This window comes from Eubalaena glacialis, chromosome 12 (assembly GCF_028564815.1).
Source record: "Eubalaena glacialis isolate mEubGla1 chromosome 12, mEubGla1.1.hap2.+ XY, whole genome shotgun sequence".
Lineage (NCBI taxonomy): Eukaryota > Metazoa > Chordata > Mammalia > Artiodactyla > Balaenidae > Eubalaena > Eubalaena glacialis.
The window spans coordinates 94,946,846-95,084,357 of NC_083727.1; the positions used below are offsets into that span (position 1 = coordinate 94,946,846).

Sequence of the window (137,512 nt, forward strand, 5' to 3'; positions counted from 1 at the left end):
TAATTTCCTGTCTCCCTATAATACTGTAGCCACTTTAATTGTTCAATGAAGGGGTTGGGTGGAGTGAACATTATCCACAGAGGTTAAATACATGGCTTTTTACCATAACCTTTACCTATTGTCTTGGGGCAATCGACAACGTCATCATCAAAACGACAGCTTGCTGTTTAAGTGTAGAGCCCAGAATACTCAGCAACAGAAAGCAGGCTAATAGACTCAGTGTCTCTCAGCTCGTGGTCTCAGTGGAATTAAGTCGTAAGACTGGTGTCCAGGTTTTTTTTTAATCTCCCTCCCTCCCTCAACCAAGACCCTGTGGGCTATCGGCTCCTTTCTCTCGCTTCCACAAAAGGCAGGTGAAGGATGCCCTTTCCTAAATGGTAGAGCAGGAGATGGACCACTCTCCCCAGGACTCTATTCTCTGGGGAGTGAGATGCTTCAGATGTGTGTTGCCTGGGAGAAGAGAGGGGTTCTTCGAGGGGAAAGTAGCCAGGATGGGGGATGCTGAAGACGGCTCCTCTGTGGTAGGAAAGTGCAACTCTCCCGGGACTCGGGGATTTGTCGATTATTCATTTACACGTGCTACGGCTGTGGGGCAGTTAGTATGTGCCGGACCCTGTTCTGGGTGCTAGGGACCCATCAATGAACTAAATAAACATTCCTGCCCTTTTGTAGCCTACATTCTATTGAGGAGACACTAACATGTACATAAGCAATAAACAAAATCTACCAGTAAATTACATATCTAAGTAAATATGTTATGTATAAAATACAGCTTTTCTTAAAATTGGCTTTTAGCAGGAATTAGCAGAGGCAGAAGCCCCTTCCCTCTGTTTTCTTAGCCCCTTTTAGGGTCTTTCTTCTTGGCTGCCTGTTTCTTTCCCTGGGAAGGAAATACTTCCTTTGTAAAAATTCATCAAGTGTAATTTCCAGGAAGTCACTGACAGAGTGAGATGACCCTGAATATATTATTTAGTTAATATCTTTGATCTCTGAAAAGCCTGGTTTTTAACCAGATCTTAATAAGTTTCCCAAAATCAGTTCAGCAAATGTATTGAAAATATAATTGGCTAAACCCAAATTAAAACACCCAGGTCTTCATCCTAAATTCAGGAGAATAAACCTACCAAGATGGGCGTGGACTGGATACAGGTGGCCCCCGAGTCCCACTGATTACGATCTGAAATCCTTCTAAACCTATGATCTCCTCTATAATAACTAGGCAACGAGACAAAAAAAAGTACTCAAACTGCGAGGAAGGCAGACATCTCAATCCTCCCTTTGCTACATTAAACAATACAGCCTGCAATCCAGAGTGACAGAAGGAGGAAGCCAAGTGAGAAATGATGGCTTCAAGAGTGTCGGACTCACAACGCAACCCTGACCCCATTTCAGGGTCCAGTTCCAGAGCGGTTAGGCGGATACCACACATGCTGGATTTAATGGAAGCCTCTGTCCTTTCCTTTCCTTTTTTCTTTTCTTTCTTTATTTCTCTTTTCCTTCCTTCTTTCCTTGCTTCTTTCCTTGCTTCCTTCCTTCCTTCCTTCCTTCCCTCCTTCCTTCCTTCTGTCTCTCTCTCTCTTTTGGAAGGGTCTCTTTAAGTTCTTCTGGGTTCATCTTTTTAGCAAAAAACTAAAAAAAATCAGTTGCTTCATTTTAGAATTAAATGATATACTTTAAAAGAGAGTATAAATTAATCATCAAACTATCAATACATTTTCACTCCAACTTCAGACCTATACATAGATTCTATTTTTAACTGCTTCAATTAAAAAAAGCAAAAATTATCTTGGTAGTGGTGGGCAATTGAAACTTTAATGAAACTTAAGTCAATATTCAATTAAAGGACAAAGGAGGTCACAATTAGAAATAATTTACAGAATGAATGGAAACAGCCCTCATCCCTGTTATGACTAAACATGACATTTTGAAGAGCAGGTCACACTCAGTGCCCTCCCTCCCTCCCTCCACTGGCTCGATCTTCATCCTATCTAGTGAGGCTGCCGTCTCTGGGGCTACAATGACCACGGCTCCATCTTCACCCTGTCTGGTGAGGGTGCTGTCTCTGGGGTTACCCTGAGTGTCTCTCCTCAACATCCTGTACCTTTGGCCTCCTGCTCTCTTAGAATTGCTCTCCTTCCTTGGTTCCTGTGACACTGTGTTTTCTTGGATACCTTCATCTGGCTTTTACCAGATTCTTTTACTGCCTTCTCTTCTTTTTCTCATTCTTAGAGACAGAACACCAAACTCAGTCATTGGTCCTTTTCTCTTTATAGGACCCACTCCGTCGTTTCCACTGCTGTGCTTTAAGCTCTGAACTTTTCAAAGGCATCAGCTCTGAATACACACCTATCTGTGAAGCATCTACCCGTGGATGGCCCCCTGGATATCAAGTTAAGCGTCTGAAAGAGAAATCACCTCCTACCCCATTCCTACTCTTCCTGTGTTTTCAATCAATATCCTGTTTATGTTCTCTCGTCTCTTAGGTCAAAAAACTTGGTCAAATCATCTTCAGGTCCTTCTCTCTCATTCCCTACATTCAATCACCCATCTAATCTAATCTAATCTCTTCATAATTTATAATTTCCATTCCTAATGCCACTTTCATATTCAGGCTCACGTGAGACTTTCACTGGATTCTTATTATAAAGGCCTTTAACTGGAATTCCTTTCTCTCTCTCCCTTTCTTTCTTTAAGAAATACTCATCTATTTCCTATTATGTTTCAATATTGTGCTAGAATCTTGGGAAACCAAAGGAATTAGACCAGGCTCCTCGCTGGAGGAGCCCCCTTGTGCAGGGGAAAGAAGGGCGTGACCAATGATCCGAGAGCTTCACACGGGTGAGCATGGTCCTAAGTGGCCCAGAGGGAGGGGCATTTGTTTAGTTTGCAGGACGTGGGCGGAGAGGGTTAGTGAGGGCTTAACGGACAAGGTGGCTCTGGGGCTGGGACTTGGGGACGGCCAGGACTTCACCGGGTGGAGAGTCCTAGTGGGGGCGAGAAATGCACAAACTCACGGGGACCTGGCGCTGTTGGTGTCACTGAGCACAGGCTGTGTGGTGGGCAGCTGGGGACGGGAGGAGGGAAGGTGGGCTGGGCCAGACCACCAGGTGCCTCCAAGGAGGTGGAGGGTTTGTTCTGTAGGTGGTTTGGACTTGCTGGGGTCGCGTCCTACATCTAACTAAATACCACCTTCTGAGTAGAATCAACAGACCGACGTTTGAATCCAACCTGTTTTCTCCAATTCCAAGACCCTGTCTGATTTCTGGCTCTATTCTTGGGGGCTGTTGGTCAAATCCCAAATGTATAAGAATAAGAACATCTCCGTATCCAATTCTTACCTTTAAATTAATGATCTTTTCCCTTTCTTATGGGAAACAAGATTTGGCAAAATGTGGTGGTATCAGGATCCTTGTGCAAACTTCCCCGAAGATGATCTATCGATCTATATCTATAATTTAATGAAATTAAATATATATTAAATTCATAGATAAATGACTATATAAATATATCCATTACACATGTACATAATGAAATATGAATTTTTATTAAATTTTCACTAAGGTTCTGTGAGAAGGCTTCCTGTGCAGAAGCTTTGCTTGCTTGTTTTGGCTGCTACAGAATGCAGAGGTGTTTCCATGTTGGTCCAGCCTCAAGTAATAGGATGAGTAACCCATCATCTCTGCCTTGAAGGATGGGATGAAGAGAGACAGAGCACCTGTCACTGGGCCTGGATGGGGGTGGGAAGCAAAACCCTCTGGTCTTGCCTGTTTTGGAGACAGGTGCCACATCCCCTCAGTGGACCCTGGGCCATTGAAGTCCCCCACGTTGGCAGAAAAACTCAAAAGCAGGCTGCTAGGGTCCACTCTTGCCCTGTGTAGAAAATAAACGGAGCTTCAGGACAACCCTTTATCTGGTTTCATAATATCCCTTGGGGTTTGCAAATTTGTCTTATTATTTATGACACAGAATCACACCAGGCCTATCTTAGAAAAGGGGACATCCCTAATTTGGGAAGGTTTTATTTTATTTTACTTTATTTACATTTTTAATTGAAGTATAGTTGATTTACAATGTTGGGTTAGTTTCAGGTGTACAGCAAAGTGATTCAGTTATACACATATATATAACCTATTCTTTTTCAGATTCTTTTCCAATATAGGTTATCACAAAATACTGAGTAGAGTTCCCTGTGCTATACAGTAGGTCCTTGTTGGTTACCTATTTTATATACAGTAGTGTGTATACGTTGGTCCCAAACTCCTGATTTATCCCTCTCCCCCTTTCCCTTTGGTAACTGTAAGTTTGTTTTCTATGTCTGTGAGTCTGTTTCTGTTTCATAGATAAGTTCATTTTTTTTAGATTCCACATGTAAGTGATATCATGTGATATTTGTCTTTCTCTGTCTGACTTACTTCACTTAGTGTGATCATCTCTAGGTCCAAGACAGGCTCTCACTAAGCCTTCCAGATGATTGTGCCGGCAGAGTCACTGAGGCTCTCCCGCCTTCTGTCTTTCTTCTGTTTATGTTGCATCCTTCCCTCTGATTTTGCTGTTAAGAAGGGCATCTCCCACCTCTCTGTTGCAGCGCTCCTGTACTTCCCGTTGCCTATGGGATAGAGTCAGACCTCGCTTGGTGTGGCACACCTTGCACCTCCAGCCTAATCCCCCATCTTCACCCAACAACAGCATGTAAAGTGTCTAGGAATGACCTCCAAATATGTGGGAGCTGTATAACTTGTTTCTCTTGACAGATTCTTGACACAGTTAAGAACTGTTACACCCAACAATCCACAAGGGAGCCTGTGGATTGATTTCTGAAGGTCCTTGAATCTCCTGAAAGAGTAAGACATACCTCAGAGCATTTTTCGGGGGGATAAGTTCCACCCCTCCTGTAAGATTGTCAAGTGGCACCTGACACCCCAAAAGGTTCAGAACCACCATAAAGCTGTAGAGAGCTTGGGCATTGGTTAATCAAATTTGATAGAACAGTATACAGAATAAGAATGGATGGTAGTGTTTTAGTCAGATCATCAAGTACAGAACCTCATTATCAAATGTAAAAACTGAGGCCCTGGGAGTGATAATGACTTGCTTGGGGTCACTTACGCACTAAACAACACAATTTAGATTTCATCATGCCTTGTCTTCTCTGTTGTTTGCTGTTTCGCATGTTAATTTTACCTTTTTCAGCTAGAATAGAGTGGAGGCAGCTTGAAAGCAGGGACCTTGCTTTGAAATGATGATGACGATAAAGATAATTTTGGAGGAAACTGATTAAGTGACATAACTAAAGCAAATTGTTAGTGGGTATAGGACCAAGATATAGGAAACAGACAGTTACACAGTGCTGCTTCTAACGTATTGAGAGCACTCAGGCTACCTCTTAAAAATCCTGGATAACGAGAATTTGCTGATTTCAATCAGTACATTTAATACATCAGGCGATTTCCAAATAAATGTGAGATTTTTAAATGAAGTACTCTTGAAATGATGGACTCGTGAATTTGCAGATCTGAGAACACTTGTTTTTCATGTTATCCAGTTTATTTATGGATGGATTAAAGAAAGAAATCACTATTTATCTGAGTTATCTTTTATCAGGCTACGTGAAGCAGAGGAACTTGCTTCAGGTTTTTGTTTAACCTTTACCAGATATCAATAGTTCAAATCTCCCCATTGTCTATTTTACTGATTTATACAAGGTTTTAGGAATGGTTTTATTTTGTTAGAGAACTAAAGTGCCCTCTACTGTTTCTTTTCCATCATTACAGCTAAATATCTATTAAGACGATTTAATAGAAAAGTTGTTCTTACAGAAATAAAAGCAAAAAATTAATTTCTGATAAAGCTAAATTAAAACTGTTATACTTAGAAAAAGGAAATTATCCTTGACTAAGCATTTTTGAAGTATTTACACCTTTTATAACTTGATTAGTAAATAAATTCCCAATTATTTGCCTTCATCATATTTTTGTCACTTGTATTTTATCTTAAAAACACAAATTCTACTTTATAAAGAGCATTTTCAACTTTTGATATTGGCTTCAATTCATTTTATGCAGCCTAAATGTTTTTGCTAGGTTGACTAATGTCTTTTTAAAGAGATGAATCCAGTAGATATATTTCCAATTTAAATATTCAGAAGCATAAAATAATTAAGGGCTAATCATGATCATATTAATGTAATTAATTAAGCTTGCTACTGAGAAAAAAAATCTCCTTCTTGTTAAGATGTCATGTGATTAACATTCTGAAGAACTTAAAAATAGAATTATCTTAGAAGTTTACATTTTTGCTTGTTGCAGACTTCAATCTTGACTAATAATTATGCATATCCCTTCACAAAAATTTTCAAGTTAAGTCATATTCCGTTTAACCACTATTACTAATAGCATCATTAAAAAATAAATGTCTCCAAGTCTTAGTATTTCAGTTATCTACATGCTTAGAGGCTTAGGATCTGAAGAGAACATTCTTTTATAAGTTCATAAATCGAAACATTTAAGAATGTTTCTCTCTTTCTCACTGTCTTTTTCGTAGGACTATTCCATCACTGCCAAGCTTTTAAAAATTTTCTAGCTGTTGGTAGCTATTCAGTTCCTGCACAAAGACACAGATCCTGGCTGCCAGCATTTTGGCATCTGCTAACATTTTCATAGACCTCAGCTGAACTTTCAGTTTGTTCATGGAACTTCAGAGGCTGACAAAGAACCAGCTTCTATTTGTCTTTTTCACCCTTCACTTTTAATCCTTTGCATAAGCCACTTGAAAGGACTGTATGAGGCAGTTCAGGGATAAAAAGGGAAAAGAATAAAATCTATGTTTCCTTTGCAAAGAAGAAAATCTATGTTTCCTCCCTTTTCTTTTCATCCAGAGAAAAGCAAATTAAGCAAACCTCAAGACTGAGGACAGTAGGGTGCCTGGAACTGAGATTAGCATTGGATGAGCCTCACACTTAAAACACAGCCATTTGAGCTCCCTTGCGTGCCAGAAGTAATCAGCAAAAGCAGCCGTGAGAACACATGCAGAAAAGGAAAAGCGGGGCAGAAGCAAGAGGGGCCCGCCCAGGACTACTTAACAAAACCACAGCCCCCGAGTGTGCCGTAAGACACGGGTCCTTCTGGGGCCGGTCAGGTAGACCCTCTGGCCTTTCCTGCAGCCCTGGAAGAATCACCAACTCTTCTCCAAGGAACGAGACATGGCCTGTCTGGGTGGTGACGGCTCTTACCTGCTTTCCCAAGTCAGGGCATCCGGATCCGAGCACAGATCACCTCCGGTAGGTGGAAGGCCGGTCTTGGGGACCGCAGTTTGGGTAAGAGGGCGTCCTGTGCCTCCCTGGGTCTCCCTCAGATGGGCTGCCCTGCATCCTAGGACACGGAGTCTCGGCTGCGGACAGAGCTGCGTCACCAATCCAATCTACCGGTGGTAAATGGGCTGGGCGGGTACCTGAGACATGATAAAGGGCTGCTTTATGATGATGTGATTAGTCTCTGATGTACCTTCCCCCAGGCTCTCACAGCTGTGTTGTCAGCCGGTGGGCCTGTGGGTACATCCTCGGTCAACAAGTTTTGAGCACTGCAAACCCTCTCAGCCAATGAGGTGTTTCTTTTTTCCCCTTAAAAAAAAAAAAAATCCATACTCTACTGAATGCCTTCTGCGATCTAATGTGTTTAACTTGCTGTGGCCGATCTTTCCAACCCTTGTGTTCTGATGAGACTTTTAGACCCATAATGTCAGACAAAACCTGTGGGCATAGAGATGTCGGATCAGGGGCAAATAAGGGAAGTTTACCATGATGCCAATTAACATCCAAGTTTGATGCGACCTTTGAAGAAGTGTTTGCAGGAACACAGAATAAAAATCAGTGACAACTTGGGATTGGCGCAACTTCTTTAAGGTCCTGAGGATTGTTATAAACTTCATGGCAGTCCAGGAAGGTGGACCAAAAATCCTATCAATGGTAGATGGAAGAAATCGTAGGATTTGGAGAACAGAGGAGCACAAGTGTGGGTGTCCCAGGCAGGCTGTCTCCTTAGGAGCCAGGCCTGGAGTCAGTGATTTCTCCTGGGAGCCTTAGCTCCTTTGAGTGGGGACCAAGGTCTGGGTGCTAGGTTTGTTACTCTGGTCTTTGCTCTTTGTCTCTTTCGTTAAAGAGAGCTAAGAAATCTAAATCTAAATCAAAATCTATCTATCTATCTATCATCTATCTATACATATACCTGCATACCAGTATCCTCACATACATATGCATGTCAGTGCATATAAATATACGTGTACATAGGTGTATATGAAGTCTTGAGTTCACGCAATACCTCCAGTTCTAACCCGCTCCCAAAGGGTTCTCTTCTGCATCCCAGCATCCCATATTTGTATGTCCTTCTTTCTGTAGTGAAAACTCTAGCTTCAATAACAACGCACTTACTCCTTTGTTCAACGCTTCCAGAATTGCTTTGCACATGCCATTACTACAAACAACCTACTCAGAAGAATTTGGGATTTGTTTGACGTTCTCTCTCCCCCTCTACCCCAAGACTGAGGGTACACAGTGGAATTGTGTTTATAAATTATTAGATTCCCCGTTCCTCCTCTCTCTCCTCCCCACATGGCACTCCGTTGTGTGTAGGTACCATGGTTTATTCAATCGGCTTCCTACGCTTAGACAGTGACGAACAACATTCTCTGAGTAACTTTGTGCGGGCAGTGTGTGTTTTCATATTGTTGGGGATACGTGTTCAGGATAAATTCATGGAGGGAATTCTGTGTTGAGGTTTGGCTACATATAGTTGAGTAGACCCTCTCAAATTCTCCTCCCTAGAGGTTGGACCACTCTTCTTTTTTTTTTTTTAAACTGAGGGAGATTATTTTTTCCTTCCAGTTTTATTGAGATATAATTGACACACAGCACTGTATGAGTTTAAGGTGTACAGCATAATGATCTGACTTACACACATCATGAAATGATGACCACGCTAAGTTTAGTGAGCACCCATCATCCCATACAGATACAACATTAAATAAAAAGAAAAATTGTTCCCTTGTGAGGAGAACTCTTAGGAGTTAGTCTCCTAACCACTTTCATATGTAACACACAGCAGTGTTCATTATATGTATCATGTTGTACATGACATCTCTAGCACTTATTTATCTTATAACTGGAAGTTTGCACCTTTTCACCCCCTTCATCCAATTTTCCATCTCCCCATACCCCACCTCAGGTGACCACAAACTTAATGTCATTTCCTTAGAGTTTGTATGTTTGTTTGTTTTTGTTTGTTTCTGAAGTATAATTGACCTACAACCCTGTGTTAGTTTTTAATAAAACTAAACATTTCATCAACACAAAGATGGCTTTCACTATATCGTCATTAATAAGTCATACAAATCTTGGATTGTGGGAACTGCTTTTGCAAACAAGGGGGAGTAATAGCCATTTTATTCCTGACTGTGAAAAATACTTCACCTATTTAATGTCTATAGGAGTTGAGTACAGAAGAAAATGATTTCAGTGTAATACCTCCTTGAAAAAGTTTATTTTATTGCCTTATTCCTAATATTTCCTCATTCCTCCAACTCTTCATCTCTCACCAATCCCTCACCCTACCCAGGGAAAGGAAAACCAGGCCACCACCGTGTTCTGTTTCATAGACATGGAATTTGCAATTGAAAACAACATTTTAGCTCCACACTCTTCGGATTAATAGAACCCTCAATTGTATATCTATGGCCCTAAAATAAACTCAAGACGATTGTACTCCACTGCTTCTGCCTTGGGTTTGGGTCTATGCTGAAGAGCCCCAGAGAAGGCCAGAGACTAACCAACCTTGATTTCATCATGGTAATTCACATTAATTTACATTACAATAAGCTAAACTAAGGTCAATTTCACCTGCTTCACATCTGTGATTCAGAAGATCATAACGGCTGACCTCAGTGGTCCATGAGGGTCCATTAGGTCTTAAAATTCTGGATCCTATAAATCTTATGTTCATCATCATAGTACAGTTTCTTTTGTTTCTGGCATAAATTAACATTAAAAATTATATTCCCAATAGGATTTCCTAAAAGGCAGCCATTCTTTCCATTAATTCTGGAAAAAGTTTTGTAATCTCAAGGCCAATCACATATAATTGTTGATCAATAGAATTTTATACTCCACTGACATAGTCCAAAGCTTTAAAAAATGTATCTCAAGAGACATATCACATCACTTTACTCAATTTCCTGTGGCTATGATAAGCCAACAGACCATCTCATGAAGGCTTAACTTTTCAGTCAGAAGAGATTGCCCTCAATGATAGAGCACTTTCATTTTAGAAACTTTTGTGATTATTTTTGCTGTTGAAACTTTTAAGCATTTTACCAGTCATTTTTATGTCCTCTTTTGTGAACTATCCTTTGATATATTTTCCTGTTTTTCTATTAAAATGTTTCACATATTATGACTATTTATACTCTCACTGTCATGAGTTTTGTGGATGTTTCATCCAATTATTATTTTTCATATTTTTGGCATATTTTTATATGTAAGGTCTTAATTATCTTTATTTATATTGGTCCTTTATCTTGCGGATTTTTAAAAATTGCTTAATTCTTGGAAGGTTTCCTCTCACCTTCAGATCATACAAATATTCATCTATTTGGCTTTTAAGAAATATTCAACTCTCTAATCCAGCTACAATTTATTTTGCTATACAATATGAGCTACCTTTTTTTTTTCTGTTAACCAATTGTTCTAGTACTATTTATTAGGTAATTTATTCTTTCTCTATTGCTTTATAATGATCTTTATCATACACACAATTTTGTATGCAGGCTTTCTTTTCTATTTCATTATTATATTTGTCTATTTTTGAGATAGTACTATTGCATTTTAATTATTGTAGCTTTAAAAAAATTTCAATATCTGGGTAAGACAAGTCTCCCACAGTATACTTCTTTCGAAATCTTCTTGACTATTCCTACCTATGCTTTATAATAGATGAACTTCAGTGTAATTTAATAAAATTTTTTGTCCCAAACTAACCACATTTGTTCATTTCATTTCATGTTCCTCAGCAGACTTTGTCATTTTCTTCATGCTGGTCTGCATATAATATTTGCATGTTTCTGTAGGTCAGACCTTTGGTTGGCTTGGCTTGTTCTCTGCCCTGGTTTCTCAAGGTTGACATCAAGATGACACCAAGTCTGCATTCTTTTTTGGAGGCTCTGTGCATGAACTGGCTTCCAAGACCATCCATTCTGTTTATAGGACTTAGTTGCAGGTGGTCACAGGACTGAGCTCCTCACCTCCTTGCTGGCCGTAGGCTGGTGGTGGTTCTCAGCTGCTAAGATCTCTCTCTGTTCCTTCTCCAGTAACCCCCCTTCTCCATCCTCAAGACAACGATGGCAGCAAAGCCATTGTCATGCTTTGAATCTCTCAGCCCTCCCCTTCCATCCCAGCTCTCCTCTGCTCCCTCTTCCCCTGCATCTCTCTGACCCTGTTGTGTTTATTTTGCATATGAAATTTAAGACCAGTGTATCTAGGTTTTTAAAAAAGCCTGTTGGAATTGTTATTGGACTCAGATTATATTCTTAAATTAACTTAGGGAGAACCGACATCTTGATGATGCTGAGACACGCTAATAAAGAATAAGAAATGTCTTTCCATTTTTTCTTTTTTGTGCCTTACAGAAGTGTTTTAAAGTGTTTTACAGTTTTCTTCATATAACTTCTGAGCATTTCTTATGAAGTTTGATCCTAAAATGTTATCTTTTTTGTTACCTTGTGAATGGTTTTGTTCATTAATTATATCTTTTAGCTGGTTATTATTTGTGTATATGAATGCTACTGATTTTTACATATTAATTTTATATCCTACTACCGTACTAATTTCTTTATTGTTTGAGTTCATTTTATCACTCATTCTACAGGATTTTCCATGCATACTATCATGTCATCTGCAAATAGAGATAGATTTCTTTTTATTCTAATGAAAGTTTATTTTATTTAAAAAAAATTTTATTGAAATATAGTTTATTTACAATGTTGTGATAGTTTCAGGTATAAATTCAAAGTGATTCATATATCTATCTATCTATCTATATATATATATATGTTCTTTTTTGGATTATTTTTCACTATAGGTTATTACAAGCTATTGAGTATAGTTCCTGTGCTATATAGTAGTTCCTTGTTGATTATCTGTTTTATATATAGGAGTGAGTATATTTTAATCCCAAACCCCTAATTTATCCCTCTCCCCCTTTCCCCTTTGGTAACCATAAACTTTTTTTCTATGTCTGTGGGTCTGTTTCTGTTTTGTAAATAAATTCATTTGTATCATATTTTTAGATTTCACATATAAGTGATAGCGTATGATATTTGTCTTTCTCTGTCTGGCTTACTTCACTTAGTATGATAGTCTCTAGGTCTATCCATGTTGCTGCAAATGGCATTTTTTCATTTTTTTTATGGCTGAGTAGTATTCCATTTTACAAATGTACCACATCTTCTTTATCCGTTCATCTGTCGATGGACATTTAGGTTGCTTCCATGTTCTGGCTATTGTAAATAGTGCTGCAATGAACATTGGGGTGCAAGTATCTTTTTGAATTATAGTTCTGTCTCTGTATGTGCCCAGGAGTGGGATTGCTGGATCATATGGTAACTCTATTTTTAGTTTTTTAAGGAACCTCCATACTGTTCTCCATGATGGCTGCTCCAATTTACATTCCCACCAACAGTGTAGAAGGGTTCCCTTTTCTCCACACCCTCTCCAGCATCTACTGTTTGTAGATTATTTTTGATGATGGCCATTCTGACCAGTGTGAGGTGATACCTCATTATAGTTTTGATTTGCATTTCTGTAGTAATTAGCGATGTTGAGCAGCTTTTCATTTGCTTGTTGGCCGTCTGTATGTCTTCTCCGGAGAAATGTCTCTTTAGATCTTCTGCCCATTTTTTGATTGGGCTTTTTTTTTTTTTTTTTTGATATTGAGCTGTATGAGCTGTTTGTATATTTTGGAAATTAATCCCTTGTCGGTCACATCATTTGCAAGTATTTTCTCCCATTCTGTAGTTTGTCTTTTCATTTTGTTTATGGTTTCCTTTGCTATGCAGAAGCTTTTAAGTTTAATTAGGTCCCATTTGTTTATTTTTGTTTTTATTTCCATTTCTCTAGGAGGTGGGTCAAAAAGGATCTCGCTGTGATTTATGTCATAGAATGTTCTGCCTATGTTTTCCTCTAAGGGTTTTAAATCTTTTTTTTTTTTTTTTTAAACATGATGATCCATTTATTTATTTATTTATTTATTTATGGTTGTGTTGGGTCTTTGTTTCTGTGCAAGGGCTTTCTCCAGTTACGGCAAGTGGGGGCCACTCTTCATCGCGGTGCACGGGCCTCTCACTATCGCGGCCTATCTTGTTGCAGAGCACAAGCTCCAGACGCGCAGGCTCAGTAACTGCAGCTCACGGACCTAGTTGCTCCATGACATGTGGGATCTTCCCAGACCAGGGCTCGAACCCATGTCCCCTGCATCGGCAGGCAGACTCTCAACCACTGCGCCACCAGGGAAGCCTAAGAGTTTTATAGTGTATGTAAATCCATTTAGGATTTATGCCTAAATGCCTTACATTTAGGTCTGTAATCCATTTTGAGTTTATTTTTGTGTATGGTGTTAGGGAGTGTTCTAAAATTTCATTCTTTTACATGTAGCTGTCCAGTATTCCCAGCACCACTTATCAAAGAGGTTGTCTTTTCTCCATTGTATATTCTTGCCTTCTTTATCAAAAATAAGGTGACCATATGTGCGTGGGTTTATCTCTGGGCTTTTTATCCTGTTCCATTGATCTATATTTCTGTTTTTGTGCCAGTACCATACTGTCTTGATTACTGTAGCTTTGTAGTATAGTCTGAAGTCAGGGAGCCTGATTCCTCCAGCTCTGTTCTTCTTTCTCAAGATTGCTTTGGCTATTCGGGGTCTTTTGTGTTTCCATACAAATTTTAAACATTTTTTGTTCTAGTTCTGAGAAAAATGCCATTTGTAATTTGATAGGGATTGCATTAAATCTGTAGATTGCCTTGGGTAGTATGGTCATCTTAACAATATTGATTCTTCCTATCTGAGAACATGGTATATCTTTCCACCTGTTTGCGTTGGCTTCAGTTTCTTTAATCAGTGTCTTATAGTTTTCAGAGTACAGTTCTTTTACCTCCTCAGGTAGGTTTATTCCTAGGTATTTTATTCCTTTTGTTGCGATGGCAAGTGGGATTGTTTCCCTAATTTCTCTTTCTGATAGTTCGTTGTTAGCGAGATTTATTTCTTACTACTCCTGTTCCTCTGTTTGTCTAATTTCATTGACTATCACCACTAAAAATGCTGGATACCAGTGGAGATAGTGGGCTTCCTAAACTTGTTACTGACGTGAGTTGGAATGCCTCTAGTGTTTCTCCATTAAGTAAGGAAATATCCATTCATTACTATTTTCCTAAAAGTTTTTACTAGGAATGAGTATTGAATTTTGCCAAAGTCAATTTTCAACACCTCTAAAGAAATTCATATCATTTTCTTCATAGTTATTAAAATATAAATATAAAAACTATACTAATTTGTTTCCTAATATTGACCATCTTTGCATTCCTAGTATAAACCTTATTTGGTTATGATGTCTTAATACTTAATGTATTGTCTGAGTCAGTTCACTACTATTTTATTTAAGATTTTTAATATAAATCTCCACAAATGATACTGATCTATAATTTTTTTGTGCTCTCTTAATCAGGTTTAGATATCGATGTTATACTTGCTTCACACAAAAAAAGTTGAAAGTTATTCTTGATTTCTTATCATCTGAGACAATTTACGTAACATTGGGATTGTCTGGTCTCTAAAAGTTTGGTAGAATTCTCTTGCGTGCTCAGCTGTGCCTGGTGCTATCATATGGGGTCACTGGAAATTTTTTTCTATTTCTATAAAATTTGGTGTAAGTTTTCTATCTCTACTGGGGTCAGTTTTGGTACACGGTATTTGCCTAAGAAATTATCCATTTCCTCTAGGTTTTCATATTTATTTGCATAAGGATATGTAAAAGTACATGTTAATGCCTTAAAAACTTTTTTTGGATCATAATTATTCCCAACTTGTAATTTCTTTTTTTTATTTTTTACATCTTTATTGGAGTATAATTGCTTTACAGTGTTAGTTTCTGTTGTACAACAAAGTGAGTCAGCTATATGTATACATATATCCCCATATCCCCTCTCTCTTGCGTCTCCCTCCCACCCTCCCTATCCCACCCCTCTATGTTGTCACAAAGCATTGAGCTGATCTCCCTGTGCTATGCAGCTGCTTCCCACTACCTATCTATTTTACATTTGGTAGTGTATATATGTCCATGCTACTCTCTCACTTCGTCCCAGCTTCCCCTTCCCCCTCGCATGTCCTCAAGCCTGTTCTCTATGTCTGTGTCTTTATTCCTGCCCTGCCACTAAGTTCATCATTAGCATTTTTTTAGATTCCATATATATGTGTTAGCATACGGTATTTGTTTTTCTCTTTCTGACTTCACTCTGTGTGACAGACTCTAGGTCCATCCACCTCACTATAAATAACTCAATTTCATTCCTTTTATGGCTGAGTAATATTCCATTGTATATATGTGCCGCATCTTCTTTATCCATTCATCTGCTGATGGACATTTAAGTTGCTTCCATGTCCTGGTTATTGTAAACAGTGCTGCAATGAACATTGTGGTACATGTACCTTTTTGAATTATGGTTTTCTCAGGGTATATGCCCAGAAGTGGGATTGCTGGGTCATATGGTAGTTCTATTTTTAGTTTTTTAAGGAATGTTCATACTGTTCTCCATAGTGGCTCTATCAATTTATATTCCCACCAACAGTGCAGGAGGGATCACTTTTCTCAGCATCCTCTACAGCATTTATTGTTTGTAGATTTTTTAATGATGGCCATTCTGACTGGTGTGAGGTGATACCTCATTGTGGTTTTGATTGCATTTCCCTAATGATTAGTGATGCTGAGCATCTTTTCATGTGTTTGTTGGCAATCTGTCTTCTTTGGAGAAATGTCTATTTAGCTCTTCTGCCCATTTTTGGATTGGGTTGTTTGTTTTTTTGATATTGAGCTGCATGAGCTGCTTGTATATTTTGTAGATTAATCCTTTGTCAGTTGTTTCATTTGCAAACATTTTCTCCCATTCTGAGGGTTGTCGTTTTGTCTTGTTTATGGTTTCCTTTGCTGTGCAAAAGCTTTTAAGTTTCATTAGGTCCTGTTTGTTTATTTTTGTTTTTATTTCCATTACTCTAGGAGGTGGGTCAAAAAGGATCTTGCTGTGATTTATGTCATAGAGTGTTCTGCCTGTGTTTTCCTATAAGAGTTTTATAGTGTCCGGTCTTACATTTAGGTCTTTAATCCATTTTGAGTTTATTTTTGTGTATGGTGTTAGGGAGTGTTCTAATTTCATTCTTTTACATGTAGCTGTCCAGTTTTCCCAGCACCACTTATTGCAGAGGCTGTATCCAACCTGTAATTTCTTATTTTGTATACTTTGTGATTTCACCCAATTTTCTAGTGGTTTGTTTATTTTTGTTTATTTTTCCAAGGAACAAGGACTTTAATATGACCTACTGTGTTTGTGTTCTCTACTCATTAATTTCTTTTTTTACTTTATTATTTAAAATTTTCTCCTTCCAGTTTTATTGAGATATAATTGACATGCAGCATTGTATAAGTTTAAGATGTACAACATAATGATTTGACTTACATAATCATGAAATGATTCCCACAATAAGTTTAGTGAACATCCATCATCTCACACGGACAGAAAGAAAAAGAAAAGATACTTTCCTTGTGATGAGAACTCTTAGGATTTACTGTCTTAACAACTTTCATATATAACATAGAGCAGTGTTAATTATATTAATCATGTTGTACATTACGTCCCTAGTGCTTATTTGTCTTATAACTGGAAGTTTGTACATTTTGATACCTTCATCCAATTCCGCCTCTGCCCATCCCCCAATCACTGGTAACCACACATCTGATCTCTTTTTCTACGAGTTTGTTTTGGTTTATTTGTTTGTTTTTGAAGTATAATTGACCTACAGCATTATGTTAGTTCCTGGTGCACAACACAGTGATCTGATATTACTATGCATTACAAAATGATCACCACGATAAGTTTATTTACCATCTGTCACCATACAAAGATATTACATAATTATTAACTATATTCCCACACTGTCTGTTTCATCCCAGTGACTCATTTATTGTAACTGGAAGTTTGTTCCTCTTAATCTCCCTCACCTATTTCTCTTCTTCTCTCGCCCACCTCCCCACTGGCAAACACCTGTTTGTTCTCTGTATCTATGACTCTGTTTCTGTTTTGTTTATTTGTTTCTTTTGTTTTTTTAGATTCCAAATTTGAGTGATATCATATAGTATTTGTCTTTATATGTTTGACTTACTCCACCTAGCATAATGGCCTCAAGGTTCATCCATGTTGTCACGAATGGCAAGGTTTCATTCTTTTTATGGCTGAGAAATATTCCATTATATATATGTTACATCTTTTTTATCCATTCATCTATCAATGGGCACTTAGGTTGTTTCCATATCTTGGCTATTGTTAAGTAATGCTATAATAAACATAAGGGTACATATACCTTTTTGAATTAGTGTTTTTGTTTTCTTCAGATAAATACTCAGGAGTAGAATTGCTGGATTGTATGGTAGTTCTCTTTTTAATTTTTTGAGGATCCTCCATACTGTTTTCCATAGTAGCTGTACCAATTTACTGTCTCACCAACAGTGCATGAGTGTTCCCTTTTCTCCACATCCTCATCAACACTTGTTATCTGTTCTTTTCTGGATAATAGCCATTCGAATAGTTGTGAGGTGATATCTCATTCTGGTTTTGATTTGCATTTCCCTGATGATTAGTGATGTTGAGCAGATTTCATGTACCTGTTGACCATCTGTATGTCTTCTTTGGAAAAATGTTTATTCAGGTCCTCTGCCCATTTTTTAATTGGGTTCTTTGTTCTTCTATTGAGTTGTATGTGTTCATTGTATATTTTTTGTATTAACCTTTTATCAGGCATATCATTTGCAAATATCTTCTCCTATTCAGTAGGTGGCCTTTTCGTTTGGGTGACAGTTTCTTTTCCTTTGAAAAAGCTTTTTAGTTTGATGTAGTCCCAGTTGTTTTTGCTTTCTTTCCCCTTGCCTGAGGAGACATATCCAAAAATATTACGCTAAGACCCGTGTCAAATGATGTACTGCCTATGTTTTCTTCTAGGAGTTTTATTGATTAATTTAAGTTGTTAATCCATTTTGAGTTTATTTTTTTATATGGTGTGAGAAAGTAGTCCAGTATGATTCTTTTGCCTTAGCTGTCCAGTTTTCCCAACACCATTTATTGAAGAGGCTGTCTTTTTCCCCACTGTGTAGTCTTGCATTCTTTGTCATAGATTAATTGCCCATATAAGTGTGGGTTCATTTCTGGGCTCTGTCTTCTGATCCATTGATATATGTGTCTTTTTTTGTGCAAGCACCATACTGTTTTCATTACTGCAGCTTTGTAGTATAGTTTGAAATCAGGGAGCACGATACCTCCAGCTTTGTTCTTCTTTCTAAGAAAGATAGGTTGGACTGTTTGGGATCTTTTTTGTTTCCATACAAATCTTAGAATTATTTGTTCTCATTCTATGAAAACTGCCATTGGTATTTTGATAGGGATTGAACTGAATCTGTAGATTGTCTTGGGTAATATGGCCATTTTAACAATGTTAATTCTCCCAGTCCATGAGCATAAAATATCTTTACATTTATTTGTGTCTTCTCTATCTTTCCTCAATGTCATATGGTTTTCAGTGTACAGATCTTTTACTTCCTTGTTTAAATTTATTCCTAGGTATTTTATTCTTTTTGATGCGATTGTAAATGGTATTGTTTTCTGGAATACGTCTTTTAAAATAAAACATTTTATTTTGAGATAATTGGAGATTCACATGAAGTCGTAAGAAATAATACAGGGAGATACCATGTACTCTTTCTGCAGTTTCTCCAAATGGTAGATCTTGCAAATCTATAAGCACAATCTATAAGCACAATCATAATAACAGTGATGCAATCAACCAATCTTATTCCACAAGATCTTTAATTTTCTCCTTTTCTTTCATTCTTTCTTTCCTTCCTCCACTTCATGCCTAAGGAATACAACCTCTTCTTCCTCTCTTTAATCCTCTCCTAGAAGTACTGCCTGTCTGAGGTGGCCACTTCAGGCCCTACACACTTTTAAGCCCCTTCCCTGTAGCCAGGGCTGTGAACTGCCAAATCCCAACCTGTGTTCACCATTTTTGTGTTTTACTTCCTCCTACTGGCTCCCTGGTCCTGACTGCCCGTACCCACAGGCTCACTGGAAGGGCTGCAGGTATTGGAAGCTTTGTTAGAATTTGTTTCTTTTTTTCCCTCATAAGTGACTTGAAGGTTGCAGTGTTCTCTGTCTCCTAACAATTTTTAAATCATGGGTCCTGTCTAGTTTAATTGTACTTGTTGATCTTACGGTTACTTTGGGAACGTGATGGGGAGATTTGGAATCAGGCTGCTGCTATTGTTCTTCAACCTCATTTACTGTTTCTAACAGCTTTATAAGTTACTGTCAACCCTCAGTCCTTTGAATAGGAGGAAACTGAGGCCCAGAGAAGTTAAGTGATACCAAGAAACTGGTAAGTGGTGCGCCGGGAATTGCTGATACACGTTTAATAAAATTTGGGGATTGAAGTGAGGAGAACATTTCCATTGCTTGGATCACTGCTATGACACAGAGCCACAGTGGCTACTGACCCTTCTGCTTGAATATCTCCAGTAATAAGGGACTCGTTGCCTCCAATGAGCCTGCTCCATCTTTGGATTCTCTAATGTGGCTAAAAGTTCTCTCCTATGCTATGTTGAACTCTGCTTCTGTATATCTTTGGCTCTGGTACAAGTTATGTCAATTTCGTGCAAGTAAAGCTCAAGTGTAAACCCTGCTCCTTGTTCTAGTTCTTTATCGTTGGGAGTCAGAAACGCATCCTAGTCTTGCGTCTCCTTTACCAAGAAATGGCTGTGTTGTTATAGACACGTCCTAGTTTACTTACACCTCTACAGAAAGGAACACCGTCTTGGAAAAATCTGGCCAACATAAGAGTGCAACAATAATGTGCTGTCCTAGTCTGAGCATTAGAACATATACCATGTAAATTGCATCGTGGGTTTTTTTTTTGGACTGTCGTGTTGCTCTTTGGGCCACAGAGGCAATGGTTAGGAAAAGCCGAAGTCTTCTCCGCATGTGCTGGTGACAAGTCATATGCCCTGTGTAGTCCTTGCTCAGTTAGCTGTCTGATTCCAGAGGCTGAACTTCTATCCATTCAATTCCATTGTATCCAGCCTGGTGCATCTTTTTGCCTTACTCAGATTTCACCTGGACTTTGGTTCATCTACTGTAACACTCTTGCTTCCTTTAAAAAAATTATTCACGACTCCAACAATGCCTTTATCTTAGTGAACATAAAAATGCAGTCGGACAGGACTGAAAACAGTCCTGTGGCCACTCAAATTTTCCCTCTAAATTGGTGATTATTAAAGCAATCCTTTTTAAGATGTGTGACAAATTATGGGTAGAATACAACACTCTTCTTTAGCCATTTAATATTTTTTAATGTGTACCCACCTGAAAACGTAGCTAAATATTTGAAAATGTTGTAAAACAAAATTTTTAGTTTTGATTTCTGATAAATGGGTCAAATAATCTCCACTTTCAATAGGCCAAGTCTTCATTCTTCACCGTCTTTCTACCCCCATCCTAGCCCATTTCTCAAAGGATAAAATTCATATATGTTCTTTTTAATAGATACCATTGTTTCATTGATTTTGAGTATCACCGGTATAGGTAATGCCACATGCTCTCATGAGCTCTTTCTCAGCATGTACGGACATTTTGATTTTACCTCAGTGGTGTTTTTTTCTCCTCCTCAGGCAGGATGATAGTCCCTTGACCAGTTGGCTGCATATATGTTCCTAACAGGAGACTGTGACCTAATCACAGTTTATTCACTGAACGGGGGGGGGGGGGGGGATTATCACATATGGTGGGAATAAAAAGATTGTTTCTAACCTAGATAGCAATGAATATGTTTTATAGGAATTTATCTTCTGTAAAATTCCCCCACATAATACACATCCATGTAAGCTTAATACAGTGAATGCCCATGTTGTTCTAAATGGAAGATCAAGTTTTTTTTAATGAAAGTTAAAAAATCCCCACTCCCATAACTTAACAACCCAAAGGCTCACAATACCTCTCATAACTTAATAAACCAAAGGCCTATTAAAAGAGCCAATACAGTGTGTAAGTTTTACCTAAACTTTATTTGCTAGTTGCTATTACCAACAGAAAATGCTGATGCTGTTTGAGTCATCAAGGAAGTCTTCATCCTCTAAAATACATAAAACATTTAATATGTATGTAGGTTATAGAAGAATGATCAAAAATGGTATTCCCAAACAAATCTGCATACTAATCATCATTGCTGAATATGAATAATAATGTTGGTGTATTTGAGATCTGTCAGATTTCTAATGGTTTAAGTAACAGGAGAAATAAATTAAAAAGCTTTTTATGTTAAAAAATAATACTTTATAGAATGTCTTTGAAATGACAAAATTATAAGGATGAACAGGTTAATGGTTGCCAGGAGTTATAGGGATGGCAGAGGGAGGGGAGGTGGGTGTGATCACAAAGAGAGAGATGTTTGTGGTGATGGGATAGTCTGTGTATTAATAGCATTGGTGGTTACATGAATCTATGTACATGTAATAAAATGGTAGAGAACTACACACATGCATTGTACCAATGTCAGTTTTCTATTTTGATAGGGCACTATAATTTTTAAGATGTAACTATTAGGGGAAACTGGGTGAAAGGTTATAGGATCACCCCATACTATTTTTGCAACTTCTTAAAAGTCTACAATTATTTCAAAATAAGAAATGAACAAACTATACATTATATTCATTGTACAGATCATTCTGCAAGTTAGATATTTGCCAAGGTTAAACATATACACAGTAATTTCTCTAACCATTTATGGAATGAGGCAGGATTATAAACAAATAAAATAGTTGAAAAGAGCTATTGAATGAAGGTTTAGGAATTTTGTGATTAAATAACTTTACAGGGTTAAAGTAACCAAACAGAATCAATTTTTGCAAATAAGAGAAAGAGAAAACCCCAAGCCTCTAAAAAGGCAACCCCGCTAATTTAGGGGGTGATGCTTCTTCCTTGTCTTTTCCACCCTACATGAACACCTGTTGCCCGTAGCCATTCAGGAACTCAAGTAATGCCTGGGTCCCCGGGTTCTTCTGTTCACTTGGGCTTCAGAGGAAGGAGCTCCAGAGGGAGGTTCAGAACCTCAGGTTGTTCTCGCTTGTTGGTTGTCATGGTGATCAGTGCTACTCGCTGTGTAGTGTACTCCGCTGGTGGATTTGGAAGTCCCCAAACTCTGAATTTAAACATGAGAACCTGGATAAATTTGGGGATTGCATATAGAGAGAAAGCAATACATGCATGGGTGACGGTGTTGCTTTACAGAGTCGTAGTGCTCGAGTGACAATTAACGTAAAGAAGGGTGAAGTCACGTACCAGCTCGCACCATAGAAACTACAAGTTCAAGTGAGAAACGTGAGTAACACTCAGGACAGATGTGCGTTCTTTAGCTAGCATTGTTGCTGACAGTTTGTTGCCAGAACTTGAATCTCAGAATTAAGAAAGGCAGAAACATTTCTCAAGAAGCTGGCAGACAAAACACATGGGCCAGAGGATGAGAGAGTTTTCTTCCACATGCTCGTAATCTTGGACTAACCACAGACAACAGACTGCACTTTAAAATCACTTTCATTTCTATCATAAAACTAGAAGGCAAGCGACAGAACTAAGTTCAGGTTCCTACAGACCTACAATACCAAAGGAGAGCTCATGAATGAAAAAAATCATGAACTGCTGGGTCAGAGAGACCTGGATTCGAGACATAAATCTGGCATCAACAAGCTATAGGAGTTGGGGCGAGTTATTTAAGCAAATTATTAAATTTAGGCCAGACTGTGTTATGGCTGCAAACACTCTCTCCATCCTCAACCCAAATCTCAGGAGTTTACCAGAACAAAAATTCCCTTTGTCTGAGTGTCCGTACTGGTCAGCAGAGTGATGCTGTCCAATAGTTGCTCAAGGATCTGGGGTGACAAAGGCTGCACTTTGACGAGCGTTTCACTAACACAGGGGAGAGGAATGTGATGAATTGTCTGAAGGCTCTCGATGCTTCCCTGGCACTTCCATCCACGTTTCACGGACCGAAGCGGGTCCCAGAGCCACACCCCACCTTTGAGGATGTGGAGAAGTGCTACTTTCCTGTGCACAGAAGGGAAGGAGATCTGGACCATCTGTAAACACCCCAGTGACCACCGCATTTTCTTAACTCTTTCCATTTCAGCTTCCTCCCCTGGAAAAACTGGGACACTAATACTCGACTCAGAGGGTCTTGTGCTCGTGGCTGAATGGTTAGGGGTGATCTCTAGCATCACCCTGCCTGAACCCTGAAGAGTCCCTGGTACACAGCAAGGACACTGGGTATTTGCTTTTGGCCCCAAACGTGGCTTCTGGAACAGAGACTCGTCAGTGAGGGTTGGTGGTCCTCAAGATGATGATGATACCAGAATGGAGGCCATGCTTGCCGTGTCCAGCACTGACGTCATGAATGCTTGTGAAGAAAACGCCAGTCACATCTAACCAGATCCCACCTGGTAGTTGCAGTGGATTATGTGGAGAGGTTCACGGAAGCACAGTAAGTGCAGCAGGAACGGTGCCCCCAGACGAGCAGCTTCCTGAAGGGGTGTCATCTCTGTGTCTGCCCCGCTGCCCAGTGGCATCGCTGCGCTGGCGTGTTCTGTAGACACGGGGGGTGGCGGGGGCGCGTCGTGGAGCAGGAGGGCGCGGGAGGGCCCAGCATCACTGCCCTGACTGCGGGTAACCAGCACCGTCTAATCCGAGCTCCCAGGAGGAAAGCTGGGTCCCTCCAGCACCCTCACACGACCAGGCCAGCAACAGTAAGAAAAAGGCGAAAGTGGTGGTAAAGACATTGTTTTAGGAATGTTTTAGCCTAGGCGTTGAAAGCTTTTCAGTACATCTAGGAATTCACAGCTTTCCAGTGACTGAACCACACCTGAAGTCCTGGATATTGTCTGATCCTCGAGGGATGGGCATCACCAAACTGCAGAAATGACTTTTAGCCTATGAAGCTTGGAGGTTAAAATAGGGTGTATTTTTCCCTCTGGGCCAAAAAGGTAGCACTTCAAGGCCATAATTGACTTTTTGGTGCCAAAGCAGGTGATGAACTCAACATTACAGAATGTTTGGCTGTCACTCCAAGATCACTGGGTATTTTTCTAGTTGGTCTGGAAGCAAATTTTCTTCTTTAATTATGATTATTTTTAGGATCATCCAGATCACCTATTTATCTGTTTTAGCCCTGCAGGCTCCCAGGGAGAACACTACAGAGGTGTGTTAAACTGAAGACCCTAAGCTGTGTAGAGTTCAAATTTTCCTAAAAGTAAATCCTCTTTAACACTATGTCAGTTTATCTTCGGGCGAACTACTGTTATTTTGACCAAAATTATTGTGCGTGTGTGTGTGTGAGAGAGAGAGACTCTCCCAAGCCCTGTAAGAGTGGCATTTCCCAGTTATTGTGACAACAAGAAATGCGGGCACACGTTTCCAAACCCCCTGGTGAGGCTGTGCTGCTCCCAGATGAGAAGCTTTACACCGAGCTAGTTAGCACACGTGACTTGATATATGAAGGAGTTGAGATTTTCTGGTTTGGGCTGAATATAAAAGCTCCCTCAAGCTGGTGTTTGAACTTGAAAACTTTTTTTTTTCCTTAAAAAATAAATTTTAAAAGACAGTTTTAACAACCACAAAACGTTCCTTCATTCAAAGAAAAGACAAAAATTCAATTACAATAACCGTTCTAAAGATGAACATAAAAACGCCAAATTTACAGTCTATTTGTATTCTTGACCATGAGTGGTAGAGGGTTTCCATTTTTCTAGCTCAGTCCTGGGAACTACTTTGAGGCATCAGGGTCCAGCTAGCAGCATCTCGTTCCGTTCTTGTGTGGCAACTGATGCCTGTGGGACCCTGGGTGAGTCAATTAATATTTTGATGCCTTGACTGCTTCCCTGAAACACGCATCGTAGCTGAAGGCATGTGGCAACATGGCCATAGATGGAAGCCTTTCATCATCAGCTGTTTCACCCTGATCTTTCAGGACGTTGGAAAGTGGGAATTGAATTAGTCCAGTGAGCTTTTGAGAGGAGTGGCGTTCTGTGAAATAGAACAGAATCTCTAAGAAAAGAGGATGTTTGCTTAAAAGTCAACTTGCCATGTGAACTTCTGGATGGTGGAAGTTTGTGCCAGTTTCAGAGAATGTTCCTCAAGATGTGTGCTGTCGCTGTGTGTTGAAAGATGCTCTGAGAGAAAGAATTTCTCCTGTGACTGCTTGACCAATAGCTCTACCTGCCCGATTTAAGATCAGGTGATACAGCTTTAATTTTTAAATGTTTAACTCTTTAAAACTTTTCACTGAAGTATAACACACAATCAGAAAAGTGAAAAAATAAATTTTGGCTTGGAGACTTTTCATGCTATCACACCTGTGCCACCAGTCCTTAGACAAGAATGGACAGGCCATGCCCATTCCCAGGCATTGGTCCCCATGCCCTAAGGTAACCACATCCTGACTGTTATCACCATAGATGTAGAGGTGCCTGTGCTTGAAATTGGTATAAATAGAAACATATAGCATGCCCTCTTCTGTGTCCTGCTTATTTCATTCAATTTTATGCTTGTGAGATTTACTGATAATTTCAGGTGAAGTCGTAGATCATTCATTCTCACTGCCGAGTGGTATTCTGTTGTAAGTATGCACCACAATTTATAAATCCTACTGTTAATGGGCATTTTGGGTAGTTCCCAGCTTGGGGCTGTTACGAATTGCGCTGCAATGAACATTCTTACTCATATCTTTTGAGGGATGTTATACACGTTTCTGTGGGACAGACAAGAGCTGGGACATAGGGCGTGGATACATGAAGTTCAAGTGGATGCCCCAAACAGCTTTCTAAAGTGGGTGTCCAAACTAATGCAGCTATTTGCAGTTTTTCCACATCCTTGCCGTTAGATTTTTTTTTCTTTTTAATTTTACTCAATCTAGTAGGTGTGCCTTGACATCAAGCTGCAATTTCAATTTGCATTTACTTGCTAACTGATGGGGCTAAGCAACTCTTTATGCTAATGGGTCATTTGCATATCCTCTTTTTGTTCAAGTCAGCCCATTTTTCTACTGTGTTGTCTGTCATTAATTTGTAGGAAATTTTTAATATACTCTGGGTGCAAGTTGTTTGTTATATTTGCTGCATATATCTTCTACTCTATACATTGTCTTTTCATTTTATTAATGATGTCTTTGGATGGACAGAGATTCTTGATATTATTATTTTCCAAATTGTCATGTTTTCCCCTCTGGTTAGTGTTGTCTTGGAACCTTTTAAAGGAAATTTTGCCCACTCCAAGGTCATAAAGATGTTCTATGTTTTTTTCTTAGAAGCTTTATTGTTTTATCTTTCATATTTAGATCTACAGTCCATCTGGAATTGGCTTTTATGCGTGGTGTGAGCTGGAGACCAAAAAGTCATTGTTTTCAATAAGAGTATTAAATTAACCCAGCACTGCTTATTGAAAAGAGCATCCCTTCTCCAATGCACTCGGTGTCACCTTTATCACAAAGTTGTCTTTATTCCACTCGTATGTCTATTGTCTATCTGTTTGTTGCTACACAAATACCTTACCATACTATGACTTTATAATAGGTCTTGATTTGGTAGGGTAATTTATCCATCTCTTCTTCAAGATTGCCTTTGTCATTGAAATTATACATTTTAAAATTAGCTTATCAGTTTACACACACACACACACTCTCTCTCTCTCTCTCTCTCTCTCTCTCTCCTGTTCGGATTCTGTTGGGGACTACATTGCATCTACTTCACCCACCTGGGGAGAATTAGCCACTTACTTAACAATCCTGAATCCTGTTCTCCATGGCCACAGTATATCTCTCCATCTTATTCAAGTCTTTAATTTCACTCAACAATATTTAATTCGCAGTGTAGAGGGCTTATAAAACTTCTGTCAGATATATCTTAGGGGTATTTGATAGTTTTTGTTGCTATTTTAAATTTCATTTTAGTTTGTTGCTGATATACAGAAATACCACTGATTTTTGGATATTATTCACATAGCTTTTCAATGACAGAGTCAACCAAAATAACACCCAAAGGCCACTGTTGTGGATTGATAACTCGCTCTCTGCACTTTTAAAATGAAGAGGTGAGGAGAACTATATTTAAATCCAGAGAAATCTAAGCCTGAGTTTTATAGAAATAGATCACCGCTAGGCATAAACATTTATATTATAAAGACTTACTAATTTAAACAAATAGGGACAAGGAGACCATGCGTTCATAAACAAATAATAGACATATTAGACTTCTATTTCTGTTGAGTTTTTATGACACAATTAAGCTTTCAAAGAATGGTCAGTTAAAGCTTATATATTTTTTCAAATATAAATGGATGTTTACCTTTAAAAATAGTTTTTAAAAAGGTATTTATAACATTTGCTTATCAAACAATAAACAGACAAATGTAATATAAAGATAAATCATCCTTATCAGTACCTGGAGAACTGTAAACTTGCAAGGAGTAAAGTTCAAATTAATAAAATTTACTTGTGCTATATACAATGATAATTTGAATATATATAAGATACTTAATAAATACACATACAAACATGCATATAAACACAGATACCTTTAGCCTTTTAGTTATATAACTGCTTGGCAATATCTTCTCAGTAAAGATATATACATATATAACATGACCTCTCAAGCATGTTTATTAATACTACTTATTCATGTCACAAAACAGACCAGGAACAATGAGAATACACTTGGAAGAATAATGCAAAAGCGAACAATATTATGTAGATTTGTATCTAGATGTTTTCATAGACAGTGAAATAAATGTTCCAGGATATTTAAATTCATTTAGTTTTGAAAGACCGAAAAAGGCAATGAATGATACCATTGAATAAAATTAGATACTTTAGACACACAGAATAAATAAGATGTTTATAGTCTGACACATTATACACATTTATTTGTGGCTTCATGTGATAAGATTTTGTTTCTGTTCACTGATTTATCCTCAGTGTCTGGAGCTGGCACAGAGTAGGTACTCAATAAACACTTCTTGGATGATGGAATGAGTATCAGCACGTATTTCAATAAGCTTTGGAACAGCTACATTCGTGACTGAAAGTCAAAAATCAAGCGACATCCTGAATATTTACGCAGAATAACTAAAAAGCTATGGAAAAGCACATAGGTCATTCTCTTCCTACTTTGAGCTGGTTTTGCATTTACTCATGTGATCTGCACCTCCTGGCAGAAAGTGCAATTTCAAACCTTCACAATAACTATTTCTTTGAGAAGACTGGAGAACATTGTCTCAGAGGGCTTCCTGGGGCCTGGAGGCAAGGCCTGAAACGGTTGATGACTCGCCCAGGCTGGAGCTGTGCTGCCAGCACTTCAGCTGTGCCGTCCACTGCTGCAAGGCCAGCTCATGCAGACACTTCCTTGAAATCACACGCTAAAGCAATCGTATTCATACACCATTTTTTTGGTTACACTTACATGAAACAATTGTTCCTATTGTCTTAGAGTCTGCACTCAGCAAGAAGGTGGAATTAAAAATTCCTCTAATACCTTTAAAGCAGTAGAGTATCTTTTATCTTTTTAAACAACCGGCATTGTTGACACACCAAGACAATATATGCAAGTAACTGTGTCTAGATTTGTGTAATAGCAAAGCAGGCATTAAGTTAATTATTTTACCCTTTTAGGGGCTTGCTCTATTAGAATATACCTTCTTATTTAAATACGCTCCTTACAAAGAAAACTCATCTAATATTGATAAAAGAGGGACACAAAGTTGGGTTAAGTCAAACTCTAGACTAGCTGTTCAATCAATGTTTGATTTAAACTATTTACAGACAACAAGGAATATAAGAGTTATAGGTTTTCTGGTGAAGGCTGAACCTAGGAGTCAGTTCTGTAGATTTCTCTTAAAATTCTCTTTTTGCATCCCACCGGCCTCTCCCACAATCCAGTCTTTGCTCAGAATGTGTAACTATATTCTGGCCTTAAATAGCAGGCCGTATTCATACTGTTCATCATTATTACTCTTTAAGCCAAACTGGGGCTCCGAACTGCATCTGATCCTTGACAGAACAGCAAGTCCCAGGACTCCAGAACTTCTGCTTCAATAAAAGCTAAACTCAGTGTAGAAATGCTGTTCTGGTTCAATGTGCAGCCATGTAATGTTTTGTTGCTTTTTCCGACCAGGCGACAGCAACTGACATAATGTGGCCTCAGCCACCTAAGTAAGTTAGCAGAACCTTCACTTCTCGCGTTTATGGTAATCTTGTTTTTTTCTTTCCCCCAAATGATGTCAAAGATAAATCTTACAAATTATTTTATATTTGTTAGCATGATTCAGTCAATTTACTTCTTTCTTTTTAGGGGTGACCTCATAAATAAAGAGTGGGTAGGATCAATTACAAGACGCATATAAAGATACTCCCAGTCCGCTTCTCCCTAGTTGATTTCCAAGGCAGAGAGAGTAAACAGCCTTCTCCCAGCTATCTCACTATCCACAGCTGAGAGTGTAGGGTGTTTACAGTATCTGTCCCTCAGTGCTCTCTGGGGCGGGGCTGGTGGGCAGCAGTGCAAGCCTTGGGAAACCCAGCATCATTTCAACATACCATAAAGTGTCACGGGAAAGGACCAGAAAACACTCTTGGGACTAAATTATGGTTCTCTTAGGACTGGTGTCCTCTTCCTGCTCTGCACATCCTAGGATTCTCCTGAGGTGTGCAGCTTTGGCCTTTGGACACTCGTGGATTCTGTAAACATGGGATTTTCAATATTCTAGAATTTTCCAAAATGGTCGACTCACTCACCCCTTAAATGGCGCACGTTTCCTTTCTGGGTGTAGAATCCAGCGGCTCACTCTCTGAGCCGTGCCACTTTGTTTCCACTCACTCCAGCATATAACTGAGAACAATGGACTTGCAGACAGAAGACCACCTGTCAGTTTCATTACTGAAAGTTAGTTACTTTACATAGCCATAAGTTCAGTCAAATGAGCAAAAAGTAAATATGATTGGATGCAAGTTATATGCATAAAGATGGTGTATGGGAAATTGCTAACATAATGCTGAAACTTAAAAAATCTAATATTTGGAAGGAAGCAAATCTGTAATTAGAGGCATATACATGAGTGGAGTTACTTGATACCTAAAGTTCTTTCCGAAGAAAGATTTATCCAAATGGTTCTTGGACTTCATTTGCTAGATTGGTCTATGATGCACAAAATGCTTGTGTGAAAGTCATCAACACTATACCTTACAAAACAACCCTCGGTGATAGAAGAACACCACAGCATAAACCAAAGTGGCATCGGTTATCAAACTCTTACTTGACACTGTTCATTCATTCATTCAACAAACACGTGTACCAAACACGCCTACCATAAATCAGCAATGTTTTAAATTCTGAGTGGTGAGAAATGAATGGGGTCATCCCTGCCCTCGAGAAAGACACAGCCTGGTCTTCAGGACAGACGCGTAAACCATTGTCGTTAAGTGTGACAGGTGCCGCGGTCGGTCAGAAGACACTTCCCAGTTGGCTGACACCTGGGCTGAGTCTTAAAGATGGAACAAATGTAGCCAAGTGGAGATGGTGCCAATGGGGGTTTGGACGGGGTGGGCAGGGAAGGAGATGGGGGGCTGCAAGTGTACCAGAAGAACAGCCACACAACGGGGACCTTCAAGAATTCAGCAGAGTGGGAGCCCAATGTGGATGAGGGTGAAGGGAGGTGAGGCGAGGGGGTGGGGCAGAAGGGGGAAGCCGCGGGGTCCCACACGCCCGGCGAAGACGTTCGGGCATCATCTCCAAACTAGGGAGGCAAGTGGCACGGCCACGCCTGCCCTTGGGTGGGGACTCCAGCTGCGAGGCTGCGGGGAAGGAAGAGGAGGGAAAGGATGCCTGCAACCGGGTGGAGGAGCGCTTGGGAGCCGAACTCAGGGTAGCAGCAGTGAGGACATGTAGGAAGCAGACCTGAGAGCTGAGAAAGAGCGAGAGAGCAGAGCTCCCGGAGGGGCTGGCTGAGCGGAGGCGGGAGTCGTGGGCGATTCCCGAGCCCGGCCCGGGGCGGGGACAAGGCTTCTCCTCGGGGAGAGGAGGAACACGAAGCAGGTGAACACGAAGTAGGTGAAGCGAGGCGGTGAAGGGAAGGGCTGGGAAGCCTTCCAACCAGCGCCTTCGTGGATCTGGGCTGGGAGGTTAGGGAGCCACGTCCAAGGCCTGTTTAATTCCGTCCTGACCAAAGGGATGGAGGCATTCTGAAAGGTCTAACCCAGACAGGCTGTTCTTCATTCTGCTGGGTCTGCACTTTGCCCACAGACCCTCTAGCTGGCGAGGGTCCGCGCCCTCTGCAGCCTCCGGGTCACGGCCACCCCGAAGGGCTGCCCCGGCGCCCCCAGCCTGGGGAGCAAGGTCCGCTCCCCTCCGACCACCCGGGGACCCTGCATACGCCTCTACCACAGAGCTTACACTTTATCGCAAGTATTGTAGTTGCTTACCTGTCTATCTCTGGATTAAACACCATGTTTCACGTCACTTCATTAAAAAATTTCAAAACCATGTAGCCAGAGTTTGGCACGATGGGAGGTTCCCAGTAAATGTTTGGTGAATGAACCAATGCGTGAATGTATAATGCCATGTGCCATCTGGCAATTCGTTAATACTTTGGGGATAATTATTTAGGTTTTAAGTATTTAAATAAGTATTTACCAGTTCCTGAAATTTTGTTTTGAAACTCCCAAATGGTCGCCCCGGGATTGGTTCCAGGACCGCCTCAAGTACCAAAATCTACAGATGCTCAAGTCCCTTATAAAAATGGTGAAGTACAGGCTGCCCTCTGTGTCGGTGGGTTCCACATCTGCTGATTCAACCAACAGCGATTTGAAATCCGCGCATGGGGAACCCGCGGATACCGAGGGCCGACTGTAATTCAAGGTTAGGCTGTTTTACTTTTCCAAGGAACTCATGGCTAAGAACAGAAGTTACTGCACCACAAGCAATCTTTCCTTAAATGACAGTGAAATCTTTTGGAAAGTTAACTTTTCAAGAGGAATGCGTGATTTACTTATTTTTTTGTGATGGATTCCAAATGAAGGAAAATCAGGGTACAAAGTAAGTGCAGAGCAGAAGTGCATGTAAACAGTTTATAAATGGACAAGTAAGAAAGGAAATGGCCCTAATAGTTGAGTCTGGCTATTGGATAATCACTTAAGAGTTTAAAATGTTCTAACTGGAAAGAACCACACCCCGACTAAATACAGTGATTAAAGTAATTTTAGTTACATAAAATGATGATTTTTTAGTTACGTAAAATGATTTTAACCATTCAAAGACAAGTCCAAGATGTTCCTGTTATAACATGAAATCTACTTTTTTTGTTCAAGTAGGGTTTCTGATTTAATATGCATTTTAGTTACATAAAACCAATCTCTGATAACATAGTAATTTGCTAAAAGTGACCAAAAGTAAATATTTATGTTTATTAAAAATATATATAATAATATATTTATTTCAAGTGTATATTAGATCTGATCATATTTGGCACATTTTGTATTAAAAAATATTTTAATCTATTATCTGATTAAAAAAATAAATTCTGCAATAGTACATCTTTTAGGATACACAGTAGCTTTCTCCAAGTCTCATTTTTAAGTTAAAATATAGCAGCTTTATAGTAGCCACGACTGACTGACTGGAGAAAAACCACCGGTACCACTTTGGAAGCTTCACGTGTCTCTTGTAGGCAGGCTTTTCCTGCCCCATCATGGGTGTTACTACTGTTTAGTCAGGCTCCAGATCTCCTGCCATTGCTGCATTGTAGAGCTGCTACAGATTCCCTGGTGAGCGTGCCAGCTTGCATCTAATTCTACAGGCATGTCTCCGTAAGCTGATCGCCACCCACTGCCTACTCTTTCCTGGGCCACATATTTGCCATGTCACCTGCCATTCATTCGCTTTCATTTTGCCCATTGTGTGAGATGAACATTTAACAGGCAACTGTCACACCCTTCCCCCTCAGTTGAAAACAAAATCCAAACCTTCCATGGTCTGACAAACATACTCTCAACAAATAAGGAGCTATATGGAAATTTCCAGAGAACGACTCTGCAAAAATCACAATGCAAATGTGACAATACGCGTTCCTTCATTTATAGGAGTAACTTGAAAGGTTCTTACCTTAGTTTGTATTTACCCCAGATCCTAAAGGAAAACTGTAAGCATAGAATGCCTCATTACAGGGTTACAATACATGGATAATCAACAACAATGTGATTTTGAAATAGATCTAAGTACAGAATATGTTCACAAAATTCATGGAGATTTATCCAACTCAAAAATTCCACATTTTCAAATCATTTGTTCTGAGAAGTCCACTCGCTGTTTAATTAACGTTCTTATGTTTATCCTGTGGAAAAAGCTCTCCTCCCTGACCCTAAAGCGCTGTACTTCGAATCTGGGTGATTCTGTCTCAAGTTCTCACTGTAGCTCGAATCACCTGTTTAAACCTAAAATCTAGTAAATTGTATAGTGTGAGGGAATAGCCAGAAGTTCATGTCATCTTTGCGTAGAATACTGTGACTAAACTCAGAGAGTTAGGAGCTCGGTCAGCGTGATGTAACCTACTCAGTCAGGCTTTCCTGACAAATTCTTTGGGCTCTTGACTCCTCTAATTTTTTTTTTTTCATTTACACTTACTATTTCATTTAAGTTATTGTGCCTGGAAGGGGAAAAAAGAGAATGTGGATGGATTAATATTTTTACTGCCTATCATTCTAATTAGTTTCTTTTTAATTATTCAAATTTCAAGGTTTTTTTAAATTAGAAAACATTATCAAATTTAAAAAAACCTTTAAAAAAGTATACATGTAGATTTTCAATGAGAGTGGTAAAAAAGCTGGATTCAAACAAAAAAATAAAAGACAATTATGGGAGTCCTCTCTCCATATATTCCGTGAGCAAGGGTACAAACGACAGATCATTCTGACGATCTTAGCCTCAATAAACAATCATGGGTTCAATTAAATAACACAGAAATAAAAGTTTGTTCATTTTGGGTCCAGCCATGGTGGTGGGAGTGTCACACTGACACCGCATTGGGGCAGTGTTGCCACACTGGGACATTCGTTAGGAGACTCGATGGTGTTCCAGCCAATGTTCTAGTTAAATCTTGACTATTTACTAGAGACATCTGAAATAACTTCAGAAATAACTATCAGTGCTATAGAGGTTCAATTTATTATAATAATACTTAGTGGCACAAATTCATATTTTGATGAGGCTAGTCCCTTCACTTTGGCCAAATACTCTCTTTTATGTACCAAACACACAAGAAAGTAACCGCCTATCTCTATATTAAATATAAAGTGTGTGTATGTGTGTGTGTGTGTGTGTGTGTGTGTGTGTGTGATGGTTCTGGAAAGCTACACACCAAACTGAAAGCGGTAGTTATCTCTGGGGAAAGAAGGAGGGGACTTGGGCTGGGTAGCAAAGACTTCAACCTTATTGGAAATAATTTAATTTCTTAAAAAGAGAAGGTAGTCATGCAATATATATACTTTTTAAATTAAAATTAAAATTCTTTCTCAAAATTAGAACTAGTATTCATTCAAAACTGAAGTTCTGGCTTCTCCAGAGACTTAATCAAGCTGGTTAACTTTGTGACCTTGGGTATTCTCCAGAATCCCCTCTATAAAATGATACAATAATATGGTATGTACTGCATAGGTATGCCAGGTGCATTCTCAATACATACACATACACTTCCAAGCATTTCATAACATGTTGTTAGTCATACTATTCCCAGTTTTAGCATTAACAGTGTCTATTCATCCCACCGTAATGAGATCTCTTTCTCAAGCCCAAGGTAGAAACGTGAAGGCCTCTGGCTGCTCTTACCAGTAGGGCTTCTGGCCCAAGGACCCTGCCACGGAAAGGGATGTGGGTCAGGAAGGGAAGGAACTCTTAAGGCACATCCTAGCTGATAAAATGATTACTTAATAAAAATTCTAGACAGATCAAATCAGAAAATGTTCTTAAAAAAAAAAACAAAAAACAGTACCACCAGGTGTCACTATAACCTAAAGTTCTGCTAGTCGTTTCTCTTCATTTGGAAAGAAACGTATACATTACAAACCAACAAATACCATCTTACAAGGCTTTCCATGTCCGTAATTTATATTGTCATAGTTACTAAACTACAGTTACTGAACTCTAAATAAATGGATTACCGCAAGCTTCAATTTTTAAAAAATTATGAATAGCGACAATGAATGCTAAATGATTTAAAATGCAGTAAGTAGAACTTTGGAGGTCAAGGATTTAATATTTTCAGTTTTTCCTTTTGAGAGGCAATCTTGAAGTCATGACTGTGGTGATCTGTCATTTGACTGAGACAAATTTATTCAGGGAGCAATGAGTCCAGCTGACTGCCCAGCGCTTTTCTTGTTCTCCGCTTGATATTGGGTACACATCTCAAAGCAGTAAAAAATAACAATTGGAAATTCTCATAACTAATAAAATTAAAATGATGAATTATAATATTTATTTTAGAGACATAATTTATTTTAACGACTACCCAGGGATTTAAACATCATTTTTATACTTTTCATCTCTTCTTAAAGATATATGACCACTTAAAACAAAACTAATTACACTGTATTTTGGGTTTTAAAGTACAGGCATTTTGTTTCATTGTACTTCACTATATGGTGCTTTACAGATACTGCTTTTTTTTTTTTTTTTTACACAAATTGAAGGTTTGTGCACTCCTCTGTGGAGCACGTCTATTGGTGCCATTTTTCAACAGCGTTGGCTCACTTCTTGTCTCCCTGTCACATTTTGGGAATTCTCTCAATATTTCAAACTTTTTCATTATTATTATATTTGTTATGGTGATCTGTGATCAGTGATCTTTGATGTTACTATTGCAAAAAGATTACAACTCACTGAGGGCTCAGATGATGGTTAGCAATTTTTAGCAATAAAATATTTTTAAATGAAGTTATGTACATTGTTTTTAGACATAATGCTATCGCACACTTAATAGACTACAGTATAGTGTAAACGTAACATTTATATGCACTGAGAAACCAAAATATTCATGTGACTTGCTTTATTGCGACATTTGCTTTATTGCAGTGGTCTGGAACCGAAGCTGCAATATCTTCGAGGTGTGCCTGTTTATAGATGTAATATGTATATTGCAGTAATAGCACCAAGGTTGGAGGGAAGGTAAATGGAGCTATAGAGTTGCAAGATATCTATATCTATACCTATATCTCTATATCTAATCTCCATATATATGTCTCCAAAGTTAATCAATAATAATTTTAAGTTGATTGTGATAAATTAAAGAAGCATATTGTAATCCCTGTAGTAATCATTAGAAGAATGATGCAAAGGAATATAGCTATAAAAAGCCAACAGAATTAAAATATACTATACTATGAAATATTTAACACAAAGAAGGCAGAAAAGGAACATGAGATACATGAGACAAACAGAAAACAAACAGCAAAGGGCAGACCTAAATTCGACTACATCACTAATTACATTAAATGTAAATTGACTAAATACTCTAACCAAAGGGCAGATGTTTTGGGGCCAAGCTGTATAAAAAAGCTAGACTCAACCATATGCTACCTGCAACACTTTAAATATAAAAATACAGGGCTTCCCTGGTGGCGCAGTGGTTGAGAATCTGCCTGCCAATGCAGGGGACGCGGGTTCGAGCCCTGGTCTTGGAAGATCCCACATGCCGCGGAGCGGCTGGGCCCGTGAGCCACAATTGCTGAGCCTGCGCGTCTGGAGCCTGTGCTCCGCAACAAGAGAGGCCGCGATAGTGAGAGGCCCACGCACCGTGATGAAGAGTGGCCCCCGCTTGCCGCAACTAGAGAAAGCCCTTGCACAGAAACGAACACCCAACACAGCCATGAATAGATAAATAAAATAATAAATAATAAAAAAACAAATTAAAAAAAATACAAATAGGTTGAAAGTAAAAGGTTGGAAAATGTATACAATATGCATAAGCAAGCTTCAGTGGTTATATTAGGGTCAGACAAAATAGAATTTAAGGCAAGAAGTATTACCAAAGTCAAAGACATTTCATAATGATAAAAGAGTCAATACAGCAAGGATTTGTAACAATTATAAACATATATGTATCCAATAATAGAAATCAAAATACTTGAAGCAAAAAACTGTCAGACTTCAAAGGAGAAAGAGACAGTTACAAATATAGTTAAGTTGATGACTTAAATATTCTTTCAGTAACAGAATGAGTAGACAGAAAATCAGTAATGACAGAGTTGTACCACAGTCTGAACCAAATTGGTTTAATTCATATTTATAGAGCACTCCACCAAACAACAGCAGCACTCACATTCTTTGCAGGTACACACAGAACATCAGTCAAAACAGACTATGTGTGGAACCATAGAACAAGTCTCAATATAGTTAAAAGGACTGAATTTATATAGGACATGTTCTCTGATCACAAATAAACTAAATTAAAAATAGTAACCAAGATATCTACAAAATTCTCAAAAATTGTATTACATTAAACAACATATGTGTAAATAACCCTCAAGTCATAAAAGTAGTGATAAGGGAAATAAAGTATTTTGAACTGAATGAAAATGAAAATGCAACATCACAATTTGTGGGATGCAGTGAAGACACGCTTAGAGGGAAATTATAGCTTTAAATGCTCATATTAAAAAAGAAGAAAAGTCATTTCTCTTAAACGAGCTTCCAAATTTCATAACTCCAGTTCTCTTATACTCTGCTAGATGATGATGTTGAAGGAGTTACTGCCAGTTTTCAAATGTGTTATGGTCGGTATGTATTTCGTTTACTTTTGTGAATGATAGAGGGAGATAAGAAGCAAAGAAGTATGTACTAAGTGCCTACTGAGTAACAAATCGTGCACTTAAATGAAACACCTTTTCTTCTTTTTTTTTCCTTCTGAGATTCAGTGAGGTTTTGCAGAGTCACAGAGCTAGTGAGGGATGGAGAAGTTCAGACTTGGGTCTGTGTGACTTCACAGCTCATGCTCCCCTCGACAGCAGGATGCCTGAGCTCCTGATAGCTGTTCAACCTGTGGTCCCCCGTGGATCCTACATTTCCTCTTGAGTAAGCTTTAATCTGTTCGTTTATCTTCCACTATGACAGATTGTTTCTTATTAAGTGGAGTCTCCTACCATTTATCCAATTGTCAATTTATGAAGGATACAGCGACTGTCTCTGTCTTTGTCACTGTGTTGCCTTTTAGGTTATAAAGTCTTCATGGGCAGCACTCATATTTACTGCATTACACTCGTCCAGGTTTCACATGCACTGCACAATCACAACACGCTTTTGTCACTTGGATATGCTTTAGGAAACAGATCTGGTACAACACGTTTCCAGCTATAACACTGTCAGTTACTGTTAACACTGACTACTATAAATTCCCCAAATAGGTCAAGCAAGAAAATGCATTTATTAAAATTAATTCCATTAAATTACCTGAATAAGCCACATGTTATAACGGTTCTGAGTTAACATGATTGATCAGACTTTAATAATGATAGCTAACATGTTTGAATGCTTTCCATGTTCCAAGCCCTGTGCTACATGTTAATTACCTTACTGCTGTAAATAAACCCAGATGGATGAGGAAATTGAGGCTTAAACTTGCTCAGAATCACACAGGAGTTCAGATTTATGCTCAGATTTACTTCTTTCAGCATCTATATAAACATGCACACCGTAAACAGAGAAAGTGTGAAAGAACGGAAGTACACTCTGGTTCTAAAAGCTTTATATGAATATCTTTTGATATTAGAAAAGTACCAGAGGCTCAGATGTATCTGGAGGCTTTATAGTCTCTTACAACTACATGGGGTGCTATATAACATTTCGAGTTAATTATCTGGGGATTATGCAATGGCTTTATCATTCCTTGCCTATCAGTGTTCCAGTATGCAATAATGAAATTATTGATGAGCATATAACTCCCCAAAGAATAAATACAAATAATAAAATAGAGAGATCACTACTTTTTGTGATTAAAAAATTCAAGTAAATTAATTTTCTGAGTTAGCATTTTGCAACTACTAAATTAGCAACATTCAAACATACACAGTATAGGCATGGCTGTAGCAAATCTGTTATACTCACATGTAGCTAAAAAGAAAGTGCTTTTGACTTGGTGCTATTACTCAAGGGAATTTATCATGAGAAAATAAAGTGATAGAACCAAAAACTGTATGAGAATATTAGTTGTCAAAATGAAAACAATTCAAACAATCATTTGGTACAATGTGATATCAACATAATATAGTCATGTAAGTAATTAAATATCTCAGTATAATATAATATTTTTTAAAAGCCACCGATTTTCATCTGCATAAAAATGGGCAGGCACTACAAGGTAATAACTAAAGGCAAAACCTAAAATATTTGGGTGTGAATAGTAGGATTATGAATCTTTTTTTTTTGAGGACTTTTTGGTTACTGTTTTCTCAATGCTTCAACAATTTTTAAGGAGACAGAGAAGGACACAAGAGCACCTTTGCCTCCCAATGGTGAAACTTGGGTAAATAATGTAATGCTCTTTTTAGGTACTTCAAATAAAAGATGTTTGTTCACCACACAATAATTGACTGTACTTTTAAAATAGTAGCCAAAATATAAGAAATTTTCTGGTGGCTGATTATATTCAGTAAAATCTGAAGAAGGGACTCCTTATATTTGAAGAAAACTTTTGAAAATTATTTCTTTTCAGCAGCACTGAGGGTGGTATCCTTGCGCAGCTTTTTGCTGCTATTGTATATTAACATGACAGAATGTTTTCTTTTGATAGAAAACAGAACCCAGTAGAATTGAGCGAAAAGGAAAATGTGCTGAAATTTTTAAGGCTAATTAGTATTAAAATATTTGGGGGCTTTGTCACAGTTAGTACTTAATCTTTATGTGCTTCTAATTGTGTTTATACACAAAGATTAAATTTATCATAGCTATTTTTCCCATTATATTAAAGTTGAAAGTACGTTTCAGATAAAAAAAATAAACTTAGGATAAAAAGTCTTACGATAAAAGAATATGTTATCTTGTTACCTTTGCAAAATCAAAACTTCCAGCCTCGTGCACTCTATTTCCTCCCCATCAAGAAAATCTTTGAACAAAGATGAAATCCCATTACCCGAAAATTCATCTGAGAACTGTACATTTCCTTTCCAACTCAGCTGAAGCCTGAGGAGTTTGCAAGGGAAGCAAGAATGCGTTCAAATGCCTCAACAGAAGTCTGACTTGGCTCCAAATCTATTTGCTTAACCACCAATGCCCGAGTGTCTCTGGGGAAGCAAGAGCCATCTGTGGGGATGAAAGGAGGCTAATTTATAAACTTGAAAGATGTGTTTCCCCACCATCTCTCCTCTCTCCAAAAGGGAGGAAAATAAAGCAACACCAGGTTAATCTTGAGGAATGAGCGGTCACTTTAGAATTAGGCAAAAGAAATGAAAAGGAAAATCGAATCGGCCCTGTCTTTTTCCTCAACGTTCCATGTTAAAACTTCACGGGGAAAAACTGGGGCCCTTGATTGATATGCAACCTTCAGATGAATTGTCATTGATATTCTGGCCTCATTCATTCTGATAAGCCGTTGCTTGTGATAAAGTTTAATGCATGGCCCTTTATGTTCATTATGCTTTCTCTATAAAGACATACCAATAAATATTTATAAAATTAATTTATCTCTATTTGGAGGCATTTTATAGAGTCACCTGAATAAACAGAGTCAGCAGATGTGGGTGTGGAGCTTGGTTCCACTTACCACTTATGGGACCTTGGGCAAGCTCTGAACTTCGATAGCCTAAGCTTTAAAACAAAGATGATGATCACAGAAGCTCCCTCATTAAGATAAACCTCAAGGTTCTGAATTGTCAAAAGAGGTACTTCATTCTAAAAACTGGAGGGGTTTGCTATGTACCAGGCACTGTTCTAAACCATAGGGATGAATCAGTGAGTCCCTGATCTCACAGTGTGCACGAAGAGACAAATGAAACCAGTTAAGAAATTAACCTGTAATTTGACAGGCGTGATAGATGCTTCAAGGGAATGCATAGCAGCTTAAGTGCTCAGTTGGGCGGCATAACTACTTTAGGCGGAGGTAGGGGTCAGGTAAGGCCCTTCTTACTAAAGTGACATTTGACCAGGAAACTAAATGAAGCAAGGGAGTGAGTCACGTGTATCTCTGGCGCCACCTGTCTGCCTAATTTCATTTAGGCAAGTTTCCACATCTGCGTGTGATACACATTTGTAGAGGAAGCTGTTGTACAGAGAAACAGGGCTGTGAAAGAAGCCTGGGAAGTTAAGAGACTCGCAGGAAAATATTTAAAGAAAGAGGAAAGAAAACAGCGATAGTGAGAAAAGGAAATCTTCCTTTCCCTTTGGCCAACTGGAAAGGTCTCGCATGGAGCTTCTGGTGTGGATCACAAACACCCTGGCCTATAGGATCCCAGGTGGAAGGATAGCCGGGCACCTGGGTGGGCTCCTGTGAGGAGCGGACTGCAAAGGAGGAATGGATATTGTGTTTTCGCAGCCTTTTATAGTGAGGCTACTAAACTTCAGACCCAGGGATAAGCTGCCCTGGAAAAGGGGAAAAGGAACCGAGTTAGGGTTAAATAGGGGTCTTGGGCTGATTATCTCTTGTTTCTCCACCTACAGTCCTTTTGAGGTGAGTGCATGGGGTATGGTTAACTTAGAAGTCTGTATAAGAGTCAGCCCAGGTGTAGTGCACACCTAAACAAAGGACGACTTTCAGAAAACGATGACACTGAGCCCCCGGGCTCAACAGTGGGAGAGATGGGTATTGCACAAGTAATTCTCTGAAAACTCTCCGAAGAACATTAGACTTAGGCAATGTAGTAAAAAACTGATTCATTGTTCTGCTAGGGCTTCACCGCCCCCCTGCCCCACCCCACCCCATGGCAAAAGAATCAAAATTCTAATATGGCAGTTTGAAGTTCAAAGACACTGGCTTCAGATGACAGGGCCATGTGTACAGCATGTGAACCAGTGTGTGTGAGTGCCATCGCTCGTATGCACTTGAATTACCAGCACGGAAAATCTATTAACCCCAGAGGCTTTAGAAAACAGGTTGCTCCACATTTCAGCTTCTTAGACTCTATGTGTTGCATGGTCCAAATAGTTTCCCGCTCCATCTAGATATTTTATGGTACAATATCAGTAACTTGAAAAGCTTCCGCTTCTGCACACGCCGGTGCCTGGCTCTGGTCTGTCGACCACTTACCACAGATGCTCTGCACTCCAGCTCCACCCTTCAGCCCCTCTGAGGGCAGCCGGGCAGTAATGGACATTTCTGGGGAGACAGGACGATGTCTGGCTTGTTCACGGCTGGATCCTAATCTCCTAGCACAGGGTTCGGTTCAGAGTAACTGCTTAATAAATATTTATTAAATGAATAAACGGACATCTGAAATCCTCTGTCTTAGACACAGTTATCTTTCATCCTCTCTGAGAAGGATCCGGGAGAGAAGGCAGGCAGGTATTTATATGAAACGGGTGTTGATTTTTATTTCCTCCCTTTTTGATAGGATTACTGGACGGGCAGACAGAGAAAACAAAACAAAACAAAACAAAAAATTGGAGGCTTGAGGTCACTTGACAGGCACAGTCCATTGCTATTTAGAACCACGGCCCAAAGTCATCCTGAACCTGCTGTAAATAAGGTCCATTACTCTCTGTAGAGACCAAGTCGTAGGAATACACCGTAGAAATGGCCTTTTTTTGTTTAGTTTTAAATGGGATGTAATTCACTTATCTGGAAACTTCAGTTAGGAGGATCAGCTCACTCCTGAATGGGGTCAAATAAATCAGATACTACTGTATATAGTTAAGCGCTGAAGTATACAGGTCAATCCACGATGCTGGAGAAGAGACGGGAATATGCACGAGAAATCAGGGAAACGATGAATCCCACCCCAAACTCTCTACGAGCCAGGCCAGATCCGTGGGCTCTGAGGACTTTGAGGTCAAGGCCTAAGCAAAGACTCTGGAGTGCTCATAGGAGGAGAGGGAGAAACAGCTGCTTTTCGATAAGTCAAGCATATAATTTACCAAAATACCCCAAAGTTGCACATATTCTTTACAGCGACAGTGCACCACACACCCAGTGGGGTCGCAGCGCACAATATTCTCCCTCCTTGGTGCCTACGTGTAGACTTGTCATTTAAGGCTGGAAAAAGTCACACCGCCAAGCGGGTCCCTGCCTCTCCAAGGAGCGTATGGCCTCTGCTCTCAGCTGGACCCTCAGTGGCACACAGAGTGTCAGCTTTTTCTGTGCTCACGGCAGCTTTTCCAGACCACCTCCTCTTCCCTATTTTCATCCCTCGCAGGCGTGACTTACCCACCTCACTTCCTATTTCATGCAATACATTCTGCCCCCACGTGACTGCTCCCCAGCTCAAATCTGTTCTAATGGCCACCCGTCCTTCCTTCTCCACAGAGAGACAGCTCCCCCGTTCCAGGCTGGCTCCTTCAACCCTTCGCAGCGTTGATGCCGTGGACTCCCTCTCCCGGAACACTCTGCCCCTCACACCTCCAGCCGAGGTTCCCTCCTCCTCTCCCGCCCCTTTCCAGCATCTTCCTCTCGCCCACCTTTAACTGTCCCGTCCCTCGATTCTGTCCGTGGTCCTGCCCGCACACCTCCTTGGGCAGCCCGACCCGCAGCTGCTCTTCCTGGGCAGGCTCTGCTCTCCACACCTCCATCCTCTGTACAAGCTCTTTATCTTTCTGGTGTGTCTGCTCCACTGGTTCACTTGCCCAGGGTCCATTTGTCCTTCAATTTTTTGGGAACTGTTTCCTGATTCTCACCCTAAGCTAAATAGAACTTCTCTGTGCACACCTTCTCCTAAAACTCTCAACAGGCCTTTTACCATAGGTTCTCTCATGCAATCACTGCTTTCCAGGTTTCTATCTTCTTTTAAATAGCCAACTCCTTGAAATAAGAAGCTGCATTGTTCCCTGCCATACCTCTGTGTGGGAAGGGCTCAATAAACATCTATCGAGTGAATGGATAAACTTTATGTGTGCAAAATAGGATGCCAGTAATGAGGTCCTTGACTCAGGCTGCCATTGGTAGGGATGTGGACCAACGGACTTAATGCCCCTGCCAAGAGGAAGAGACTGTGATATTATGATGCTTCTGTACCAAGCAAATCTTCTTCAAATTGCTTTTTTTTTAAAGAGTAGAAATTAACAGAGTCTAAATAGACCATACAATAAATTAAAAAGTACATCGGTGGTATTGTTTTGCCCTTCCTTTTCTCAGCAGACATAAACACTCCTGGGTAGCTATTGTTCTGTGTTATGGTGGCAAGGGTCACTGGCTGATGAAGACCTAAGCCATCCTTGTATCCTAGACCTGTACACCTGGTAGGTCTTTCTTCCTCAGAAGATGGCCTCTAACTTTCTACTGTGACTGCTAACCCACCACTGGAGCTCGTCTGAATCCAGCAAGCTCCCTTGGAGACTTCACGTGGTTAGAAGCAAACAGGGAACGATGACAAGAACATCTTTTCCTCTGCTTTGTGCAATTTTTATTTTTAGCATAAAGCTCTTTGTGTCTAAGGCTTTAAAAAACACCAGGTCTTGTGGCGAGTGTGTGAAAGAAAATCACTTCTCAGTTTCTGGCATATCGTTGGAGACATTCAAAGAGCTCTGGATGTTGAACGGAATCACAGTTTTAAACCTTCCTGAGAGACTGTTATTTCCTCACTAATTCCCCTTAAGCAAATGTTTAAGATCAGTATGGAGGTAAGAGACTTCAGCTTTTTCTTCTGAGGATTACCTTTCATGGAAATGATAAAATGGAAAAATAATTATCCTACAAAGTCCAATAAAAGAGCCAAATCCTCCCAGCAAATCCAGAGATACCGTTACCCTTAAATACCCTCTACTTATCAGGGGGAGAGAAAGAACACGTCCTTAGATCCATTCAAATCTAAAACCATTCTTTACTACATTGAATTTTATAAAATCCCATTGTTAAATACTTCCTCTCGGACTCCTGCCAAATGGGAGGATGACTGCTGAAACAGACAAGGAATCTGTGACCTCCTCCATCTCCCCTGATGAACATTAGGGTTCCACTCTGGCACACGTACAGATCTATTTTCTACAAAGGATGCAGCTTTTCAGAGATGTGAAGGATCTGGAATGAGAACACTGGCCCTCATCAACCCACTTCCTCTATTGGAAGGGAGTGTCCCAAATAGCCCTCAAAAGGAAATGCTGGGATGAAGTCACCCATGTTTAGTCAAGTAACAGTAGCCCGATGGTGGGATCGTCTCAGAAGGGATCCAGGGCACAACAGTGGGACCCAGAGTTCACTGGGACTTTTCATAATGCAATTTTAGATAAATATTTGCACAGATGCACACACATATTTATTTGTTCTACTTCGACGGGACTCATCCAAGTGCTGGTTTTAAAATATAAACAGTGGGAAACTGCTGTAGCAATGACTAGCAAAAGACAGCAATTATTTGCAAGAGCTGAAAAGGGTTCATCTAATAAAAAGTAGGAAGCTGTGTGGGAGAAAGAGGAGTGAAATTCTCCAGCAAGTGAGGCCGGTTGGAATTTAATAATTCACTTTGGCAATCATATTTGTTTAGTCAGCGGGCCAGCGTTCTTGCTGGGCTGCACAATGCCAGGGACGGTCTTCATGTAAAACACCCAGCATGTTAAGAGAGCGACTGTTTCTAGCCAAGCTGCATAAATACTCTCACGGCAGCTGTCCTCGATATATACCATTTATTATGTATCTCTGAGCATATATGTAAATCCAGAAAGGACTCCTGTTAGTCAGAGATTAATTTGGCTGAGATGGCATCAGATTATTTGAAAGTGGGTTATGAAGCAGTATTTCAGAAGTGGCCTATGTGTCAGCAGATAGCTATGCTCCAGTTATAGACTATAAGATAGTCTCTCCAGACTATATTTTTAACATCTCCTTAGTAATATAAACAGAGACCAGGACATGGAAAGCTCTCTTTTTATTAAACACTGTTTTTACTCTTCAAGAATATTTTCCTCAGCCCTGTTCATTGAGATTAACTTTCTTTTTCAAAGGGGAAGAGATGTAAAAGTGAAGAGGTTACAGAGTGTGTATATACTGCTATAGTACTAGAAGCAGATGAATGTAACTGATGATCAGAATAGTATAATTAGATGACTGCAACTCCTATTATGCAAACAGCTCAAATTTATGAATAACAACTGGCCACCAGTGGAAGGTCCATAACGGAGGAGGGGATGTAAAGAAATGGAGAGTCTAAGAACACGCAGCTAGCTGCCCATATGTCTGCGTTCATCTGCCGGCACAAATATCTTTGTTTCTTTCCTGTGCTTATTTGTGAGTTCTCTTATGTTTGACTCTTAAACGTCATTTAATTGGTTAACACTTCACCAGGATGAACTCTGCATTCATTATCTGTGGTAACCCAGAAACCACGGACCCGGTTTTTCATGTGGCAGGTAGTCAGATACTGCCTAGAAGATTTTTTTTTTTTCCTACAGCACATACATGATGGAAATGTTTGGAGAGAAATCTACATATTCTTTCGGTGGAGGAGGAGACAGGATTAGGCCTTTGGGAAGAGGGCCATTCATGAAGGAGCACAGGTTTTCACAACTCCCGGGTCATGAGAGACTCTGGCCCTCAGTCCCAAGCTGAGTTACTTCCTCTGCACCAAAGCGCCAGGCTGTAAGCAGTCCCACCCCCGCCGGGGCAGGTCCCCGCTGAGCAGGGCCCAGGAGCAGCGGTGGTCTGCACCTCTGAGCCAGAGGGAGCCTGGCGGCCCCAGGACGAGCAGTGCCTTCCTGGCGGCACCCGGGGAGCTGGTATTTTTGGGGCGTGCGCAAGAGGCAAGGGATCACCGCGGGGAAACAGCTGAGGGACACTGGAAGTGAAGGTCTGAATTTAGAGCAATAGGAGATTGGGAGATTGAAAAATCTTCCAAGTTATACTGAACAGACCCGACCAGGGAGCTCCAGTACCGACAGGCCTGGAGCAGGCGAGGAACTAGGCGGACGCAGCTCCCTCAGCCTTGGCCGTCTGCGGACTTGGTCAAGGGCCGCCCCTGGAGGACTGAAAGTTAGTGTCCGGGTGTAACTGGACGGATAATAATTTTTCTTCAATAAAAAACCCTTTTTAGAAAACGGTGACCAGTTCTCCTCCAGCACTCCTCAGAGTCCTTGCTGAAGAGGGCAGCTGTGATATAGAAAAACAGCACCCTTCTCCGGCCCCCTTTGCCCCAACAGCCTCTCCTTCTGCAGGCCCGCCTGACCCAGACCTCAGGGCCTCCCGGACCAAGATCAGCTCAGGCCCCTGTGCCGTCCAAGCACCCCGTGGCCGGAGCACACACCGAGCCCCCCGAGACAATGGCAGCACGAGGGCCTCGTGGAACAGACTGTATAATTGCATTCAACAGCTGCGGAAGCTCATTAACCACGCCGGCAGGAATGATTCTCCCCAACGACAAAAAGAAAAACAGCAGCCTATTTAGAGATGCAGCGGGAGCCGGCCCTTGTTTTCTAGCTTTCAAGGGAAACAAAACATTTCTGCATAATAACTTCATCCTATAATTCAGCGCTATTTACAAGCGGAGCTTACAGAGATATCCTTGGTCCCCATTTCAGGACCTCCACCACGTCCCAGCGCGGCTTCTGACGGCGGGTCCCCGAGCCCCTGGGACCCGTGGAGGCCAGGGAGGCGGCGGCCCGCGGCCCTGTACCCTCCTGACTCGGACCCTGTCCCCAGACACACCCCACCTTACTCCTTGTCCTCAGTGTGAGGGAAGTATAGCTCAGGTGCCTTCCGCAATCCTTCCAGCTTCAACTGGCTGTTCTTTCTAAGGTGACGGTCAGCACTTTTTATTCTTACTTTCGGTTCCCGCCGCTTCCTGGGGGACCTTGAGCAGGTCCCTGAGCCCTGCTGTGGCTCAGTTTCCTCACCTGTAAACTTACGACAGCGCCTACCTCATAGGGCTCCTGCCAGGGTTAAACTGAGTCAGTACAAAGCACACAGAACACGCCTGGCACAAAGCACACAATAAACAAATGCCAGCCCGTATTTCATTGTTCCTGCAGCTACTTAGGGCATCACGCACCATTGTTAATGTATTTTACATGTATGTTGTCAACTCCACCTGAATAGACATTGTTGGAGGGCACGTACTGGCATCTAGGGGGAGTAAGGTGCCTGCTGGAACCCTTTCTCTCCCTCCTCCCTCTTCCGCGGCCCTGTCCTGCCCAGACATGCAGGCAGAGGAGGGATGCTGCTGTGGCCCCGCCCAGACACACGGGCAGAGGCGGGATGGCTGGCACTGGGCTCAGCTGAAGGTGCACCAAGAAAGGGCCATAGTCTGCCCCATCAGACAAACTTTCTTCTGGATGTCCTTCCTCCCAAGAGTAAGGGGTAAGGGGTCCTCTGGGAGAGGTCCCTATATTTATTTCTCTTCCATGTTCTCAGATACTGTCTTCTTCAGGATCCCTCATATATCCCACATGGGGCCGTAGGCTGAAGGAGTGTGAAATAAATGACTCCTTAGTGCAGCCTGGCTCATTAACATTCTCTGTTGGGGTTGGAGGGAATGCTCTACTTGGTGACATCATTCTGTTTGTTTTCCCTTTAATTAGCATGCACAGTTGAACAATGCGGTGGTTAGGGTCTCCATGCAGTCAAAAATCCACATGGAAGTTTGACTTCCCCCCAAACTTAACTACCAATAGCCTTACCTAGAACATAAACAGTTAACACCCATTTTGTATGTTACATGTATTGTATACTGTATTCTTACAATAAAGTAAGCTTAGAGAAAAGAAAATGCTATTAAGAAAATCATAAAAGAAAATATATTTACAGTGCTGTACTGTATTTATTGATACTGTATATTTACATTATCTGTTTATAAGATGAATCATCTGTCAATACCAACATCAATATTGTCTTATATGATACAAAACACTGCAGATGTTATATGTATTACTAACACCAGACAGCAAAAATGAAAAGATGTGAAAAATAAATTCATATTTATTTACAGGTATAAAGATTCATGCATTGGTAACAAAGCAGCAGCAGTAAGATTGCTTTATGGTAGCCTCCTGTAATCGATATGATTGCTTCATGGTAGCTTAGCTTATACCCTAATGAATGGTTATTAAAAATTTTATGGCATACAGTATTACAGTCATATTCATAATACAGAATTGGAAACTTTTTTTTTTGAAAAAACACTTACCAGTGATGATAGGCTGATACATAGTTCTTCCAATTCTGAGAGAGGCACACTGTATAGTAATGTAATTCTTTGCGAGCAGAATTATAAAGCAGTGAGAAGACTAACACATTATTAATTTTATATTAAATATCACTCACCTTATGCCTAGGTAAGGATAGACTATCCACTTCAGTACAGGTCTTGCACACGATGTGCTACACGATCAATAATGGTGATGATGACACAAAAATGTCTATACAGTTCTTGCCATACAGTTCTTAGACTTTCACACGACGGCACGCACACACATACCACAGGTAAGTTTATCAACTGTGTGGCATGATGATGATTTACTGCTCATTAAGTGGAGGTGGGTCATCATAGAGGTCTTCATCGTGTTGTCTTCATGTTGAGTGGGCTGAGGAGGAGGAGGAGGGAGAGGAGGGGCTGGTCCTGCTGTCTCAGTGGTGGCAGAGTGGGAGGAGGAGGAAGGGAAGGCACAAGAGGCAGGCACACTTGGAGTAACTTTACATAAATACATCATGATTTCTGACCTTTTTGCTTTATATTTCTCTAAAAATGTTTCTAAACAGTACCAATCCTTCCTCCACTGTCTGCTTTTCTTTCAGTGCCCATATCATAGGAGGTCTACTTTGTAAAAGAAGTCAAAGGCAGTCTTGAATGATCAGAACCTTTCTGCCAGATCATATGATGTCAGTTTGTTTTCTGGCGCTGCTTCTTCCTCATCCTCTGGCAGTGGTTGGAAGCACTCATCTTCATAGGATCATGTTCTGTTAATTCCTTGGGCGTGGTGTCTAAGAGCTCTTGAATTCCTACAAGGTCCATATCTTGAAACCCTTCAACCCCCACCTTTTCACCATATCCACAATCTCTTTTATGATTTCCTTGATTGGCTCTGTCGTAAATCCTGTGAAGTCATGCTCAACATCTGGACATTTTTCTCCAGCAGGAATGTATTGTTTTGGGCTTGATGGCTTTCATGGCTTTTTCTATAATAAGGATGGCATCTTCAGTGGTGTGATCCTTCCAGACTTTCATGATGTTCTATTGGGATTCTCTTGCATAGTGTTGACAATCTTTTCCATAGAGTACCATGTGCAATGAGCCTTAAAGGTCCTTATGACCCCTTGATCTAGAGGCTGAATTAGAGATGTGTCTTGGGGGCAAGTAGACCACTTTGACACCTTCAGTATTGAACTCATGGGGTTCTGGGTGGCCAGGGGCATTGCCCAATAACAAAAGAACTTTAAAAGGCAGTCCCTTACTGGCAAGGTACTTCCTGACTTCACGGACAAAGCATCGATGGAACCAACCCAGAAAAAGTGTTCTCGTCTAGGCCCTCTTGATGTCCAACCAAAAGGCTAGCAGCTGGTGTTTATCTTTTCCTTTTAAGGCTCCAGAGTTTGCAGCTTTATAGATGAGGCAAGTCCTAACCATAAACCTGACTGCATTTGCACAGGACAGTAGAGTTAGGTTATCCCGTCCTGCCTTAAATCCTGGTGTTTGCTTCTCTTCCTTACTGATAAATGTCCTTTATGACACTTTTTTTCCAGAATAGGGCACTTTTGTCTGCATTAAAAACCTGTCAGGCAGATGTCCTTTCTCCTCAATGACTTTCTTATGTGTCTGGGAGCTTGTCTGCTTCCTCTTGGTTGGCAGAAGCTGCTTCTCCTGTTCTCCTGACATTGTCAAAGCCCAACTTCTTTCTAAAGTTATCAAACCATCCTTTGCTGGCATTGAATTCTCCGGCTTTAGCTCCTTCACCTTCCTTTTGCTTTAAGTTGTCATATAATGACTTTGCATTTTTTGAATCTTATTAGAGTCTACAGATATCCCTTTCTTATAGCAATCCTCTACCCACATAAGAGCTGCATTTTCAATACATGATAGAAAAGGTTTTCCCCCCAAAATGCAAGGTTTTCGCACCTGCTGGTATAGCTGCATTGACAGCTTCATGAATTTCCTTTCCTTTTCTTACACTGGTCCCTTTGCTGGATTCATTTATCTTAAGTGGTGGCAACCACAGCTGCAGACCTCAATCTATGGTACATAGCAAGCAGTTCAACTGTTTCTCGTAACGTCATGACATTTCTCTGGGGATTGGGGGTACTTCCAGCATCACTAGTGGGTCCCACGGTGTTATTCAAGGTTTATGGTGTTGCACTAACATGATGGAAGATACACGAGAACCGCGAGAGATCACTTTTTATTTCGATACACAGTTTACTGAAGAGACAGGCTGCTCATGCGGAGATGATTAGTTAGAATAGCAACAGGAGGTGGCCACGAAATTAATTTTATGCCATTATGATTTAATACTGCCTCTGTACATTTGTTTACACTGTTTACATTTACATGCACGCAAATGGCTCCATGTACAGTCTGCAAGTGCCTGTGTGCATACGTTTTGGTAAATTTTAACTTTTTATAATAAATTCATGTATATTTTATGGTAGTAAAGGATAAAATAGACAAGTATCGACATATATTTTACAAATTCATGACATATCTTTTTCTTAATTTTTATTGATATTTCTAGGCTATGTTGTTCATCTGTTTTTTTAAATTTTTGCAAATCTCCAAAAAATTTTCTAATATATTTGGAAAAAATCTGTGTATAAGTGGACCTATGCAGTTCAAACGCGTGTTGTTCAAGGGCCACCTGTGTTTCCTACGAGACTTTGCAGGGAGGGGTGGCTGGTCTCAGGTGGGATTTGGGTAATCCTGCATCTGTGGTCCACATGACATCTCATATCCCACCCTTACTAGAAATCACAGGGAGCAAGTCTTTTTCAAGTTTGTATCCTTCAGCCCCTAACATTCACTATTCTTTACAGTAGTAGGCCTCCAATATTTATTGAAATGAGTTGTTATTCATCTTAAAAAAAAGGTTACCCACATTCTGCTAGGGTCACTATGACTGAGGTCTTATCATCTAATTAAACTAAATTTAAAATTCAGAGAACTTTTCATGATAACAAGTACTAATCCAATGTTTATCAGTAAAATTCAAACTTGTCACTATGATCTAATGGGCCTACATTGCCCACCCCTTTTTTACCTCTCCGACTCTGTCCTGCTGGCTCTGGACCAGAACCCTTCCTAAGTTTTGCCTGACCCAACTTCTGCTCATTTGCCCTTGCTGTTCCCTCTGCCTGGAATTCTTTTCCACCCAGAATTTCACATGATGGGCTGCCTCTCAAGATTTCCATCTCAGGACAAAGAAGGAGCCCACAGCATGAAGAAAAGGGAAGACTAAGCCTTCCTCTGAAGAAATGACCTTAAGCATGAGACCTAAAGTAGAGTGTGAGTGTGTATGTGTGTGCGTGGCCGTATGTCTTTGGGGGTAGATGTGGGTAAAGTGAGAGTACTCAGTCTATGCAGAGGAAAGGGCTAAGGCCTTTAAAGGCTTTGGGGTGCAAAGGAATAGAGCAAAGTTGTTTGAAGAATTAAAAGTCAGTGTGGCTGGAGGTTAGAAAGCTGGGGGACAGCAGAAGAGGGGGCATGAACCAAACCATGAAGCCTCCTTTAGAAGAGGCTCCAAAAGGGGGTGGTGCAGCACGTATGCGCTGTAGCCCTTTAGTAATATCTTAATATCAGATAGAGATCATTCTTCATGAGAAAACAATCCTTCTGCCCTCACTGTTATTCTCCTAGGCCTCCCTCACCTAAAAATAATCAGCAGTGCTAGGTGTAAGTCACCCCAAGGGCTTTCATGTTTCCTTCAGGAAGAGTAAGCTACCATGTCCAGATTCAGGGGATAGGACTGCTCACCAGCCCCTGGAGCTGGTTCTCCAACCCTAAGCATGACCCTAACCCTAACTTCTCCCAGCACTACTCCTGGTGCTATCCCAGCTGGGAAACTGAGTGAGCTTTTAAAGTCGGCTTTAATTAGCTATTAGCACATCACACACATTCAATGAGAAGTAAACTTGTACCAACAATATCAATGGATTCCTTTCTATACCAAAAAAGAGATCAGTTATATTTCAGTAAATTACATTTTGACAAATTGAATTTATACTATTAAAACAACCTTAGATTTTTAGAATTTCTAATAACTCATGACGATTTATTTTTAATTACTCAGAGATTTAGGAGCAAGTTACAAGAAATCAATCACATCAGCGCAGAAAACAGATAGCTAGTGGGAAGCAGCCACATAGCACAGGGAGATCAGCTCGGTGCTTTGTGTCCACCTAGAGGGGTGGGATAGGGAGGGTGGGAGGGAGACGCAAGAGGGAGGGGATAGGGGATATATGTATACGTATAGCTGATTCACTTTGTTATAAAGCAGAAACTAAAACACCATTGTAAAGCAATTATACTCCAATAAAGATGTTAAAAAAAAAAAAGAGTAGAAAGATTAGAGGATTAGGTCAAGATACTGCTGAACTTTATTCTGAACAAACAGTGTGCAAAGTTCCTAATTTCTTATTCAATATCTGACTGTCGCAACTTATTTTAAGTGAAATATTTACTTACTTACTGGGGTAAGAGAGTAGAATGAGGACTGGAATAAGACAACTATATATCTGATATGGCCAAGAAGACCCCTGAGAGTACGTGAAAAAGAGTAACTTTCAAAATTAAATTTTCCAGATGGGCATTCCATAGTTGAAAGACTGTAGTTCCAAAGATCATTTTAATCTAACAAGATCATTAATCAGTAAGGAACTTAGCAAAATCACTTCCTTAATATGCACTTAGAAAGATCTGTTTTGTGCAAGACATGAATACTCGAAGCTGAATTTCTGAACTTGCAACTTCTAGCAATTCTCTGGCTCATCTGGCAGCATGCTTACACTCAGTGCAAATCTTCATGTCAACAGGGCCATAATGTTTCTACTCATCAACATCACACATGCTGCAAATCAATGTATTTCTACCGCGGGAATCTTGACTGCAAGTGCCACTCTTCCATGGCGTTGAGACATTTATTTACATACTTAACTGCAGGCATCTCTTTAGCTTTTACACACGTTTTCCTTCACTGGTATAAGCATTTGCTCTTTTCAAGAGTTTAACTCTTTAGCTTAAAAACACTGAATCCAAAATGCAGAAATGGTAGTTCAGTCCCTGCAAGGAAGCACACTGCCACTAACAAGCTTATGATGCATTATCACACGTATAACGTTTAACGTTTTCCAACACACTTTCCAGTAAGGTGTCGCATAACCTGAGAGCTTATGCTGTCACTTTTGAAATGGGAGCTGGGGAGAGATTCTGATTTTACTTTTTTAGTTTTGTTAGGGTACTTGAAGGAGTTCATTAATTTCTCCAACCATGTAGGGCCCTGAATTGGGGACAGTAAGTTCACATTTAGTGTTTGTACTGATGAATCCCCAATATACTTTGTTTTAATTTACATTAAAAAGCCTCTACTCTCAAAGTACTGCATCATCAAGTTTATATAATAATTAGACACACCAGTTAGGAAAGGCAGACTGAGTACCCCTCGGCGACATTAACTTCTCCACCACATTCACGCTGAAGATTGAAAGTGCACATCAGTGAGAGGTATTTGTTTGCGTAAAACTGAAGAAGTCTATTAAAGAATTTTTAATTCATTGACTATTATTTTTAATAATAAGCACATCCAGAGGATGAGATTTTTTTCATTTTATTTACTGGCTTCTTGCCATTAAGAGGAGTAAGAGCGAAAGGGAAAACCAATAATCAGAAAAACCCCAGTCTCTTGAATGATTTAACAGCTTAGTTTGTGCACACAGACAACCACAGTACACACTATCAAACTTACCTTCCCGATCTATTTAGAGTCCTCATTCTGATAAAGAACCAGATGAAGAAAGTCTTCTGCATCACTGAAGTGAGACTCTAAGACAGTTCACTAAGAGCCATCTTTAAGATTTCAATAAGTCACTTCAAAAATTAAGAGAAATTGGCTTCCCTGGTGGCGCAGTGGTTGAGAATCTGCCTGCCAATGCAGGGGATACGGGTTCGGGCCCTCGTCTGGGAGGATCCCACATGCCGTGGAGCAGCTGGGCCCGTGAGCCACAACTGCTGAGCCTGCGCGTCTGGAGCCTGTGCTCCGCAACAAGAGAGGCCGCGATAATGAGAGGCCCACGCACCGCGATGAAGAGTGGCCCCTGCTCGCCACAACTAGAGAAAGCCCTCGCGCAGAAACGAAGGCCCAACACAGCCAAAACAAAAAAATTAAATAAATAAATAAATAAATAAATAATTTTAAAACTGGCTAAAATATAGTTTAAAAAAAATTAAGAGAAATTATTCATTTTTGGTTACTCTTCTGATATAGAAAAACAACTGGTATGTTTGCATCATTATTTTTAAGCCACCTCAAACTGACACCACTCAAGAAAGATTTTTTTTTCCTCCAGTGGTAATTCAGCTACAACTTTAGTGAAAGAAAACAAGGCAATTCTGATGGCAATGTGTTTGGGCAGAACCGGGTTTCAGAGGCAGAGCGCCGATTCCCCACACGGGACGGCCTTCTGAGGAGGCTCCCTTGTCACCAGAGTCCTTGCCCCTGGTTTTATTCTTTAGCAGAGGAATGGTTCTGCACGTGTAGCATTTACAGATAGCATCACTACAAAATGGAGTGTGGGTTCAAATCTGAGTTTTAAGGTCAGGAAAAATAAGTATCATTTAAATGAGTCACCACTGCCACTTTTAGAACCTCATACACTTCCATTAGAAATCTCCCTTTCAGGGATGTTCCAACTTTTATTCTGGCAAATCATCATAAATAAAAACTAAACATAAAATAGTTGTGGTGATTGCTCAGTGGTGTTTTTTTGTTTTGTTTTGTTTTGTTTTTCAGCATTACAAACTTCACAGCAACACAGGTTACATTTATCCAACACATATTTCGACAGTGTTTTAATCTCTGTAACTGACCTACTGTGGTCCAGTTCCAGAATTTTATTTTCTAGATCATATATGGTATTTTATTATGCTGTTATGAACACGGAATTAAAAAAAATTATCTTACATGCACAATAAACTTGTCTATGTAGTTGTAGAAGTGTAATACTGTAAATTATTTTTAAATGTGTACATTTGTTTTATTAATTTTTATTGGAGTATAGTAGCTTTACAATGCTGTGTTAGTTTCTGCTGTACAGCAAAGTGAATCAGCTATACGTATACATATATCCCCTCTTTTTTGGATTTCCTTCCCATTTAGGTCACCACAGAGCACTGAGTAGAGTTCCCTGTGCTATACAGTAGGTTCTCATTAGTTATCTATTTTACACATAGTAGTGTGTAATACTGTAAATTTTTAAAGTTGGATATTTTTGTGAAATTAAAACAAATTGTATCTAGATCTTACTCCAAATGTAAATAGCACACTTTTTATACTATCTTAACATAGTATTTTAGATTGTTACTATGGAAATCGGGGGCACATGACATAATGAATAATAGGCATTAATTTCAGAGTTACCCAGAAGGTTTTCTGGAGGTCTGTAGTTGGTTTAAGAGTATGCAAGAAGGTTGTAATTTTTACATATTAAAATATTCCAACAAGTAATTACTTAAATGAAGAAAATAACCAAATAGAAGTGGGAAATGGAAAATTCAGAGGGCAGTGAGGCAAGGGGGGGAGGGTGGAATGTGAACTAACAGGGGAGGAGAGCCTAAAGGGAGTGACGGTCAAAGAGCCAGGGAGGGTTCACCCCTCCTCCAGACCTGCGGTCAGCTCCCTGGGGAATAGTTCCCTGAGACAGGGCTGAGGTATTTGCCCGAAGTGTTTCAAGTTTACCTATTAAAGAACAGGCCACATTCTCAATTCCACACCCCAGGGCCCAGCAGACAGAAGCCCCGCCCTCCTGCCCCAGCTCAGCGGCATCTAATCTACTGACCTCTCGTGGCCAGTGTGACCGATGGGGTTTTTTCTCTTAAAGGCTTTACGTATGTGGAAAATTTAAGGCATTTCTATATAGATCTCTCTCCATCCTAGTTAATCAGAATGTTCAACTGTAGTTTGGCCACATTTTAAGTAGTGGTACAGTCCCACTGTTTCAATAACAACTCTTATCGACAACATCAGCAGGCGCTGAACAGGGAACAGAAACTATAATTTCTACATTGACGACAATACTGTGTGTGTGGAAGATACTACATTTTAGAGGGCAAAGTATGCCACCTTCGTCTCCTCTTAAAGTGTCTCCTTTCTACAATTTAAATGTCTCATATTAAACAAATCTGCCATAAGACAAATACAGATTTACACAAAGGACAAGTTAGAAATTAGGTCCTTCACAGAGATCCACAACAGGAATCTTGTAAACATCTTAGGCTGCCTTCCTATATTTAGGATAGAATTTGATTCATGTATTATTTTTAAGAGATATATGCTATTACATAAAGCAAAGTTAACAGTTCAATTGAATGGAGACAGCATCAACAAATGCCTAAAATACTATTCTCATCAGTTAAAACAAGAACAAATAGATTTCTCAAATAAGAGTTAGTTCAGTTAATGTTAGTTTATTTTAGGCACTTGGTTAAATTGAAAACTACTTTATTGCTTAAAGGCTGAACCTATAAAATATAAAAGAGGTTTAATCCAAATAATGTGAAAGTGAATTAACTCTTCACTCTGGCCTTTACTTTTTTTCTTTTCAAGTAATTTAGAGTTATTGATAGAAATATTTGCAAATGGCTGTAAAAAACACTTATTTTGAAATTACAGGTAAATATAAACAGCAGGACAAAGCAAATCCCTTTTGAGAATGATTTGTGGAAATACTGCCCTAGTACACTTTTTCTTCTAAGAACAAAAATACTATAATACATTCCCTCACTTCTCTCGGGAATACTTTGACTTTTTCTTTCTTTTTTTTTTTTTTTCTTTTGATATTGCAAAATCTCTACCCACACAGAGCACCTCTCCTCCTGCCCTGCTGAAAATGCAGAGATGGTTTAAAAGTTACTGAGGCAAGGGGGGGAGGGTGGAATGTGAACTAACAGGGGAGGTGCTAGGGAATGTGAACTCCCTTCTCACGCAAGCTTTGGACCATGCATCCCAGGGAGAGCAAGGTGTCCAGTGGAGTCAAGGCGGCCTCTGCCCCTAAGGCGGCCAGGCGGCTCCAGACGCAAGAGGGCAGTCGGCGGCTGCAAACATCCGACTGAAAGCCCGTCTGCAGACTCACAGCTTCCAGTCGAGGATGTTTACAGCCGCTCACTGTCACAGGGACACTCCTTCTGGCTGTCCGGTTACCTGGAGGGTCCCTAAGACGGACAGGACACAATTCTGCACATCACTGAAGTATCACCCCAAACCAGAAACATTCTAGGGAACGTCTCCAGTTCAAAGCCCAAAGCTTCATGCATGTCTGTTATTCAGCTACCAGATTCCTATAAAATCCTGTGATAATCTAGGACAACATACGCCAATGGCCTTCATCCGTCACTGTTAGAGACAAGGAACACACAGGCGATAGCAAGCTTACTTGACATGCGTGATGTAATTAAAATCCTTTGAGTGAAGTGACCAAACATACAAGTTAAATTATGCTAACAAGATAAAGTACACCTTTAACATTAAATACTACATTTAAGTGACCTTAGACTCTCAATGAAAATATAAAAGGTTTATTTCAAACACTGTAACTTCTGACCAAAACAAAAAAGACTTACACACTGCTTTCATATACCACTTTTGCTCTGAAATCTGCTCCCAGAGACAACTTGTACAGTCAGCTGGTTTTTGAAAGAGTAAGCATCAGGAGAGAAATAGAAGGAATAGCAAGGTCTGTAACAGGCATATATCAGTTTGTGGGTCAAAGTTTCCCACTGGAAAAACACAGAACCTATCACTTGCCGACAGGGTGACGTACATTAACTCCAGATCTGAATGTTTTGAATTCCACTCCCATTCTCTTATGAAAATAAATGAGGAAAACTGAAGGGTAAGCTCTATCAGTCACTGCTTTCCTGAAGTAATTCAAAACCCTTCCGCGCCTAGTGAAACATTAAGTTGATACAAAGAAGTGGGTGTGCCTTTCCCCGAGATTTGTTTTTAGATGATGTTACCAGAAGGTTCTTAAGTTGCAGAAGTCTTAGTTTGTGATACCAAACCCCAAACAAAAACAAAATCCACACAAACAGTGTCATGTTTACTGAAACGAACAAACGTGAAGAGCTCCATAAACGACTTTTTCAAAGCAAAGGGTAACTCTATCCCATTAAGGTTAAGAAAGTTAATCTTTGAGGCAGCAGGTGAAAACAAGCTGAATTATGTTGTGGCCTTTTGCTTTATTAACTAAGGACTTTGAACTATTAAAACTTCCTAGGGAACCACATTTTCTCAATGGGTCAAGTCACATAGGGGAACAAAGCAAACTTTATCAGTGCTGTGTGATTCTACATTCCAGAAATTCTTAGTACTTGGCATTCATATACCACTGCTGACTAGGGCTTGAGTCGGTTCAGCAAACGCAGCTACAGCTTCCAACCTTGTGAACTTCTCACCAAGACACCCCCTTCTTATGAGCTGGTCACAAATAGACAGGCAGGATACTCTTTAATTAAAACAGATGAATACCAAGCCTTACACCCTGTGAAGACATTGTAGAGCAGTAACTGTTTACAAAAAGAATATTTTTACTCCCATAAATTTTTCTGCAAGTGACAGATCCCCTACTTGCCTTGGAATCTTACCACTTTTCAATAATGGCTTTAAATTAAAAACGACCAGCACAAACTAGGCAAGCCACCTCACGTAACAATTCGGTGAACGATGAAAGAGATAGTAAACCCTCACACGGCTGTGAAAATCCAGCCTTTGCTCAGAGCTCTATGAATAAACGTTAAAAAAATCCTCCAAATAAAGCACGAAAGATCACAAGATCTTAGTTACAAGCAGTTGTAAATGGAAGGGCGTTTAACAGGCATTGACAGAGCACTTCACTGCCTGTATATACAGGCTTCCTTTCTAGCAAGGTACCAGCTCGAGGAAATCTATGTGAAAGGTAAAGCAGGTTTATCCCAACAAAGTGCTGAACAATTTTGCCAGTTTAAGGGAGACTCAAAGTTATTTAGTTTAAACTAGTTCCTTGTTTTCTGGTTATTAAGCAGCATCGGTTCCACTTGGAACAGCAGTTCTTAAAATGAGAGGGTGGTAACAGGCTTATCAGGACAGATTCTTCTAACCCCACGTACCGGGCCTGCTTCTTGCCCCAAACACTCCGCAGTTCTTATTCAGGTGGGGAGGTCGCTGAGTGCATTTGGCAAAAGCTATAAAATGATTCTGCTGGACCTTCCTGGCAGAGAACCACTGATCTAGAAGGATGGAACTAAGTAAATTTACTCAAGACTAAAATATCTTGCCATTACCTGAGAAATGTGACCGATAAATCCACCAAAAAATCATGAATTAATAACAAATATGGTGGAGTAAGATTCAATTGTGTCCAGTCCGACAGACCCTCATTTGTCTTCTATAACCTGGAAATACTCAGAGAAAACTACTTAATTCAAAACCATTGGGGGCTTCCCTGGTGGTGCAGTGGTTTGGAATCTGCCTGCTAATGCAGGGAACACGGGTTCGAGCCCTGGTCTGGGAAGATCCCACATGCTGCGGAACAACTAGGCCCGTGAGCCACAACTACTGCGCCTGCGCGTCTGGAGCCTGTGCTCCGCAACAAGAGAGGCCACGATAGTGAGACGCTCGCGCACCGCGATGAAGAGTGGCCCCCACTCGCCACAACTAGAGGAAGCCCTCACACAGAAACGAAGACCCAACACAGCCAAAAATTAAAAAAAAAAAAAAAAAAAAAAAAAAAAAAAACCATTGGAATCAGGAAGACAAAGCTCCTAAAAGTTTCCCCACCCAAACGTGCAGCTCTGGATGTCTACACCTTGGTTACATTTTATAATCTCTTCACATTAGTTTTAACTACTTGAAGCATTAATTTCTTCTGATGGTGGACAGTACAGCACTGGCCCCAGATAAAATTTACAATTTTTTCTTAGCTACCCTATACCATTCAGTCTTGAATCCTCTTATTGACTCTACAATCATGATTTTTTTAAGCTATGCATAACTAAGAACAGCTTAAAATATTACAGCCACTCAAGCTCCCTCACCTCCTAAACCCAATTCTCTGGATTTTGAATCAGAGTATTTATTTATTTATTTAACATCTTTATTGGAGTATAATTGCTTTACAATGGTGTGTTAGTTTCTGCTTTATAACAAAGTGAGTCAGCTCTACATATACATATATCCCGAAGAGTATTTAAATTAAATGGCCCAATCTCGATGGTGAGATTTCAGGCACTTATCAGCAGGTGGCAGATGTTACCATTGCTTTATTTGTTGATTGACTGATTGATACTAGGACTCTCCTTTGACCATGGAAATGCAGAGGTGCAATGTGGGTGGCCTACTCCACTGTAGAATGATGCTTCTCCCCCTGGCTTCCCCTTTCTCCCCAGGTCCATCCACCTCCACCACTCTGGTCCCTGAGCGTTTGCAGTGGTACTCTCGGAAAAGGGAGCGTTCCATGTCAGCACAGAACCCAGCATCCAGGCTCTGCACTGCATCCTTTCACCCACCATCTCTCTGGGGGCCAAGGGCCCAGACAACAGCATCAACGGTACTGGCATTGGCCCCATCCCTTCCTTCAGAAAACCCATCTAAAGACAAGAAACACAAATGGTCTCCGCTTCCTTCTGTAGAAAGCATACATAGAACTAATCTGAAATGGAAGTAATAAAATAAATGTACCAACAAAATTCTGCCCTTTAAAATTCATCTTCATCTTCTATTTATACTTTATATTTAGTAGTCCACACTGTTTCTAGGCTAATTCAAAGGCTTCTAATGCTCATTATATTTCTTGCTAATAACAGCAATGATGAATTTTCCCTTGCTATTTTCTTTTTGTAATTAATAGGAACACAGACCTGCCAGCTCCTTGCCTCTTGAAAATGGCTGAAGGCTGTAGGAATTGACTGGGAACAATTTCTCATGGATTGTACCCACATGGAAAATTAAGAAACTCAAATTCTAGGAAGAAAAGCATTGCCTGGAATAGTAGAGAGCTTACAGAGTTATAAAGAGTAAAGTCTCTTCTACTCCAGAAATTAATATAAATATTTTTTGTTCAGTTAACATTCTCTAAGAATTAAGCTAGATAAACCATGTGTTCTCACGTTCATAGCCTTAATTTTTTTTTTTTTTTTTTGGCTGCATGGCTTGCAGGATCTTAGTTCCCTGACCGGGGATCGAATCCGGACCCTCAGCAGTGAAAGCGTGGAGTCCTAACCACTGGACCACCAGGGAATTCCCATACCCTTAACTTTAACACAACCTTTTTACTGTATTCCGAGCAATGTCTATGCACAACCTCGTTTTAACCCTGCCCTGGTATGATGAAGCATTTACTGTCATCATCATTACACATGCACGGATACCAGGCTTGGAGAGCTGGAATCACATCTACCACTCACTCTCCCATTCTGATGTTTTGCTTATTGTAAGCTCTTCTGAATCATTTGTGGAGTCGGGGAGGGTGTGGGTTTGAATAAATATGAGCTAGTTAATTATTATTCAATAAAAATTGTTTTCATTGTAAATTGGGCGTAAAATATTAATAAATGAAGAAAACTTCTAAGAGTAGAAACAAATATCTAGATCCTTTGGGAGAAAACAATTCGTTTAGTCACTAATTTGTTCATCATATATTTATACATTTGCCAGACTCTCTTTTATTTATTCATTTTTTTATGAACCCATGTTTAGTTTAATATCAATACAGGTGGAGATACACACACATATTATTAGGTCGATAGATAGATAATGTGTACACTCATGGGTCGATATATACACATATTTTTTTTTTCTGTCAGTTAAGAGGGCCTAGAATCTATGGCCCCAGTAATAATGAGCGCATCTATTTTCCAGATCTATTTTTTCTTTTAAAAATTAAAAAAAAGTTTTTAGTTTTTATTTTTTATTGAAGTATAGTTGATTTACAATGTTGTGTCTTTTTTTCAAAAGGCACGTCTTTCTTTCTTTTTAATTTTTGTTGGAGTATAGCTGACTTAAAATGTTGTGTTGCCAAACTCTCCTTTAAAATACTAGTGATTTACAGTCCAGGCCAGGGTTCCCCAGACAGGGGCTCTCCAGGCTTATGAGAGAGTTTTGGGTTGTTCTTCCCCCTCACCCCGCGGCCCCCCATCTGCCTGAGCCCCTCCTCTCCTACTTGGGCTGCGTCCTCACTAGGGAGGGGGATTCCAGAGAGCCAGGGTATCCCAGCCTCCAGGCTCATCAGGGACTTTCCGTCCCACTCCTCCCATCCCTGGTCACTGTCAGCAGTTCCCAGGCCGCAGCCCTCAGGCCGCCTGCTGGCCCAGCTCCCTGCCCTTCAGGGGCTCCTGCTTCTTAGACACCCCACAAAGAGCAACTCTCACCTGGGAACACGGTCCCATTCCTGCTGAAACAGAAGATCTATTTCTAAAGGGTCATTAGGTGAATTTAAGATGAATTTCACTGTAATAACCACATGGCAGAATTCAGAATTCCAACCAGTCCTTCTTTTTTTTAAATATCAAACCTATTAGATTACATAATCTTTAAAACGTATTTACAAAGCTATGCAATGATATAGAACATTAGCTATCCCGGCAAGTTAAGGAAAAGCCAAGAAAGAACTATACGTATGATATAAATGTTATCATGTTAAAAATTCAGAATACACACATACAATTTTGTTCCTTCTGCTTTTCTGTATTTTACAAGTTTTCTTTAATGTGAATACTTTTAATACAAATATTTAGAAAATATTGATCCATTTCAGACAGAGGAATTAGTATCTCTTGCATCTCAAGAGTAATGTAGGCAGTACCAGACACTTTTCAAAAACGGTTTTCTGTCTAGATAAATCTTTGAAGGGAGAGAAGACTGTGTACACTTCTTCCCTGAAGGCTGTGATTCTCTGTCAGTCACTGCTGAGGCTACTGGAGCGGCCCGTGGGTGCCTTACACATGGTAGGTGATCAATATATTCTGGCTAAATGTTTGAAATGTTGATTAGGAGATTCTCAAAACACACCTTATTCATAATTATCCAGGATCTTTCTTTTGAAAAGTTTATGAGCTCCCAGCTCTTTAAAATGTGTCTTTTCCACCTTTAAAAGTGATGAAATAGACAAAAGTTAATGACTGATCCAAGTTTAGCGCCAGAGCTATAAAATGAAGATGGGACTCCCCATCCTGTGGTCTAGGGGACCTGTCTTGAGACCAGCTGATGCTTTTGCCGAGGTGGGAAGACGGGGAGCCCTGGGCCCTTTTGGTGGATGACCGCCCTGGACAGGCCTCTGCCCATCACGCAGCCTATTTTCTCTGTGGATGGAGACTAATGGTAGTTTAGCTCTCCACCTTGCAGAGCTCTTCTGAGAAGTGACTGAGAGCTGTATGAGAGAGTACCATCCACGTGTTAGTTGTTTTCCTTCTTGCTGCCTTCTGATTGTGAACATGTTAGGGCAGATTCATCAGAACAGTGGTTACTAACGGAGGTAAACCTCTAATGTCACCTGGGCCTTTAAACTAGTTGCGTGATGGCATTTGACCTCACTGGATATCCATTTTCTCAACTGTAATGAGAGGGTAAGTCAGACCCTAAAACTCTTCTAGCTCTAACACCCTATGACTCTAATTCCTTCATTGCTTGAATTTATGAGGTAGGGGTGGGGACTGGAGTTGGAGAGGCTCGGAAGGATGTTTTAAAAACTGAACATACGCAAATCATGGAAGCCGACTTCCCTTAACTAGTGTGAGTTTTCTTAGTACAAAGGAGCACCAATAACCCTGACTTCATCCACCATCACTTCCCACACCCACACACTCTAAAATAGCAGACTACAAAATGGTTGAGAGTACACTGACAGACACAGTAGTTAGCAGCTGACTTAGGAAGCTTTCTACGGAAGGTCTTAATTGTCTCCAATACTATCTGGCCTGGGAACTGGGCTATAAGTCACAAAAGAAAAGAGGCTCATATACCTTATACCTGTGGCACACGGTGACAAAAAATGTCTATTCAGGGTCCAGCCTCCTCACCATTCCATATGGAGAACGGGCAGCTTCACCTGACATAGCTCACTGCATCTCAAAATCAAAGACACTTTCATCAGGGTTTTACTGCAAGTTAATGTTTGACTTACACTGTTCTGGGCTAACAGCAGCTTAGCTGCTCATGGAAGGATTTTCTAGATTTTCAACAAAATAGCTGTAAACTCATAAGAACCACACTTGAATTCAAAGAAGAAGAGTTATTAAAAAGCTCATGTTATAATTTCATCCTATTACATTCACCTAATTAATACGTACTCACAGCAGGTTTGTGCTAAATTTGAACCACAAGGGACAGCAGATGATGGAAACACAGTGTGACTGGCCCTAATTCCATTTGTGGACGTAAGTATTAAGTATGGAGGTGCAAATGCTTAGGTCAACCAAACAGCCACAGAAGCAGCAGTGACTAACCACCAACTACTGTTTTGCTCCTCTTGCTTCCGGGAGGAGAGAGAGTCTGAGAAAGCGTGCGACGGTTTCCATTACCTTCCGGAGACTCAGGTTCCTAATTCTAAGAAAACCTGGTGTGGCCGTAATCTAGGACATACAAATGGAGAACATTTGATGAACCGTGGAGAAAAATAAAAATTTCCATGATTATAGGAAAGATGGACAAGTGGGGGAAAAATGGATAAATGAAAAAAGAACAAACGAGAGAGAAAAGCTCCCTTCCCCCCTTTCTACTTCCTAAGGGTAATTCATTAGTGATTCTTGAAATGTTTGTTATTTCAAGAATTTATGCTACTGCCATGCAATGATCAAAAAAAAAAAAATTAGTTTGTCTTACTGAGAGGGATCTAATTAAACCTGTTAAGACCAGGACCCTCTATCCAGGAAATGAATAACTATTTAAAAATAATTTCTTCAAATCAATACTTTTATCATTTAGATTAGCTCAACATTTTTTATTTAAACCAGGTGTTTTTCATAAATGCTACTGAATAGTGTACCTTTCTACAAGGAGCAGGATACAGAGAGACTTCAGGGGACGTATCAGAAACGAAGCATCAGAAAGTTTAAGGGTAAAATTAACCGTATACTTTGGATTTTCTGGAAGCATCACAATTACAACGATTCTGTCGCAATACAATCAGAAATCCACAGGAAATACCTTCAGACCTATGATCTGACCAAGTAAAGTCATTAGAGATGATTTAAACAGCATCCAAAAAATCCTAGATTCCCAGAAGAACTAACCTCGGTTTTACATACTATGGAACAAAAGAGCCACACTTTGACTTTACCTAAACTATTAAGAGGATTTATATACAAGAAGAGTACTTTACAGCCACTTAAAAAAAAATAACTGATGAGTCTGATTTAGTCTTTGAAAACATGAATTTTTTAAAAACCTAACACATTGGTTGGCATTCCAGAGCCTGAAAGTCCTAACTTTTCTTACTTTTTCTTTCTAAAGCACTTCTTAAAATTGCCTCTGGTATTTTAAAAATATGCTCGGAACTCTTAGGGCTCCAGCAGTTTTTTAACTAATAAAATAAACACAGCAATTGAGTACCTGCAGTTCTGCTAACAGTATTGTTTGTATTCTAAGCCCCATCCACAGAGGCTACAGAAAAAAATATCCAGTATAAACAAATATTACTTAGATCCCAGTGGCATCTCAAAGCAGCACACCCAAGTCTCAAAATGCAAAAAGGAGAAATTTTCCACTCCCACTGTGATTAACTCCCTGGCAAAACTCAGGTCAGGCAAAAGGGAGTGAAACTGCCTCTGTTTTGGTGAAGGTGGGGAGGGGATGTGGGTATGAAGCAAAGCAGTGACTCTTTTTCTTCGTTTCTTCACCCTCTTTTTTCCCCTCAATGCATCTGTTCTTTTCCCTGTCCCTCTCCTGTCTCTGCATTCCCCACTTTTAGCTGTTCTCTCCTCTTCTTCCATCCCCAGTTCCTACAGAAAAGACAGCTTTGTCCTTCAGTTTCCCTGCTCACCACCAGTCTCTGAACTTCAGACGACCACCCCCGCACACATCACTGAATAACGTTTTCAAAGTACTACACACAGTAGGGCAAAGAGCGAGAACGAAGTGGGCCGGGGTTAAGACTGGGGAAAAATGTCTCCACCAGTATCTGTAACACCCAAACTTCCCGCTGAGAAAGTGGCTGAGGCCTCTGGGGGAAAAGAAGCTGGAGGCCCAGAAATGCTAGGAGGAGTGGGGCACAGAGGTGCTGCAGCGTGAGAGCATCCCCGAGAGCCAGCCCGGCCTCCCCCAGGCTGAGGGCGGGCTGAGGCCCGAGGCGAGGACTGTTCAGACAGGACTACCACTTCCCAGGCCTGGGGTGGCTCCTCTCTCTGCCTGGCCTTTGTCTCCACAGCCCAAGGCAGACATGGACATCGAGGAAGGAAGCCGGGCTCCTCGGTGCGGCTGGGCCCAGCGGAGCGCCCGATCCTTTCCACGTACACTCATCTTCCCCCAACTCTGCCACATCTTTCTGCTGATTCTTAGCACTGCTGTCAAGTTATCCACTCTGCCTACACTTACGAGTCACCCTCAACTCAAGGCCTGGCCCTACGATAAAACTCTGTGCCTTAGTTTTCTCAATGGTAAAAGGCTAATGACTGTAACTGCACATAATAACTGCAGGGTCAAGAGGACTACACAAACTCATCCTTGTGAAGTGTTTAGAAGAGTGTTTGGCACATGAAAGTATGACATAAGAATTGGTTAAATAAAACGAAAATAAAATAAATTATCTGTGAACACATATATCTGGATTCAAAGGACAGAAAGCTCTTCACGATGACAAAACAGACTTCAAACAGAAAAGAAGAGCAAATATATTGATTTTGTCACTATGGGTCACCAGGCCAGGAGGATTACCAAGAGGGATGGCCCAAGGAGCCAGGCTTTATCTTCATGTTCTGTGTTAAACCACTGCCAGCCTGGTCCTGAGACACTCCTATAGCGAGGAAGGAACTAAATCTGTTGAAACCACACATGCCAAAATGGAAGTGTGAGAGTTCACACGTAGTCTGGGATATCCTGTATCTGACCACTCAGCATTGCAGTCATTTGCACTCTTTATGTATTATTTAGATAATATTATTTAAGAGGCTTCATTGTATATTCTTAAAAATGATAGAGTTTGAAGTTAAATGCTTCCGGGAAAAGGACATTTTTCTTTCTGAGGTGGGGCTATAATGAGATGAAAAGGACAGCTGTAGGTTGTAAAACTAAGGACAGAAAAGGGCAGAAAAAAAAAAAAGATAGGGCAATATGGAAGGAAGGGGAGACAGTGATGAGAAATAAGGTCAGCTTCATGGAACAGGACTATCTCCTGTGCTTGTAATGTGTGACTGAATAAATGTTATAATGACTCCAAAGTTTATTATAAACAGGGAACAAAATGCATTCCAAATATGGAGCTCCATATTTGAAAAGTATAAAATTACCTCATGAACATAAAAGCTCTGGTTTTAATTTGATCTTCCCTATTTAAAAATTGCTTTTAAGACAGAAATATTTGAAAAAAATGTCTGCAGTCTCAAAGGTAAGTTACCCCAAATTGGCAATTCCATGATTTAATTTTTCTATCAATACTTAGCAAAAAGTGTAGCTACCTTTCCATGATCATTAGAAATATTAATTTAGAAACCTGTAAGACAGCTAACAATATTAAAAATTTCCAAAGATTGATTTCGTAAGTTTAATACTCAAATGTTTAAACATTTCAGCTGACGTTCTCTTGGTGATAGTAATAAAACATTAAGCTTTAGCAAAGAAATATATTTGACTTTTTTTAAACAAATACATCATTTATAATAAAACAAAATACTACTCAGAGCAATTCAAGGAATATAATTAGAGTTTGCTATAAAAATAAATCCTTTGAATCCTTGTTTAATAAAAAGTATTAGCACTGATAGTTTTAATCTACAGAAACGGACTTGAAAGATTTTCAAAGTTTATTATGTTAAAAATATGTAGTGTAGCAGTGTTAAGCATCTCTAAATTTTAGCATTATACCTCGAAGAGTTCTAACTTCTGCTAGAAGGAAAAGTATGCCTCGACTAAGCAAGAAATTTCCATTACCCCTATCTTAAGAAGTCACACCCCATACAACTAATGACAGGAAAACATTTCAATTCAAACCTCTGACACTCTCAAGCTTGAAGCAAAATTTAAAAAAAAAACAAAAATAAAACACAACTCACATTTTCAGGGAAGAAAGGAAACTCTTGCTAAATAAGTGGCAATTATGCTGAAGAATTTATATGCTAAGCACGACTGAATGTAAAAACACCAGAGCAGTCAACCATAGCTTTAGCACTTTGAGTATGATTAACAGAATGAACTTTCAAAGGTCAATTAAATGTCAACACACTTTAAAAAGATACTCTTCTTAAGTCTGGTCAGTGTATAACAGTACCTCACAACTTAGGGGTACCCTTCTTAATTTAAGGGTAATGTGCATGTGATATATGCACATACGTGCAGACTTACACGTCACCAGCCAGATTACTACAGAAAGTCATCCAGCATCTATCCTAGAGTTTGACTATGTTAATGTTTTTCAAGTTACGAAACGATTAAAAAGTAAACCAAACTCTGTTTGTTATACAGCATTATCCAATGAAGATGAAACGCAAAGCAAACTATAAATGTTAAGACTAAGGCATATCCAACAGCTTATCCTATTTATTCCATCAGAGGAAGTCATTCACGAGCTCACCCTTTATCGTCCCTAATATACCATCCTGCGAATTCTTCGCCCACTAACCTTCCCTGAGTGCTTGTGGTTAAAAAGCTTACCCCAAAAGCTACCTGGCATTCAAAACTTGTCCACTTCAGCATCTGTGGGACACAACAAGGCCTGAAGGCATCCAGCGCCCATTCCTGACATTTTCATCCAGGAACTCAGTAAGAGCCCCCATCCCACGCCCGTAAGGAAGGCCAAGTTGTCACAGGACCTCAGAATGAGCAGGGATCGTCAGCATCATCTGGCCCAACCTCTCCACATTCACAGCTCAGGAAACGTGCAGCTACAAAGCTCCCAGGGCTCCTTACCAGACGGCAAGTCCAGTCTTACTTTTAGTCCAGTGTTTCTTGTTTGCATCAGATCTATCATAGACTTGTTCTCCATTAGGACTTTGAGACCAGGTTATAACTGACCAAATAGCTGTGGCTACCATCGGAATTCAGAGGAAGATGGAATCTTTAAGATGTTAATGATCTGGGAAGGCTCCCAGGGGAGCTGGAAATTGAAGATGAGTAGGATGCGGAGGGTTGGAGAGGAGGCATCACTAAGGAGGGAAGCAGGGTGAGCTAAGGCACCCTGGTGAGTGAGGCCACTATGTAGAGTAGGATGGAGACCCTTGTTTTAGGAACAGGCAGAGGAGGGACAGACAAAAGTGATGAAAGGATTTCGACTTTAGAAACCTGACACGAAGACAGCAAAGGCTAACCTAGCAACAGGTTTGCAAGAGGGAATGGAGGTGGGGAGAGAGAAAGATCTGAAGTGCCTCTCAGGGGTCTAGTAACATTCACAATATTTTACAGGGCTGTTGTTAGGAACTAGTGAGCTGATGTGAGAAAAAGCACTTTGAAAAGTCGAAAAGCTCTATAAAGTAAAGATGTTTTGAAAAGTCAGGGGACAAGAGCCTCTCTAATCACGGCCCCATGGCTTGACAGCATGCGCTTCTCTGCAAGGGCAAACTTGGAGCTGTGCTCTGGATCTTTTCCTATGGGATCAGAGATAGAAATCTCTTCCTTCAATAATTCCAAAAGCTGGATCCCAAGGGGAGAGACGGCCTCCACCCTGACGTCCCTGTAGGCTGAGGATCCCTGATACTAAAATCCGAGGCCAGGGTTACAATTTTGAGGCAGACCGCCGCGTGATCCATGTTTTCCCTCACTGAGTCAAAGCAGCATATAAAGTGTCCAGTTAAGTGGTACAAAAAGGGGGCAGGAGAAGAGACAGCACCGGAGTAGCCAGGCTGTGTGCGGGCGTCAGGGCCCGCACGCCACCCTCCCCGGTCCCACCCGGGGCCCCACTCTGGCTACTCAGCAGGTGACCTTCCGTGTCCACTTCTCTGTGCCGACTTCCTCTCGTCTACAGCGACGCCCCAGGGCTAAAAAAAGGAATTCTGAAAAGTTACCATAATAAATTAAAAGGTGCGCATGTGGCGTAGATACTGAGTGACAGTTATTACTGTCACTAATTTGCACCTTACATAATTTATAATCTTACCTAATTCTCCAAACAACTCCCAGGAGGCAAGTACCATTATCCTCATTTTTCAAGTAAGGAAACCGAAGCTCACGGGGTCACCTAGGTCGTAAACGGCAAAGCCAGGATTTGAATCGGGTGTGCCGGACTCCGCCTAGGCTTTGAACCTTCCTCCTAAACTCTTCCCCTTTTCCTTCAATAAACGTGAAAATCCTGGCTTCCGTGCCAGGGATTTTAGGGATACAGAAGTTACAGGAGCCAAGATACAGGCTTGCAGACGTAAATTTTGACAACAGAGGGCAAAGGGCCTGGGCTCAGGCACACCCGTGCCTGCCGGCTGTCAGCCTCCGGACTAAAGTCTCCCCAGTGAGTGCAGCATTGTGTCCAGGGGACCGCTTTCCACTCGGCATTCTTGAGCTGATCTCTCCCAGGCCTCCTGTCCCTTGGGGTCCTTTCCCAATTATCTGCTTGAAACCTTATCTGGACAGTTGAAGAAGAGGCAGCTGGGACTGGGACCCCCGCAGATCTCACACAGGCTGGAGGGGGGGGTCCCATAGCGGGAGGGGTCTCTAGGGCCTTGTGTCCCGAGGCACCCTTAAGTCTGCTTGCAGTGGGTTTGCTCGCTGGAGCAGTTCCTGGGGGCTCTGTGGCCCCGGGGCCCCACTGAGAGATGAAGCCAACTTGCCTAGGGCGGGAGGGGAAGTGATCAGAGCAGCGAGCATGCTGGGAGGCTGGTTCAACGTTCCTAGGGAAAAGCAACAGTTGCCACTAAACACCTGCAAGAAAACTAACACTAATCCTCAAAATTTAGTGTGATCAACTCTCTCTGGGAGGTTCCAGTTGAGAATACAGATTCCAGGTTCTGGTCACAGACATTCTGGCTCTTCAAGGGTTGAAAGGTGCCTGGGAGTCTCAAGTTTTGCAAGAACTACAGAAGGTCCTGATACGGGGGGTCTAAGGATCTCAGTCTCTGATACACAGCCCTGACCCCCTACAGGGCTGCCCAACCAACAAACCTACTCTCAGGAGGACACACGTTCTACAAAGACAGCTTGTTCGCATAGCAATGCAAGGTTCTGGGTGGAGTGGTCACTTTTAAATAAGGCCACTAGGCTTTCCGGAAGTTTCCACACTCACAAATGTTGGGGACTTATTTTCCTGCTGTCACCAAATAAACTATCACACAGGCCCTTTAGGAAAAACAGGGTATCTCACACACGATTCAGTCCCCAAAGGACCTCTCCACACACACGCATGCGTGCACACACACACACACACACACACACACACACGGCACCTGTCTGGAGTGAAGACCCTATTAGCAAGATGCTATTGCCAGTGCTTACTTTCTATTTGGTGTAAGACTGGAGATGACTTTCTCACTGCAGATTTAGGTGATTTCAAAAGGTACACTTTTCTTCATGCAACTGAACTGCCCTGAAAGGTTTACTTCATGCTATTTAAAAAATGAGTTTAAAAAGCAGACAGCACTCAAGTGAAATATTAAGGACACGATTAGGGCATTTAGACATTCAGTCACAAGGCAAACAGCTACTGATTATTTAAGAAACATGCTTTTTCACAGGTTTGTGTTCTTCAAAGACAGCTACGTCATAAAATGTATTATGTTACATCAATATTGCTATCTTTCTCCTAGAAACCCTATCGACGTTCTTTGTCTCTTTCCAAATCTGTATCCTTGTTTTAAGCTCTACACTTTCGGGCTACGTACTGGAATTAAGCTCAGTCTTTCTGCCGGATCTTGCTTTGATACCTTCTTTCTTTCCCCTAAAGCACGATAATACTTTTCTTCAAGGATGGGCAAGAAGAATTTTTAATTATTTTTATCTGAGTGCCTGGCATTTTATTCAGCAAATATTTGTTGCGTATCAGCATTTATGCATTCACATTTTTAAAAAATCCACTTTTGTTATTACAAACTCCATGAGCAGAAAAAATGCCCAGCGGAGCACCTGGCCTCTAGAAGGCACTGCTTGAATGGTAAGAAAACTGGGGGAATTTATCACTGAGAGAACAAAATAATTTCTCCTGTATTCAGTACTGATAAGTCTACATTTCATAGTGGAAAGAATTCTGGTTAGGGAAAATGTTTGATTTCACTTTGTATGGAAAAAACACAGGTTATCAAGATAACCGAAAGTTCACACTGCACTGTATTGCAACACAACCGGTCAAGACGTTATTTCAATACCATTGCCAGACCAAACCTTTAACATTAATCATTTATCAAAATTATACATGCCACTAACACATCCCAACAAAGAAGATTATGTAAGTGAGCCGTTTTGGCGTCAGTGATACTGAACACAGCAGCTATTTTCAATCCTTCATTAAAATTAGATCAAGATGTACTTGCATTGTGTGTTACTGTTCCTGTAAGGGAGATTTACATTAGTTTAAGATTTACTTTGGTTGTAAGTGACAATTTCTTTCCCTTCTATGTCAGAAACTAGAATTCCCTCCCCCTGGGACCCCACAAGGAAGTTTTCAGCAGAAAGAAGATGCAATACAGGAAAACAGCAAAAAGCAGCTGTCCTGTTTACTCTCTCCCATGTATAACCGAAGCCCTGGTTTCCCCCTAAACTGAGTCCGGAGGGCATGAAGGGGCTGCTGGGGCACCTGCCACTTCATCTTGAGCCTGGCTCTGTACCCAGCCTGGCCCTACAACTTCTAGTGGTGCCGCCAAGCTGGCCAGTCGTAAGGCGCTTTAAATAGAAGTGATGGGTAATGGATTTTTCACTGAGAGCGACCTTCACATATGGATGTCTGAAAACATGCGGCCGACAAGTTCCTTCTCGGGGGGCTGAAGGGTGGCTCCGGGCGCACCTCAAGGTCCCCGCCCGGCGCTTCGTGATCTGGCCCCGCGCGCTGAGGCCCAGGCAGAACCGCGAACCGAGCCCGGTTCGGAATCGGGAGGGCGCGATGGTCGCGCAGCTGCAGCCCCTGCAGGGGATGCGGGTGCGAAGTCGCTCGTCCCGGGTCGGGCCTGCCCTTCCCGGGCGGGGGCGCCACCTTCCACTCCGCCTGGGCCCCGGACCCCCGCCCCGCGTTCCCCCGGGCGCGGCCCCCGCCCCCCACCACTTCCTCGCCCCCTCCCGGCCCCCGCGGCCCGAAGCCAACTCACCGCGGTCCCGCCGACGACGCGCCCCGGAGTCCCCGCGGGTCGGGCCGCCCCGCGGACGCGCCGCAAACTTTTCCCGGCCCCGCGGCCGCGGACGACGAGCTCCCGGGCGGGCGCGGGGCCGCGGGGCCGTCGGGTCGGGACCGGTTGGCGGGCGGGCGCGGCCGGGAGGCGCAGTCGTCCCGCACCGGCCGCCCGCGCGCTCTTTGTGTCCCGCGCAGCCCGCCGCCCCCTGACAGCTGACGGGCCGCGGCGCCGGGTGCGCGGCCCCGCCGAGGAGGACGAGGAGCGCTGACAGACGCCGTCCCGGAGCGGCCGCCCCGGGGGAACCGGCACTGCCCGGGAGCGGCCGCCCCCCCGCCAGCACGGCCCCCCTCAGGCCCCGCGGCGCCCGGCCCTCCGCCGCCTGCGACGCCCGCGCCGCCCGCGCCGCCCGCGCCGGCCGCAGCCCGGGTCGGGCGCCCGCTCCGCTCGGCTCCGCCGCCGGCGCGCTCCGTCAGGACCCGGGCCCGCCCCGCCCCTGCCCCGCCCCTACCCCGCCCCCAGCCCGCTCCCTCCAATGAGCGCGGCCTGCAATGGGCGGTTCCGCCCAATCGGGTGCCGGGAAGCGCGGCCCGTCCCCGGAGGGGAGCCAATAGAAGGCGACTCCGGCAACACACCCGCCCTGATCCCCGGGAGCCTAGCGCTCCGAGCGCCGCTGGGGGACCGGACCGCGTCCGGAGCGAGTGGGTCCGGCCGGGCGGAGCAGCCGAGCGCGGATCTGTTGGGGGACTACAGGACTGTACTGTAATATAAGGTGTAGACGAAAGTGGGGACGCTAGACGCCCGTCCTTGTAGGTCATCTGACTCCCCACCCCGAACTTACACTCATTTTCTGGCGAAAGTTTACGCAGGAGAGAAAGCTGCACAAACACGCTGCAGCCGGTGACTGTCCAAGTTCAGGCCTTTCCTTCCCTTTAGGGCTTTGCTCTAAGGGGCCCTCCGGGCAGCGCTCGAGGTGCTGCATCGCAGTCCTGAGCTCTTGTTTGTGTCCTTAATAAAATCGCCAGGACGCCAGGGATCTGCAGCGGGGCGACAGTTTCCATTCTGCTCCAAAACGCAGGCGCTCATGGCACTGCCAGCTCTTTTTCCTTTCTAAAAGAAAATTGCAATGAAAAATAATGTAGGAGTTCTGTATGCAAGTCGTCTTTACTGTGAGCTTTATTTCTGTAAGAAAGTCACACACTGTCTTCAATGGAGGTTAAATGATATGGCTGAGTAGAATATTATATGTGTGTGTGTATATATATATATATATATATATATAATATTAACACAGAGAAAGAGGAGAGACCTGAGTAAACCACGGGTTACAAAAGACTGGAGCTGGTAATCATAAAACCTTGCAAATGATAGGCACTGTATTGTTGTTTATTTGCTATGAATAAGATTGCCCGTTTGTTGTTGGTCCTACAATGTTTGTAAACTTTATTGAGCTCTTTACTGAAAGTGTACTACACATGATGAAAACAGTGCTGGTAACACATAATTGCAAATGTTAAAATCTAATCACATTTATTTGTACTTGAAATAGCTGTCATGTTCAGTTTATTTCTTCTGGCAATAAACTTTGTATCTAAACATTTTTGTACAGATGTGACCTGTTCCTTCTGCATAAATTATTTTGGTGACAGATTTCTTTTTTTAATGATGATCTGTACGATGAACCAAAAGAAGAAAGAGATAGGTGGCGAGAGCGAGAGAGAGAGAGAGAGAGAGAGAGAGAGAGAGATCAAACCGGTCAAGAATGGCTTATGTTACCATCTTGCTTTTATGATTGCATCTTACCACACCTTATTAGCTTCGAGGGATAGCATGGACCCAAGACTAAGATTTGTCAGATGATTCAGCTTCTGGATTGACCCTGAGCAAATCTCTTAATGACTAACTCTGTTATGAAAGGTCAATATTCTGGACTCTGCCTGCCTCATGGAGGGGCTGCGAGATCCAACCAAGGTAGCATTTTGTCAACAGTGTGTTTTCTGTAGGATGTTGTACCAAGTGCATGGCAGCCTTCAATGTGCTAGTCTCCTTCTCTGCTTTTCTACAAGCAAGTGTCAAGGTACTTGCCCAATAGCAGCCTATTAATATTTCCTCTGACCGCACATTTTTTCAATCCGATATATTTTTTGATCCCAACAGGTTTTTTTTTAACTTTTTATTTTATATTGGGGTGTAGTTGATTAACAATGTTGTGATAGTTTCAGGTGTACAACAAAGTGATTCAGTTAGTTATACATATACATATATCTATTCTTTGAAACCCATCAGTTTTCCTTCAAACTGGATGTGAATAAAATTCCTGCCTCTTGATTGTAGAGCAAAGTAGTACTTCCAGGGTTTTTCCTCCCTCCCTTCCTTCCTTCCTTCCTTCCTTCCTTCCTTCCTTTCTTTCTTTCTTTCTTTCTTTCTTTCTTTCTTTCTTTCTTTCTTTCTTTCTTTCTTTCTTTCTTTCTTTCTTCTCTCTTTTTTCATGGAGAAAGTGTTAGGAGAAAATTTTAATGTACCCTATGACTGCCAGTGTGCATAATTTTATTCAATACATGGAAGTTGTTAATGGCTGGATCAAATTTATACCAATATAATCAAATAACTTTTCAGGCATTTATTAGGGATTCACTTAAGGCATTTTTGCTAAATTATCAAAGAGGAAATCAAATGCCTATTTTTAGAGATAGTTCCATGTGTCATAATGTAATTTGTTTACTTTGTTCCAAAATATGCAGTCTAGTACAGAAGTTTAATTATTACTTCAAACAAATGTACATATGGTAACACTACAATGTGAAATTTGCTAAATTTAATTGAACCAGCAGTTGTTATTTTCAACTAATTAACTGCACAGATTTAATTTTCTGACTGAAAATCATGGAAGAATTGATGAATATGAATCCAATAGGCTTGACATAGTAAGTGTAACTCAAAACCAGTATTTGGTAATAGCAATCTATTACAGGGAATGAGTATTTTATCAATTCTCTACATAATATTCATGACTCTACCATGGTAATATTTCATTCACTAATGTTTAGAAGATTTTCCTCAGTCAGTTGTCCAATACAGAACAGGAGAGCTGTCACTGATTTAGACAGCTATCTGTTTTAACACATATTTAAATGTTTACTAGAGAGGCTGTGACTTTGGGGGGTCATTTAACATTTGTAAAGATACTTTTTTTAGTACACAGACATTAGGTCTTTTATAAGTTGCATCGCATGATCAGTGATAATATGACCAATGACAATATTATTTTCTCTGGGTTTTCACATTTAAGATACTGTCATCTTAATATCGTTCCATCAATGAGTATAACAATAACCGGATTCCCGTCTTCTGGATTCTGGTCATTGATTTGCCTCTGGATTTCTGTGTGTCTTGGACAAATCAGATTCCCACGTGACTTCTCTTCAATTCACTGAATCCAATTCAGTGGTTTGAAAATGTTGTTATTAGGAATGGTGAAATAACACCTGTAGAGAGAGAATAGAAAAATAATTTGCTCGTTTTCCTTTCTATTTTGGACACGGATGAGGGGACCACCATCCTTTTGTGAACCACAACATCAGATGCTTTTAACTCCCTTTTTACAAAACTTACATTTTTCTTATTTCTTGAACCTGACCCTGGTGCGTTTCCTTGTTGTGGGGTACATTTACGGCAAGAATCTTTTATAAACATATGGAGGAACAGAGAGAAAATTCCAGAAAACACTGGTGATGGGCACACTAGAATTCCCTCCCCGTTTTATCTTGGGCCACAGTCCCTAAGGAAATTTTTTTAGAGTTTAGTATTAGGAGAGATTGTTTTTTCCTCTGAATTTAATCTTTTTAACTTCTTCTTTGAGCCATCAGGATGCTCTGAACTAAATTTACAGCTCAATTTAGGAAAGTATTATGGCCTACTTCATTGTGGTTTTTCTTTTATAAACATAATATTTACCTTGTCTTGGTTTATTATTTTTCACCCTATACATTAATAGCTTACATTTGTGTGTATGTGTTTTATTTAAGCTATCTAAAATAGTTCCTGAAATGAGGTGAAGTATAAATGCATTATAACATGTTTCGAACCACACATAAACCCTGGGTCTCATGAGCTGACCTCACTTAAGCAGAATGTGTGGTGAGGAAAACAAGGAGATTCTGTGGTCCCTTCACAGAGGAAGCAGAATCTAATTCACCAGGTATCACATCTCAAAACCTTTTTCAGAGAGGCAGAAAAATATAGCGGGACAAGATGGGAAAAATTTATTACACTTAGTTTTAAAAGTTAAAGTTATAGGAAGCACACATTTATGGATGTTTTCTGCAAAATCAGGGGTTTAACTAAAAAATAGAATATTTGACTTAAATATAAACTGAAAAGCATATTATAAATTATGCTCAAATCATGGTCACTTCCCGTGTTACCCATCAGTAGCCTTTATGCTTAAGACAGTAACCCTTAGAATACGTTTCAAATGCAATAAACCTTTCCACTAGGATTAGTATACACCTATTTCCTTCAATTTTTGTAGTTTCTTTTAGAAAATAAACAAGGCATCCCCTTGTTTTCCAATAATATTCTATGATGGTTTTATTTTCAAAAGGTTTTCCTAGTAAGATATTGTCTTAGAACCATTGCAGAACTTCATCTTATCACTTTGTTTTGTTTTATGAGCTATATTTTAATAAACTCTAACTTGCAGGTTAAAGGACACACATCCTTTTGAAATCGACTGATTTACACAAAGTCGATGGTAGCACCCTCTTTCCTGGCCAGCAGGTCGATACGTAGGAGGCGCTCAATGAAGAAAACTCAACTCAGCCTGACTTAAATATAAAAACACTTTTATTAGCTTGCATAATTAACAGTGTACTTTACAAACGTGACAAAATAAACGTACAGCTCGCTGACAGGAGGTGGAAGATGAGAGAAGGGAAGAAAAGTGGGGAGATGGGTAGATGGGTAGATGCTTTAACAGCCTTATTTTCCCCAGATGGGTATCAAGAAATTGACTAAAATTTACTGGACGAGAAACAGCAGTGTCAGTAGATATTTCTAAATGACAAGAAACAAAATTTAAAATAAGAATGGAATTATCCAAGAGGTATTGAGGAAAGGACTAGAGTAAAGGAACTAAAATCTCATTTTACACAACCAAGGGTCAAGCACATAGAAAGACATAAAAGACAAATAATACATATATTATTTCATTCTTTAAATTTCATATTTTTTTCAAATAAGGTTATTATTCCATTTACCAAAAGCACATGCTTGAAAGTCTTTTTCTTTTGGGCGGTGTTGCCATTGGGTGTTGCCGTTGGGTGTGAGGAGGAATATTGTCTTATTTGATTTTTTTTTTTAAGTGTGAATAGTGTTTCTTTTTTTAAAAAATAATTTTTATTGGAGTATAGTTGACTTACGATATTGTGTTAGTTCCAGGTGTACAACAAAATGAATCAGTTATACATACACATATATCCACTCTTTTTCAGATTCTTTTCCTATATAGGTCATTACAGAGTACTGAGTAGAGTTTCCTGTGCTAAATAGCAGGTCCTTGTTGATTATTTTATACATAGTAGTGTGTATATGTTTATCCCAAACTCCTAAGTTATCCCTCCCTTTCCATTTTGGTACCCATAAGTTTGTTTTCTACATCTGTGACTCTATTTCTGTTTCGTAAATAAGTTCATTTGTACCATTTTTTTTAATGAAAATTTTCAGTGTTGCAGAAAAGGCTTAGCATGAAATTTATTAAAAAATAAATGGAGGGAATCAATATATGTTGGGAAACCACAGTTGTAAAGTACTTAGGGTAGGATAAATACCGGGTTTAGGACCCCAGGGTGCTTAATTACAAGCATTAATCAGGAATGTATTAATATATGGTAGTTTTAAGAAAGCAAATATAATGGATACATCATGAAAACATACTACGTTTTCTTCACAAGCGATTCATAATGTAGCAGATTATCTTTTTTTTGTGCTTGAGAACAACTGTGCCTCCGGAGCCCACAGACTGGGTATGGGAGGGAGTTTGTTAAATGCCTGTTTGTTTTTTGATGAAGTAATTGCATCGTTTGAAACCATTTGACTCAGCACACAGGAAGACTCAATAGAAAATGTGTTCAATTGTGAGCTCCGTAGCTTGAGAAATGAATGAAAATTATGCAGAAGATTCCGTGGAAAGTTACAGAAGGAATTAGAAATCTGGAACATAGAATAATTGAGAAATTGACGTTTCTGAGTTTGGGGGGGTTCCAGAGTTTTCAGATATAATTCATTGCTAATTTTCTGTGCCAGTGAAGGAGAATATCAGAGCCATTGTGAGATGCTCCAGGGGGGTCTCTTAGAATCGGTTCATCTTGGATAAGAGGAAATCAATCTGCCTGACTGGCAGTCTGCATTGTAAATATTCAAAGGCAAGAAAAAAACTCATTACCGGAAACCATAGAGGAAGAAAATGTGTGTGTGTGTGTGTGTGTGTGAGGGACTAAGCTGAATAAATGTTTGGATCACCAGATATTTCTATCATTTGCCAGTTGATAAGGAGCAGGATAAACCTAAAAAGCGAGTTCAGAAGACATTAAAGAATCATGATGGGAGTAAAAATTACTGTCAGAGTGTAATGCTTTTTAATTCTACTATGTAAACTTTTATTTTATAATGTGCTGTGACATTTGGAGAGAATATTTGTGGAAACTACCTGAATTCCAACCAAAGCATTGTCTTGTCGGTGGCATCTTTCCAAAGTTGTCTGAAAATAAATACAAAGTTGTCTGAAAGTAAGTGTTGAATTTTCATTTTTTTTTTTCCATTTGGAAAGAACCTTCACATATGTACTGTCATTAAATCCTCATAACTTTCCCTCCAGATGAGGAGAAGACAGCTTGGTGTAGTACTTGGGTTCAAAGACATTTTTGAGCTCTGCTATTTCCATGGGTCGCAACGAGGCCACTAATTCCTCTGGACCTATACAGAGGATGATAATAATAATAGTTGCTGTATCTCTCTCCCTGTATTGTTTTGAGAGTGGAAGAGGCCAATTTGTTTGAACATGCTATGCAGACCATTATGTGGGTCACCAATGTTCTTTTTTTTTTAATCCAAAAGAATTTTAATGTGAAGGACCATGAAAGACCGAATCCTTAAGGGTCCAATACCATCAGGGTCGCTAATGTTCTTCTTGGCATCTCCCACTTTATGGAGAATGGAGAGGAGAGACAGATAAGGTTGGGTCCATGGCCTCAGTGCCCAGGCCTCCTAATTAATCACAAGTACTCACAAGACCTGGAGGGTCACAGGAAGCCAGGGCCGTGGGTAAAGAGCCCTGTGTAGAAAACAGAGGAATTTTCCTTGCTCCTGGGAGAAAAGAAAGGGTGCAGAGAACCAGGGAGATGGTGTGAACTGGGAACTACAAAAGATGAAAGAGTTCCTGAAGATTTCAAGACTGGGGGACCCAGGTCCCTTCTGTCCTCCAGGGACAGGATTTCTAAGGTTAAAGGGCAAATGTTCAGTGACATCTTCTAAACACATAAACAGCTTTGTTATTGTTGTTGTAACTTGTTTGTTTTGTTTCAATGGATCCCCGTAGAGTAAAGGAAAATAAGAGGTGACCATGAAAATGTAAGACCCTCTTTTTCTTCCCCCAGAATTTTCAGAAAAATTGGCAGGGCTTTGGACATCTGTATCTAGATGACACATAGAATAGAATGAAAAGAAAAAAGACAAGCTCTAATCGTATTTGAGGGCCCACTTCCGACTTACCACTGCTAAAGCCTATGGGGTAGAGAAACAGAAAGGAAAATTGTAGCATGTGGAGATTATTGCTGAAAGTAGGTAATCCAACGTTGTGTGCTTTGAAAGCTGAGTATATTTATCATTGCAAATTTTGGCCTTAACATCAAGTAAACATCGTGTTTAATTTACAGAGGGGGATATAAATTGCAATCTGTTAAGGCTACAGTATAGGATATATTTATATGAGTAAAATACAATCTAGAATGATCAACACTTACGTGATCCTATTATGTAGGATTATAGTGATATACATACCTTTCTGTATTTTCTGAAAATTTTCCAATAAACATGTTTCAATTAAAATCCTAAAAATCTCTTAGAAGGTATGTCACTGATACAGAAACTCTCACTTCTCCACTGCTACATTAGTTATAAAGTTTATGAATAAAAAACTATAGATTATATGAATTCTATTAAATTATCATCTTCTTATTGAAAAATCTCTTTATTTGGACTTTTGAAACAACAGTTTGAATATTCATTATTTAGATTACTTTTATGACCAAGTCAAAACAAGGAAAAAATATAAAGAGAAGTGAAACGAATTTTCAGTGCGACAGTTACCTCTAAAATCTAAATTTCAATTTTTTGGTCAGCTGCTTTGCTTTGAAGGATATGGAAAATCTTACTTGCTTATTCACTTTAGGTAGAATATTTAAGGATAACAAAATACAGAGTAGCAAGTAGTCCCAACATTTGAAAGACAGGAATTTTCACTTTTTGAAGATTTTGTAGTATATAAAGAAGATAGGTAATACAGCTCTCTGTGGGTGATATAATTTAGAGCAGAATTCTCAACTAGGGAAGACTTTGCCCCCCAAGGGACTTTGGCAATGTCTGCAGACATTTATGGTGGTTACAACTTGGGGAGGTGTTACTGCCATCTACTGGTTAAAGGCCCGGGATGCTGCTATACTTGCTACAGTGTACCTACGGGACACCCCCCTCGCCCCCCATAAAAGATCTGCCCCAAATGTCACCAGTGCACAGGCTGAGAAATCCTGCTTTGGACTCCTCTTTATTTACATAGGAACAAAATGGCACCATCAACTTAAAAACTTTAAAAAAGAAAACAATCCTCGTTTATATGTTTTCTTTCAAGCAATGGAAAATAGAAGTGATATTTTCCTTCCCCAAAAGTCAAAAGTAGAAATATTTCCAGTTCATTTTTGTGTTATAATATAATATTTAAAAATTAAGGATCCTAAGGTAGCTTTCTACAGGGTTTGAGACAGCAGAATTGAAATGATCTAGCTCAGGGAAAACAAATGTGTTCCAGCAAGTTAGTTGAGAAAGGCTTTTTTTTTTTTTTTTCTTTTTTTTAAACATTCCTCAAAAGAATATTTTAGGTAGTAATTCAAAACAGTTGGGAATGGGAATCCAATGATACATCAAGAACATACATTAATAATGATTGCTCTTCTCCCAAGAAATAAATGAAAACACAAAATGCACTTCTGACGATGTTTTATGTGCCCTTCAGAACCATGAGTTATTAGGAAGGCCATTCTGGGACCAGATCCGTGGATGCAGGGCAGAAGCCTTCCTCCCCGCCATCCCAACGCGAGATGTGTGTTCTCCTAGGAAGATTCTTGGGTTAACAAAACAACAACAATAACAGGAAATGTGGCCACACTTTGTATTGTGTTAACCCCACAACCCTGAAACATTTTTTTAGGGCATTTAAAAATATGCTTTTAGCTGGTTAGAGCATGAAGTCCAGTGAAGGTCACTGTGTGCTTTTTTATTTTTCTCCCTAGAGAGGGCATTAACTTGGTTCCCTGTAAATAAGAATGAAGAGTGTTAGCTGAAGTATACCCATCTGTTCTTTACTACTTACACCTTTCCTCAAAGAACAGGGTATGTTTTCACACAGGGTGAAGTGATATGTCATGATTATTTTTTGGTTTAGTTTTTAATTAAATGTTTATGCTTCAAGAGCCACAAAATTGTCTTTGGCAGGTTAGATGAAGACATGTTGAAGATCAAGTTACTTCATGCTTCAGAGGCTCTCTTTCTAGTACAGGATAGAATTGATTCTAGGAGGTTAATTAGAAAGGCATAAATCCTGTTCTGTAAATATGTGTTATACGTTTTAATTGGTGTAGGGATCAGGAGGGAAAGAGGATTACAGGATTACTTTGTAAACGTACTTCTTTATTTTACAATATTGTTTGTTAACAATAATTTCTTCCTGCTCATAAAAATAATACCTGCTCACTATTTCAAATTTGGAAGATTCAGGAAAGTGTAAAAAGAAAAGATATCCCAGAAGCCACCACTTCTAACACAGGACAACTTCCTTCTGGTTCTTCCGTGAAACGGAGGTCACTGTGCCCAAGGCTGCCTCTGCTTCCAACATAGACTGACCAGTTACCCACCTCACCAAACTTCTTCCAAGCAAGGTTATGGTGTCTCTATCGTATATTTTATTTTTTTAATTAATTTATTTTTTAAAATAAATTTAATTAATTAATTTTTGGCTGCGTTGGGCCTTCGTTGCTGCACGCGGGCTTTCTCTAGTTGCAGTGAGCGGGGGCTACTCTTCGTTGCGGTGCGTGGGCTTCTCATTGCAGTGGTTTCTCTTGTTGCGGAGCACGGGCTCTAGGCACACGGACTTCAGTAGTTGTGGCACGTGGGCTCAGTAGTTGTGGCTCGTGAGCTCTAGACTGCAGGCTCAGTAGACGTGGCTCGCGGGATTCAGTAGTTGTGGCTTATGAGCTCTAGAGCGCAGGCTCAGTAGTTGTGGCTCGCGGGCTTCAGTAGTTGTGGCATGCGGGCTCTAGAGCAGAGGCTCAGTAGTTGTGGTGCACGGGCTTAGTTGCTCCGCGGCATGTGGGATCTTCCCGGACCAGGGCTCGAACCTGTGCCCCCTGCATTGGCAGGAGGATTCTTAACCACTGCGCCACCAGGGAAGCCCTCTATTGTGTATTTTAAATGGCCACACCTAATGCAATTCTGTAAGTGGTTCTGCTTTTTTCTCCTCCGTGACACAAGCAAGTGAGTTCTGATGTGCCCATAACTAAGAAAGGCTCTGGTTTATGCCAATTTCCCAGGTATCTGGCATTGCTCTGTCTTTAATTTCCACTCATACAGTGTATTGTGATACCAGCAAGAGTAACATTGCAGAGATAATGACTGGACTCTAATTCATCAGCTACTGTTTAAACTTTGGTACTTTTAATACTAGTAGTAACAAATTGTGACACCCTTCACAACTGATGTTGGATATTTTATGACATCTCACGTGATTAACACTAAATTCAACTAAAGACAAGTTAATTCAACAATGAAGGTCCTCAAAAGTTCCCTAATTATTTCTGTAACACAAATGGCTAAAAGTAGAGCTATTAAATCTAAGGACATTATTTCTTGATTTAGATCATCAAAACTACTTTCCAGAAAAGTTGCTCCAATGCCTATTGTCACATTCAACAATACTGGACTTTACAATTATCCTTCACTTATTTGATAACTAAAAAATAGCCTTTAAAACAAAAATATCTGAAATTGAGTAGTCTTTTCACTCATGTTTAATTTTTCTTTTTTTCCTTCCCTTTTCTTCCTTCCCTCTTTTTCTTCCCCTCTTCCTCTCTTCCTTCTTTTTTTTCTTTCCTGGGGTAGATACTTTACAGTCTTTGCCAAGTTTTTAAAGTTTTTAAGGTTAACATGAACTCTTTCTGTATTAACTATATTAAACTTCTGGGTATACATTTGTGTCAAGTATTTTTCCTAGTTGTGTGCTTTTAAAATTATGTTTATTTTTTTCATGATGATGGAGGTTTCATTTCAGTTTTTGATGCTCTTTCTTATTGTAGGGAAATTTCTAATTTTATTCTCCATAATCAAATGTATACTACTTTTTACATGATTTTTTTCAGTGCTTTTACTAGTTAGAAAACACTTTCCCATCCTGAGATCTGGTAAGTGCCCACATTTTCTTTTAGATTTGTGTGTGTGTGTGTCTTCAGTTTTTAACATTAAAATATTTAATCAGTCTACAGTTTATTTTGTTTTATGGTTCAAAGTGAGAACCTAACTTTATTTTTTTTCAGTTTGTTAAATCATTGTCGCACTCAATGAATCGTCTTTAATATCTTCACGAAATTGTGATGTCACCCTTATCTCACACAGGGTTTTTTTATTCTTGTCATTATTTTATTTTTTAATCTACTGGAGTTGGCTGGTTATCTGTCTATTGATATTTAATTCCATTGTTGTACTTATTTTCACATCCCACTACCATCTAGTGGGACAAACTTTCTTCATTAAACTTTTTTTTTAGTTTCTCCCTCTTATTTCTGATAAACTTTGGAACTACTTTGAAAAGATACTCTTTCTGACTGGTACTCCAAGAATATTTATTGGAATTTTGATGGATTACATTAAACCTATTTTCTTCCCATTCAGTCACAAGGTGTGCTCTTCTATTATGAAAGTCTTTTTATTCTTTTCACACCCTCTTGTAATTTTCACTGTACAGGTCCTATACAATTCTTTTTTTAAGATTATTTTTTGTAATTGTGTATTATGATATTTGGTTATTATTGTGAACAAGATATTTTTCTTTATATTTTGATTGTATAATATTAACATGAGAAATATGATTGATTTTGTGTATTTATTTTGCATTTAATCACTTTACTGAAGTATGTTATTAGATCCAATACTTTTTTCAGCTGATTCCCTTAGATTACTTAGGTAATCATATTACCTGTAAATAAATGTATCTGTTCCCCAATTTTTTAAAATTGACAAATACGCCTTATGTTTATGCTTTTTGTTTGTTTTGGCTATCATTTCTAGAACAGTTGGAAAGATGGTGGTAATAATAGATATTCTTGACTTGTTTATGATTCCACCTGTGTGTTGTTATAAAATATGGTGTTGGCTGTATGTTAAAGATAATTATTCTTTATTATGTCCCTGAATTATCACTTTATTCTGACCTTATTAAGCAAGTTTCAAAACCCAAGAGAGTTCATTAAATTTTAACAAATTATTTTCCAGATCTATTGCGATGTTTATTTTGCAACCTATTGATGTGATCTATTCATTTGGAATTATATTCATGCATTCCTAGGACAATCCTCAAATATTCAGGGTTTTAAAATATAATCTGAATTAAGTATGCTAATCTTTTATCAAACTTTTGCATCTATACTAAGCATTTTTAGGTTTTGCTATAAAGGTCATCCTGGCTTTGTAAAATGAGTTAGAACATTTTTCCTACTTTTTAAAAAATATGGACAAGAAGAGTATACATCGCAGGAGTAATTTATTTCTAATGTTGAAAAGTAACCATTGATAAAACTCTTGACTCTGCAGCTGCCTTGAAGGTAGTTGCTGAACACGTTTTCAATTTCAATTCTTTAATAGATAGTGGTCTTTTTAGGTTCGGCTCACAACCATTTTCCTTCATTACCTTTGAATTCTCATCATTAAGATTTTCAGCTTTACTAAGCTAATTCATTTATGCTAATACTTTTAAAATCATGTTTTAAAATTATCCTTGGATCTGTTATAAGTTTTTTAAATATTATATATTCTTCCTTCTGATTTTATTTATTTGTACATTCTTTTATTCTTGATTAGATTTGTTAGCACTTTCAGATTGTTGTTGGTTCTTGTTCTTTAGGGGTTCAATACTGTAGGTTATATGACAGATTTACTGTTTTTCTATTTTCTCATGCATTAATTTATACATTTGTTTAATTTCTTACACCATTTTGTTTTAATTTCTTGAATTGAAGTTACATTCAAGTTTATTAATATTTTTTTGTTTTAGTTAGAACATAAAGTACTTCAGGCCACATATTTGCCTTTGGACACTTTCTATAATGTTTGATAAGGCATAGTTATATTTTCACTATTTTAAACAGTTTGTAAATTTACCTTTAATTTTTCTTTCCTAAATAGCACTTTAGGAAGGCATTTGAAACTTGCAAAGTGTTTGAGTTTTTGATTGTTTATATTTTAAAAAATATATTGTTTTATTGCATTGTGGTTGGAGAATGTAGCCTCCATAATTTCTGATTTGGGTGGCTATGGAACATTTTCTTTGTGGCAGTATTTGTTGTATATTTATTAAAGTTATATTAATCTTGAAAATAATATACATGTATATTTATATTTTTCTCTTCTTAGGATTCTCTAAAAAACAACTTAACTTTACACCTCAAAAAACTAGAAAAAGAAGAACAAACAAAACCCAAAGTCAGGAGAAGGAAGGAAATAACAAATATTAGAGCAGAAATAAATGACATGTGACTAAAAAGACAATAGAAGAGGTCAATGAAACTAAAGCTGGTTCTTTGAAAGATAAACAAAATTGACAAATCTTTATCTAGACTCACCAAGAAAATAAGAGAGAAAACTGAAATTAATACAATCAAAAATCAAAGAGGAGGTATTACAACTGATATCACAGAAGCACAAAGGATCAAAAGAGACTAATATGAACAATTATATTAACAGATTGGACAATCTACTTATGTTTCTAGGATAAATTTCTAGAATCATACAACCTACCAAGACTGAATCATGATGAAATAGAAAATATGAACAGAGCAGTTACTACTAAGGAGATTGAATCAGTTATCAAAAACCTCCCAACAAACAAAAATCCAGGGCCAGATGGCTTTACTGGTGAATTCTATCAACATGCCAAGAAGAATTAATACCAGTCCTTCTCAAATTCTTCCAAAAAATAGAAAAGGAGAGATCTCTTCCAAACTCATTTTACAAGGCCAGCATTACCCTGATACCGATACCAGACAAGGAAGACACAAGAAAAGAAAGTTGCAGGCCAATATACCTGATGAACATAGATGCAAAATCATCAACAAAATATTAATAAATGGAATTCAACAATACCTTAACAATATCATACACTGTGATAAACACCATGATCAAGTGGGATTTATCCCAGGGATGCAAGGATGGTTCAACATCTGAAAATCAGTCAGTGTGATACAACAATTAACAAAATGAAGGATAAAAATAATATGATCATCTCAATAGATGCAGAAAAACATTTGACAAAAGCCAACATCCATTTATGATAAAAACTCTCAACAAAGCGTATATAAAAGGAATGTACTTCTACATAATAAAGACCATATTTGAGAAACCCACAGCTAACATTATATTCAACAGTGAAAAAGTGAAAGATTTTCCACTAAAATCAGGAACAAGAGAAGGATGTCCACTCTTGCCACTTTTATTCACCATAGTATTGTAAGTCTTAGCCAGAGCAATTAGGCACAAAAAAGAAATAAAAGACATCCAAATTAGAAAGAAGGAAGTAAAACTGTCACTATATGCAGATGATATGATATTATATACAGAAAACCTTAAAGACTACATTAAAAAACTGTTAGAACTAATATGAATTCAGCAAAGTTGCAGCATACAAAATCAATATGCAAAAATCTCTTGCATTATTACACATGAATAATGAACTACCACAAAGAGAAATTAAGTAAACAGTCCCATTTAGAATTTCATCAAAAAGAAGAAAATAGGAATAAATTTAACTAAGGAGGTGAAAGACATGTACATTGAAAGCTACAAGACATTAATGAAAGAAATTGAAGAAGACATAAAGAAATAGAAAGGTTTTTTTGTGTTCATGGATAAGAAGAATTAATATTTTTAAAATGTCTATACTATCCAAGATTCAGTGAAATCCCTGTCAAAATACCAATGGCATTTTTTACAGAAATAGAACAAGCAATTCTAATATTTGTATGGAATCATAAAAGACCCCAAATAGCCAAACCAATCTTGAGGAAGAAGAAAAAGCTGGAGGCGTTATGTGCCCTAATTTCAAATTATATTACAAAGCTATAGTAATTAAATCAGTATGGTATTGGCATAAAACAGACACATAGATTAATGGAACTGAACAAATCACCCAGAAATAAACCCACATATATAGTCAATTAATTTACTACAAAGCAGTCAGGAATATAAAATGGGGAAAGGAGAGTCTCTCTCTCTCTCTCTCTCTCTTTGTTTTTTTTTTAGCAAGAAATAAACCTGATTGTTAAAAAATGGACAGAAGATCTGAATAGACAGTTTTCTGAGGAAGACATGCAGATGGCCACAGGTGCATGAAAAGATGTTCAACATCACTAATCATCAGGGAAATGCACATAGAAATGACTATAAGATATCAGCACACACCTGTTACAATGGCTATTATCAAAAAGACTAGAAATAAAAATGTAGGTGAGGATGTGGAGGAAAAAGAACCTTCCTACACTGTTGGTGGGAACGTAAATTGGTGTAGCCACTATGGAAAACCGTATGGAGTTTCCTCAAAAAATGAAAAATAGAACTACCATATGATCGAAATGATCCAGCAATTCCACTTCTGGGTATTTATCTGAAGGAAATGAAAACATTAACTTGAAAAGATATATGCACCCCCATGTACATCGCAGCATTATTTACAATAGCCAAGATATGGAAACAACCTAAGTGTCCATCAGTAGATAAATGAATAAAGAAATTGTAGGGTAAAGTCTGCCCTCAATTCCATTAGTTTGACATCTTGGATTCAACCAATTTCAATCCGTGGTTGGTTGGATCTGAGGGGCATCCAACGATATGGAGGGCCAACTGTGTTCATTGTACTGTGCACCTTTACATGCAACTTGAGCATCAGGGGGTTTTGGTGTGGGGTGTCCTGGAACCAGTCCCCTGGGAATACTGAAGGACAACTATATATACATTGTACAATGAAATATTATTCAGTCATAAAAAAAGAATGAAATCTTGCCTTTTGCTACAGCATGATGGAACTCGAGGGCATTATGCTAAGTGAAAAATATCAGACAGAGAAAGACAAATTCCAGTTGATTTATCCTACATGTGGATGTGGAATCTAAAAAATATATATATTAAAATAAAACCAGGCTCATAGACACAAAGAACAGATTGGTGGTTGCCAGAGGTGAGGAGTGGGAGGTGGGAGAAATGGGTGAACTATTTTTGTTTCTGCTTTCAGTTTAAACAAGTAGATTTTTTTTTTTAAAGGAGATTATCCTGAGTGGACCTGACCTAATCAGGTGAGTCTTTTAAAAGAGGGTCTAGAGATCAGAGATGAATGAAGTTGAGATTGATAGCAACAGCACAGTTCTGCTGTCCTGAAAAAAGCAAGCTGCCATGAGTTCTACAGTTGCAAGATAATGAATTCTGCCAACAAAGACATGAGCTGGGGAGAGGACCCTGAGCCCCCAGCCCCAGTAATAACACCTTGGATGTAGCCTTGTGAGACCCTGAGCAGAGGACCCAGCTAAGATGGGCCTGGAATCCTGACCCACAGAAGCAGTGAGATAATAAATCTGAGATAGTAAAAGGGTTCTGTTTATACATACACACATACATATACGTATACATATACATATATATACATGGCATATTTATTTATTTATCAAGGGCTAAGACAGATGTGTTGAAGTCTCCCATAAATAAGGACATGGTTTCCTTTCCACATTTCAAATACTTGCTCTCTCTGTAGAGATATTATCTCATTCCACTTATAAAATTGAATGATTATTGTTTTCTTGAGATACATATCTCTATTAATATGTGATGACCCTTTGGTCACCATTAATATCATTTGCCTTTTCTGAAATTATTGTCTCCTGTTTTCTTTTGTGAAAGCCTGATGTATACTTGCACATTCTTTTAACTTGTCTCTGCCAGTTTGTTTCAGAGTTTCTCTCATAAGTATCAGGTGATTCATGGTTTTGAAACTAGATCTGAATTGTTTTTGCCTTCTATTACAGAGTTCTCAGTTACTCCAATTATTATGGTAACTGATATGTTTACTCATTTCTTTTTTCTTGATTGGTAACTTTTCTCATGTTTTCTTAGTAATATCACTTTGTCATAAGCTTTTACACTCTCCAGTATTTGTTTTGTATAAAGATTACCTTTGGATTTTTCAAAATTGTACTTTTACTCATATTTTTAATTATCAGGATAATAAAAGACAAGATAGATTTTGACTACCTTCATACACAATGAGGAATTTTGCTCATTTTCCTTCTCAGTTTTGACCTTTCCTCACTTTTGTGTTTCCCTTACAATAATGTATAATTATAGACCTAGATAATTACACTAAATACTTGATATGTTTGCCTTCTGTTCTGTAACAATATTAGCAACAGTTCTTGAGATTACCTTTCTGTTGAACAGGTCTGATGGATGCCCTAATTTCCTTTGTTTGAGGTCTTTGTTAGGATTTATCTCTTGGTTGATAGGAGTACAACTTTAACCTTTTCACATGGATAATTCATTTTCTGAGCTCTTGCAAACCTGAGACTATCTGTTTCCTTCCTACCTGAAGGTCAAATTCTCTGGGAACACAATTTTTGAAACTTTTACTCTCACAATTTTTCCCTTAAGAGATGTTGCTGCATTGATTTCCATAATTTTGTTTGTGGAAAATAAAGTCTTATAAATAGCATGTGGTTCAATTTTATTAGAAGTCATTAATTCTTTTCCTTCCTGAATGCTTAAAATAAACTTTCTTAATCATTGAATTCGAAGTTTTTTTTTTCCAGAACATAATTCAGTGTGGTTCTATTTCTTATTTGTCATGAATTTTTGCCTTGAATATGGTGAACACTTTTGATCTTAATACTCAGATCATTTAGTGCAGTTATTCATTGATTTTTTCCCCCCCCTCTGGAATATTTTTATGATCACATCTATTCCAGTAGTTTCCTTTTTCTTGAGATTACCTATAACTCTTGGGTTGTGTTTTGGCTCTCTGTCTTCCATGACTATAGTCTTATTTCTCAGAATTTTCATCTTTTCTTCATTTTCCTCCACGTTCTGAGAAAACTACTCAAGTTTGTCCTTAAGATCTCTGATTTGATTTTCCATAGTGCAAATTCTGGGGCTTATTGCTTTTGTTGGGGACTTAATTCAACTATTAAATATTTAAAATGTTTAAAAATTATTTATTTATTCTTTATTTTCCTGATGGACATTAGGGTTTTTGTCAGATTTTGCTATGATAAATTACCACATGATAAGCATCCCTACTTATAACCCCTCACACACCTGTGTAAGAATGTTTCCAGGGTTAGGTGCCCACCCAGGAGTGGAATTTCTGAGTTACAACTGCCTTTTTAGTTTTCTTGTATGTCTTTTGGTTATCACTCATGTTTCATAATCTTATCTGACTTTCTTTTCTTTCATTCTCTTCATAACTTTCTCTCCTATTTCATACAGGAAATATTTTCTCACATCCTTTAGAGGATGACAAACATCATTCTAATGTAGTTTAAGTAATTTCAAGGGGTCTGTTTTTAATATAGGAGTTAAGAATTATGTTCCTTTCCCCCTTTCCTTTAATTGCACCATTTTCAATTTATTGTAGGTTTTGAAGTTTTTGTCTCTACCCTCACTTAAATAAATAGCCTATTTTTTCTATGCAAAGGGTATGTCAGTAGACCTTAGCACCACTATTTTTCTACTGTTAGACAAGCTAATATACCACCTTTTAGCCCCATTATTACTGTTTTGTTCTACCTGACAATTCCATTGGCTTATGATGGAGTCTTTTTTTCCTGAATCTCCATTCCTGACTTTCTGCCCATCTGGAAAGTTGTTGTCTGTGAATGACTAAAACACCGAGCACACCCTGCTCTCAGGGCTCTTCTCTCTGCCCAGTAGTTTGATGTTCCTGGAAATCCCTCCCAGATTCTGGCACAGGTTTGCCCAAGAGTCTTAATTTCCTTGCATTGTATTTTCAACTGTTTCTTTAATTTTAAACAAATTTGGGTGAGAAGCTGTGAAAAGCTTCCTTATGTCCTCCTAGCCAGGTTCCCCTTTAAAACAGAGCCCTTTGTATAGTTCAGATAGATTCTTCCAAGCTGGAAAGACTTGCTATATCTTGAGTTCCAGAGGGTGCTTTGGAGTTTTGTACCTATACGACTCAATTAAGCAATCAGTGATGAAAATGAATAATTCAAAGAATTGTTCATCACACACATGCTAGTATTTTTTGTTGTTCTTGTTGGTATTTTTTTTTTTTTTTTTTGTAGCTTGGTGCTTCCTGCTGACCTACTTCCTCATAAAATAACAATTAGCTGGTCCTGAATATCTTACTGAAACTAACAGAGTGCCATCTGTCGATATGGGTGATACTCTCTAGTATCTATCCTTGATTACTTTGTGGAACTCAAAGCACTTCACAGTTTTATTTTGTTTTTCATCTGGTTAAATGTCTCAGAGTCACTGTAAGGAAAACGTAACATCTTAACAGGGGACCCCCTTGAAGCAAAAAGCAAGGGAATTGTGCTGTAGTTGAACAGAAAGGCACTCCCCAAATCAATAGTGCAATCCAAGTCACATGATTTCTGGGTAGATGGTTTTTCCCATTTCTCAGCATCTGTGTGAACTTCCCATCTTTAATGTGTGTTTATAACTTTAAAGTTCATCCCTAACCATTGTTGCTCCCTCTGGGAAGGTTCTCTCTACAAAGCACATCTTTGCAAGCACACTTTGAGGAGTGGTGAGGAGGAGAGGGTTACTTGTTCAGCCAGATGACACACTCTCGCAATTACTCTTTTAGGAATAATCAATAATATTGATTAAACATTTTCATCCAGTAAGCTAGCAGGTATTTTAATGATCTTATCTTTGATTAGTTGTTTTCATTCAGAGAACCCTGGCTTGTCCAGATAATTAGAAAGAGGGCTTTATAGAGACCTACCATTTCAGAGGAAAATGTATGCAAAAACCTCTGAGTTTCTATTACATTTCTAAAAGTTTTAGTATTTCTTTTAGTGATTTATGGTTTGGAGAGATACATGCATCTTTAGGAGTTTGTGGTAATAGATAGCTAGGCTTCATTAACAAAGGGGTAGCTATACTTTCTTATTGAGGAATAGAAAGAGACATAGGAAAACACAGAATATTAATACTTATAATAGAAACAACTCACATTTTGTGTGCTTACTATATGTCAAGTTGTTTTCTACACATATTGTAACTCATTTAATCTTCAGTACTCCACACGAGGTAGTTCACATCATCATCTTCATTTTACAGATGAGAAAAATGACAGTAAGAAACCCTCCCAAGACCTTAGAGCAGGTGTGTTGTGTAGCCCAAAGTCACACCCAAAGGAGTCTCAGACAGGTGCTCACACTTGTCTCTACCATGCCATCCTCCCTGCAGAGAGAGCCAAGAGATTTTCAACCCTGTTTTATAAACCAAGCTGATGCACTTAGGCAACTAATCCTTGGTGGATGAAACAGCGCTCAGTTCATATGGGAAGAATTAACAAACCATTTCCCAAAAGGACACATTCAAGAAAAAATAAGAGTGCTAAAGGGGACATGCTTATGGAGGTTAATTCAAAAGAAGTGTCTCTTTGAGATCTCTTTCCCCATTCCTTTGCTTGTTTCACTCCACTGGGACGGGCCCAGCCCCCAGCTTAACCTTTGCTTCCTTGGCTTACTTATAGCTTCAAAAGTGGGAAACATTGTGAAAAGGAGCACAAGTGTCAGAGCGGCAAGCTGGCTGAGGGACATTCCAGTTGCTTTGTGCGTCCGTTTGTGCTGTTTTCATTTCAGTTGTTCTTTGGCACACACAAGTCAAAGACTCAGCTGGCTGTTGGCTTCTCGAGGGATGACAGCTCTGCAATATTCCAAATGTCCAAACAGAGCTCACCAGATCTGCTCTGTGTGGGCTTTGAGCAAGCTGTAGTGAGTGGAAAAATTCTAGGGTCATGGGTTGTTGAGAAATAAAGTCACAAGAATAGGAAAGAACAATCCTCTTTATTCTGTGGCTTTGGGTCTCCAGTAGGCTAAAGGGCTGAGAAACAAGGCCCTAAACATAGCCCTGTTGTAGCTTAAGCGTGGGCAGGGCTGCTCTGTGGCTCCATGGGGCTTAGAGAATAAAGTCAAGCCACGTCACTCGGCATCCGAGGTGTTCCCTGCTCTGGCCACAGCCTCCCGTCCAGTCCCATCCCTCACACACATCAGGCTGCTATTCAGGGGCTACCCAACTGGTCAGCCATGCCTTTGTCTGCACCTGAAATGCATCCTAATTGACCAGTGTTTATGCCTTCATAGGTGTTAAACCTTTTTAATATCACCCCTTTTTCACATATGTTTCATATACCATACTTTTCAAAATGAAATCCTATTTCTTCTCTTAGACTGTATGCTTCTTAAGATCATTGATTCTGTCTTATTCCATTTTATATTTACCGTAATGCCTAGCACTTTCTGGGCCCATAGTAAGTGCTAAGTAAATCTGTGATATGAATAAGAGAGTGATAAATACTGGGAGAATATACATTTACGCTTCTTATCTTGCCGTGAGATGGGAAAACAGCTGTGGGTAGGCTGTCCTAAGAAGAAAGAACGTGTAGACCTCCCAATTCTGCTGGCACAGAATCTCCCAAAGCTTATGAGAATGCAGGGAGAAATTGTGAAACCATTGGGTGGGGAGCAGAGAGAACCTCCTTAGAAGCTCAGTTTCTGTGGAAAGGAAAAAAGTTAGGCAAATACACAGGAGCCAAGGAAAGAAAAATAAAAAGTTCCTATGACTAGGAAATATCCCAGAGTTTCACTCAAGGTGGTTGCCCTGGACTCTGTCTAACCCCCATTGTCTCCCCAGGTGCCAAGAAATGAAGGCAACTAATAATTATTCAATATGTATTAATGTTTATTAGATATATTTTAAAAGTCAATCTCAGACTTCAGTGCCAGGCTGCCTGGATTCAAATTCTGGTTTTCCAGAATCTTGTGCTATCTTAATTCCTCAGAAGTTAAATTGGAATAATAATAGTAGCAACCTCAAAAGATGGTCAAGAGCATCACAAAATAAATAAATACTTATAAAGTAGTGAGAGCATGGGCTAGTGTGTAGCAAATAACAAGTAAGCATTTAGTAAATTGAAAATGTAAACATATTGTTTCCCGAGAAACATTGCTTTATGCGGTAGCTCACTGTGGTTTTACAGCACTAGAATATTCATAGTAGTACTTATCATAGTAGCTCCAAAATGAAAAGCACTCAAATGGCCTCAACATTAGCATGGAAAAAGAAATTGTGGTACATTCACATAACATCATGCCATTTGGCAATGAAAGCAAAAGACCTACCCCTACTTGCAGTGATATGGATGAACCTCACAAATGTTATATTAAGTGAAAAAAGCCAGACACACAAAAGAATACACACCGTATGACTGCATTTATTTCAAGTGTAAAAACTGGCAAAACTAATCTGGACTGTTAGAAGTCAGGATAACTGTTACCCTCCTCTACAGAAGGCTTCTGGGGTGCTGGCAATGTTCTGAATCTTTGTCTGGGCTCTACTTACCCAGCTGTGTTCATTGTGTGAAAATCCATCAGGTAATACATTTAGGATACATGTGCTTTTTGTATGAGTATTGCACTTAAATAAAAAGTTCCAAAAATGATGTGATAGTCAAATAAAAGTAGAACCTATTGTAATAATGGGTTAGTAAATGATCAGTGATTAATATATCAACTAGGAAAGCAGTTAGAACGATAATTTGTGAAATCTTTGGAGTAGGCAGATGGAGACCTGTTGGTGGTGAGAACCAACCAAAGAAAGATTTGCAAGGATTTTGGCTGCTGAATTATAACAAAACCTATAGTTGGCCCAATAGGTGAGTTTTCTTTCACTCCTTTGTGGCCACCTCAAATTTGTATCACTTTTATTTCCTTCGAATATTTTAATTTTACTTAACACGAGTTCAAGTGATTTAATGGCACAGAAGAAGGAGTCATCCCATCACAATTTCCTTCTAGGTCATCCCGTTATCCTTGCGACGCACCGTCACACCCCATCTCCCAGGGCTCACAGCTAAATCTCCCTGCTCTCCTGAAACTGTCTCCCCAAACTTGTTCTTGCTCTTAAAAGCAAGCGATCCCATTGTCCAACCCATAGTCTTTCTATAGTCTTGTAATAACTATTGCCTTCAACGAGAAAAGAAATACAGCTAAGGAGTTAGTATTTATGATCACAAAGGAACTAGATAACTTTTGTGTGACAACCTTGTTTATCTTACAAGGCTCAAGTTAATTAGTAATCTCTTTCCTTTCTAAAAATACCATTGATATCAGTGCAAATAACACCGATACCTAGAAATTACTGAATGAGTTGGTGAGTTATACTGGTCATCGCACAACTTATTAATGTGTCTATGAAGGAGGGACTTCGGGGATTCCCGAGGGTTGTGTGATTAAATACAGGAGTGTCAAGGAGAGTGTACAAGTTTGCATGAAGTTTGATTTCTGGGAGGAATTGGTAATTCTGAAGAGGCTTAAATGGAAGAAGGCTGTTGGGTGATGAACAGCTATGGAGATGGAAGATCCTGGAGTGTGAGCTACTTGTTTCTCCAGGGGCCAAATAGAAGAGTAATTACAATCTGGTTGGCTCTTGGTAATTACTTCTTGATTGAATAAATCAACAAATAACTGAATGAACTGAAGAAATGGGGTCATCTAAAGTAAAGGCTTTCAATCTATTGATGAAGATCTTACAGTCTAATCTATTGTGTGTGGATTTTAGATTAAGCCTTCTGAAATTAAAACTAAGAACCTTTTATTTTCTGGATTCTAGATTTTCAATCAAGAACATGCTCAATATTTCACAAGACTCAGAAGATCCCTGTGGAGTGCAATAGTATGTTCTAGTTGATAGATGTTGCTCTATCTAGGTAGAAATTCATATAAACAGCCTTTAAACCAGTTTAAAAGATTCGGTAAATTTTAATTGTGAAGAGCACAGACTTTAAGTGTAACAAGAACGAAATAGTTAATTATATTTTAAGGAATTTTCTTTCATGTGGTTAATACCTAATTGTAGACGTATTTCAGTACCTTCAGAAAATGACATTTCCCAAAATATTTAAAAGACTGGTAAGAATACTGAGGAACTGGCAGTCCATTATCAGTTTGCCTCACCAGTAGAGAAGACAATTTTTTATTGTGTTATGTTATTATTATACTTTATTCATTTAAGCAATCCTTTCTTTTAACTAATGTCTGGTAGGTACTATAATTTCTATTTTACAGGTAAGAAAACTGAGATTCACTAAGTAACTTGTCCAGGTCACAATACGTACTTGGAGGAAGTAGGATTCAACCTAGGATCATCTGATTCCAAAATCTGCTTGATTTCTACTGTGAATCCTGTCTGTAGAGACAGCCAGATGAACGAACACACACACACACACACACACACACACACACACACACAAATAGCAAATTTCTCCCCTTCTATCCTAATCCAAAATCTTGTCATGACATCAAAAGCATACAGGTGCTATAATAATTATATAGGCAATCAAAAATGCAACAAAAGCGTATTCTGAATTGGACAGAACATGGTTTATTCTTCTAATCACTTAACTGAATGTAGTCACTCCATTGACTCGGGTTGTAATTGAAGCGCAGTGGAAGGTGAGAAATTTTATGGTTAATGATTCTTTTCATTTACCTCTTTCCTTGTAAATGTCACTGGGTGCTGTGACTCTCTTCACTCTGAGGGATTCCCTTGTCTCCATGTCCCCGTTTCTCTGACACCGTGTTTCTTCCTACGGTGACAGTGGGAGGTGCTGGAACTGCCCCCTTTTGCACCGGTGTGTCTGCAGAATTTAATAGGACAACTTAATTCAGCTTTCTTTAAATGCTGTCTCTCCATTTCAAACTGCTACCAAGTATGTCACTACTAAATCGAAATTTCTAGGGAGAGAAATAAACCATCTGCTGCTTTTCCCTTCAGCATATTTCAACCATATGGTACGAGGAATGGGAGGGTAACAGCGTTAGTAATTTAGACTTCCCAAGCTCCCAACACCACCATTCTCCAGCCGATTAAAAAAGTCCTTACTACTGGCCTGGAAAAATTGTCTATGCCGAATAATTAAGGAGCAGGGTTAGGAAAGAAAATGTAACTGGAAGGTACATTTTGGATGAAGTGGGCTTGGGCTGAGACTGTAGCTCACAGAACACACACTGAACTCCCGTGAGGATTCTGTTTGACTTGATTCTGTGTGGAACAGAACTCCTGCACTGTCACTGATGCACTGACACCATAGAAGCTAAGCCCCGGCATTTCATCTGATTTACATTTGCTGCGTATTTCAGAAGTGACAGGAGTTACTCCGGGTAATGCTATATAAACGTTTTCAACGGTGGAAGCATGACAACAAATATCTTTGACATAAAAGTAATTAGAATTTTAAGTTTTTTAAATGTTTATTAGAGCTTAGAAATTAGAAAATTAGTCATGCAGAGATGCAATGTCCACTGGTCAAATACAGCTATTCATTTAAATAAAAAGAGATCATTGAGTGTCATTTAAGAAATTCTCCCCTTCTTCAAACTCATAGTTTTTTTTTACATTTTTTCTTCTTAAAGTTTTAATTTTCACTTTTAGATATTTACTGAACTTGAAATTTATTTTTGTGTATAGTAGGGGTAGATACCTGATGTTTCCCACATAAGGAAAACCAACCGTCCCTGTACCATTTGTTGGATAATTCGTGGTTTCTGACTAATTTGTAAGGATACTTGTATTACACAATACTCTTTTGATGTATGTCTGGGTCTGTTTCCGATCTTTGTATTCTGTATGCTTTGTCAATTTGCTTATCCTTGGCCTAATACATCACTGTTTTAATTACAATAATATAGGAAGTTCTATCTCATAGGACAAGTCCCTGTTTAATGCTCATTCTCAGAATTGTCTAGACTATTCCTGGCCTTTTAATTTTCCAAGTAAATTTTAGGATAAGTATGTCAAATTCCTTAAAAATGTGTTAGAGTTTTTATTGTAATCACATTGAATTTATAGATGAATTTGGGGGAAATTGAAACTCCATATTTTTGAGTCTTCCCATCCATATTTTGTTGGGTAGAACCCTAACATCTACAGGTTTTGAAGCTATTTTGAATGGAATCTTGTTTTCTTTTATATTTTCTAAGTGGTTATTGTTAGAGTATTGAACTGCTATTGATTTTGTGCACTGATATCACAACCAGTGAACTTTCTTGACTAGTCAATATTTTAATTAATTTGTATATTTCTATGGATTTTCCATGCAATTGGGCCATCTCTAAATAAAGATAGTCACGTCTTTTTAATACTTGCATCTTTTACTTTTTACTTATCTTAATGCGGTAGCTAGAATTTCCAATAAAATGTTAAATAAAATGGTAATGATAGTCATCTTTATCGTATTTTTGATTTAAAATAATGCGTTTAAGTCTTTACAATTAAAGATAATGCTTGCTTTAGGTTTTTCACAGGTATTCTTCATTGACTAAGGAAATAACCTTCCTTTCCAAGTTTACTAAAAATTTTAAATTATAAGCATAATTTTAAACAATTTATTATATTTTCAGCACCTACTTTGATGATTGTACCATTTTTCTCCTTCACTTGTTACTATGGTGTATAAGTAATAGATTTTCTGATGTTGAACCATCTTGACACCTGAGATAAATTTTTCTTGTTCATGATATATTAATTTTTAATAGCTTACTTATACTTGCTTGCATTTTATTTTGTGTTTTAGCATCTATGTTTATATGTGAGATTGGTCTATACTTTTCTTGTATATTCCTTGGTGGTGTTGACTGTTGCTTCGTTGTTATTGTTCCTGTGGTTTTCTGTAACAGTTTATATAAAACAATAATTTTTTCCTTGGAGTCAAGGTTACCTTGAAAGCCAGCTGGGCCTTGGATCATTTGTGGAATCTAACAAATAATCTAACTATTAATAATCCAATTTCTGTAAGGTTCATTGCTTTATTGTGGTTTTCCATTTCATCTTGAGTTTTAGTGATTTATATTTTTCTAAATATTGTCCATTTCATCAAAATTATAAATTTTTTTTGTTGCCAAAAAATTGTCCTAGTACGTCCTATGACTTTTTAGAATCTTTCAAGTATCTGTGGTTGGTCCTCTTTTAATTTAACATTGTATGGCATATCATCTCTCTTTCTTTGTTTCTTGAATAGTCTTTCTGGAGGTTCACCCTGGTTTTCTTAATCCACTTCATTGTTTCTTAGCTTTGCATTTATTAATTGTCCCCTTATTTTTATTATTTCCTTCCTTCTACTTTCTTTAGTAAAAAAAATAAAGTAAACTGTTCTTTTTTAGTTTTTTTGAGCTGAATACTTGGTGCATATTTTAAAATTCATTTTCATTTTGTTTTGTTTTCAAGACATGCACTTAAGTTTACAAACTTGCTGTAAATGTACTTTAGCTTTACCACACATATTTTTATATGTAGCATGTAGAAAAGTCACTCTAAATATTTTGTAATTTCCATCGTTGTTTCCTCTTTGGTTCAAAGATTATTTAGCAGTTTTTAGTTTCCACACACACATAAATGTTTTACTATATTTTTATTGATAGTTTCTAACTTAGTTTAATTATGATCCGAAAACATGTCGTATATAATATAATTTCTTTACAGTTTATTGAAACTTACTTTGTGGACAATATTCTTTGTGTACAAAATTTTTTTTTCTATTTTCTGGGCATATATATATATCTAATACATGTATAAAATATATTATATTATATATTTTAACATGTATAAACATTTTTATACATGTTAAATCAATATTGTTAATATTGTTGTTCAGATCTTTTATATATTTACTATTTTTTTTGTCTGCTTGATCTTTCAGTTTCTAATAGAAGTGTGTTAAATTCTACCACGACTGTGTTTTTTTGAGTTTCTCTTTGTTATCCCTCTTAATCATCCCATTGTCTTTGATGATTCTTCTCTATCAGTTAGGGCAAGGTCAGAGAATCAGAACCTCTGTGCGGAATGTTGAAGGAGGGATTTAGTACAGGGGTTTGACCGAATGTGACCGTGGACTCTGATTAAACTGTCTGTGTCTCCTCTGGTGCTGGGCCTGAGGGCAGCGGGGCAAGAGCCAGGAAGGAAATGGCCATGAAGTGGGCAGAGCAGGAATAAATAGGAACATGGTGGGCACAAGCTGGAACCTGTGTCTGTATCTCACTAACTGCAAGCCTTGACCTTGTTGTGATGCAGCTGACCTGCAGAAGAAGCTGGTACCCTTTGCCCCAGCTGTCCAACTGTGGACATTGGTGCAGAAGTCAGAGAAGCTCTGGGCCCAGGAGCCGTCCCAGGCGCTGTAGCAGCTGAGCTGCAGAGCACAAAGGTGACTATTACAACTTCTGCCTTCCCAATTTCATGCAAATTTCTATTGACACCGACCCTCATCTGGAAACAAACGTGGAAAGGAATTCTGAGAAGGCAAGCTCCAGTTTAGCTGGGCTGACACAGTGCTAAGCCGCCATGGGTTCCTTTTGGACCTACTGAGACAGGAGGGAAGGGGGTAGAGCACAACCTTTAAAAGAATGACACAGCCGTTGAGGATACAACATAAACTGGTTAAAACCAACTAGGTCCAAGACTGCAGAAGATTTGACTTCCAGTGGACCTTGAGCCTCATTATACACTCATTGTAATATATTAGCCACATGACACACCCACCAGCACCATGACAGTTCTGAAGCCGCCCATAATAGACCAAAAAGTGGGCAGTGGCCCAGTTCCCCGGCAATCCCCACCTCTTCCTCAAAATAGTTGGGATAATCTTCCCACTCAATAGCCTATGAAATTACCCTGCACAGCCTGGGCCTCGTCTCAATTTCTGAGACGAACCACATTCTATCTATGGAGTGTGTATCTCTCTAAATAAACCTGCTTTCACTTTGCTCATGGCTCACTCTTGAATTCCTTCCTGCGTGAAGCTAAAGATCCTCACTTGGCGGCCCATCCCAGGGACTCACCTGAGACCTGGGACATGACCATCCTCTCTCGTCCCATTTTTTTTTCCTGCAGCACCGTTATTTAGTTTCTTTCTTTAGTCCTTTAAATGTTTTTAGCCTTTAACTATTTTGTCTAATATCAATATTCTTATGCTGCTTTCCTTTGTTAAGGTTTTGTTTGATGGAAATTTCCCTTCCCTTTATATGTAACTTTCTGGTTTTGGTAGCCATGGAAACGTGTGGCTCAGGTCTCCTGATCAGGAAGCATAATTGACCAGGTGCCCCAGCAGCTGCTCCTCTGGATCCACCACCATGTTCATGATGAACCAGGTTTTCCACTGGCCACTCAAGCAGAGGACTGAGCAGATCAGTGGAACTAATGCAGGTGTACTTCTCACACATGTAGAGCTCTTAAACCAGGTGACTGACGCAGGGACTCTCAATTAGTGTCACAAATTCCTGGAACTGCACTGCAATCCAGACTCTCCTGCTGGGTCCTTCCTGCCTCCTGTCCTGCACAGGGTTCAGACCTGCATCACAGTCAGAAGGCTCCCCACATTCTGCACCTTTCCCTTTTGTCTGCACAGGTGTTTATCCAATAAATTTCCTACCCATTGAATCCTGTCTTCATGTCTGCTTCTTAGAAAATTTGAGCTAATGCACAGTGTTTGGGTGTGCTTTTAAAGCTTGTTATTAAGAAGCATATAATTTTAATTTCTGTCCAAGTCTTTCTCTTAATAGATGAGTTTAATCTACTTAGATTTATTGTGATTTATTGGGTTGGCCAAAAGTTTCGTTAGGTTTTTTTTTCCGTAAGATGGCTCTAGTAGCACTTAGTTGTCTTTAACTTCATTCGGAACAATTTTGTTAGATTGTATGCGACAGCTGTCATATCAGGGTGCATTTAATAGAAGACTTATCTGGCTTCCCTGGTGGCTCAGTGGTTAAGAATCCGTCTGCCAATGCAGGGGACGTGGGTTTGAGCCCTGGTCTGGGAAGATCCCACACGCCGCGGAGCAACTAAGCCCGTGAGCCACAACTACTGAGCCTGCCACTCTGGAGCCCATGAGCTACAACTACTGAGTCCACGTGCCACAACTACTGAAGCCTGCAAACCTAGAGCCTGTGCTCCGCAACAAGAGAAGCCACCGCAATGAGAAGCCCGTGCACCACAACGAAGAGTAGCCCTCGTTCGCCACAACTAGAGAAAGCCTGTGAGTAGCAACGAAGACCCAACACAGCCAAAAATAAATAAATAAATAAACTTTAAAAAAAGGACATTAAAATTGGTGAATTTTTGTGTACCCATTTTAATATTGAAGATGGAAGATTAAAAGCAACATTTTCGGCATATTATGCTTTATTATTTCAAGAAAGGTAAAGACACAACTGAAATACAAAAAACAATTTGTGCAGAGTGTATGGAGAAGGTGCTGTGACTGATCGAACGTGTCAAAAGTGGTTTGCGAATTCTGTGTTGGAGATTTCTCACTGGAGGATGCTCCACGGTCGGGTAGACCAGTTGAGGTTGATAGCGATCAAATCGAGACATTAATTGAGAACAATCAATGTTATACCAGGTAGGAGATAGCTGACATACTCAAAATATCCAAATCAAACATTAAAAATCATTTGCACCAGCTTTGTTATGTTCATCACTTTGATGTTTGGGTTCCACATAAGTTAAGTGAAAAAAAACCTTCTTGACTATATTTCTGCATGAGATTCTCTACTTAAACATAATGCAAACGCTCCGTTTTAAAAACAAATTGTGACGGGCGATGAAAAGTGGATACTGTACAATAATGTGGAATGGAAGAGATCATAGGGCAAGTGAAATGAACCACCACAAACCACACCAAATGCTGGTCTTCAAACAAGGAAGGTGTTGTTGTGTATATGGTGGGATGGGAAGGGAGTCCTCTATTATGAGCTTATTCCGGAAAACCAAACGATTAATTCCAACAAGTACTGCTCCCAATTAGACAAAGTGAAAGCAGCACTCGACGAAAAGCATTCAGAATTAGTCAACAGAAAACGTGTAATCTTCCATCAGGATAACACAAGACCGCATGTTTGTTTGATGACCACACAAAAACTGTTGCAGCTTGGCTGGGAACAGTCTGATTCATCCGCCTTATTCACCAGACATTGCACCTTCAGGTTTCCATTTATTTCGGTCTTTACAGAATTCTCTTAATGGAAAAAGAATTCAGTTCTCTGGAAGACTGTAAAAGGCACCTGGAACAGTTGTTTGTTCAAAAAGATAAAAAGTTTTGGGAAGATGGAATTATGAAGTTGCCTGAAAAATGGAAGAAGGTAGTGGAACAAAAGGGTGAATACATTGTTCAATAAAGTTCTTGGTGAAAATAAAAAATGTGTCTTTTATTTTTACTTAAAAACTGAAGGCACTTTTTGGCCAACCCAATATAATGTATTTAGTCTTACTATTGCATTGTTTTCTGTTCACCACCTTTTTTCTTTACCTTGAACTTTCCCCTTTCATGATTTCAATTGGACTGCTAAAGCCTATCAGTCAGAAAAATCTTGGGATACTGGAATAACAAAACCCAAACTTTTGTTGCTTCAAATCGAGGTTATTTTTTACTCATTCTACAAGATCATTCTGGGCTGGCTCATTCACTCACAGAAACTCAAACTGATGCAGGCTCCATCTGGACACGTGCTTCTGTAGGAGAGGCAGAGAAAAGAGAATATGCCCAACACCACATCTCTTCAGGCTGTCACCTACAAGTGACACTGGCCACTTCCACCCCCATCTTACTGACCAAAAGAAGTTGGTCACTGTTGAATTCAAATGGGCAGGGAAATGCAATGCTATTGTGTGTCTACGTAGAACAGGATGTTTGTACCTGGTCATACTGACTCTATTCCTTTCTTCCCCCTCTGTTGGGATGGAAGCTATAAAATGTATTATTATTTTAATGGTTTTCCTTAAATATGTTTTAAACATAACCACTTAATTATACTTATTTTCCTAATAAACTCTAAAATGCATGTAATGTTTTTATCTTCCACCCAAGTTCAACAGAAACCCTAATGGTCTTTAGAACTATATCTTTTTTTTTTTTTTTTTGCTTTGTTTTTTAAAAACAATTTGTCAATTCTTTTTTTGACCATAGTTCTATATTAATGATCGTATCTTTTATTTCAAGATTTCTCATTATTTTTCTTTTTATATCTACCAGTTCCTATCACAGTTTTGCCTATTTTTGTTTCATAATTTTATGTTTCTTTAAATCAGGAGCCTGTAACCATGGTTCAGTCCCTATCTGGCTCACTGACGTTTCTATAAATGCAGTCTTATTGGAACACAGCCTCACCCATTCATTTATGTATTATGTATGGCTGCTTTCTTGCTATAACAACAGAGTTGAGTAGTTACGGAAGAGACAGAATGGCCAGCAAAGCCAAAAAATATTTACTACCTGTCACTTTACCCAGAAAATGTGTAGACCCCTGCTTTAAATGAATAATAGGACCTCATCATTTTTTCGTTTGGGTCATCTTAAACATACTTTTAAGAAGTCTTTGTCAGGGCTTCCCTGGTGGCACAGTGGTTAAGAATCTGCCTGCCAATGCAGGGGACACGGGTTCGAGCCCTGGTCCGGGAAGATCCCACATGCCGCAGAGCAAATAAGCCCGTGCGCCACAACTACTGAGCCTGCGCTCTAGAGCCCGCGAGCCACAACTACTGAAGCCCGTGAGCCTAGAGCCCATGCTCTGCAACAAGAGAAGCCCCTGCAATGAGAAGTCCACACACCGCAAGGAAAAGTTGCCCTGCTCACCGCAAGCAGAGAAAGCCCACGTGCAGCAATGAAAACACAATGCAGCCAAAAATAAATAAATAAATAAATAAATAAATAAATAAATAAAAATAAAAAGACTGGAAAGAATACAGCCACAATTATATTAAAAAAAAGTTTGTCAGACTGTTTTACAAAATTAATTTCATCTGGAGGGCTTTCTTAGAATTGTATTTCTTCATATATTTTCAAATTGTGGATTACAGGCTCATTTTGAGTGGAAACGTTCTTGTTTGATGTGTTGTTCTTTCTTTTTTCCCCTCTCTCACTGTTTCCCCTCCCTTCTGGCTGTTTTGTAGTTACCAACGTTGGGTCCCAGCTCTGCTGTACAGAAACCAGTCTTACAGTGCAGTCTAGGCTGGTGATTCTTTCCCTCCTGGTGACTGTGGAGGTGCTTGTGCATCCAGACATCAATAGACAAGACGAGTTCTTCTAATCCCAATGCCCTTCCCGCCTTTAGGCTCCCTAGACTCGTGGTGTTAATGCTTAGCCGTAGATGAAGATTAGTAGTATGTTCTGAGCCTCTATTTTATCAGAGAAGGCAGAATCATCATAGCCACTAGCTTCATTTAATGCCTGGTTCAGATCCCTGTTATTGATATCCTTCAGGAGCAAACTCTTCCTGAACACTGCCTGCTTCTAAACTAGGAAACCACCAGGCCTGTAGCTTTGCCTTGCTCATTGATTTGTAATTCTGCTATTTCTGAACCACAGAATTGTTTTTCATATCATATTTTTTAAACATGGGTATTATTTTTCTTTAAAGTTTCTTAAATCATATTATTGGCATGTGTTTGGAGCAGAGGAGTGTATCAGAGCGTAAAGTTATGGCACTATCTTGACCAAAAATTTCCATTATATATTGTATGCAATGATATAATGGTATCAGTTTATTTGTAATTAAAGTCATAAGCATTGAATTAAAATGAATTTACCTGAGTGATTGTGATGGAGTCATTATAAGACATAATTCAAGTTAATTTTCTCATGGGATACATCACATTTTGAAAACTCTAAGTTTTAAATGGAATTATTAAAAAGTAAATCAAATCTTTAATTCAGCAGAAAATAACATTTCATAGAACACAATAACAATTGATTTCAACAGAGAATCTTAATTCTGCCTTTGAAAATGGCAAAAGAAAAATACAATCTGTTACTTAGTAGAGCTATATGTTTTTCATCAAGGCAGAGATGCAAAGACTATTATATGGACAATTATATGGCAGCTCATGAACTATGCTGTCTTTAATATCCATTAACAGTTTTTCATTTCATCCAAAAATCTTTAAATTTAGAGCCCTAATGGTTAATGTTTAGTTTATTGCTTATTGGCTGAGGGAACAAAACAAGTGATAATCCATTTTTTAAAAGATTGGATTGATTGTCTTATGTAATCTTTTTTGTTCTCTTCTTGATTTCCAGACGAACCTTGAGAGTCATATGTTGAAGGTGGAAGGAGGCTGAGCCCCTGGGTCACTGAGACTAGAAACATCCACAATGGGCTGTTGGATGAGTGAGAAATAAACTGCATTACACCACTAAGTGTTGGTGGTTAATCTGTGGCTGTAGCTAGTGTTACCTAAACTAACACAGTGCTGGGGGGTAAGCTGCCATCTCACACCCATTGTCCCAGTAATGATCTTTTTAAAATGTGTTTTTAGCTTAAAGACATGATTTTCTGCAGCTCTAACTCATGTATGTTAGAGGAAAGCAGGAAAAATTTGCCTTCTATTCATGAAAGCTATTCCCACATAACCCACTCATGAGTTTTTACGACTGAAAACAAGCTATATTTAGGTAACAAAATTCTATTTTTATTTTCCATTAAAGCAAAATAAAGACAGTTTATTTATTAAATGGTATCTCAGTGATCTCTTTCTATTGAATGGCTGCTTATTTAATTATTTAAACTTAAACTTATTCTCAAAAACTGAAACGGGGGATTTGAATAAAGTGTATAAAAATTTGCAAGTTATTTGGATGAGTATGCTGCATGGTGTACTAAATCCTAGACAACCAAGGACAGGGCTTGCCTAGTGAAGCTCGAGAAAGACTAATTTAGAACCAATAAAATAAAGGAGTTTCAATACTTATGGAAACCATTTGCACTACACTTACTTGAAATTGCTTATCTATTTCTTCAACAGGTATTTACTGAGTCATTGAAATGTATAAACACTGGACCCTGTAAGCAATGAGAAAGAAATATGAGTCACCATCTTACAGCCTGTGTCCTCCAGGTTCTTAATTTTAGAGGCAAGATGTACTCAAATACATCGTGTGAAATAGTGTATGATAAATACCAAGGGCTGTAGAGCAGTAAATGATGCAGGGACTAAGTCCAGAGAAGGGATACAGAGCCTCCAGCTGCAGCAATTACAGGAGATTTAGCAGTGAAGGCAAGACTTGACATGCAACTTGATAAAAGGAAAGATTTGGTGTATTTGAGACAAGTTGAACATCCAGAGCCAAAACCAACAAAACAGGGCAAGTTGATTTATGGCGAGAGGGTCTCCAGACCCTCCCACTATTGTAATAGTGAGGTTGAAGCATTCTTATCTAATTTTAGAATGACATGATTCTGGGATTGCATGACAAATTCACTATCCATAAAAAATAGAGATTTAGGGTTCCTAGTACACATTGAGCCTGAAATAGAAATCTTTTGCCTTCATTATAATAAAGATAATACCACATCTAGATTTGGTATTGGAAAAGTTAAAGTCAGTTTCTGACATCATAGGATAAGCTGAGATAGTCGATATCTCTGAACCTTAGTTTCTTATGTAAACTGGGGATAAATATTTCTATCCTTTCTACATGAATGGCAGGTGTGAAAATCAAATGAGAAACATATGAGAAAGTGTTTTGTAAACTATCAAATGTTATGAAGATGTAAAGGGTAGAGGATGGATTAAAGGGTAAATGGTGGATTAAAGATAGTCTTGGATTTCTTTGGCACTTTTCCCATTAAAAGGTGAAACTTTTGCCCTGTCCCTTGACTCTGGGTGGATTTGTTGACTTTTTGAGCAATAGAACACAGCGTGAGTGATGCTGTGACTGTTTCCGGGACCAGATTTTAGGAGATGGGAGACTTCCATGTTCTGTATTATGGGAATTTTTGCTCTTGGAATTGAGCTACCAGGCTGTGAGGGAGCCCAAGCAGCCACACGGAGAGGCTCAGAGTAGAGGAATGGAGGCCCCCAAACAACTGCCTCAACTAAGTCTCCAGCCAACAGCTGTCACCAGCTTAACAGTTGTGAGCTTGAACCACCTTGGACGTACATTATTTAGCACTAAATAAGCTACTCCAGCTGACATTGTGTGGAGCAAATATAAGCTGTCCCTGTCTCACAAGGACATGAAAAATTGCAAATCTGTGAGTAAAGTAAATGATGGTTGCAGTTTTAAACTACTAAACTTTGGGGTGGTTTGTCACTCAGCAATAAATGATTGGAACAGGATGTTTAGCAAATGAATTACTATACTATTTCAGAGGATGCTATAACTCATCATACATGTTTTATTTGCTTCAACTATAATTTTCATGATACATTTTGAGATATCTTTGCAAGAAATATGTCCAGAGCAAAGAAAAGAGTCTTTAGCTAAGTCTGGCTTCATTGAATCAGCTCCACCATTTGACTCAGGGCCAGCGGATCCAATGATACTCGAAATGTTTATGGCAGATCAGGATGGGATATGGAGTGTGTGTAAAGAGCTCACAGAAAAATCAGAACAGCAAGGCTGGAGAAAAGTCACACCCTCTTCCTCAGTGTACTCTTCTTCTTTTGAAAAAATAACTCTTGGTTTGCTACTGAGACTTTGCAGACACTGAACACCCGAACAGAGAACAAGAGATGACCACGTGACCTGAGCTGTGTAACCTATTTTTCACTGGGTATTGTCTGATATATCTAGACTGAAGAACCTCTTATAGCATTTTTTAAAAAGATTCATTATTTATTTATTTATTTAATTTATTTTTGGCTGTGTAGGGTCTTAGTTGCAGCATGCGGGATCTTGGTTGTGGCCTGAGGGATCTTTCGTTGTGGCGTGTGGGCTTCTCTCTAGTTGTGACATGCAGGTTTTCTCTCTCTAGTTGTGGTGCGCAGGCTCCAGGGCATGTGGGCTCTGTAGTTTGTGGCACGCAGGCTCTCTAGTTGAGGTGCACGAGCTCAGTAGTGGCACGCAGGCTTAGTTGCCCCACGGCATGTGAGATCTTAGCTTCCTGACCAGGGATCGAACTCCGGTTCCCTGCATTGTAAGGTGGATTCTTTACCACTGGACCACCAGGGAAGGCCCTCTTATAGCATTTTTTAAATGCACTTCTGCTAGAGCCAAATTCTCTCAAGTTTCATCTGTCTGAAAAGAACTTTATTTCACCTTATTTTTTGAAGGCTATTCTTACAAGGTCTAGAGTTCTAAACTGGCAATTTTCTTTTTTCTTCAGCATTTTAAAGAGTTATGCCATTGTCATATGGCTTTTATTTCTGATGGGAAGTCTACTACAATTATTATTGTTTTTTTCACCTGAATGTGTTGTGTGTGTTATCTGCTTTTAAGATGTTTTCTTTATCTTTGGTGTTCAGATATTTGACTTTGTATTTATCCTGTTTGAGATTCATTACATTTTTAATCTTGGATTTGTGAGTTGATATCTTTCATCAGTTTTGGACACTTCTTGGCCATCTCTTCAAACATTTCTTTGGCTCCATTTTCTTCCTAATATACTTCTTTGAATCCGATACATGTACGTTTGATGCTTTGGGATGCTTTTCTCAGTTATTTAAACATTTTTTTTCTCCTTTCATTTTAGTTTGGATAATTCCAATTCATTTGACTCTGAATTTACTGATCGTTTCTTCTACTTTTCTAGGTTCCTGTAAAGTAAGTTGAATGAATTCAATATTCATGATATTGTATTTATAAATCCTGAATTTCTTTCTTTTTTTTAAAATTTGGTAAGAGCTGCTAGTACTAGACTGAAATGAAATTTCCCATCTCTCTCCACATGTCGGCCACCTTTTCCATTAGTTTTAAAAAGATGTTTATATTGAAATTCTTATTTGCTAATTCCAACATTTTGGACACATTTGGGTTTACTTCTACTGACTATGTATTGTGTTGATGGATCAAATTGCCCTGCTTGCTTGCATACCACACGATTTTTCATTTCATGTCAGAATTGTGGGTAAAAGGACTGTCAATATTATTGACTCAAGAAAAAGGAATTCCTTTGCCTGTGACAGGCTGCAGGGGATGAAGTAGAAGAATTCCAATCTACATTGAGCTGGGTCTGAGGTTTGTTGTGGCTTTTGTTAGAGCTGTCTGTTCACCAGAGGTTTCAAATGTTTTATGAGAGGGATCGGGACTAGTTGATCTAAGCACCAATGTGATTATTTATGTTTTACAGCCCAATGACACTCTTTCCATGCCACCCATTTTGGGGGCTTCCTGTGGTATTCTCCTGGCTCTGCATCCCACTTCTGACTTTCCGAGCCTCACAAAATCAATTTCTACTTTGCTGATTTGCCCTTAGCTTTTGCCTGCCACTGCATTGCACTGGGATAAAGGCCCTGAGTGACATGAGGGATGATATTTCTTAGCTCTGTTGTCATGTCCCCAGCTTTCAGGCACTATGTACTTATTCACCTTCCAAGAAACCTCTCTCTCCCTTCTTCCCTGTCCCCAGGCTTTGGAGCACTGCCCTGTGTGGCTGTAAGGCCTCAGGGCCAGGATCTCCCTCTGGCCCTCTGCTCTGCTTTCAGCTGACCATGCATGTGTTCAGGGAAGGCCCTGTGGGGTAAGGCTGATGATCATGGATGAACACACTCTCACAGGACCTCCTTGGGGTTCCCACCCATCATGACAGCCATGTGTGGCTAGTACAGGTTTATTAAAAATTTGGCTAGTTCCTCTTTACCTCTGTCTATGGTGTATCTGCTCCTCCTCTTCTGTGCCCATGGGTTGGGCTTCTTCTCTCCTAGGAAGTATTCTTCACTTTCTGGAATGTAATTCATTTATGTATCTTTTTATCTTTAGTTCTCTAAAGGAAAAAAAAAAACAAAACCATAATTTTATAATTTGTCTGCCTTGTTTTCTTTGTTAGAGTGGGAACAGTGGTTTATACATCCTAACCAGAAGCACCTATACCCTTATGATAAATTCCCTTTCTGCTTTGAATAGTCAAAGTTATTTCTGCTGTTTGCAAACAAGGGCCAGAATTGATATTATTCATCAAATATTAAAAAACAGAAATATGTAACAATCATAATCACATACATTGAATTATGAAATTATTGAATTTCAGGTAATATTTAAATAATATTTATAGGAAATCACTATAACCAAATACATATGTGTATGACTAATGTTTCAAGATCTTAAATCTTTTGATTCAACTAAATTCCATTTCTTTTGATTCTGTCTTGAAGCAAGATTTTTTTAAAAAGTATAACTTATAGTTAGCCTTCTTCATAAATATAGGAACATAATCTTTTTATATAGCCTCAGACTTTCACTTACTATATATAATATACATGCAATATGCAATATTTTATATACATACATATTTTGATACCATTAGTAATTTTTTTCTTCCTCTTTTCTGGGACCTCTACAATTTCTTATAAATCTATGATCATAGGAAGACCAAAACAAGATATTGTGTTTAAGAGAGTGAGAGAGACAGAGTGCAGTATATTTACTAGTTTTATTATCTTTTATAAAGCTTCTCCTCTTTCCTCCGCGCATCACCACATATTCCACAGACAAAAAGTCGTTAAATTATCACGTGTTGAACTTGGAAACAGATGCTTAATCCTCTATCTCCCATCCTTGCATCTTATTTTATGCTCCTTATCCAGTGGACACATGATTGGAAACAAATGTTTCTAGGTTGTCAGATACGTGTATGAATTTTCCAGCTTGAATCTTTCTGAATGATCACCGTGCATTCATCCAATGATAGCTCTATGCAGATATGTTTTATTTTTTAAATGCTTGAAATAGTTTAAAATATGATTCCAGAAATGTTTGGTCTCTTTTGCTATTGTTGTTGTGTTGTTGTTGTTGAACTTTTTACCCATTTCCAAAGACCCAGTTGCCTTTTGTTTATCGATATCTCTTCTTAAGCTCCTAATTGTTATACTCTTTAGTATATTCATCAACCTCCATCTTTCCAAACTCCCATTTTCACTACCTGAGACCCATTTTCCATTTGATAGGCATGGCCCTCTCACTAGTCGAGGGAATTGACTCACCACTTGTTCAGTAGAGAGAGACTTGCTACTGATTCAAGCAGACAGGGCAGCTGGTCAATGAAGGACATGGACCATAGAATGAGGAAGCCATTCGATAGATTGTATTAAAGTTACATTGATAATATTATATATATATAACATTCACATATTAATGTCAGTATTTGCTACCTTTCTTTTATGGGGCGCTCCTATGGGACATCCATGTGGGAAGATAATGCTTCCCTGATATCAGGTTTTACCATGTGACTTGCTTTGACCAGTGAAATATGAATATCACTGTCACATGCCAGTTCTGGGCAGACGTGTTGAGAGTCCTGGCATCGTTCTGCCATTAATCCCCTTCCTTTTTCTCTAAGAGTAGCAATGTCCCAGGTAAGAACTGATCCTTCAGGCTGCACCCCAGAAAAAAGAAAACACATGGAACGAGCTATATGTAACATGAACAAGAAACTAAACCATTTATGTTGTAAACCACCGAAATCTAGAAATGGTTTTTTACTGTGGCATAATCTAGTAAAAGTTTACTTTTACCCACAGGGGATTTTGGAGGTTTAGAATATTACGGTGTGTTGATGGCTTGGTTCCTAAAGCAACTATAGCAGTACACTTCTTCTGGAAGTATGTAAAATATTTATGTATGTTCATTCATGAAAAATATTTCTTATGAGATTAGTGATGGCAGTTTCTTTAGACATTTTCCCGGATTCCCCAGTGTCATCCAGATGCTCTTTCTCTTTTTACCTTTGGTGTCCAACACAAACATGTAAATATTGGTTTGCTTAAGTGTCTCATCAACTAGACTCCTTGGGAGAAGGGGCTTTGCCGTGTTTGACTTAAGCAGGGCATCTAGCATACAACCCAGGCCAAGAAGGCCCTCAGAGATGTTTACTGATATGTAGGTACCAATTCACAATCTCAAAGAGCCAAGGTGGCCAATCACTTTGGCTCTTTGAAACCTGGCCTGATCTGAGCTCATTTGGCAACAAAACCTGATCTGAACTGGCACAAAAGTACTTCTAGTCATTAATTACCCACATAAAATAAACATTTATAATTTTGGCTGAAGATGTACTAAACAATTTATTCTAGGGGGCTGCTCTCGGCCCCGCAGATGATGTTACATGATACACAGTAGATTATTATATTACTTCTCTAAAATCCCCCAAATCCTGATTTATAAGACACATCCTGGCTCCAAGAATTTAAGATAAGCGATTGTGGATCTGTGTCAGCAAATGAACACTTTCTGGAGTGTTACCAGCTCTTTTTCCTCTGTAGTTACGTCATATGCCATATATACTTCCATCCTTTATCAGATAAATGCCTTCTTGGATTCTTCATAGCCATCTTGAGTTAATTTCTACCTTTCAACTATGTAGCACCTGACTGCATGAAAAGAGTGTGCGTGCAATTTCAGCATCTGAAGTTTTATAATAATGTGACTTAACTCATGTGCAGATATAAATGTTGATGGCTCTTGCTTATAAGGGCTGACACACTAGCATTAAAGAAACACACATAAATAGAAAGATACTTTTAATCTATAGGGCAATTTCACTGTGTGAAAGTGGCTAATTGGAGGTTCAGGAGAAAGATTCACTTTGAATGAACATTTGTTTTTAGTGTCGCTATTCATGTAAGAAATAATACCCATCCTGGATTAGGAATTCATCACCAATATAGTGTTACATGATGGGTGGAAGATCACAAACACACACACACACACACACATGCATGCACAAGAACCACATTGTTTGTCAGATGGTACCAATGAGGCTGGCATCTCAGTTGTGACAATGTGATTCCAAATTTCTTCTAACTTATAAGTGGCACTGATAAGTTAGTGCTGGTCATACTTAGATCTATAGAGCTACTATATTTTCCCCATGTATGAATCTTATTTAATCATAGGTAAAATTGTAATAAAATAGACCCAAGAGTTTCAGTGCTGCGGTCTAAGCCATTCACTGCTTTATATTCTGATCGTGCTGCTGCTGTAAAATGAACAAAGAGTAACATGGAATTTGATAAAGACAAGAAAACTTTTATTAAACTTTTACAACAGTGAAATAAATTATTCATGCAATTGCATGAATAATGGTATCCATGCTGATTAAATCAGCCAAGAGGAGGCAAAATATTCACGTGCATGGCATGAGTTCCATTTTCAAACAGTTCTGAAATGAAAATGTAATATAAAACAACACAGTAGTTGGTCTCCTAAAATGGAAAGGAAAAAAAAAATGTGGAGTACAGTATTAATTCAGAAGAGGAGGGAAAAGTTTAAAGCACTTGCACTTCTGAAATCCACTAGCCAGAAGGAATTTTCAAAGACAGAAAAAATAATCCACCACTTCAAAGGCATTTAATGAAAGAGAGAAATAGCAAAGATGGCACAGTGCAAGGGGGACAGATCTAGGGCTTAGCGAAGGAAGAGAACGGCTATTTATGCAACGACCCGCTGCCTGGCTTATTCTATCCGGGGCTTGAATAAATAGGATTCTCTCCAAATTGGCCTGTTGGGCCCATACCAGCCTTTTGGGATGGTCCAGAAAGGAGCTGCTGTGGGTGATCAATAAGGTGCTTTCCACATCTCTGCCACCTGCCTGAAGATTTGTGACTATCATTGGTCCTTTCATCAAAATGCTCACAAAAAAGAACGTGTCAGAGTTCAGAGTTCTTCACTTTCCACATCGCTGAGCACATGAGCTGGAGGAGAAAATCCCTGCCACCCACAGAATTCCAAAGAGCTGAGAGCGCTCACCCAGTACACACTGGGAAGTGGGGAGGAGAGGAAACAGCTCCGACTTGAGCCCAGCAAAGAGGGGTGGGGAGGCAAAAGGGCACGTGGGGGAAGGAGGCTGTCCAAGTGGGGAAATTCCTCATTCCACCTTCAGAAGACCCCCGCCCCCGGGGCAGGATGCTTCCCGTGATGAGGCCGGACCTCTGATCCCCAGATCGGCGCGGTGGAATCAGGGCCAACGCGTAGGGACGCCTGGAGGCCGCCGGCGTGTGCAGGACCCGCAGCGGAAGTCCAGCCAGCCCGGCCCCTCGGAGGTGCGGTCCTCTGTCCCCCCTTGGACTGCGTTGGTGCCGTGGCACCTGCTGGCTCAACCCTCACCCTGACTTAATGTGCGATGCTGAGAGCGCCCTGAGCAATTCTCTCCCCGCCTCCCCGGGGACTGTCTATTCCGCTCTGTCCCCCTTCCCTCTCCTCCCGTGTCCCCCCACCCCCACCCCCCGCCTTTGTCGTTCACCTGCTCTTTGGACTAGACGTGCGGCTTCTCTCAGTATCCGCGGGCCTGCGGGGCCACAAATGGTCCAGGAGACCCTTGATTCGGTCTAGGAGTAAAGACAGAGAGTTATGGGGCCCACCCTGAAAAGCTCTGCCCCTCAGGAGAGACACTGTACCTATTTCAGTCTTACCTGAAACTTTCTTTGAGAAGAGCCATCTGCTTGTAACCCCACTACTAGCCCGGTTTCTCCCGTTGGCCAGGGCACCTCCTTTCTTTGGACAAACAACCAGCTGGTCCCCAGCCTGCCTCACAAAGGCAGCCCAGGGCTCTTCTCCAACGTGAATGAGCATCCTTCCGAGGGTCCCCATTTCGCATAAAGCTATTCTGGCTTCTGCTGGTCAGTTCCCGTAGGGGACCACTGCTCCAGAGCCGCAGCCCACCGGCCGTCTGTGTTCTTTCCCAGGCTACTGCCACCAGCCATCTCTTTCCTGAACCCAAAGCTACAGTGTTTGGCAGAATCAATGAAGCTCCGGAGGGTACAGGACAGCATTTATAATACAGGGTGGGCAACCTTTTAAAGGATCGCTGTCAGAGTCTCTGTAGGTCTTTCAAAGGACCCCGTGGTCCCCCCTCCTTGGCCTTGAAGCTGACACGTGTGCTGCCCTGGGCTACCCTTCCTTAGGCCTCTCCTCCAGAACATGAAGCCCCAACTCCCCACCCCGGGCCTGTATGAGGAAGCAAAAAACATTATCAAATATCGAATATCATAATAATCTTAGCAGTGTCATGCTAGCTTCCAAAAAGGCATCCAATACTTTAAAAAAAAAAAAAATAGAATGTAGTATGCATAAATCCTGTTCTGTGGTATGGCCGTTTGGATATTTCACCAGTCAGGGCTTTCCCAAGAACCGTGGTTACATACGGTGGTTGCATGCGTGTCACTAAAAAAGGATCAGCAAACTGGTTTCTCGCACACAAAGCAAGAGTTTGCGCCAAAGGCAAATATCAGCTGGAATCTTAGAGCCACTGAAAGTGGGTTTTTTCCTTGATGATGCCGCTGCAGAAAAAATGAGACAACCTCTAGTAAGTAAATACGTTGTAACGTAATGCTGAAAAAGAGAATTATTTAAAGACTAGAGATCCCATTTCTCTTTAGTATAGACCAAACTCCACTGCCCTTAGTGGCTTTGCTGTGTAATGATGCTGCCTCTGAAAAAGAAGAATGACCTTCCTCTAATCATAAAGCTTAACTAGGCTCCATTCTCACACGGTATAGCGTCGCACCTCGTGAGTCTGACAGTATTGGACCACCAACAATATTTCTTGAATCCTTCATGTGCGAGGCATCGGGCTCAGTATTCAGGATAAAAGGATGATGAAGTTGTGGTCTCTGCCCTTAAACGGCTTCTGGTCTAACAGGAGAAACAGATTTACACATACAGAGTGCCTTATACAGAATGATAATAATGAAGATAGGCTCCAATGAGTGCATGGTGGGTTCTGGGAGGGATGAGAAAAGGAAGAAGGTTCTCAGGATTGAGTCATGCTTAAGCTGAGTCTTGATAATAAGTGCTGTTTAACCTCGTTAAAACCAAACCAGCAGCTTCAGGGCTCAGAATGACACATTCCTGCAGCTGCTGAACTGATTCCTCCAATTTTCTCTTGTCATCACGAACTCTGTATTGTATTATATGTGCCAACCACTCTCTCTAAATGCTCATGGTGAAAACACCAAAACCATGGCCAAGGAGGGGGAACAGGAAGATGGGGAAATTGTGTCTGTGATAGATATATATTTATTCAGGAAAGGCATGAGTGGACAAAATTATGAGTCCTGTCTGTCAAACTGCACTATGCATAGTCAAGTTACTGATCTCAGGATATATAACATGTGCTGTTTTTATATGTGAACTTGTTCATAGAAAGAAAAATGTTAAGAGTCCAGCCCAGTATAAATTTATAACTGCTATATAGTTTGAAATATATTTCCATCACATAAATAAAATATATGAAGGAGAAAATCTAGTTGAGATATGTTTAATGCATTAAAGTTCAAACATTCCTTGTCCTGTAGGAGAGGGCCGCGGGAAATTCTACAGTTTGCACAAGAAGGGAAAGACTATATCCCTTGCTGCATGTAAGTGTATTAGTTTCTCCTTTTCCTCCACTTTCTGTGGCAAGAAGGCCCAGATATGCTAGGGGATGTGATGAGGGGAGAAATAGGTATTGCCTCAAAAACTCAACTTTATGTAAGCTGAATTTCCTGAGTGTCCGTTTCTCTGCAGTGAGCATATATTTTAGGGGAGAAGGCACCTACATCTAATTGTGATCATGGTAGAAAACTGTGGAAAGCAGTAAAGGAAGACTTTGCCTCCTTTGCAATGAACTGATAACAATCTATTGAGTAGCCTTTATATTCTCAGTACTTCTTCTGAAGGATGAAAGAGAAAAACTAGTCAAATGATGGTCCTAATCCCTTCAATGGGTTCCCAACCCTTTCAGTAAAAATCAAAGGCTAGAAAGTCCTGCCCAGTTCTAGCTCTGACCTCTGTGTCTCAGTGGGACCCCATCTCCTTCCCCTCCTCCCCAGCTCACGCCTCAAGTCATCCCTCCTGGACACTTGAACCTGAGGACATCCTTTTGCTACACGTCTCTGGTACCTGCTGGTCTCTCTGTCTCCGGGCTCTCTCACCAGACATCCTCCTGGCTCACAGGTTCTTTTCTCAGATGTCCTCTTTGCTGTGAGACGTCCCATCACCACATGTAAAATTTCCGAGCAGTGCCCCTACCCCCATCCCTCTGCCCTTCCTCTCTCCAGCCCCTGCTTACAATTTCTTCATTGTCCTTTTCACTCTGTCATACCAAGTATTTTACATTTGCTTATTGACTCTTCCTGGAATGTAAGACAAGGATCTTTATCTTCCACTGCTGCACATCCAGAGCCTGGAACCGCACCTGGCACATAGTAGGAGCTCCAGAAACTGCTTAATCAGTGGATAGATTTAGTTGTTACTCTTGAGAAGCACGACGCCAGGCCTGAGATGAAGGCTCCCTGTTACATGGGTAAAAGTGGGACAACCTTGAATGGGCTAACATGGGTCTCCCTCCCCACTCGCACCAGCAGAGAAGGTCCCCTAGTCGATCAACCCTCCTGGTCAAACAGACCAGGGGCAGCTCTTGCTGGTCCCTGGGTAGTGGGATTCAGTTCCTTTCTAGCCTGTGGATTTAGTTAAACAAACCAATCACGCCCTCCTGTGGGAAGCAGGGGGCACCTCATCCTCTTGATACTACAAAGCCTGCTTCCCACAGCCCTGGATGTTTACTCCGTTCCTGAGTGCAGCCCTGTGTGGCCCTGGATGGCACGGTGCACCCCTCCCCTGGCTGTGAGCATATGTGACTAAGAAATTGCTGTTGAGCCACCTGCCCAGTGTCGGGGTTGTGTGTTTGGCCGTCCCCCAGGGTTACGAGGGCAGGAATTCCTCCCTCGTCAATGGGGTGAATAGGAGGCAATTAAAACAAGGAGCTGCAGCAAGGTAAGACATATACAAGAATCAATAATATAACTGAGTGTCTAAGAAAGTGGTCAATTAGGTGACATTAGGTAAAAGTCCTGTGGGAGTTCGGAAATATTTGTAGACATCAATAATTTTAAGTTAGTAAACAAAGTCTTGCAGTAAAGACTTTGGAATAAAAAAGAGTAGTCAATGTCCTGTTTAGTGCACACTCTTCTGGGTTACCTCTGCCTTTCATTGTCTTTGAGCTACTATACAGCTCTGTACTTGCAGAAACTGATAATAATGCAAAAGACTCTTGTCCATAGAAATAAAAATAATTGTGTCTGGTAAAATGCAATTGACTATTGCCCTGTGGATAGACCCACTTTGCATCTATATGCAATTTTACTTCAAAATGCCCTTAAATATCTATATCTATATCTACATCTGTATCTGTATCCCTGTCTCTCCATACACCCAAATAAGTTTCTAAGAATTCTCCTTTGAACTAGCTGTAACATTTTACTGTTTTCTTCATTAATTGATGACTTAAATAAAATCTGTGACATGCATTCATTTGACATTTGTATGAGAGGCATGATTTTATCCTTTTTTGAAAAAGAGTGTCCTTCAGCGATGTCTTTTCTATTGAAACATGAGCAATGGCTTGCACTATCCTATGCTTATTCTTGTCATAGCCACTTTACATTTTGAACAGTGTGGTGAATTATGATGAAATCAGGCTCGTGAGGAGATGACTATTTCTACCTGAAAGCGAACATCTGGAGGAAACATGAAAATCTCCAGCAGCCAAGATTCAGAGACTTGGCTCTGAGTACGCAAAACATCTGGATTTCTCTGAACTGATTAATTTCCATCCGCCTCTTCTATTTCAGCTTCATCCAGACACAGCCTTTGTGCTGACCCCTTACCTTTTCCTAGCACTGCACAAACACTGTCATGTATTGTACAGAGAGGATTTTTCCCTACCTGTCTCCACCCCTCCATATAGTATACCTGATAATAGACTCCATTTTTACTTAATTATTACTTAAACTATTGCTTGTAGCCACCATAAGGACAAAGGAAAATAAAGACTTGTTTATATTTAGTGTCCCTGAGAAGTCACTTTATTCTAGTCTTTAGCTAGGCAATTATAGGAAGACCATTTCATTTAATTTCATAGAATTTTGTGGGGTCTCTTTCCATGAGAGCTGTTTTTGCTAAATATCCCACAAAACAATACACAGACGAACCAAAAAAAATGTATCTGTTCATTTGTATCCAACATCACACTCATGCAAAGAGAAAAATAAGGGGGGAAAAACACTGAAGAGTCATGACAGGCTTTAAGAAGTACCTAGATACATCACACAAACTCAAGGTCACGACTAGGGAGGAAGCGGATGGAGCCAAAATTATACCTGGACCTGAAAGTACAACGTAGCCTTCACGTCAGGACCTGGAATTGTGATTCGAAGGAGTCAAAGCCAAACTGTGAAATCAACCACTTTCCTTTCTATTTTTTATTACAGATTTATCACTTGGCAAGTCTTCCAACAAGTGTCACCAAATCCCAAAGAGTGCAGGGCAGTGGGTTGTCCCAGTTTATATTCAGTTTTGTCAATTTGACCTTCACAGGTCTGTAATTACTGTAATCACAGCCTGCTGAACCTGCTAACAATCAAAGCATCCCGATTGGACCAGTTCAACGATAGCCTTTGTAGTCGGGGTAAAACCATGCCAGAAAGGCTGGCTGTGTCACTTGCAGCCTTTTCAGAAGACACTGAATGATAGGGAACAGGTATCAAGCAGTTCACTGCCTAAAAAACTGGCTGTGCAGAGAGTGGCCCAACTCTGTCTCTGAGAGAACCAACCGCCCCTCCCTGTGGCTGTAATTCTTCCCACGGTGCCTGGCCACGTGGATAGAGTATCATCTACTTTTCAGACCTTCACTTTGAACACCCAGCAGCGCCTATGACATTCTCAAAGGCTGAAAAGAATTAGTAAACTCGGTCAATGTGAGATAGCTCCAAACGCCTTGCTGGTATTAGGGACTTTTTTCCCACTGAATAATAGGGAAAACTGTACTGAATTACGAGCACATAAACCTCACATTCGTGCTGCCTTTTTGGTTGTTTCCTTCTACTAATTGCCACAGATTTACCGTGAATTATCTATGACATCTTTCTCCACACTCTGGACCAAAACGGGAATTAATAAGATTCTGACTAAGATTTAGAATACTCTTTGGTCATGAAACAGAGTTTGTGGTTCATGTTTTTGTGGTTGTTTTGGATTTCCTAATTGGTTCGATTACACTTATTATAAGTACAATGGTAGAATGTCAAGGCTGAAAGGAAATTAGAAAATATCTAGCCTATATCTTTCCCTTTTTCTTTTTTGCCCTTTTAACAAGTTAAACAGTGTATAACATCAGATAAAAGCAGAGCTTCTCCAAGCCCAGACACCCAGAAGCCCACCTGCTAAGTGTCTATTTTATCAACTGCCCCCAGCAGAGCAAAACTCCAAGGCTCCATGGAACGCAGTTTGAACACTTGTGGGTTAATCCAGGGTTCCAAAGCCTAGAGAGATAAAGGGGTTTAGTCAAGGTCACTCCTCGCTCCTGGAGTCACCTTGCTCCAACCAGCTGAGTCAACCGCAGATAAACATGAAGCGTATTTCGACAAGCAATTCCTTACCACGGTGTTAATTTTCCCCCACTCTCTTCGCCTGGAGATTCTGCTCCAAAAGGCAACCAAGTACTTTCCTAGTGACTCCGGGTCCAGTGGCAGCGAGACTAGTGAAATCAGTGGCGCGAGCCACTGCCGCCCCTCGAGCAAGCCTTGGTCAGGAAATGAAAACGATGCTCATAGGATTGATGGCCCTAAAAGTGAGACCCGGTTCTCATGGAGGGTACCCGGTGCACACACACTGTGGGACACACGTCCAGGTGGAGAAATAAGCTCCCCAAAGCCCGACCTCTCTCACCACCAGAGTGCGGTGTGTGCTGGGCCCATGAGAACATCGCAAACTTGCACTGTCCACTGTCTCTGTCGGAGGGTGTGGAAAATTACCGTGCTTGCTTGGGCAGCTCAGCTTGTGTTTGGTAAACAATCTCACAAGCACGGTGGAGTGAATTCTCTGGAGAGCCTTACACTGTTATTAGGATTCATCCCTAATTTACTATCAAGGAAGATAACCGTTGGGGCCCAGTGGAACATGAAGGTTCTAGGCCCGATCACTTCTGAGTCCAGGGGAGCCATTAAACCAGGAGCAGCTCGGCATAAACTGAAGGAAAAATGTCAGAATGCAGAGGTTACGTAGAGAACAGAAGCGAAACTCATATTTATTGACCAGCTGTTACGCAACACTCACTTTGCTGGGTCCTCTTGAGGCAGTAGACAGATGGACCCCCGGGGCAAACGATTTCAGTTCATTCCCTGTGGACCGATACTCCAGGAGGGGAATAACAGGACAATGGAGAGCGGAGGCTGGGCCCTGCCCAGATAGAAGATAAGAGACCACATATTCCTCATTCTCGAAGTCAGGAGACCTCCCCGACTGCACACACGCAGAAAGGCTCCTTAGAGGTCAAAAGGGAGTGATGCTAAGCTACCCATAGGCCTCTTTGGTAGAATCCATCTTGGCTAAGAGAGGCTCACGCACATATGGGAGGATCCTGAGTTATACCAAATACGGACTCAGAACCAGACAAAGCAAGATGATTGGCCAAAGGAAACCCGGAAGAAATGCCCCATAAAAGTGATTCAAACTGCCATGAGGTCGCGACTCTCTCTCTGATCCTGCCTGTGTGTCTATCCGCACGTACTGTACTTCTTTTTCTCCTAATAAATACTTTCCTTGTTTCACTACTTTCCGTCTTTGTGGGAGTTCTTTTTCTGCAAAGCCGTAGGGCCAGGGCCTTGTCACTGGCCGCGGGTCTAGTGGCTACGATTCGGTGCTCTCACTGCCGCGACCCGACCTCAATCACTGGCCGGGAACGGAAACCCTGCTTCAAGCCGCTGCAGGCCGAGGCCACCCGAGATCACTCTCTTTATGCACTTGGTGAGTAAAATAACCCAACATGAGAGTCACCCTCAGCCCCAGAGCACACGAGGGTCACAGAGGAAAGGGCGCTCGGCTCACGGGTCCTGGGTCTGTCTGGCGACACTCGCTGCAAAGTCACTTCACAGAATGACGTATGAGTAACGTTAGGAATTTTGAGATTCACGACTCAGAGGCTAGAAAGAGAAATCAAGAGTTCCTAGGACAGCATTGTTTATGTGCCTCAAGAATGCTGCGATTTAATTAAAGGCAAAAGAGCATGATACCCTCGGGTCCCAGCTCGCTGGTACATCGTTAAATAAGTTACCACCATTTAACCTCTGAGGACAGAGCAGAAGCAGTTTGTAAGCCAAATGAAGCAAGTTCTTTAGGATGAGTGATAAAGATAAACTGGTCGTTGGAATGAGTGAAAACCTCAGTGTTTCTAAAATATCGTTCAAGGAGTTGCCAAAAAATTAAATTATGTTACTTATTCTGAGCAAATAATAGACTTTAATTATCAAACCAACCTTTCTATAACTGTCTGATATCCAAGGTATTAGATATCCAAGGTATTATCCAAAGGGAGCAAATGGTTACGACTATTGCAGATAATGTAATGTTCTACTTCTAACATTCTAAAGTCCGTATATTAATCACTAAAAAGGGCCACTGTTTACCTACACTGTCTCAGAGTAGGGAGGAAGTGGCCTTCAGGAATGAGGAAAACTGATGTACAAAGTGAGGAAAGAAAATTTAAATACAAAGCAATTTCACTAATAAAATGCTCAAGCCGTCTAGGGTAATTTGGGTACTTGGTGAATCACTGCTTAGCAATTCATGAACACTGTGGGGGCCTGGAATTCAATTCCATTGTCCTCGAGCTGAATTGCTTTGAAAGAAGGTCACATGAGAAGGAGAGGAAGTTTTGACTTTCACATGCCAGTTATTGCTAAGGAAACCACTTCCTCGGTATTCACAGATTCAGCATGTCTGCAGTCTTGGCTTCCATACAAATTACATTTTGGTGCAGCATTAAGAAACAAACAAGGGTGGAGAGTATCTTAAAAACTCAACTCAACTATGACATGTTCACAGAACAAAAAGAGGAGACTTTTCAGACGCCCTTTGTTTTCCAAAGTGCTCTATGTATGCCTGGGTAGAGCCTCCAGGAGCAAAAAGGATGTCTGAGATTTGAGGAGAGGGCCTGTGATGGCCAGTAAACAAATGAGTAGCGAGTACAGCTTTGCTGTGTTTTCTGATTGGCAATGGCTCTGAGCTATCTCCTGCTTGTAGTTGTGGACAAAGAAACAGGAGATGAATTACCATGTTCTAGGACTGAGTGTTCCTTTCCAATTCAAATTGCAATAAGAAATAAAAATGCTTAGTTTTCCAGTGTTAGATTATATAACTTGTCTCCTCTGTTTTTCTGGTTTCATTTTGCTTTGTTTTGCTTTCATTTTTGTCTTTTAAGGAGAAAAAAGAGTAAAATGAAGGGATATTTTAGAATGGGGCTGTCATGGGCCTTATTGCAAATACAGCTGAACTCAGAAGTGGCTATTTTTGCTCTAGTGGGCCTTAACTATTTGGTAGTTGCTTTGCTTTTATTTATATTTCTATTTTTAACCCAAATAGAAAGATCTTGTGTAAACTACCTCTTTGTTCATCGTAGACGTCCAACTATTTTTAATTCTCTCTGCTGCTGAGAATAATGATTAGGACCCAGAAGATCACAAATCTTAGATGTCTGGGGTCCATCTGTTTGAATATCCTGAGTCTCTCTTCTAGTACCAGGATTTATGGTTTATCTTCTGCCTTTTAGTTCTCAACCTTACTCATGAATCATAGGTTCAGAACTCAACTGCACTGTTATTAAAAGTAATCTGCAAACAGCTACTCTGTAGTGAACTTATAGGAGAAGGGAGCTCCTTTGGTATTACATGGCAGCAACTAGGAAAGAGGTCACTCTTAGTCATAATAAAGTGTAGTATGAGCTGAGCATTGAGAATTTTAATACCAACAAATAATAGAGTTAATATCGAGTGGGTACCTTGAAAATTTTAAATGTGTTACTTTTGAAATCACAAATTTAACTCTTTTTAGCACCTAAGAAAGCTAAATATTTTTGGATTGACAGACAAAAATACAGGAAGATGCTTATTTAGTTACTTATTGATAATCATCTATGCACACTCTCCAGATATTGCTTTAAAGCTCTCTAATTCTGGGTTGACACTCTAAAAAAATTGCAAACATTCTTTGGTTTCAAAAAAGACTGGGATGGTGATGATGATGATAATAACAATAATACTAGAAATAGCTAACATATATTGAGAATTTTAATAAGTACCAGTCGGTGGGGTAAGCATTCTACTTAAATTATCTCATTTAAATCCTCACAACAGCCCTGTGAGCTTGGTACTATTATCACCCTTGATCTTCACATGAAAAACTAAGACTCAGAGAGGTTAAGGAAATGCTCAGTTTCACTCATTTAGCAAGCAGCAGGGCTAAGATGTGAAAACTGGTAGTGTCTCCCCAGTCTGAGCTCTTACTACTAGAGTAGGTATTTATAGAGAGAAAGCTTTGACATGGACTGATTAGAGATGCCAAAAGATTAAGATCAGGAAAAGACCCCACCGCTTCTGGTCCAGCAAGTGTCTATGTAGAGCTCACGTCTGGCTCTTTTGAACTTAAAGTCCAGATATCACAGTCCTCTGGGTAGGAAGAGGGTCCTCGCCAGCATCAATCATCCAGGAAAGAGGAGGCCTGGTGCAAGGAAAGGAGGGAAGGTTTGAGCAGCAGACCCATGAGAGTAGCATCTTGGTATGAGTCTCTGGGTAGTGGGCCCTGCCCCCCATCCCTGCCTCCAGGGAACAGGCTGGGAATTTGCAAAGGATCCCTGTCCTGTTGTGGGCAACAAGCTGCAGAACATAAGTTAGGTCTTGTTCAACTGGAAAAGCAAGTTTCATGCTCTGCCCTCCATCCATTTCCCTGAGTGAAGTCACCTTGGAACATTCGCTCTGTCCAAGAGATGCTCCAAAGCTACTAAGGAAAGGGTCCTGCAGCTGTTGTGTTGAAATAACTTTCCAGGTTTGGGGGTGCCACGTCAGCAAACTGAAACTTAGGTCGTTTTCCTGTAAATGCTCTGCTGGACCAGAAATGCAGGGCATCCAGGCAGCCGATCCCAAATCCAGACCTTGTCACCGCAAGCAAAGTGGAGTCCGTGGCCCCGGCCAGTCATTTTCTCTTCCTCGTTCTTTATCTTACAGAAGCTTCCTGGCTTCAGCCTCGTGCAGCACTTCTCCAAAAGGTGGCTATAGCTTCACCAAGTGTTCAAGTTTGTTTGTATCACCCAAATTGTCTTCTTTAATCATTTTTTACTAGTTTGGATCTAACCTTAAAGGGAAATAAGAATTTCCCCTAGCTTCTCACTCTTTGGGCCAAAGGGTAAGATTTCACCAAGGGTACAGGGTGAACCTATCCGGAAGACTAAAGCTTTGAGGTCAAATCACCTCACACCATAAAGAGATCCTTCTTTCATGCTAAAGTGAGAAAATCTGTCTTTCTGTCTCCCTTCCTCCATCTCTCCCTCTTTCTTTCTTTTCTTTTCTTTCTTTCTTTCCTTCTTTCTTTCCTTCTTTCTTTCTTTCTTTCTTTCTTTCTTTCTTTCTTTCTTTCTTTCTTCCTTTCTTTCTTTCTTTCTTTCTTTCTTTCTTTCTTTCTTTCTTTCTTTCTTTCTTTCTTTCTTTCTTTCTTTCTTTCTTTCTTTCTTTCTTTCTTTCTTTCTTTCTTTCTTTCTTTCTTTTCTTTCTTCCTTCCTTCCTTCCTCCTTCCCTCCCTCCCTCTCTCTTTCTTTCCTTCTTTCTCTTTCCCTTCCTTCTTTCGCTCCTTCCTTCCTTTCCTTTTTTTAAGAAGGAGGCACTGTCTCTCAGCATCTCACAAATATTTCCCTCACTAGTTCTGCCACCCCCAGGCCCTCACCATCCTGGGTTAAGGCAGTAACTGCCACAATTAAATACAGATGTTAACAAAGCACCTCAACTGACATCCAGCCCAGCTTGGTGAAATGACACCAACCTCCATCCAGTTGCTGAAGCCAAATCTTAGAGTTACTCTTGATTCTCTCATTTCTTCATTCAATTTAGCACTCAGAGGTGCCAAAATCCACATGAAAACATCTCGCATCCGCCCTCTTCTCTGCATCACCGTGACCTCTTGCAACAGTGAAGAGCCAAATCTGACTACATGTTGGATCTGTTTCTTTTACTTTAACCTTTGCTTCCCGTTGCTTTTGTTCACTAAAAGGATACCGTCTATATACAATGGCCTGCCTCAGGGAACCCTGCCCCTCTGCCTGAATGTTAAACCAAAGTGCCTTTGTTCAGGGAAGCATCCTGACCCTGTCCACCTGTGGATGGCTGCAAGAAAGAAGAAATTAACACATCCCCTCCCCGAGGCTGGCCGTTCCAGGTGATATTTGCAAAACTTATGGCCTTTTACTTCCTCATCTCCTCTCCCTTTCTGTTCTATAAAAGAAACTGGCAGGCTTCCCTGGTGGTGCAGTGGTTAGGAATCCGCCTGCCAATGCAGGGGACACAGGTTCGAGCCCTGGTCTGGGAAGATCCCACATGCCGCGGAGCAACTGGGCCCGTGAGCCACAACTACTGAGCCTGCGCGTCTGGAGCCTGTGCTCTGCAACGAGAGGCCGCGATAGTGAGAGGCCCGCGCACCGCGATGAAGAGTGGCCCCCGCTCGCCGCAACTAGAGAAAGCCCTCGCACAGAAACGAAGACCCAACACAGCCAAAAATAAATAAATAAATAAATAAATAAATTTATTTTAAAAAAAAGAAGAAAAAAAAAAAAAGAAACTGGCATCCAGACCACGATAAGATGGTTTTTCAGAGGCACTCGTCTGCCATCTTCTCGGTCTGCCGGCTTTCCGAGTAAAGCCGTATTCCTCGCCCCGACACCTCGTCTCCAATTCACTGGCCTGTCGTGCGGTGAGCAGAGCGAGTTTGGACCCGGCAACAAATCTCACCTGCCCAGCTGCTCCCATCCCATCTCCTCTCAACTCCTTCCCCGCACATCCATTAAGGGGAGCTTTTTGCAATTTAATAAGAGGACATAACTTCTGCTTAAAATCCTCTGGTACCTTCCCATTGTGTTTAGAATAAACCCCAGACTCCGACCGTGACTTATAAAGCCACGTGTGATCTGGACTTGCCCATCCCTTGAAAGTCTCCTCCCATTACTGTACCTCCAACTGCCCTGTCCAGCCCTGGCTGCGGCCTTCGGATGGTTCCTGGGATACACCCAGCGCCCCCTGCCCCAGAGCCTCTGCACACGTGGCTCTCCTTCCTGGAATTCCCTTTTTCCTTGTCTTCAAGTGGCTGTCTCCCTGTCATTCTGACTTTACTTTCAGTATCACCTCTTCAGAGACGATTTCTCCAACTTCCTGGCTAAAGCACCTGAGTTTCGGTGGGAGGTTGCCTCCTGCTAGAAGGTGGGCTTCAGGAAGGCAGGGCCTTCTCTGTCCCATCCAGTCTACTGTGTTATACCTGAGGCCAAGAACTGTGTTGATGGTCTTAGGAGGATCTCCCTGGATCTGGCGAAAGGAGAAGCAAGCGCTTGTTATTAGCCATTATTATTCAGTTCAGCTCCGATTACAGCCACCCCCTAAGCTGAAGTTCGGAGGAGGCATAGGGCAGGGGGTTGGAGGATGGAGAAAATGGAATCCACTTCCTTCTGGTTCTCAATTAATGTGGCCCTAAGGAATGACGCTCGACGGGAATGTTGATGTTAAGGATTCTGATGTGATTGTTTACACCTTAGCACTCACTATGACACAGTCTAAACTGTAGCTGTTAAGTCACTGTCTACACCGATCAGCCAGGATTGCCCGAGTTAGGGTGGGGTTAAAACACACGACCCCACATGTCTCAGTGACTTGACATGATTGAAACTGATTTCTTGCTCGTGACACACGTTCATCATTTCTGCTTGTTGTAGGGCCTCAGGGGCCGAATCAGATGGAAGACTCGCCGTTTGGAACTTGCCAGTGGCTGGGGCAGAGGGAAAGGAAGGGCAGGGGTGGGATGAATTTTCTCCACGGGAAGGGACACGTGTCACCTCACTCCCGTTTGATTGCTGAGAGCGAGTCACGTCACCGGCTAGAGAAATGCAAAGAGATGCAGAACAGCACTGATGTCGGCCCCGGCCGTCAGGAAGGAGAGAAGACGAGACACAAGGTAGTCCCTGACCCATAGAAACTACTAGAACCTGAGGGCAGAAGCGATGCCCTGGGTGTTGGGCAGCAGGGCTTGCTTGATGAGCCCAAATTCTCCAAGGAGGAAGCGAGGAGAAGCTTTCTACTTCCGGCCAATAGAAGAATGGGGGCCCAAGGTCATTTTACGTCTCAGGCACTCGCTTCTTCATTCAAGGCTGTTCTTTCTTTGCTGTCCGTACGTCTCTCTTACAGATTTAGTCAGTTTCTGTGTTGGTTATTCTCTGTTTGCCCCAACAAATATGCTCCCTTCCCTGCCTTGTTTTATGCCCAGGAGTTGCCCTCTAGGGATGCATCACCCAAACTCTCTGACCCTCTGGTCTTTTGTCGATTTGCTGAGTGGGAAGCACAGTGTCTTAGTCTGTTCAGGCTGCTGTAACAAAACAGCACAGAATGGGTAGCTTCTAAACACAGAAATATATGGCTCACAGGTCTGGAGGTGGGAAGTCTGAGATCAGGGAGCCAGGGGGCCAGGTGATACCTCTCAGGTCCCCGGCTTCTTCTTGTGTCCTTACACGGCAGAAGAGGCCAGGGCACTCCGTGCAGCCTCTTTTATAAGGCACTAATCCCATAACTTAAGCACTTCCCAAAGACACCATCGCCTTTGGGGGTTAGGATTTCAATATACGAATTTTGGGGAGAGGGCATAAACCTGGAGACCGTAGCACACAGGTAGGAAGTTGGAGGGCAGGATTTGAGAGAGGTTGGGGTAATTACCCCGCCCTGAAGCTCCCTTCCCTAACCTTGCTGGCATCCTTGCAGGGGCTCCTAGCTCTGTGGTCCCAGGTTCTGTCTTGAACCCTTTCCTCGAGGCTTCAGACCCCACCAGGATCCTGCCAGCGGCACCCTCCCTTGGTCCTTTGGGCCCTGGTTGGTGGAAGTTTCCTGTTGCGCTGGTCTCTGAGAACCTGGTCGTCCCTAACTGATACCTTCACTCTGACACGTCACTGTCAGCCACCTCCTTATTCCATTCCCTCCCGTTAAAGACTTTGTGTCTGTTGTCTGCTTCTTGCCATACTGACTAATACAACATCTTACTTATTAGATTCCAAACAGCTGTACATATCCTCACCCACCGTTCTTTTCTTGACATATTTCTTAGATGTGCCTTATTTCTCTGCTTTCTTATCCCCACGGCTCTCTCTTTCTCTTCACTGTGTTGTCTGAAAAAAAAAAGAAAATGCACGTGAGAGCTGTGAGTTAAGTTTTATTTGGGGCAAAATGAGGGCTATAACCTGGGAGACATTATTTCAGCTAGCTCTGAGAAACTGCTCCAAAGGGGTAGGGGGGAAGGTCAGTATATACGTGACTTTGGTGAAGGGAGAGTACGTACAATCAAGCACATATTTTTTGCAGAGGTTTCTGCTAGTCTCGTGACGGTTACTGCTAGTCACGAGGAGCAGACGTCACCATGAAGGATTTTAGTGCTTTTCTAGATAAAAGGAGATGCAAGAATCGGGCTCATAAAATCTTCTCCGGAAAATATCTAACTATCTGAAGGCCTGTTCTGTCAGTTTTCCCAGAGCACAGAGGGCCTCATTCCTGATCCCCACCCTGAACTCCTTCAGGGAGTGTTGAAGGTCAGCGGCTGCAGTGACTCATGATTTCATCCTTGTAGAGGTAGATGGCAAGTGCCAATTTGTAGGTGACACCTCTTAGAACTTTGGGCTCTGTGATAATAGCTGGTACAATGGAAAACATTTACCGGTTTTTGTCAAAACACCTTATTTCATTCAGCAAAGTGCTGGCCACTTGCTTTGGATTAATTTGCTGAGGCTGCACTAAAAATGCATCTCGGACTGGGGGGCTTGAAGAACAGAGCTTTATTTCTTCTCAGTCTGGAGGCTGGAAGCCCCAGATCAAGGTGCTGGCAGGTGTGCGTCTCTTGCGGCCTCTCTCCTTGGCTCACAGAGGCCGCCTTCTCTTCCCACCCGGGCTCTTCCCTCGGGGCCCTCGGCCTCTGTGTCTCCCTCTTATAAGGACACCAGTTTTACTGGATTAGGGCCCCAACCTAATGGCCTCATTTTAGCCTAATCACCATTTGAAAGCTCCATCTCAAACTAGGGCTGTGTTCTGAGGTTCTGGGGGTTGGGACTTTAACATATAAATTTGGGGGGAGCGTAATCCAGTGCACTCGATACACTCCTATCACAAAGCAGGATCCCAATCGCCTTTTGTGCATCAAAGCCTTTAGTTTCACCTTTCATCTGCTGGAGGGAGGAAGTTGCCTCTTCGGAAAAAGTTGCCTCAATTACCAAGTTGCCTCTTGGTAATTACGCCAACCTCTCTCAAATCCTGCCCTCCAACTTCCTACCTGTGTGCTATGGTTCCTCTTGCCTGTTTTTCTTTCATGGGTGTTTGCAAACTGCTTGACTGTTTTTGAGGATATCTCCTTCTACGGTGCCCTGTGAAATACAGCCAGTTGGTAATCAGTACGTGCCACTAACACTGCTTTCTAATCTTTTCCTCTAGAGCTACATTTTCTCCTGCTATGTTATCACAGGCAACAGTTTTACCAAATGTTTTGGTAAAACACCCCTATTACATGGATGACCATTGTTCTGGTCTCCAGTGGTAGTTGGCTCACCGTCCCCTGTCCGGCCCTTGGCCACTGCCGTATATTTTAGGCTTATTGGCTATGGCAGCACTCCACGTCAGGGTATCAATGTCAGTCCTATTCAGGACAGACCAGTTTTGCCACAAAACATTCTTATTCATTTCTTGCTTACGCTACACATGCAGCTGGTTGACGATGGGCCCCTGGTGGTCGCTCAGGGACCCTGACTGATGGAGCGGCCACCCTCTTGCCACACGTCAGGGGGATAAGAGAGCCATTGCCCCTTAAAGCCTGTCCTCATATATGATACATGTCACTTTTTTATACTTCATTGACCAAAGTGAGTCACATGGGTGCTTTTTCAAAATTTATTTTTTATTGATATAGTTAATTTACAACGTTGTGTTAATTTCTGCCGTACAGTAAAGTGATTCAGTTAAACGTATATATACATTCTTTTTCATATTTTTTTCCATTATGCTTTATCACAGGATATTGAATATAGTTTCTATAGTGCTATATGGTAGGACCTTGTTGTTTATCCATTCTATACGTACTAGTTTGCATCCTCTAACCCCAAACTCTCACTCCATCCCTCCATGGGTGCTTTTTTTAACTTCAAGGGGACAGGAAACTACTGTCCTATCTCGTGCTTGGAAAGAGAACCAGAAATTCTTGGTGAACAGCACTCATGATTATTATTCAGCAACCATTATCAAGAGCTGGTATTTAGTTCTGGAAACTAAGAAACTAATTGGGAAAAAACAAAAATTGAGATCATCTGTGGCATAAATCATGGGTCCATGATGTTATTTTTGTTTTCTGAACATCGTGACACTATTTCTCCCAACAGACACACACACACACACACACACACACCCCTTTCTTTAATGCCACAGAATTATGTATTCAGCTCTATGAATGGCAGCTGGCTGTCGTGTGTCATTTGGTAATTTCCATACCTTCTCTTTCTTACTGCAAAAGAAGCCTGCAGAGGCTGTGTAAAAAGGGTCAGGTATAGCCCTCTTCTGCTCTTTTGTGCTTGTGACACATGTGATATGTATCTCCTTCCCTTACCAATGCATTTTAAAATGAAGTCATATTTAAATTTGTCATTTCTATAAAGCAAGAAAGGTATCTGCTGCCATGCACTGCCAAGCAGACTGGCAGATGCCACTAACAAATGGTAAAAAATTCTTCTCTGGTTCATTATTTCCATAAAAACAAACTCTCTTTCAGTTATCATTTCTGAAATAGAATATAAACCTAATTCTAAATCACAAAAAAAAGATCCAGTGGCCGTCAAACCCCAGCGCAATGTGTCTCTAGAAGTCAGTGACTAAGTGAAGTGAATCGTAATTCCTCACATCCAGAAGAGGATTCACAATCCAGGGTACCCATTAAAGTGGTTTCAGCCTAAAATAGACAGGAATCACTAACAGTGCATTAACAGTGGAACCAGGTAGGAAGCATCCAGTGGAAAAATGTGCCTACAATTAGATGGTTTTGATTTGGTACAGCCTCTTCTCAGATCCTTCTCTGGGAATAAATTATTTTGTTTGAAATCTTTCCCCCATGATTCCATCCTTTTTTCTGATGCCAGCTGACTTTTCTAACATACAAATCTGGTGGTGTCATCAGATGAGTCGGCTCCGGAACTGGCTTACCATCAAGAAAGTGTTCCGCCCCACGCCCCCTCCCCTCCACCCCCCCCACCAGCCTGTGGTCATGACCTCTCCAAGCCCGTCACCCCAGGGATGCCACCGTCCCAGTGCCCTCCTGGATGCTGCTTGACAATCAAAGCTCCACTTGAAGTTCCCTCGGCTGCCAAGTCCCCTTTGCTTGCTCTCCATCCAGGACCCCCGACTCCTCACCTCCTGGCCTTTGCCAGCCTCGCTCTTCTGCATTCGCTGATTGGTAATTTCCTGACTGCCTTTTTTTTTCTGTTACGAAATTGCTCTGAGCTCTGGTCTGCGCAAGCCCTGACTGCCACTTGCTTCCTGGCTGCTGACTCATTGGTCTGCTCTGTTGTTTGGCTTGGGGGACCCTCAGGATTCCTGACGACATGGCC

At 40.2% G+C, this 137,512-nt stretch overlaps 1 protein-coding gene across 1 annotated transcript; it reads right to left on the reverse strand.

The window, feature by feature from the left end:
* Positions 1-21,337: 21,337 nt before the first annotated feature.
* On the reverse strand, positions 21,338-75,910 carry LOC133102266 (collagen alpha-1(I) chain-like). The gene is made up of 5 exons (XM_061207225.1): positions 75,475-75,910; positions 75,072-75,442; positions 74,698-74,890; positions 30,171-30,297; positions 21,338-22,541 (listed from the first exon to the last, which is right to left on the reverse strand). The coding sequence occupies exons 1-5, from the start codon at positions 75,908-75,910 to the stop codon at positions 22,406-22,408; spliced, it is 1,263 nt and encodes a 420-aa protein (XP_061063208.1). The 3' UTR covers positions 21,338-22,405.
* Between the last annotated feature and the right edge of the window lie 61,602 nt (positions 75,911-137,512).

What these genes read in the sequence shown, in the direction of transcription:
- LOC133102266 (XM_061207225.1), bottom strand. Translation starts at nt 75,910, where the DNA reads ATGACCTACAAGGACGGGCGTCTAGCGTCCCCACTTTCGTCTACACCT. An exon ending in GGGCGGCGCGGGCGTCGCAG is followed by an intron (nt 75,443 to 75,474) that starts GCGGCGGAGGGC and finishes GCGGGGCCTGAG; the next exon opens with GGGGGCCGTGCTGGCGGGGG. An exon ending in GCGTCGTCGGCGGGACCGCG is followed by an intron (nt 74,891 to 75,071) that starts GTGAGTTGGCTT and finishes CATCCCCTGCAG; the next exon opens with GGGCTGCAGCTGCGCGACCA.